This window comes from Megalops cyprinoides, chromosome 14 (assembly GCF_013368585.1).
Source record: "Megalops cyprinoides isolate fMegCyp1 chromosome 14, fMegCyp1.pri, whole genome shotgun sequence".
NCBI classification, from domain to species: Eukaryota; Metazoa; Chordata; class Actinopteri; order Elopiformes; family Megalopidae; genus Megalops; species Megalops cyprinoides.
Window position 1 is genome coordinate 8,967,042 of NC_050596.1, and position 111,220 is coordinate 9,078,261.

General features: G+C 44.7%; 5 protein-coding genes across 9 annotated transcripts; 3 read left to right on the top strand and 2 right to left on the bottom strand.

Annotated features, from left to right (window-relative positions):
- The first annotated feature begins 6,923 nt into the window (after positions 1-6,923).
- LOC118789066 (translationally-controlled tumor protein homolog) lies at positions 6,924-10,374 on the top strand. The gene is made up of 6 exons (XM_036545371.1): positions 6,924-7,029; positions 7,932-8,005; positions 8,448-8,632; positions 9,252-9,357; positions 9,520-9,636; positions 9,958-10,374. Exons 1-6 carry the CDS (start codon positions 7,002-7,004, stop codon positions 9,958-9,960), a joined length of 513 nt encoding a protein of 170 aa, XP_036401264.1. The 5' UTR covers positions 6,924-7,001; the 3' UTR covers positions 9,961-10,374.
- A 627-nt stretch (positions 10,375-11,001) lies between these two features.
- Positions 11,002-31,100, bottom strand: LOC118789141 (general transcription factor IIF subunit 2). Of its 2 annotated transcripts, XM_036545467.1 has the most exons (9): positions 30,903-31,100; positions 30,104-30,177; positions 29,697-29,715; positions 29,234-29,378; positions 25,718-25,753; positions 15,567-15,648; positions 15,246-15,345; positions 14,758-14,901; positions 11,002-11,731 (listed from the first exon to the last, which is right to left on the bottom strand). In XM_036545467.1, the coding sequence occupies exons 1-9, from the start codon at positions 30,966-30,968 to the stop codon at positions 11,612-11,614; spliced, it is 786 nt and encodes a 261-aa protein (XP_036401360.1). In that variant the 5' UTR covers positions 30,969-31,100; the 3' UTR covers positions 11,002-11,611. The 2 variants fall into 2 exon arrangements, with proteins under 2 accessions (XP_036401360.1, XP_036401361.1); XM_036545468.1 differs by lacking the exon at positions 25,718-25,753.
- On the top strand, positions 20,754-22,433 carry LOC118789142 (BTB/POZ domain-containing protein KCTD4-like). Its single transcript, XM_036545469.1, has one exon. The coding sequence runs from the start codon at positions 20,797-20,799 to the stop codon at positions 21,571-21,573; it is 777 nt and encodes a 258-aa protein (XP_036401362.1). The 5' UTR covers positions 20,754-20,796; the 3' UTR covers positions 21,574-22,433.
- Positions 31,101-44,934: 13,834 nt separating the features above from the next.
- LOC118788917 (TSC22 domain family protein 1-like) lies at positions 44,935-87,142 on the top strand. Of its 4 annotated transcripts, none has more exons than XM_036545121.1 (3): positions 44,935-47,687; positions 85,296-85,347; positions 86,855-87,142. In XM_036545121.1, exons 1-3 carry the CDS (start codon positions 45,133-45,135, stop codon positions 87,122-87,124), a joined length of 2,877 nt encoding a protein of 958 aa, XP_036401014.1. In that variant the 5' UTR covers positions 44,935-45,132; the 3' UTR covers positions 87,125-87,142. The 4 variants fall into 4 exon arrangements, with proteins under 4 accessions (XP_036401014.1, XP_036401017.1, XP_036401016.1 ...); XM_036545124.1 differs by lacking the exon at positions 44,935-47,687 and adding an exon at positions 78,706-78,832; XM_036545123.1 differs by lacking the exon at positions 44,935-47,687 and adding an exon at positions 84,352-84,711.
- A 3,601-nt stretch (positions 87,143-90,743) lies between these two features.
- On the bottom strand, positions 90,744-94,802 carry LOC118788940 (stress-associated endoplasmic reticulum protein 2). The gene is made up of 3 exons (XM_036545159.1): positions 94,551-94,802; positions 91,407-91,479; positions 90,744-91,081 (listed from the first exon to the last, which is right to left on the bottom strand). Exons 1-3 carry the CDS (start codon positions 94,632-94,634, stop codon positions 91,041-91,043), a joined length of 198 nt encoding a protein of 65 aa, XP_036401052.1. The 5' UTR covers positions 94,635-94,802; the 3' UTR covers positions 90,744-91,040.
- Positions 94,803-111,220: the final 16,418 nt, after the last annotated feature.

A 111,220-nucleotide genomic window follows, 5' to 3' on the forward strand; every position in this document is an offset into this window, starting at 1 on the left:
GAAGAGTACCTGGAAGAACAGACAGAGGCCGTTCTAAAGGAGAGGCTACGTGACCTGGCAAAAGAAAAGGCTGAGGAAATCTGCGCGCCCATGATAGAGATTCTTCGCCGGCCTGGAGAGGAGGGAAATCTGACAGACACGGTGTGGGCGGAAATGTCGAACACGCAGTTCTACCGGACCTGTCTGTCTCTTTCGCCGCAGGGAGGCCGAGGGGATCCCGCTCAGGGGGAGCTTTCGGAAGAGTCTGCACGCTTAATGGAGGAGTCATAAGGGGTTGAGAGCAGGGGGAACTCTGGCTGAATGAGAAAGCATTTTGTTGAAAGCTTAACAAATACAGAGCAGAGAAAAACTGTGCTGTAGTTTTCTGAAACTGTCTTGACATCTTGACACACACACACACACACACACACACACATATATATATATATATATATATATATATATATATATATATACATATATGCCTATATATGTACACTGTGCACAGGGAACTGTAAAATTAATAATGAAACCTAAATTGTATCCTTCTCTGAACATATACTTTACAGTAAATGATAATAAACTATTGCGTGAAAACCCTAGCATTCAGCTTTACACTGTGATCCTGAATGTGACAATGAGAATATTCTCTCTATTTCATAAATAACGCGGTAAAAATTAATCAAGCGGCGCACAAGTGTGAGGGAAGCAGAAGCGCATGCGTACAACAATCCAATAGTCTATGAGGAAATGAAAGATGTCAGATAACTGAATGAAAACCCCTTTTAAGTTAGAAGGATGCATTCAGCCTCTCTAATTCTTTCCAGTAAAGGTAAGGATGCCCTATTGTCATCTCCGTTTCTTCATCACTGTGCTGTGATTTTACGTCATTCTGTTCAGAGGTTTCTTGGGTGAGATAAATAACTAGTCTCAGTTCTGTTATAGACAGTGTTGAGGAATTTAATTTTGCTTTCATTTACTTAGGCAGTGTGCCAACACTATGATAAGTGGCTAATGACAGTGAGAGATACAGGCTGTGATTATTTGTGATCTCAACAAAGCGATAGTGAAACCCTTCTCAAATGTCAGTGCTCATGAGGGCAGTCGGTGGCTTCCTTTTGGACACAGGTGCTATCTACAGTTTATTTCTGTTAAGTAAGTTTTCTTTAAGAATGAAGGAATACTGAGAAACAGTGGGCCAGACTCTCTCTTCATGCATACGAATGAATTTGTGCATACTGTGTGACGACCGTTCTGACAAACAGTGTGGGACTATCACATTTCCATGTGAACAAAACAGCATTAAGGTTTGATCATTACATGGACTGTTGACTACTGTGAAGAAAAGGGTTTTGTCCAGACAAGCTGTGCATGTGTGCTGTATTTTTATGTTATATATATTTGAGGTCCTACAAATGTGAAAAACTGAACTCATGACCACTAATGCAAACAGATGTGACTTTAACAGTGCAAAGCATTTCAGAGAGCATTAGCAACATCAGCATCAGAATGGATGAATTCTGGGATGTGAGACAGATTCGGGGTTCCATTTGACAGATGTCAAATACAAGGCACATACATGACCTCTGATATCAGTGCTATTTATTCATGTTACTGAGCCCAGCATTCTAATATTTTCAAATTGTGGGGCCTCATTTCTAACCTGCGGTTACAGCGGCCGAGAATAAGTCCAACCGTGTGAAAGTTTCCTCAGGGAAATGGTGCGGGCTACAGAGATGTGAAACCATGTTTGTGGGCCCTGCAGACAGTGTTCATCAGCTTCCACTTCATGTTTTGCTCTCTTGAGCGGTACTTTGAGTTTACCTCTTTACTGCTTGCTAATGAAATGACAGTAACAAAAAATGAAATTTATTCAGTCTGTTAATCGCTCTGTTCGTGGTGTAGTGAAGCTGATGTCTTTTTCTGGACTTACTTACGTCTCTCTCTGCAGAGAGAAATTCTCCCGCCATTTGTCTTAGTGCTCAAGCAGTGTAAAACTAGAATCTCCTTTTACATGTCCCACTTTCTGAGCTGTGATCATTGACTTGTGATTAGTGGATACCCAATCCATGCTGGTCTTATGGCGAAACACAGAAGCTCAGTAATATTGAAGAAGAAAAACATTTCTTGAATATTTGAATATATTGTATATATTAACATTTAAGTCCTAAGATGCTGCCCCAATAATTCATGATTGATCATTTATATTCATGTTAACAATACTGTACTTTATTAAATGGTGCCTCCCCACGTGGTCTTTGTTTGTATTCCTATATATTATTTATGCACACATATAGGTTGTAGAAGGTGGCTGTATGGTCACCTCAACACTTTTAGCTGACAAGAATGAGGCTAGCACTTTACTCTAATGGGGTAATGGGACAATCACACATACTTGCTGTATTTGGGTTGTCCTAAACATAATTTTACAATGAGTTTTGTCATAGAAAGAACACACATTGACACAAAATTAGTAGGACTGTCTGATGCTCATTAGATGTGACTCTGTATTTTAGATTAGTGTGAACCTGTGGTATTAAAATGGTTAATAAGAGGTGGTCTTGTGGTCCTAATTATACTGATATGAAGATGAGGATGTGGTTGTTAGTGACTTGGAAAGTGTTTCTGAAAAATATCTAGTTCCAACATAATGTTCAATAGTGGAGGAAATGTGACTTTGTTACACTGGCACAGTTGATACAAATCATGAATAAATAACAGCTATGGAAACAGACAAAAAAGAAAATGCAAGCTATGTTGAGATTTTATGGAACACATCTTTTTATTTTACAATATCATGTTGCACTGACAAAGTACATCTGAACTCACCCAAACCCTGCAAAATATGGATATGAGACATTTGGTTCTATATTAAGCATTGCTCTTGGCAGACACTCACATTTGATGTTTCATACAGAAATGCATGCCTCTTTCTCAATTAAGCAAGGAATATACTCATACATTATTTACATGGTACGTGCTGTATGTGCTTTGTTAATAAAAGGACATTAGATGACTCCAGTCCCTCCTCTTCTTTTTGTTTTCTTCCCTCTCCTCTGTATTCAAGACTGCCAGTGTTGAGGCTTTGAATGATTTATTTTATCCTTTGAATGTGTGCTTTGTTCACTCACTTGGCGGAGAAGCTGGCCAGCACTTCTCACAAAAATGAGCAGTACAGAAGAGCAAACGTTCAAAAAAAAATTATTTTAAAAACCAACAAACAAAGAACCAGCCTGTGCAAACAGAGCTGCCAAAACAAAATGAGCCTCTCCTGCTCTCCAGCCACACACCTGTATTTAATAGACCTTTAATTAGTCTGGTGTGGCTCATTAACCAATGGGCTGGTTTCACAGACTGTCAGGGCACAGGCGAGGACTCAGGTGCGGACCACGAGAGCTCCAGATTCCAAGTGGCTTTATTAAGGACGCAGGGCAGAACCGTGACAACAAAACAGGCAGGGTAGAGACCAGGCGGGCAGTCCGAACGCAGTCAGGAATCAAAGCCAGGGCAGGGTCAAACCAGGTAGTCAGGTAGATCAGGTGAACAAGGCAGGGCAGCAGGCAGGAGCAAGGTCAAAGCGCAGGCAGGGTCAATTCAGGGAACAGCAATCAGGCAGAACCCACAGCAGACCCAAGACAGGTACAAACACACTGCAACAAACTGGCAACAAGACAGAGACAAGCAGGGTAGATTTGGGCTGGGCTGATGAGATGATGGGAAGCAGGTGGAGATGATCAGGTGGGCGGAGAGCGGGGCAGGGCTAGAACCCAAGGAAAAACAAAAGCACATGGACAGGGAAAAACAAAAACACAACAGCTAGGGGGCGGGAGCACTGACACAGACAAGACACTTTACACTTTAATTTATTCTCTTCAAGCACAATGTATCTATATATATATATATATATATTAATACACACACAAATGAAATGAGCCGTGCTCGTGGTACACCTAACATCCCAATCAGTGGGTCGCCGATTGTCAGGCGATGGCATCCCTGTTACCCTCATTCCTCCTGTTGTGAAATCAGTGTGGTGGCCTGTGAGACAGAACTTCTGTGCAGGCACGGCGCGGCGGCAGAACTGAGAGAGCAGCGGAGCACCAACAGCACGCCATGCAGAAGTGATACGCGTGAAAACCAGACAGCGCTGCCAACCACACAGGCCACGAATTTCCCCAGAACGTGCTTTAAGAGTATTATAAGAGTCTAAGAGCTGATTACCACTGAATGTTCTGGGGCAGTCTGCAGTCAATTGAGGTGACAAAGACTTGTGTGTAATTTTTTTTTTACGCTAATCAGCAAACTTGTGGGGCAACTGGTAGCCACAGCTGTCCTTCTATATATAAAGCTGAACTGTTAAGCTGCATCAGCTTCATTCCTGCTATTCCTTGGGGCGCCACCAAGAAGAACAGGTAACTGCAGTGATCTGGGGCTTCAGAGAATCTCCGACAGCCATGTACCAGCAGCCATTCCCTCAGGAGCTGTTCCTGAACATGACTAAATCGGCTGGGGCCGCCATCACCGTTTTATTCTTCTTTTTTGCCTTCCAGTTAATTTTCAAGCTGGACTTTACCTGCCCCTGTAACGCTCAATACAATGTGGAATTCTGCATCATCTACATACTCCTGCCGCCCCTAATTGCGCTTCTCATCCAGTTCATAATTGACCCTTACTGGACGAAACTCTGCAGGCATCTCGGGTGCACGATGTGCGCGTGCAGAGGTGGAGAGTGCCAGTGCAGTTTACGTGCCGTCTGCATGCTGTTCAAGCGCTTCACGAGGGTGCTGTCTGTAGCATCGTTCTGGGTGGGAATGGCGCTGCTTGAAGGAGACTGGTACGTGTGCCTGGTGACCACAAACACTAACAGTACAGCGCAGCAGCTTGCCTGCATCAGGAAGGGAAGATTGTCTGATGAAGAGAACAAGATCTTGCTTTACCTTGTGAGTCGGTCCCGCGTAAGTAATCATAAATTAATATTCATATTATTCTTGTTGTCTTTCTCTTATGTAAGACGATGTACAATGCATGGCAGTAATTCTAATAACAACGGAACCATAAAATGACATTGAAATATATATTTAAAATTTAATTGTGAAAACGAAATCAGTTGGCACAGATACTATTAAAGTCTAACTGTGAGACACTGTGAATGAGTGGTGAAAATTATCATCATTGGACATTGAATGGATATGACAGGAAAATTCAATGTAAAAGATCTAAAACTGATATCTATGAGAGAAAATGATAAATAGTAATCCCCTCTTTTAGGTTCTTGGCTTGTATTGCTTGCTTGCAATGGCAGGCCTCTGGTTTTTTATTCCCTGCTTTGATGGCCCATATTACATGTCCCTGCATCAAGAATACATTGAGCAAAAGACGCATCTCGCTCTAAAAAAGAACTTAGAAGAACTGACAAAAAGGGAATCGGACACAGCGTTGGATCCACAGCGGGATGAATCTCCACTACAGAAGATTCAAAACCAAGAGCCAAACGATGTTTGGGAAGAAATATCACACCCAAACTTTTACCTGAGTGTTTTAAAACCGCCCATCAGGAATGGTTCACAAGAACCTCTTTTGCATGAAAATGTTTGATCTTAAATTAAAAAATTGCCTCTTGCTTTTTGACCCCCCATCTGTTCATTCTACATTACATTATCCTGTTTTGTTTTAAATTCAGCTTTAACCATTTTTTCTTTGCTTTTATTCTGTTATATTTTTTCTTGGGAATCCTTGATCCAGCGATACATTGAGTCTGTAAAAGTGTACTAAGAATGAATTTCTATTATACTTTTATGAGGATTTGATTAAATGGGCATATTTCAGCAGACCATTGTTTCCACAATTTCCTGTAGGTAGTGAAAACTGCCAATTAAACAGCCTAACTAAAGAAATATTGTTTCATCTCTGCTACTCTTTAAATTTTTAAGCATACCCATGGCCAGATACACATTGATATAAAGCTTGATAATAATAAAACATTGTAATAATAAAATATGTTTTCATTGTCTTTGATCACAGTGTATTATATTTGACTCATTACTTCCCCGTGTTTTGCCTCTCTTTTTCTGCATGTCTCTGCACGCAAGGTGGGTTCAACGTTTTACTGCAAGATAAAGGGGCGAGGAGCTCCAATCACAAATTATTGCTGTAAAGTGAGTTTGTGTGTGAGTGACAGTTAATATGTGCTGATGGCACCCCCCCCCAGTCCATTGTGAAAATGCTTTCAAAAGTTTGTATCAATATCACAATACTTAAAACAAACGTCCGATATTCAGGGGTAGACCTTAAAGTTACAAAGTAACCGTCCCGATGTTAGTCCAATGATATAGTTTTTTAATTATTATTATGGGCGTCTAACGACATGAAAATGAAATGATATATCGCGATCCAAAAACGAGGTTGTGCGAGTCTGGAGATGAATAAAGGTTCGAGATAACATCTGTAATCTCTTTCTTCTATTCATGCTATTAATCTCTGCAGAATACGTCCAGCATGCACTTGGTTTTGTTCGGTTTTAATTGCATTCAATTGCATGCATAATTGCGGTTTGGTTTTAATTGCATTGTCTAAACAGCAGAGGGCGCGATAAACAAGTAAACTGTTTAAAATATGCTTTGCATGTACATTATACTGCAAGCTAGTCACACTCCTGAAACAGTTTTAAAAAGCCCCTTGCATTACACCTGTATGAAAAACAGCAATGTCATAACAAAATTATATAGGGATATAGGGACATGCACGAAACTGCCACAACACTGAGGTAACTGTAGCGTTCATATATGTGAATATATATATAATTAATGCCTCTCGTGATACACGTGTAAGGTGTTCCCTCTTTTCTGTGCAAACAATAATGGAGGAGCAAGGCACCAGCAGGGAGCGCCAACGTTTCATGAGCGCAAGCTTTAAATGACGTCAGCTCCAGTATCTTTGTCGTGAGGCAGGCTGGTACGGTCCTTTCGGCCGGGTCCACGGTAAAATAGCGATCAGGAGCCAGTCCTCAGCTGCAATCCAACAAAATGATCATCTACAAGGACATCATCACCGGTAGGAACGAGTTTCAGTGTAACCCCGAGTCTTGTCTGATTCAGATTTTAAGACCATTTCTGGCACATAACGTCTTTTGTGAAAGATAAAAGGATGTTTTTTCGTGTCTGTTTACCAAGGCCTACAGGAAGTGGCCTAGTACTGTTTGGCTGGCTGGCTAGCTAGCTAGCTAACGTTACTTGAATCTTGCCGAATAACGGTGTCGTACTGTTTTGCATAAAATGACAGATCGTAAAATATGTAGATATTAACGTAATTTAAATGATAATGTTAGATTTGTCGATTTATTTAACCAAATTTAATTAGGCAAAGCTATCTTGCCATTCTAGAAGGTACGAGCATTTTGCCGGTAGCTGTGCCAATCAGCTGCCGCTAGTTGGTTATCGAGCGTTATCGTTAGTTGATTCGCCACTTCACCACCGTTTCGACGTTGAGCTCGCTAGATAAGATGGCTATGCGTTTAACTAGCGAGCCTTCTTATGCAAAACGGCTGTGTGTCGGATTTTAATGTCAGGTTACCATATTATATCAAATGTTGGTACATTGTATTTAGATCTGGCTAATAATAAGCTAACAGTAATGAAACTGTTTGACAGCCTAGCTAATTGTCTTGTTTTTTTTCCGCAAAAAAGTTGGTAACCTGGCTCAGCATGTACCCCGATTGAAGCCGAAAATGAGCCCAGTATTTTTGAAAGCAAGTTTAGCAAAGTCTTAGAGCACTGAATGGCAAGATACCTAGCTGACCGTACATGGTAGCTACCAAGATGTTGATTGGCCTTATTAGATTTTTGCGCATGCGCTTTGAGCTCAGAATTAAACGCAGCTAGTCAGTGAGCTAGCCAGCAAGATGTTAATTTCTGTTTTGTTTTGTTTTTTTTGTTACATTTCTGATTTTCTTGCAGGAGATGAAATGTTCTCCGACATTTATAAAATCAAAGAATCCAAAAACGGGGTGCTGTTCGAAGTTGAGGGAAAGGTACGTTATTCCTTTAATATAAACGTGTTCCAATGTGGTAAACAGGGCTGTTCCAATTCGAAGGCAAGGCTGTTTAGTTGGAATTTGAAGAACGCCAGCAAACTGCACTGCATTTTGTGCGCATAGGAGACATCCTCGCTAATTGTGAAATTAAGCGGTCATGTTATTCAACCTTGGCCTTTCATGTCTGCTAGATGAGTTTCTTAAACTGTTCGATTTAAAGTTCGAACACTGAAGTCACTGCCTTTGCCTCGTACACAAATGCCCTTGTCCTGCCCTTTTGGTTGAGTCCAGTGGTCAAATTGACAGCACTGGAATCATTTTGGAGTTAAACTGATTGTATTTCACATTATTGGGTAAAAATGAGATGGTGTGGATCAGTAAGGTGCCAACGCAGATGGCGGAACGTCCAACTGGACCCCTCCTTCTTCCCTCCACTCAGATGGTGAGCCGGACCGAGGCCATTGACGACAGGGTCATCGGTGGCAACGCCTCTGCCGAAGCCCAGGACGAGGGCGTGGAAGCCACCACCGTCAGCGGCGTGGACATCGTCCTAAACCACAAGCTGCAGGAGACCAGCTTCACCAAGGAAACCTACAAGCGCTACATCAAGGACTACATGAAGACGTGAGTGTCCGCTTCAGGCGCACCTTTTGGAAGCCCCATGTGTGTGTTTTTTTGGGGGGGTGGGGGGGCTCTATGAGGATGCCAGGTAAAGGCCTCTATGCTCAGATTGAGTCGGGGGGTGATGTCTTACATACCTGTTACGTGCTTTGAGATCCATGCCGTTTTCATTCTTGATGAGGAGGGTGTGGTGCCTCTAGAAATGGGCTTTATAACCACAAGGTTGCAGGTCGGAAAGTCTTTACTGAATGAATTTTGCCTTTTAAGCTAGGGTACAGTCAGAATGGCCAAGTCAACACTATTCGAGCCCTACCACAAGTTATGCTCACACTCACTTGTCTGGGAATGTTGTTAGCCTGGTCTTAAACTGTTGCTCATTCAGCTTGAATGGGTACACTTCTGTTGTGCTGGAAGTTGCCCTGCGTAAGAGCGTCTGCTATATGAACGTAATGTAATGTATAGCATGCAGTGATGACTTTTGTGGTGTATAGCCAGGGTTTTTTTTTTCCCTTAATGTAGCAGACAAGGATGGGTATCACAAAGCTGGTGCTGTGCTTATTTCAAGTTAAATGTCTGTCTGGTCGCTGACTGACTGCATTGGATTCCTTTTCTGTGTGTATAGAATCAAAGCCAAGCTGGAGGAGAATAATCCTGACAGAGTGAAGCCCTTCATGGATGGAGCACAGGAGGAGATCAAAAGGATCATGGGGAACATGAAAAACTACCAGGTGAGAATGGTAGCCAGGCTGTGTAGTGGGTACAGTCGTAGGACACCTTTTGGAGGTCGGGGACTCGGGGCGGGGTGGTGGCGGCCTTCCTCCGAGCCTGTTGCACAGGCCGTAATACTGAAACAAGACGCTGACATGGCTGCTCTCTCTCTCCCCCGTCAGTTTTTCACGGGAGAGTCCATGAACCCTGAAGGCATGGTGGGCCTGCTGGACTTTCGCGAGGACGGCATCACGCCCTTCGTGACCTTCTTCAAGGACGGCCTTGAGATCGAGAAATGTGTAAGTCCCACCCGCCACTCGATTCTGACGAGATCTGGTCATTACTGCTGCTGATGGAACCTGCAGTTTCAAGTCCTGTGACATCTAGAGATGATCCTGAGGCAGAACGCTCAGGCTTGTAGCTTTACGCTCCAAGTTCTTTGCACTCGGTGATTGAAGAGAGCAGCACTAGTAGACTACCTCATTGATAAATTATGTGTAATGTATAGTCTCCATATGAATTCTTATGTCAGGTCTTATCCTTCAATTTGTCCTTAAATGCCTTCATGGATATGAAAAGATGAAGTTCTCAGTTTCTCTTTTTTTTTGTCTTTGTTGCAGTAACACTTCTGGACGCCATAGTTTTTAAATCTCCACCAGCTGTGGCTTCTCAACAGTATTGACCCGAGGTCAAGGAAAGGACTACCCCCTTCACTCCTTGTCTGGAATGGAGGCATTTTCAGTGTGTCAAATAAAAATGTTTTTCGGCCCTCAAACCACCAGGCAGCCTGATTAACCAACACTGCACTGCAGAAGTCAAAATCCTTTAGAAGGATGACGTTGTGTGATGGTTTGGAAAACTGCAGTGTTAAGGAGTATTTCCGGCAAGGACAGTTCACTTTTTTTGCCACTCGATTGGTTGTCTTTGGCTCCCGTTTGCTTTTTATTCAGCTGCATCAGATATCATGGCCCGCCCCTCAAAATTGGATTTCCTGAGTTGTTGTAAAATATAGAATAAACCACTAGAAAAAGTCTAAATGTGTCCCATGTACATTGTTCCTGTCATTTTAATCTGAGCATCAAGTAGGATGCATGAGTCAAAAAATGTTCTTCAAACAGGCCTTTCTGAGGTCATGACAAACCATTGTGCTCTAAGCCAGTACTTAAAGAGATTTTAATTGTTTTTGGGACAGGGGATAAGTAAACCCAGTCCAACTCAGTGTCCAGGACTGCAGATTAGGACCAGGTTTCAATTTAACCAAAATCATGAGTACTTTTTCCCTAAAGCAGCACTGGTGAAATTACATGTAGCCAGTGAACATTAAGTATCTAAGTTGACTTAATGTAATATACTTGATGAGATTAAACTGTTAAGGTGTGTGACTGCAATTTGCAGCACAGTTTCAATGGGAAGGCACACTCATCAGGCTACTTTAAGAGCTGTGTCCACACACACCTCTGTGATTGTAGAACAGTATTTGTCTTCCATGTAAATGGCCAAATCAAAAAAGAGCATGCTAGCAACCCCCTAGCTCTGTCTGAAAATCCTAAATGAAATGACATATTTACTTGTGGAGTACAACATTCAAGTGCAAAATTATTTGGTTATTACAAGTGGTTCTGGATAGAAAGTAAACTTGCATCTTTTCATCCGGAGGCTCATCTGTAATGTTGATATGTACCATTCTATTAGCATAATTTTCTTATGAGGTTAGCAGAAAGGTGATGTTTTACATTTGAAACGAGACATGCAATTCAAGTACCGAGTTAAAGGTGTACAAAAATGACTGTACACTGTCCGCTCTGACCTCCCCATTCCCGAAAAAAGTACTGAACTGAAAGATCCAAAACACCAACATTTATTTGACAAGCTACATTACAAAGTATGTGTCAAAAGTGGAGGGGCAGAGAATACGCACCCTCCCAGAGCAGGTTTCTCTTCACACTGTACGCTGGGCCCAGTTCACTGAGCCTGCCTCTGCTACCAAGCAGAATTACTAAACCACACATTCGTGGCTACGGTCGAGGAACAAAATCCTTTATTTAAAAAGCAGTCATGATTTAGAGAGCACGGAAAAAGCGTTCTGAGAAAAGCCACGGCCCCCGTGCAGTCACGCGGTAAAGCTGTGCTTCGGAAACGGCTTATTAAAAATGGAAGTTAAAGAAAAGGTCAACACTGTGGTCACTGCTTTTAAGTAACGTAAGTAAGCCCCAGCGAACGCAGCAGAAACAGGTGCTCTGTGGGTGTGGCCTCCCTTCGGCGGGTGGTCCCAGGCTAGTCGCTCTTCTCCTCCCCCTGGTAATGGCGGTACTCCGGTCGCAGTTCCCACGTGTTCTTGTGGGTGCCCTTCACGTTGTAGATCCCAATGTCGCGGAGGATCTCCTTTAGGTACGTCTACAGTGAGAGACAGACAGGCAGAGGTAAGTAGGGCGAGAGAGAGGGGCAGAAGTGCCACTCAAAGGTTTGGACATACATTATATGGACTATATCTCCAGTGAAGGGCAATCTTAATGCTTTAGCATACCAAGACATTTTGGACAATGGTATGCTTCCAACTTCGTGGTAATAGTTTCGGGAAGGCCTTTTTCTATTCCAACATGACTGTGCCCCAGTGCACAAAGCAAGGACTATAAAGACATGGTTTGGTGTGGAAGAACTTGACTGGCCCGCACAGAGCCCTGACCTCAACCCCATCCAGCACCTTTGGGATGAACTGGAACGGAAATTGTGAGCCAGGCCTTCTCGTCCAACATCAGTGCCTGACCTCATAAATGCTCTACAGAATGAATGGGCACAAATTCCCACAGAAACACTCCAAAATCTTGTGTAAAGCATTCCAAGAAGAGTGGAAGCTGTTATAGCTGCAAAAGGGGGACCGACTCCATATTAAAGCATATGTATTTGAATACAATGTCATTACAATGTAATGGTCAGGCGTCCGAATACTTTTGTCCATATAGTGTACCTGATTAAGATAATGGGAAACATGCACTTGAATGGATTTTGATCTGAAGGATTATGCTTAAATGCTTGAAATTTGTTTCTTAGACAAATATAGTGAAGTTGATGATGTCTGAATTTCTTTGCAAAAAACATTTTAATTTAAAAAAAAATATTTGGCCTATTTTGAAGAATTTAAAATTTAAGATGTTTTGTTCATAACATGTTTTTTGGTCACTTCCTAATTCCATTTCTATTATTTCATGATTTTGATGTTTTCAGTAACACTGGTGATTTTAGACGCTTTGTAGGGGTGCTAAAACACACTTAAATTTCATCTCAGCACCCCTAAAAACTCATGTTATTTACTAGTAATTCATTGTAATTCATCAAGTATTATTGTCATAAATTAATACATTAATATTTATCTATATATGATATTTTAATTGTTATCCAGTGAAATGAGTGATTTAGCAGAGGGGTTGAACACTTTTGCAAGGCACTGTATGCATGCCACATCTCATTAAAGGTCTGATCCTAGAATCGCCCCTGTTCAGTAATATTCTGAAATGTGGAAAATAGTAAAAAAAATAAGAAAAGAAAAAAATGTCCAAACTTTTGACTGGTACTGCAAGTCTACAGAGACAGACAGCAAGTCTACAGCAAGAGACAGACAGACAGGGGTAAGTCTACATCACGAGAGACAGGCAGGGGTAAGTCTACATCACGAGAGACAGGCAGGGGTAAGTCTACATCACGAGAGACCAGGCAGGGGTAAGTCTACATCACGAGAGACCAGGCAGAGCACTTCATGCTGGGGTTTGACTCAGTCCACAGACAGGGCAACAAAGGCCTTTTCACCCAAACAGCTGGTACTCCAGACACCCACCGTTCCAAACTATAATCTCCAACAGCCACGAGCCATCACAGCAGCCATCATGTGACAGATGGGTGATTTTTTTTTTCATACCTTTTTAAATAAACTGCAACTGCTCACATAATGGGATGAGTAAAAGCGTCAGAGCCCACAGTCCTGCCTATTTAGGAGCATTGATTCATAGCGGCTGTTACATAAAGGGTGAGACCGCTGGGGAGGAGAGCGAAAGCGGGGCACATACACTCCTGTTTTATCAGGTGGCGTCGGGAGTGCCCGATCTGTCCCTTCCACATCTGACAGAAAAAAGAAAACCTCCACAGCGGCTGCTTGGGCCCGGCTGCCAGGCGGGATGGATGCTGCCGTTACCGCCGCCACCGCCGCCGTGCTTCCAACGAGCGCCCGCTGGGATTCACACCAGCCAGCGCTCTGAATCACCCGCGCGCTCTCTTTCCTGCGCTTCAGCCATCTGGCCCAGCCGACAGATTCTCATCCTCCCAATCAACAAAAGACACCACTCATGCTCATAAAAATTCAAAAATGCGAGACTCGGTCCATCTTCCCACCTCTTCAACGCCTGACAGCCGCGCCGTGATTTTTTTAAAAACTTCATTAAGGCAGTTCACTGCCATTACACATGTCGAGAAAGAAACGGAAAATTACAAGAAGGCGCGCTTAGCGCAGACCGCAGAAGCGTGGGGCGTAATTACAAAGTATTCTTTTGACATTTTACTCTATAGTCATCAAAAACGTTTGGAAGGAATGTTGGGTACAGATCTGTTATGCATGTTGATTGAAGGGATTTAGAATTTGTTTGTGTTCTCGTTATTAAAATAAGCAAAGGTCTTAAATACGGATACCTACTAAAGTTATGGTAAGTAGCAACATGAAATGGAAATGTTATTTTTTGTTACCCTTTAAATGCCACCACCAAAATAAATTAAAACATTTAATTTTTTCTTCCTTTTCGTCAAGAAAATTTACGGAGTACATCCAAATGGATATTAAAACGTACTTCTTACTCTTCCAGTGCAGTAAATGAATGTCTCCTGGTTCATTACACTGGCCACTAGGTGTCTCTAGTGGATGGGATTTTGAACGGAATGATAGTCTTTCTGATTTTTCCTTGATAAAAGTTTGGCATTCCGAGCCTACGCATGTTCAACATTCTGCATACCACACACTATAGTTTACATTTTCTTGTGGTTGTGACCATGTGATATGTGATATGCTTGTATAGACAGGGTGACTTAGCTGTGTGGAGATGATGTCCTGTTGTGAAGTCTGGGTGAGATCAGCCTTTACGGTCTTCATGTTACATTACATTACATTCATTTAGCAGACGCTTTTATCCAGAGCGCCTTCCAGCACAATAGAACATAAGTGTATCCATTCAAGTTAGATGAGCAACAGTGTCAGACCAGGCTAACAACTCTCCCAGACTAGTGAGTATGAGCGTAACACTATTCAAACCCTACAACAAGTTAACTTGGGCAACCTGACTAGACAAGGAAATCCACGTATGCCCCCATACATCAGTCATTCATGTGCGATTGGGTCCTGTGGTGTGTGAGCTGTCGGAATGTGTGTGCACTGTGGCCCTTACCACGGGCTGCTTGGTGATGTCCACCAGGTCCTTGATGTTGTAGTACTGGTGCTTCTCGAAGGCAGAGAACAGCATGTCCAGGACCTGCTGCTTGTCCGCTCGCGCCCGCTTGCCCTCCTCCTTCTTCTTCTTCTCATACTCCACCTGCACGTGGAGCACACACACAGAGACGGTGAGGACACACACACACACACACACACACACACACACACACACACACACACACACACACACACACACATACTGAGGAAGAGAAGATACACACAGGCAAAGATAAACCTGAACCAAAAGTGCGAACACGTGCACACATACGCACGCATACATATCCAGATGAGAATTACTGAACAAAGACATACCCACATTAAAACTGACACGCACACACAGACCGACACACACAAATACAAGAGAAAAGAAGACACACCGACATCAAAAGTGTGAACACACACTCATGCAAACGCACACGCACACACAGACAAGACTGCCCTTACATTGTAATTATGATTGGACACAGGTTTGTAGTTGGTGGTGACGGCCTTCTCCAGCTGCTGGGACAGCCGAACTGGTTTGGAAGACTCCTCTATCTGCAGCCTGCGGTGGGAGAGCGAAAAGCACGACAGCAACCTCAGAGCACAGAGGCGACAGCTTTGCCCGTTCATCTAACAGCCCGACAGCACGAGTCTTAGTCAGTCGGAGATAATGGTAATTATACACTCTCTTGATACTGTAACTCCCGAGACCCACGGCAGCACATTTTTAAGGAAACCACGTGCACAAGCGGAGTGAGAGAAAGAAGCTCCAGCCATACTCACTTCTTTAGCCTCATGTAGTTCTCACTGACCGCTGGTCTGCATTCAGCACGCTGGACCACCACTCCTTCCAGGGCTATCTTATCTTCAAAGAACAACGAGACAAAGTAATCAGTCAGACGTTAGATTCCGTCCGTCTCCTGTGGTGTAAGCCTTACAATCATGGTGTGTAAATGCGCTTTATCAGTGCTCACGCCCTCACAACACAGGATTTTCATGAGGAAGGCCCTTCTGTGTGTGATCATCTCCTTCATAGAAAAGTCTGTGAAATCTAGTCGGACGATGTGTATTGCTGGCCCATGAAATCTGTGAGGTCTCGTCAGACCACACTGATTACCGTTCCACATGATCAGTGAGGTCTGGTCAGACCAGGCTAACTGCTATCCCAAAGGACACAATAAACAGGGAAAATTTTACTCATCTGTATCATCTGTCTGCCTGCAAATGAGCGCTCTGTATTGTTGCTCAAGGGGGGGGTGCATTTGTGAAATCAACTTGACATTTGGAGCTCTGCAATTGGCCTAGCGGTTTCCTCCATAATCACAGTGCTCGGGCCATCCTGGAGAGAGCAGCGGCCATGTCTGTGCATGAACACGCTAAATTTTGCCTGCCACAAACGCCGGTTTTACTCAAGCTTGTACGTCTCCGTTCAAAGCATCCAAGGCGGCCCGATAAAGCCGGCTCACCCCGAGGCACTCCAGGCCTGGAGTGCCGTTAGAATCCAGGCCTCCCTTTCCCCATATATCCATAACCGTTGTCAATTGAACCATGGCAGAAATTGAATAAAATCTCTCCGACGAGAGGGGTTTTAACGCCGGGAGCTCGGGAGCCGAAGGCTCGCTCACAAAAAATTCATCACTGCCTTTCTCGTAATGGACGCACTTAACTGCAATCAATATGTGGCGGCTGTGGCTGCACTTGTTGTAAGAGCTCCACAAACACGCCCACGCTCCGCGTTTCCACGCGGCACGGTTTGACTGAAGTGCCCATTTGCTTCACGGGCAGCCGGGAGGCAGCGGGCCGAAGGTCGGGGGCCCGCACGCGGCGGCCCTCGTTTCGGGTTCCGCCACAAACAGAAGCTGTTTCCCTCGGAAAAATAACGCCGGTCCCCGCGCGAGTGGGCGCCGTGGAGAGCCCCACCGCGGAGCCACGTGCTCCGTCTCCCATGCGGACGCCGGCTACGGGGGGGATTGCGTAACGGAGTGTGTCAGGGGGCGGCGGTGGAGTGCTTTCTCGCTTCGGGCTGCGGGGTTGGCGGAGGGAAGGCGGCCGCCCCCCCCCTTCCCATGTTGCACCGGGCCTGCCTTTGGTCTGCCTAAAGGCCAGTCTCTTTAGATTACCCTTCCTCCTCCGCGTTCAGAAATGCAGCCCCCCTACGCCCACGGCTGGAGCACACCCAACTCATCCGCTCTGACTCACATGTCAATCCAGATCAGCAGAGAGAGTTTTGTATCTCTTCAACTGGAAGACACCGCAACCCTTACGCATCCCCAGAGGACTGCATTTCACACCTCAGCCATCTGAGGTACTTCAATTGCCAGAATGGAAAGAACTTTACAAAGGGCACAAGAAGTATGGAGATGCTTCTCAGCAAATTCAAAAGTAAAAGAGTAAAAGGGAATATAAGCAAGCTTAAAAGCCTCCACAGCATGTCTGTAGTATGCGCCCTTAAGGATTTTTTTTGTAGGTGAACACCACAGGGGTATTGTGGGTCATTATGAACCGTAGGAAAATATTTGGCTGAGGTCAAGCAAGGTTACCTTTATCACAACTTAACCACATCATTTTCATCATACGGTATCTAAAAGAGCAAATTGATTTATTGTAATATCAATACTTCAAAGACAATTTTCATAAGCATAAATATCTCTCACTCTCTTTCCCAGATATGATGAGTGTATGATTTTCAGTTATTGCTTCATGAAGAATAAATGCTATTAACATCCCAATTTATATAAATAAAAATGTCCATGGTAGTCAGTCATAATAAAAGGCTCTCACAGAAAAACATCAAGCCCTGCCTGCTGCAGCCAGTTTCAACCTTATTGCCATCAATTAGGAATGTATCATGTAAATGTCACACAGCACTTGCATAACAGTATGTACATCGGCCTGATTGCTAACAATATGCAAACATAGATGCAGTTAATCTGTGGCACATTTACACATCATAGATACTGTTCATACTGTGTCAGATTCAGTGACATGACATCCAGTACTCTGCAGCCCCCTTCACTTCATTCACCCCACTGTGGACTTCATCACAGATACTGTCTTTTATCAAAGATACTGTCTTTAATCAAAGCTTTTATACAGTATTTAGTAAAGGTTTTATACTGCATTGTGCCAAGGATACTGTCTTTTATCAGAGATACTACGCCATGTCAAAGATACATTTTTTTCTCAAAGATACTTTCTTTAATCAAGGTTTTTGTGAAAGATACTGCATTTTCTCAGATACTGTATTTCATGAAAGATACGGCACTGTATCAAAGATACTGTCTTTTATTCCAGCTCTGTCCGTTTGGAGGGGTGACCCACCAACAGCCCTTCTGGATAGCTGCATATCTGAAATGAGTGTGGAGGGGGAAAAGCATCTATCGCCAACTGGATTACTGCTATGCTTATCAACGTTATTGCTGGGTGCTGTGAAATCTGTAAAAAATGCTATTACAGAATACACAAACAGCAGGGTGCTATTGAACAAGGAGTGTTAAGGTTACCCCTCTCATCTCATTAAAGCATCAACCTTGCACAACTTCAATTTATGTTTGCCAAAATAGCCGGTCCCTCATCTCAACCGAATGTGAAGTCCAAAATAGAACAGACTTTACATACAAGCAAATACACTGATGGACAGTAGAACATTTGGCACTTCCCAACATAATAATAAATTACCCTGCCGCTGACCTATGGCAGGGTAAATGAACCTCTTACTTCTGTCACGGACATCAATATTAATTCACATAATTGCGAACATTACAGATTGCATCTGAATCCAATCTAATCCAAAGCCTGTGTCCAACCCTGGCTGCATGTTCACATAGAACGGGTCTCATCTAATGAGCGAATGAAATGTTAGCTGGTTACAAAGCTTTAATAAACAGAAGAGGCTCTGTGACAGGGCTCCTGGAAGATCAGCCTTAGCTCTGCCTGCGAGGACAGTCTCGCTCTGTTTCTGTGCCTGCAGCAGGCGCTGAGAGAGACCGACATGCAGACAGGCGCCCTCGGGGACCAGCTCCGAGATTTCACCATAATTAGTCTGCAGTTCCTTTACTCAGCTACCCTGACACACATTTCCACAGCTAGTTCCTTCAGTGGCGCAGAAAGACAGCATGGAATGCATTTGTCTCTGTGTATGTGTGTGTGTATAATAAATGTGACTGCCCAAAATATTAGGTTTTTGCATTAGATTTTGTATCACATTAAAAAGATTAAACAAATCTACAATTTACCAAAAAGACATTATAGATTTAGTTTGTTTCTTTGCAGTTTCCAGAAATCCATTGTACATTATTTATTAAAACAATTTTCATATGTAACCTTACAGCGAATTCTAATTGAGTTCAGCCATTAAACTGTGAACCAAACGCACCAGTAGGTAAATACACCAGTAGGCGTACTGTATGTATTTTAATGTTTCGAGGAAAAAATAAAGCCCTTTATGAACAAACTAAAGTCACAGTTCAATATATATGTAAATGCACTGTAGGCTTATTCTGGGTCCATGCGAGGAGGGAAAAAAAAAAACTGATGTTGAAAATGAGTCATAACCAAATAAGTTAACAATGTCTGATGTTCAGATGAAAGACAAGCTTGCGCGATGCTGTTTTTGTTCTGGGAGGGAAGTACATCCATGCTCTTTGGTCCCAGATGAGACCTTGCATCGCTGCCAAACTAACTACCTAACTAAGTGCCCTTTTCTTCTCTGAGATGATGCCGCTGGAATGCTTAGAGCATTCAAGCTGAGCTGGAACCCTCAGAAAACAACTCTGTGTCGCCTGTGTTTCCGAAAGGTGCATCTCCGGAATAAACGGCGATTTCACGACTAATTACCTCAGCCTGGGAGCTGACGGGTTTGTCTAGCGCCGGGGTTTCACAGACAGCTCGGTAATTCATGGACCTTACGCTCTCTCTAATAATGCTAAAGTTACACTCCTCCTGACCTGGAGCTGCAATTCAACTGTGTGCAGTGCAATGAGCAAAAAACGTGCAAAAGAACATGAGCCATAATCTGAAAAATAACTTGAGAAGGAAAGTTTGATAACTTTGTTTTCATTGTGTACAAAATGGTTATCAGTAATTATCAATAATAACCCTGAAAAGCTGATATTCTGACGTGCCCTTTCCCATTCTTGTAGACCAAGCGTATAACAGGTAAACAAGGTAAAATCAAGGTAATTAGCAAATTACCCACAACCCAAAGCTCATAAAAACAGGTGCACCTTCACCACTACAAGTGTTCAGTTCCACACCGACAAGGGCAAACTTGGTCATTTCTTTGTCTGTATGTGCGAAAATGAAAACCACATTACTTAATGAAGCAGATATATCATTTTCTAGGCCTTATTTTAAGGGACTTCTTCAACGGTGAGACATCTGAGATGCTGAGAGACATAAATTGCAAATGTGCCCTGTACATTTCTGTCGGGCCTGAATTCCTGATAGCGACGCCAACAGCCAACACTGAATAAAACAGGAGCGCATGTGGAGCCGGGCCCCACGGCTTTAATTGCAATGCCGTCCTTAGGCACTGTGCTTATGGCACTGCCGCGTAGTCACTCGACAGTTCCGAGCACCTCTCTTCCCGTTCTCTCGCCACCCCAGTTTGTCGGCTGGGTCTGCTCCCTGTGACTTCCTCCCTCTCCTGTGTTTTCTCATGTGAGGCAGAGCTGAGGACACTCTTCATTTGGGGGGGGTGGGGGGGGGGGGGGTGGGATGTGGGAGAGGGGGGAGGGAGCTCTAATTGTTCCAGCGCACCAGCAGCGGCGGCAGCAGCGGCAAGCGGGGGGAAAAAAAAGAGAGCGGTGATTAAATCCTGCCTTCAGAATGGAGGCTGAGTGAGTGGCTCCGCCCCTTTTGCCGGAGCGCCTTTGAGAGGCTCCCGAGCCGCTGACAGCCTTCACACCCCACCCCCCCGCACCCTCCCCAACACCCCCCTCGGCTGCGCTCCCGATCCGCTCTCGCACACAAAAGCACGCACTCCAGGGGAGGCAGGGCGCGCGCGAGCGGCATGGAATGGAACCTCAAAAGGATGGAGAGCGAGCTGAGGGAGATCAACCCTGACCTGCTGCAGCCCAGCAAGAGCTTCAAGAAGCCGTCCTCGGCCACCGTCACGCTCAACGTCGGCGGCTACCTGTACGCCGCCCAGAGGCAGACGCTGGCCCGCCACCCGGGCTCCCTGCTGGAGGAGCTGGCCGGCGGGAAGAAGCCCGTGCAGCACGTGGACGCCATGGGCAACACCTTCATCGACCGCGACGGCCCCGTCTTCCGCCACGTCCTCAACTTCCTGCGCCTGGGCGAGCTGGTGCTGCCCGACGACTTCAAGGAGGCGGCGCTGCTGCGGCGGGAGGCCGACTTCTACCGGCTGGGCGAGCTGGCGCAGGCGGTGCAGGACTGGGAGCAGCGGCAGCTGCAGCGGCAGGAGCCCGCCCTGCTGGAGGTGACCGACCACTCCGAGCGCGCCCAGGGCCTCCGCATCTACTGCAGCGACGCCGGCTTCATCGACAAGGTCAAGGCGCGCCTGGTGCAGGTCTCCAAGAGCCGCCTGGACGGCTTCCCCGAGGAGTTCGAGGTCTCGTCCAACGCCATCCAGTTCCGCCACTTCATCAAGTCGGAGATGGGCTCGCGGCTGGTGCTGAAGCAGGACAACACCTTCCTGTGCACGCTGGATTGCCTCAAGCTGGAGACCGTCATGCTGGCGCTGAGGAGCGGCTACCGGCTGCTCACCAGCCTGGACAGCGGCCGCGGGTCCGTGCTCCAGTCCGAGGCCCTCCACTTCGTCAAGTGACCCCCTGCAGAGGAGGTCCCCCCCGCTCCACAGGACGCCCACAAAGGTTCCGCCTTTACCCTTTCTCACGCGCACCTTTCACTCCTAAATCCCTATCTGTTCTGCTATTCACAAAAGAGGCTTTGCTGTGAAAGGAAGCTATATATCAGCAGTAAATATTTCTTGCCTGTGTTTAGATTTATTTTGCTACCTTCTGTCAGACTTAATTTGCTTCCAGCAGGGAGAGATGCATGTGTGGTTTTCTGAAACATGCTGATGGATTGCTCAGATTTTCACACTGCATAAACAGTAATACATCCAAGCTCATCTGTTCTGCTTTATATTTGATATTTGTCAAGTATTCTCATGCAAATTTATAATATATGGAAAGTCTCATGTACCTGTCTGAGAACCTGTTGACTGCTGTCAGAAAAAGAAAATACAATAAGTATTATAATACTAACTTAGCTGATACCATCTGAAGGATGCACCTGATATGAACAGGATTAATAAGTAAATGTTTTATAAAAATGCATGCATAAAGTGATTACATTTGAAGCTATGTTGCAATTTGTACTTGTAAAAGAATACTCAGTTTGTGTTCCTATTGACCTGTGAATATCTTTTGCATAAAATAAAATGTGATGACTGGTGAATATTGTAGTGTTCCTTTATACCTCACAAGAGGGAATAATTTAACCTGATCTGTAGGAGTGTGTGACAATAGGTGGCTTGCTGCCATTTTTAACAATGTAAATCTGGGTATGTAAAAAAGAAGACTGTCTTTTCAAACAGAGACACAAAACATTTAAAGGGAGAAATGACTGCTGTTTCATACCAACTTGAAAGCTGGTGTCACCATACAGGCACAGAGATTACACTCTGTTTCATGAGGAGGCTAGTCATTATAAAGCCCTTTTTCTTAATACATGCTACACACACACATACACACACACTTCATGCAGTCTATGTATCACTGAACTGATCCAGTTTATGCTCTCTGGGGGAAATGTATTTTAAACTTTTACACAATTTCAGCCAGCCACCTGCTGCTAATGTAAAATGGGGATATATTCATCTATATCCCATTCTAAAACTGATTAGGATCTCCGCCGTTGGAGTGTTACAACTGAGGAGACATGCCCCATTGTAATGATAATTTAGCTGTCTGCAGATACAGTGCATTTATAGATAGTAGCCTAAATTTTCCTTCAGTGGTAATTATGTAGGTTAGTTCAGTGTCTCGAATATAAGTGCCACAGAAAATGTGAGAGGAAGAAAAAACATTCAACTCCAGAGACTGTAAAGAGAGGGAAAAATGGCTCATTTATTCCTACAGCTTTCCTTACTCTCAGAATTCTCCTCTAATTCTCTAAATAAGCAAAGCACAGTAATGCAAAACATATATCTCGACAAAATGATTACATTCACACAATACAACCCGTTTCATGTAATTGTATGCTGCACCAATGATAAATTGCCTAAAAGCATTCAGTGGGTTTTGCGAGTTTTATCACAATGCAGGTAGTGGTGTCCCACCATTGCGTATGGTCTCCTCATTCATCCCTCAGAAGGACAGACTAGAACATGGTGCACGATAATCTCCCTTGGCTGTAGAATATACATTGTGTGCTGCCTCCGTACGCCTTCTGTCAAATTTGCACTGTGTGCAACACTTGTGGTTCTAAACAAGTTTTCACACGCTTGCGGTCTTTATGCGTTTTTTTTTTTGTTCATTTTCTTAGTTATCCTATCCTAGGATGCCTCCCTTAGTGACAAGCAAAATGCAGTGCGGCAGACAAGCGCTCAGTTTCACACAAGATAAAGCAGGTATCATTACACAGCTCTGAGTGTCACCTATTTCAACGTTATCTAATTGCAGATTCAGGGAAATTACAGGAAATGTCACAGTAATAAGTTTGTTGTGGGGAGCGTGTTCACCACAAAATGCCCCTTTCATTAAATGGGGTATGGATAGGATCAATCATTTTTAAGAATTCTGTGCTCACTCCCTTCTCCCTAAGGCCTGAATGGACACTAACACTTGATAAGAGCAAACTAGAATTACCTGATGACCAATTACATGTCAATCGAGTATTTCCCAGCAGAAATCCTTTAGTAGATGGCGATCCGTCTGAAAACTCTTAATACATGAGACTATAGCTTAACCAAACAGAAAACCCTTCCAGTTGTTTTGCAATCGTTAGATACAACAGTTTATTAAATTCCTGCATTTGTAAAGACAACAGATGCGTCTCATTCTCAGCAACAGATGCCTCACAAAAACCACTCTTTATTGTGTGTCACGTCGAATGAAAATTAAGCGACATCATTGTCTACCATCATAAGCCTAGATTCTAAACAATACCCTGATTAGAATGTACTGGAAACAACGCGGACCGCGGCGCGTGTGGCGACGCCTAAATTAAAGTGGGGCGTACCTCCGCGAGCAAGAAGGCAGCTGCTTCGATTAAATTTGTCATCCAATTATCTGCAGCCGCTAAGTGAATTACGGCCATACTTCTGCCTCGAGGGGGGGGGGGAAATGGGAGCGTCCACAAACACAACAGCTCCACAGAGAGGAGCTCGATCCTCTGTGTCCTGCAGACAGGCCCCATTCATTTTTGATGAGCGACTGTGGGGCTGATTACGTGTTAGCTATGGATGCTCGGAACGCTAACCCAGAGACGGCGGGGAGTCGAGACCTCGCAGGTGGGCGGCCCTCATTTGAAATGCGAGTAACATTATGCGCCCCGGCAATCCGGGTTATTTTTGAATTCCTCCGTTGCCGGCAAACCGGTCCTGTGTTTACTTATTCAGTTTTATTCGGCCGGGAGGGTCAGCTGAAAACTTGTTTGAAGTGTTGCTTTTGGGACACAACACAGGTAAGGAAAGCATGGGGATTCTGAGAGCTAATCGGGGGGGGATGTTGCTGATTAGCAGGCCAGAATGAGAGAGCCATTTTTGGAGTTTCGACCGGGACCACCAGGGGTAAGACCACTACTATTTCCATAAGCACCATGAGATCCTGAACGACCACTGAGAGTCATTAAAGGGCTCATCCGATACAGCAGGAAGTGCTTAGTTTTCCAGGCAGGTACGTCATCCATGTGCTAACCAAGCACAGCCTCACTTAGCTTCCACCACCAGGCCAGAAGAGGCTACAGGGAAGCACAGCGGCTGGTTCTTCACTGTAATCCAGGGTCTGTTGAGGGCACCTGGCACATACAACGAAGCTTACGTTGTTTTCAGATCTTGGGACTGATGTATGGTAGTGTACTTGGCCTCCCTTGTCTAGTCAGATTGCACCAGTTAAGTTGTGATAGGGCTTGAATGGGGTTATGCTCACACTCACTGGCCTGGGAGAGTTGTTAGCCTGCTCTGAAACTGTTGCTCATTCAACCCACATGGATACATTTCTGTTCTTTTGTGCTGGAAGTCGGTCTGGACAAAGGAGTCTACTAAATGACTGTAAACCAATGCAATACAATGTTTTCAGGAACAGGCACAATGAATGGTCTCTTTGCTCCATGTAAACTCCTGTGCATAAGAGGTCAGAGAGACAAAAAGAGCTCAGCTGCAAGAGGACCTGTCATTTTCTTAACCATAGAAAAATGCTACGCGAGACAGCATAACCGCTAATAACCGCCAAGCCAAGATGGACAAGATTTCCGCCTTCTAGGAAGCAGTATGCTACGAGGTATGCTGCACTTGCTAATTTCCTATTTATTTTGTACTGTAATATTGAGTTGTCCTGGAGTCACATGTTGCATCTGCCAAATAAACATGGGCATCCGCCAAACAAACCTATATATAAAGAATAGTTTGGCTGGGAAACCATATTGACTGTGTCAAGGTTCATTCAATGTACTGACACATCGGCAAAAGAAAATATCAGATTTGGCTGCAGGTTATTTATAAAATTGTAAAGAAGAAAAAAAACAAGAAAAAAATCTACTGTAGTGTTTTTTTTCCCCTGCATAATTACACCAAGTCATAATGAGAGAGAATTCAATTAAACTGGCAGGAGACGAGGGTGGGCGGGCGGGTCAAGAGTTCAGCCACACTCGGTTACTGTGTTCTGCATGTGTCTGTGGGCTGATACCCTTTAGACTCCGGCGTGGGCCCTGAGTGCTCGGGGGGTGGGGGGGGGACGACAACTCACCTGGGCCGCTGCTGTCAGATTTGTCTTCTGACTGCCCTACAGAGGGAGAACGTGCCACGGTCATTCAACAGTCACAGCAAGGACACGGGTTATGTGGGCCGGAGCTCGAGTCGCCCCCAGCCAGGCGTTAGTAAAAGGGAAACGGAGCAACGGGGGGAAGCACTCCAATCACAAAAAAAAAAAACACTCCGGACAGCATTCAGATCTGTAAGCACGGCAAACGCAAGCTGGTGTACGAGAAAACCCTGCCGTTCACAAAAGGCAGAGCAGACACACTGATCTGTCGAAAATCACTTGTAAAGCAGAGGTATATCCATCGGTTTATTCATGTCCTTAGTAAAACAAGGACCGGCTTTAAATAAATGAATGCCCACCTTTTCTCTTTTAATGATGCTAAGCAGAATATGTTTTGGTCAACGGTTATCTGTGGTTTGAAGTACTTTTCGTTTTTGATCAGGGTCCCTGAGCTACTATGAGCGGGAGGGAACCGCCTGCAATTGAAAAGGTCTATATTTCTAAAGAACACTTTAGCGTTAGAGCAGCAGGTGGGTAGTCATTCTTTTCTATAAATCAAACCACCACGACTTCCCTCTCCACTCACACAAAAAAAAAATCTGTTAATTCAACCACCAAAAGCTGATTTCACATGCACAAGAGCCACATAAGAGAGTGCACACGCGCACACACACACACACACACACACACACACACACACACACACACACACACACACACACACACACACAAAGCTGGAGGAAGAATCACAACCAGATGCATGCAATTTCGCCTCGCTGCTTTAAAGCAGTCCAAACCCAAGTCCAAAGGTGGCGACCCGAGTTTGATTGCAGCCACCTGACCGATGGATTCGAGCAACACTGTTATGAAGAGGTCCTATACATGCGTGTATGGCATAATGTGAGATTTCAAAAGCAGCAGTTTAAGGACTGAAGAGGCCCACACACCAACCCACATGACACACACGCGTCCTCCGACAAAGAGGAGAGCGGCTCACTCAACAGCGGCAGCTCCGCGCTCACAAGAGCGGAATTATCGCACAGCAATTCACGGCAAGAGACACTTTAAGCTAATGATCACGCAAGTCAGAGGCAAACTGGCAAAAGTTAAATCAGCAGGCTTGACAGTGGATTTTTGCAAAGGACGACGAGAGTAAGCCCAAATTCTAAATGAGACATGAGCCTACTCGTTTCTGAGAGATCAAACTGCAGACTTGCTTATATATCATCTGGATGGCTCATCACATACACTGTGCATGTTGTAGCAGGAGATCCACATCCCCTAAAGATCAGTGAATCTGAACACATTCTGCACAGCATGATGCTCCACAACCTTTATTGAACCCTCAATGTCTAATTACAGAATAAAGTCTCTCGAAACGCCCCCAGCTCAACTGCAGGGGGAGTTGTGACTCAGCCTTCCACTAGACATACATAATAAATAGCTCAGTTAGTCTAACCTGCGTGCATTTGAGACTGAAATTAGACTAATCCTATGAGGAAAGCATAGGAAATCAATGTTATATGTTTTCCCTTTCAAGCTGTGTGTAATATAGCCTTGGAAAATGGATTCGTAAGCCAAAGGATGCAGGTATGAATCTCTAATGGGACACTATTTTCACCACCGGGAAAGGTCATTAAGCTGAATTGCTCTAGCTGTACACATTACTAAGTGAAGTATAATATCTTTAAATACAAATCACTTACGTCACCCTGATTAAGAGGGTCTACTAAGCAACAAAAGCAAAGAAACAAAATTGAGCAATCTACAGTAATGAGACAATACCCATTACCACACTATGCTTTGATACATAGGGCCAATTTTTGCCTGTGTATCGAACTTCAACACAACTGCACCAGGCTTCTCTGAAATACAGTATGTGTGCATTCAATAAAGCCAACACACAAACCTACAGCTGAATAGAGGAGAGGTGTCTTGAATAATAGCAGTCAACACACTGAAAAATCTCACACAGATTAGCCCACTGACACCTGATTGGACGTCCCAGCACAGAGCAGAGAGAGGCAAGCTGAGCGATCTTCACAGCATCACAGCAGACCCTGGTGGGGGTCCAAATCACAGCGCTGAGGGCGCCCCCACCAGGGCAGGAGGTACTTACCCCAATCAGCTTTCAGCAGGACAAAGGTCAGTTAACACAGCAGAACACTATCCACTCTCCATTCAAGGAGGCAAATGCAAAATAAACTTGTGGCCATTGCCAACTCCATGTCCTATCTGACAGGTCTAATGAGACAGTGCATTCACTGGATTCTGACCGAGTTCAGGTGAGCCGTGTTGCTTGTGAGTTGTTGCCAATTTCTTCAAGGGGATACCAAATCTGAACCAACTGCACTGTGTGACAGCAGTCTGCAGCAGCCCCGGTTTTGTACTATTATAGACAGTTATTCATAACTGTGACAATAATAAGTAACTCCTTTGTGCTCCCCCTCAGAAGGTTATGTGGACAACAGCGAGGAGAAAAAAACTCACAGTACTACACTGCTCACACTGCACTAAATGAGCACACACATGGGGGGGCTCAACTGATAAATGGGGGACAATACCGTGTACCAAACAACAATAAGAAGAAACCCCCAGTGGTTGCTACACATCCGCACAGGAACGAAAACCAATTTCCTCTCCGTGAAACACCTCCGTCTTCACCAAAACACTCATCTGCCACGACGCTGGGAAGATTCATCGTGTTGTGTAACTGAACTGTTTATTTTTCCGCTGGCCTCTGGCACGGCTGCTGGCGTTATCTTTTTTTCACCCCGATCTGCAGCGGCTGGCTGAGCCCCTCAGACCTTGGAGGCAGAGAGGGGCGCTTAACAGCACTGTACATCTCAGCAGAGCCCTCTATTCATCATTACTTCTGTGGCAAAAAACCTGTTGCTTAGCAACTGTTTAATCACTACCTGCGGTTCGTGAAGCCCGGGCACAAAGCGCAGACACTAGCAGATATATAAAAAAAGCCACAATTGACATTCCGTGCGTGTTTCTGCTGGAATCAAGTAATTACCGGGGACAATAGGGCTGGCTTTTCAATTATTTGCCCATGGCGCTCTGCAAAACCTCAATGAAGCTTAATTTCTTGTGATGGTTTTCCAGTAAAATATAGAAACGTGTGGGCATGTGGAGATATGCAGCCCTGTATTACATCACCTGTCCTTTTGTCTATTTTACATCATCTTGCTTGTATTTCCAATTAATTTATAACTCAACATTGAGACCAACATCAAAATTTTGCAAAATTACACTGCCTTTATTGTGGAATAGTACAGCCTGAATACCCTTTTCCAGTAAATCTGTGTTCTCTTGGAAATCTTCAACAGCCGGCAGTGGCCAAGGAGTGCTGCTGCGTCTGCTTCCATTTCCCCACATGCAAATCCACCAGTGATTCTGGTAATGTCTGTCATAATTGAGCCTGCTACACTAGTGGCTAGTGTTGTTGGGTCCATTTTTTGGCACGTTCAGTGGTGGGCAGATAGAGGCTCTTACCTGACGAGGTCTCCGTGAAGACGGCCAGCGTCTGGCCCCCGACCGTCTGCATGGTGAACGGGTGTTCCCGGGGGGCCCGCACCAGCCCAGCCTTGTCCCCAATGGCGTTAATTGTGGTCAGCTCCTCATTCAATGTGAAGGACACCTGGGGGGTGGAGGGTGGACAAGGTTCACATTCATGAACACTCACTGTCACCACAACCTACCAATCAGGTTGTTTTCAAACACAGACCACCTGCTTGTGCCACTTGCGAATCTTCTGCATCCTCAAAGATTATTGACCACGGGATTTGAGACATCAATGGATATTCCCACCTGGTATTCCCACAAAAACCCAGCAACAGACACAGTGTCACCTCTTTATTCAACAGCAGTGACACCAAGTTGCACACAAAGCATTAAAATACATATCCTTTTTTATGCACACAATCTTTTCACTTCTTTAAAAAAACCTACATCTTACCTCTGCTTTTCCTTGACTCCTGTGTTAAAAGAAAAAGAATACAGATCAGCTTTATTCTTAAATATGCTTGCATCATGGCTAGTGTATTTAAGCACTCAGGCAATTTACTAGCTGCAGACACTCACTGCAGAACTGCAGCACTGACCATATTAATGGTCACATATAAACACAATTACTTAGATCACACAATTCAGAAACACCAACAGCTTGTTATTTGCTTATTTAACTAAATTAGAAATTAGTAAAATAAACACATAAACGACATTACTGTCATATATCAAAATTACTCATCCAGAACGACTGGTATAGGTTACAATTTTACCTTATACTATACAATAACACCTCATACACATAACCTTAGATTGGTAAATAGAAGCTCCATATTTTAAGGGAAGCTCTACACTTACTTGCCAATTCTGAGCTTCCCTACTTCACCTCTCCCCGTGGCCTTGGCCCATTGCTGTGACAGGTATTTGGGGACCTAGAAAAGGAAGATAACGATCATGAAGGACGGAATGTCCTAGCAAACTCAACTTGCTGGTGAACTATGTGTGAAAACGAGGAAGATATGTGTTTACACATGGTAACAAACGTGATTCATTATGCATCATATAAATACGAAAAACCTTACAATTGTCTTTGGACGTCAATATAGGGTCAACTCATTAGACAGTTAGGTATCAAAGCATTATTTCCCCGAACAATGTCCTAACTTCAGCGATCTAACCACGCAGGTAATAGTGGCAATCGTTACCTAAATGTTAAGTGACACTGTTCACGTTAGCAAGCAGTAAGCTAGATATACAATTTAAATATCCAAAACCACATCTTATATGTTGGCGAATAACGTTGTAACAGAGGGCTAGTTATCCCATAACGGGTTGTGACAGCTGGCGACGGTCACATTAAATAGCTGGATGGTCATCTGAAGGCAGAAAACAGTAGCTAAGTTTAACGCAGGCCGTTAGCTAGAAGTCTGCTACAGCACAAAACTAGCTGTATCGGCCATATCAAACTGCATCCGTTTGTATTCCTGATGGTCTAGCTCACCAGCTTGCTAGCCCAATTTAACCCATACCCGATAAAACCGTTTTTATGAAATGGTTAGCCACCTAGCATTTGCTAAGCTTGGGGAGAGGTTCTTGGTTATATGCTCGCTAGCATATAACGGGGCCAGCTAATCGGCTAGCAAGCTGAAACACTCACCTTTACCAGCCAGACACCAGTATTCTGTTTTGCCCCTGTTAAATCAACTTCTCCTTTTTCAGACATGTCTAATGTTGTGCTTGCAGATTTTTACTAAAATGGAGTCTTTGATTTGCATAACAACCTCTCTCTTTGTGTTATCTAGCCAGCTAGTATTAGCTTGCTAGTACGCACACACTACTGTTTGCGATCATCAAGTGCCGGTTTGTAAACTGATACGGTGGCCCTGAAGAATCAAACAGGACGATTTCGAAGGAAACCTCAGTCGCAGCTCTGTCTGCCACTTTGTGGATGGATGTGGCTTTACAGCTTGTGGTTCAAAAACAGTATAATTTCAATGTACAGTAAGTAATAGAAGTGTGGCAGGCCGCAACGTTTAAACGAACAACTTAACGACACAAAATTAATGCCGCTTTGGACTGCTTCCGAAAATAAAATATTTATTATAGATAATGTTTGGTACATGTATATTAAAACGCACATGTGTCATTATTTGCTGAACTCAGAACTGTATAGGCCTGAATGTGTCATTTTGACAAAATCCAAAATGTTATTTATCCTTGTTTTAAGAATGAACTATCACATCACCGTCTGTTGCAGCTTGTTTTTCTGTCATGTGGATTCCACACATTCTCAGTAACAGAAAACATAGAAGAGTGCAGAATATGTGTAGAACTTCTAGTTTCCTGTTTGTGATTTTTCACGGCTAATAAAATTCTTTGGCAACGATCATGCCGCTGGATGGTCTCTACAGTAGTGTACAGCAGTAGTACAGCAGTGATCATACAGGGACTCTACATATAACATACCATCTATCAACAAGCAAATAGTTTTATTAGGTGCAATGATTAAGGCAGACGTTATATTCATACATTATGAAAAGATAATATCAGGCTAGTATGATTTGTGCCAGAATCTGCATTCTCAGGAGTCAAAACTTTGTGGTTTTCATTTCACCTGAACCCTTGATGATTGTTGCTAATGTAAAATGAACATACACAGAACCTTGACAAAGCTGCTGACATTCTCTGTAGGCCAGAGCTGAATAACCCTGCCGTTTGGCTTTCTCTTGTTTTAGTCCCACTTGAAGCACACAGGATGTGTGGTGTAGTGTTTAAGGGCTGGGTTAAAGAATTGGCCTTATAACATCAGATCTTAATCTAAGTTTAGGCACTTCTTTTCTTCCTTTAGCAGCATAGTTAACCTGAATTCTGTCAGTAATACCCAGTTCTACATTCACATGATGTGTACAATGTGACCTATAGGAGACATCCATTATCAAGGAGTTTGTAAAACTTTTTACAGTGTCTTTATTTGTGGCAATTCATTTTTCATTCCAATTTCAGCCCTGAGCATGTATTAAACATGGTTCTGACTCACAGTTTAATTATATAAATAGATTGTGTCAATATACATAACTTCAATTCACAAATCCTCTTATAACTCTAGTGTATTGTCTGTTTATGGTCTGTAGATGTACTTAAAATCTCATGCTAATTTACCAATTAAAGAAATGATATGACTGACTTTCCTCTGATGAATTGGATGGATAGAAAGGTGCAAACAGAAAGCTTCTTAAAGGCTGGAGACCCCGATTTTGAGCTTGCTGGGATGATTTTACAACAGGTTATTATCACTAGGTGGTGCTGTTTCATATCTTGTGTAATCTGTGTCGTAGTACAGTACTTGTGATGGGGATATGGAGTACCTAATAAGAACTGAATGTTGTCACTCAAGTCAATTGCTGGTGCTGAACTAGAGGGGAAGGCTCAGTGGACGGAAGCCTTAGTTTTCCAAATGAGTACTCTATGCCTGTCCAGTGTTGAGGACAACGGCCCAGCAGCTCACCTACTAGGTGTCTCTTTGAGCAGCTGACAGATGTTGCATTGCTCTTAAAAGCAGATTGACTTTCAATTTACCTTGTTTTAAACAAGGCTCAAAAGCTGTATCGTAAACTTTTGCAATAAATCCTGTTGTCCTCAGCACATCTCAGGGTGGTGTGGTGGACACTCTGTAGTCAGGCTGAGTTTTAATGTTCTGTACTGGGTGTGTGAGAGCGCAGTCTCCTGCCTGTTCTACACAGACACACGGACATCAGATGTCAGGCTGGAAGCAAAAGAAATGAAAGGTCCCATCACATCAGGGAGACGTTCTTAGAACATGCTAAAGAAATGAAGTGGATAAAGTCAGTGTTGAAGGATGATGAAGAGACACAAGAGAAAGGTGATCCACCTGGAGTCCTCATCAACAGCAGACTGAGTGAGTATACTAATCTGCTCCATTCAGAAGCGAATTTCACAGGGCTTTTCAGTACTTCACTCTTTCATTCCAGCAACACAAATACACCATTATTTTAGTTCACGAAGGGCAGCTTTCAGGGTTCTTTATGCAATCTGCCTTTCATCACCTTTTTATATTTTTGATTAGTTTACAGCACATGGGTACTTCTCCTAGAGAACATGATAAATGACAGAGCTTATCCTGTAATAGAACAGTGTTCAAATTCTTCAGACTCAGGCAAGGGCAAAATGGCAAAGCCCAGCAAACAAGACTCTAAAGACCTTGAAATACCAGCACAACATCAGAACTATGTGCACAACAGCAACAGAGAAGAGCAACATGTAGGTGTAACGTAAGTGACCATGACACATGCCCAAATTTCTGAAGGTTTAAGCTGAGTTTCTAATCAGATTTAGAAGCATGTTTTTCAGTCTAGTGTTAATAGTCTGGTGACCTAGCTCTGCTTAAGATCTTCCAGTCTTCTTGGAAGGCTTTCCACAAGATTTTGGAGTGTTTCTGTGGGAATTTGTGCCAAGAGCATTTATGAGGTCAGGCACTGATGTTGGACGAGAAGGCCTGGCTCACAATCTCCGTTCCAGTTCATCCCAAAGGTGCTCGATGGGGTTGAGGTCAGGGCTCTGTGTGGGCCAGTGAAGTTCTTCCACACCGAACTCATCACAGTCACAGTCATGTTGGAATAGAAAAGGGCCTTCCCCAAACTGTTGCCACAAAGTTGGAAGCATAGCATTGTCCAAAATGTCTTGGTATGCTGAAGCATTAAGATTGCCCTTCACTGGAGATAAGGGGCCTAGCCCAAACCCTGAAAAACAGGTGTGGCCAAATACTTTTGTCCATATAGTGTATGTTTGACAATGAGTCTGATAGTCAAGGCCAGAAGGAATTGAATTGCAGACAAATAAAAATTAACTTATACTCAGGGATTCTGCATGTTTTTTAGATCTTGCTGTCCTGTAGACTAATGCACTTCTAGAAAAAAGGTAAACCACGTCATGCTGAGGATAGTGGTTGTGTTTTCCCAGAGCAGTACATTCAGAAGCAGCAGACCCTGTTTTCTGATCGCAAGGGACACCCTGAAGAGCACTCTGACATACTATGCACCTCTGCCTAGTGCTGCCCTCTACAGGTTTGTGCATCCCTCCAGTTTTACACCCCAACCCTGGAGGTAAAAAAAGTGAAGCCCTCAGGCCTTTAGCCCATCAGACTGCAATGAGCCCCTGCGTGGGAGAACCACAGAAATCTGCATCTGTCTTGAGCACAACGAGGAAGTTCACTATAGTTCACATAGTTTCACTATGTCTATTTTCAGGAGCTGAAACTTCAATCTGAGTCATTTGTCAGTTATTTGGTTTCCTTTCTCTGAAGAGGTTTCTGTTGGAGTGTTTTTTTAAGACAGACATACAGAGGCTAACCATAATTAAGAAGAAGGCAGACAGTGTTATCTGAGAAGTAAGCATTGTCCATTAGGCCGTGCTGGTGACCTCACTGTCAGGGCAGTCCTGCTGAAATCTGCCGGAGGGGGGCTGTGAATGACATTCTGCACCTGGAGTGGCTCCAGTCATTCAGTAGCACAGAGAAGATGCTGAGGAGCCCTGTGCTGGGACTTAAACCGGTTGCCAGGCTACAAACCCCTCTGGGTAATTCCAGCACCTTTTATCCAATGAGCTCACCCCGGCTGAGGAAAGGAATTTGTATTCACACAGAAGATTTGTGAATAAAAAAAAGGGGGGGGGGGTGTATGTGATTTACAACCATTCATTACACACTTGTTGCTGCACTTAATAAACTCTGTGCAATCAATGCACAGCACACCAGTCAGAAAATGCTCCATTCACAAGCCAGTCGAGGTTAATGATCCTATCCAATTGTAAGGTGCTCTGCTCTTGTAGAGCAGTTGGAATTGTGTGCTTGCAGGCTCAAGATGTGAGTCATGTTTCAGATGAGGACACTGTTGCTATACCCCTCCAGCAAAGTAGTGCACCTGCACCCCGGACAAGTATGCGCTTTTCCATATAAGTGTCACAAAAAATGAATAATGGATCCGTTTGTCATATTTAGCTGAAGATATGCTTTAGGTTTCCCACCGCAGAGTGATCGCAATGTTCAGAGAGGAGTGAATGGCGGCAGCAGTGCAGTTTGATACGCACATAACAGTAATGGAAACACACGAAACACTTCATGACAACAACTTCAAAAACCACGACCAGTGACCATCTGAAAATGCTGTCATTATTTCCAGCCATTCTAATACCACTTGGCTAAACATAGAATGGATGTGGAGGTGAACTGTATCAGACCTGCTCTCTGACATTTTATTTTGCACAATAAAATGAAAAGGGCTTGCATAAGACTATTGGAAGAGTCCTGACAACGTGCAGAAGCATTCAAGCTGATTACTCAGCGATAAGAGCATGTATATAGTTCCCTCGTGAGACGTTGTGGTTTGTGTGCATCAGCGTCTCTCTGAGGCCTACAATAACAACTGGCAGCACCAGGAGAGTGGATAAGGGGAAAAAACAACCTCTGAATGAAATATTTCCAGGACATAGCAGCAGAGTTCATCAATGGAAATACACCAGTTTGAGAACACAGGCCTGGGCAGGCAAGCAGAGTGTCTGACTGCCTGAGACTTAGCAAAACGCTGCAGAAACTGGAAAACAGAATGAAAAACCATAGGTTTCATGTTAGAAAGCCTCAGGAAAACCCTTGCAGCTGCACATCAGAATTTACTATAATATGTTGCTATGAGCAATTTGGCAGAAGAAAACCTTGACATCGTGTCTTCTTTATATGGTCAGGTTCATCATTCATTCATTTACTGAATAAACCTCTGCATAATATCAGTTGTGGCTAGTGACCTACACATAGATGAGGCAAATGAGTCTGCATTCATTTAAAATGTCTCCTGGACCTGTTTTTATGATTCACAAGCATACAAATAAAAATAAGAATCACCTGTCAGTGGCTGATTCCTTTTCACTTGGTTGCATGAAATGTCACAGACCTGCTTCTGTGTTCTTACCATGAAATCAATTTTAACTGCAATGAAAATCATTCTAAAATGAATCTATGTAACCTGTATTATGTGTAACATAATTGAATATGCCATGCTTAAGGGCAGTGCTGCTACATTGGACTCAATTTAGTAAAAAGGAATCAGCTGCTGGTAGGTGTGGTTAGCTTATCACGAAAAACAGGTTAAAAACCAGTATTAGATTAAAGGGAAGTTCTCTGCCTGCCCCAATATGTCGCTAACCAACTGCCACTGATGTCAGTAAAGGTTCAAAATTTGATAAGCACCAGTTACAGTTTTCAAAGAGAAAAGGCTATGATACGTCAGAGGTGCCATTTTGTCGTTGTGGCCTCTGCAAGTTTTTCCTAATGTTGATGACCTCTAAAATTGATGTTTGTACCTGTAACTGTCTGGATCTTTGAACTGGAGCCATGCAGGTTTAGAAGGCCTATGACTGCCCCCAACAGCAGGTTCTGTTACACACATATGATTTCTTTGCCAACGAGAAACAGTAAGCAACGAGAAACAGTATAGCCTCTTAGAAATAAGGCATAAGTGTGTTTTTTTTTTATTTTATTCATTTTTTGACTAGGTTATTCTGCCAGGATTGGCATTCTAAAGATGGCTGAAAAGCTGTGCTTTCTTCATATTTGCATTATTTCATATTACTTTCTTTTCTTGTCTTTTTTGCACTTCACTCAATATTCATCTTCATATCAATACCACTTGTGAACCCTTCTAAGATGCAAATGATTTCAGACTGATTTTGACTTGCTGGGCCACTGCTGCTGCACCCTTGGGCAAGGTACTTAACCCAGAATTGCCTCAGTCAATATCCAACTGTATACATGGATAACAAGTATAAATTGTAACCTATGTAAGTTGCTCTAGATAAGAGCATCTGCTAAATGACAATAATGTAATGTAATGTAATGACTAAATGCACAGGGCACTCAAGAGGTTAATGTGGTAGATGAATGTGTTTGCTCACTGAATATCTGTGCTGGGACTTCAGCATACTGCAGCAAGGCTTTTAGCTGAGTTTGTCAAAACACTCAAACAGTAATCTGCTCTAGTCACTAATCATGGAATATTGTCTTAACCATTGGACACCCAGCAGAGACAAAAATGCTATTTACCATGAAATCTGGGGGGATTGAACAGTTTCAGAAAAGGACGGTGTAAAATTATTACATTTATTATTGGCATTTAGCATTTATAACATTCTTAATGCACTGTGCATGCAGCCAGTGTATGCCTCACACACATCCCAGTGGTGTGTAGCGTTTGACACAGACGCCAACCTCTGCTGTAGCATTCATGACTATCAATGCACCTCTGTGGGTAAATTTTTCGTGAATGTATGTCTTTGTTTTTGCTTTTATTTTGAAGTTGCTTTTCATCTGGATCTTTAATTGTGTGTGTTGGCGTGTGTTGCTCATTGACTTTACCATTGGTCAACTGCCTTATTCCTATATAAAGGAGATGTGGAGATGTGATTTATGCAAGAAGAGAAGGTGGTAGATAGATATTTTCAAAATCTGATGTTGACTTCATTTCGGTCACACATTTAAGCTACAGCTTTCAGTCACTTTTGGATCCTTGTACAGGTTTTGAATCCTTGTACATCCTTGTACAGGTTCCTTCCAGCAATATACGACTGTCTCTATTTAATAATTTAATGGAGTTTACACCAAGCTTCTAGTGCATTGAATTCTTGAGGAGCAGGATTACAAAACCTGCTGAAAGAACTATTGTCCAGTAGCTGTAGGAAATTTTAGTTGTGGAATGCATAACAACAATATGTGAAGCGCTTCACTTGTCACTTTTGAATCATTGCAAATGAGAATTCTGCTAACGGTGGAATTTTTCCAGCACCAGACTTTTCTCCATCAACTGTGAAAGTCGTGTTTATGATGTGTGCTGAGGCAACACCTTGGAGGACCTTTAACTGATGTTCTTTGCAGGCACGCATCTCTTCAAGCTTCATTTGACAAACACTTTACTCTGTCCCATGCTTACAACATCCAGGACTGCTTGTCACCTCAGGCTGAGGAGGGAACAGGCATACGATCCAGTGATCATTTGATTCTCGTCCGTTTCAGGCCACGTCTCATGGGTGGAGAGGCAAATTCCAGTGTTTAAGTTGTGTTTTTCCCCGTGCTAAAACCTTCCTTTTGTCCTGAGCAGGTGACTGTAGCTGGTTTTGTACACCGACAAGAAGAAAGACATTACTAAGGCACTTCCAGCTTCTCTCTTTTTTGTGCTTCTCTTGTTACACCCACTGTTGTTGATAGGTGCTGTCATGTTACTCTTCAGTCTTCGCTCAGCCAGTAATTGGTCCCAAATTATTGCCTGATTTATTGCAGTGCAGAAACATTTCTTCACTGTCCTAAATACACTAGTATTAGTTCTAGATATGCTGTAGTTCCCCAAATAAAAAAGTCAAACTCAAGGGCCCCGATAAGTTACTGACGGATAAACTGATTGTGATGTGATAAGACAGCAAGCAGCTTGAAGATTCATCAGCATATTGCATGGTGTGCCTCTCCCCTGTGCTCCTGGCCAGGTACACCTTGTCCTCTTTAATTAGTTCTAAGTGATCTCACCTGCTTGGGTTTGTTTGGATGAGGCTGACACGAGGGAAAGTTATTCCATGAGGGAAGAGGGTTCCAGTCAGAGCCGGCGAGGGAGCCCGAGGAAGCACAAACTGCGTTGCAGAATCTGCTGAGAAAGTGACAGTCAGGCAGCATTACAACTTCCACCGAGAGCGCAAACAACCTCAAATAAACTGGGGCTCCTTAGAATCACTGATATTGTGCATCGGGCCTAGAGAATATATTTATGAGTATATTACACTTTCCAGCTACTAGCTTGAATAGTATTGACTGATCCTCTGGTGAAAGTACAAACTTGGTCTTTACATGTGACAGTTGGGTTGGTGTCTGTGAAATGGGTTATCAGCAGGAAGAGACAGGACACAAATATATAGACTTTTTAGATTTCCCTCCAACTTCTCCATGGCTCTCTGTACAGCACAGATGCAGCTGGGAAGGTCCATATGATTATTTGTGGGTTTCCCCATGAAATCATTTTCAATTGTGCTTCGAATCACAAGCTTTTTGTGATCGCAACAGGTTTGATGTTAGAAGCCCTCTCATGTTATGGAGACAGTGTATAGTACTGAGATGATTCTGTGCGCCAGAAAAAAGAAAAACCTGAGCAAAAACATCTGTCAGGAAGCGGAAAATGTTTTCAAATGAACGAAATCTATTTTTACAAAGCGTTGTCACTGTCATGTGATATCATAATCACCTTAATCTCGGGGCAAAGTCTGCATTCCTTTGCACACACAAATAGATGGGTTTTGTGTTCCCTGGTGTCATGGTAAGGAGGATTTTATTTTGGGTCTGATTAAAAACTTGGGAGAGATTCAAATGACAAAGCTGTCACTGTGGTGCAGTGGGTGAGTCAGTGTGGGAAGGAAACCTCATGAATGAGTGTGGTCGGGACACATGGTGTTTAAAGTACTACAAGTACAACAGAGCACCATTTTCTGCTAGGCGGGTTGTCCAACAAAAATAAATAAGGCATTCCGGCAGAGCGGCGGGTCTTCCCATTGGCTCCTGTTCAGAACAACTGGGGCAAAGCCGGCACAAGCCCCACACCGCAGTACCCGGGACCCAGCAGAGATACATTCGCCTGGCTGGCTGGGGGATTGGGCTGCCCCTCTAACACTCATAAGCCTTTGTTGTTTCAGGAATTTCGCCTCAGTCCAGGAGACACTGCAGAAACCATGGTCTCAGTTGTAGCTCTCACAGTGTGCCTGTAAATAAACTCAATTGGCCTTTTCTTATCCAGATAAATAGCTGTATCCTAGCTGCTGCTCAAAACACATGTACAATAGGGTCAAGATGCCAGCTGGTTTGTTCCTCATTCCTCCAGAAGCGTTGACATTTTCATGCTTTAAATTACGCTTAATAGAGATGCATGTGCACGCATCATATTTGCCTTTTCATGCACCATTGAATGGGTGTTTATGAGCGTCTACAAAATGAAAGCACAGTCCAGTGTATAAATTGAGTATTATTGTTCGGACAGCACAATAGTGCTCTGTGTTTTTTTTTTTTGCAGAGTGCCAGTGTGATTTAAAGCTGCTGACAGCACCAGACGCTTACATTGCAATCGGCTCTCGCTGGCTCTCTCCCTCTCCGTCATTTGCATGGCTGGGCACCATGCCTGTCTGCCTGCCCGGTCTGGACACAGCCTGCCAGTCACAAAGGGCACACGCTGGTCTTGGAGGCAGCAGTGGGATCTTGTCACATCCTTACTCATGCAATGCTGCACCTGCTCATGCAAGACTCTAGAGTATGAGGAGGCAATGTGGCGCAGTGGGAAAGAGCAGGGCTGAGAGTCTTGCCTTGGAACACACCGAGCTGTATAAATGGATAACATGTGAAAATGTAAGCTCAGTGAGCTGCTGTGGGTGTGAGCATCTCTTAGGCAAATGTAATGTAAAGATTTCAGAGCCTCTAGGTTTTCAGTTAACAAGCAGGTTTTTATCTGTAGAGTGGGTTGGGCACATAGACAAAACACACATTGCTGAGCAAATTAACAAACAAGTCATGTCACCAAAGTTATGCTGTGACAGTTGCTGCTTTTTGGTGAAGATTGACAGTCTCCTTATGCTGAGGATACAGTGTTTTGGGGACTTTTAGCAACCAGCCTCCTGGAAGTAAAGCTCAATAGCATCTGAAAGCAAGCAACAGAACCTGTTTTGTCTTCTGTGTCTTGCTGTAATAGTGAGCACATTATTAAAGTTAATACTTTGCTCCTATTTTAAGCTGAAAGATGAAAGATGAAATATGCAATTTTACCACATTGACGCTACATCAAAATAACTGTGATGTATGGCAAAACATACCAAAATGGCAGTACTTGAAATTTTCAAAATACATTGATTGAGTTAAATACATATCCTCTCAAAATATTTTTTGGCTGAGCAAATTTGTATTGTTTTAAAAAGGGGACATTTGCATACTCCTGGCAAAACTATTCAATCAATAACAAAAGAAACCTACATTCCTGATGTAGCTTGTCCTGATGTACCTTTGGTTTTCTGTGCTGATTGTGTCAGTCCTGCGTTACCAGTTATTCAAACAAGACAGGAGTTCTGCAAAGGCCAGTGGTACAGTGGTACTGCCATGGACAGAAGACATTAGACTAGGAAATCAGGATGAGAAATGTGTGAGATTTATATTTCAGGGGCCAATGTGACCTGAAAATAATATGGAGGGTTAAGCACTACTGACAGACATAAAGGCACAAAAGGGCTTTGCTGTGTTCAGTTATAAAACACACCAACACTGTTCAGCCACTTTCATAAAATGTTAATGAGAGGATTACTCCCCCAACGTGCTTTGCACAGGCCAGGGGGACTGACTGTTTGCTGTGTTTATAACATGAAAGCTAAGATATACAGGCAGCTTTTGTTGCAATAATGTGCTGCCTCCCTAGACCACCTGTATAGCTGGGCTAGCCTGTTTCAAACACAGGGAAATATCCTCTCTCTTATATAACTATATGGGATCTTAAAAAAGACCAAGCTACCTCTGTAATAATAATGGAACTGTTACCAAAACATATTCCAACTGACCTATTATAAAATTATAACTCAGCTAAAGCTAAAACAATTGCACACCTGAAAAAATCTATTGCAGGCGCATGACAGAAAAAAATAGTGATGAAAGTGAAAGTGAAGTAAAACAAATTTTGTACATATCGTCTTTCACAAATCACCATGTTCTTTTATTTAACGCATTGGTGACTGTGCGTATAAACCTTAATTGGTGCAAATTCACCATACACCTTAATTGACTTCATTTTTCTCTGTGTGACATAATAGACAAAATTTCACCAAGGGTGGTCACTTCTATTCAGTCATCTTCAGTCTGAATCCAAGCCTCTCTTTCATTTATGGGGAAATAACAGCTTTTCATCTGAGTTTAAATGATAAATATTAGATTGTACTTTAAACTATAAACTGTTCATCCTTGTGTTTGCAAATAAGTACACCTTCTACAGTATGCTAAAATATATAACTCAGTGAATGATCTGTAGGATCTGAAGGGTATTCAGATTTCTGTCAAGAGCATAAGAAATTGGAGGAATCTTTGATTCTGTTTTACTAATTGAGCCTGTTTTATTGCTTATTTTCATGGATTGCCCTCTGGCCAATGCTTTCATATTTCATTCCTGATTTTTAGAATTATTTTTAAGATCAAGGAGACAATATTCAGATGTTTCAAACATTTCAGAGCTGAAGTATAAATATAAACCTCAAATATGTTCTAGAGGGGTAACAAGAATATGCAAGAAATTTGCTTTGCCATCCCGGGATCATGGGTTTTAATCCAGGTCTCTTTCTTTTTTTCTGTATGTTCTTTCATGTTTGCATTCGTCAGGCTATGCAACCAGTCAGTGCTTTTTTACTATTTAAAGCACCTAGCTTTGTGGTAATCCATGTGAGTTATCTGCATGTTTCACAGATTCTGGTTTTCTGGTTCAAGTGCTGGCCTGGGGCATCCCTGCCTCATTCCTGCCGTGGCCCTACTCTCTGGGCTTAACACCCTTGGTCGCTGTTTGCTGCTATCTTTGTTATTATAATGATTCTGGTGGCTGCTATCGCTATTGCTGTTCAGTGACTTGTTTTCCTGTTTTGACAGCATGATCATAATATGAGCCTGCCTCCATGGCAGCCCACAGTGTCGTAGATAAAACGGAAAGCCCTGGAAAGTGAATTGGTTGAAGTGCACAGCACTGGTCTACATGCATTGGAAACAAGAGCTTCCCTGCAAGTGTTCCAACCAGAGCTATGATGGTGTCTGCCTGCTGTACTCACTCTAAGCTGAAAGCAAACTCCTAGAACTTTACTACTATCAGAGGCACTTTCCATTATGTTTTTGTCAATAAGATAAAAGGCACATTAATTCCAGCTGTAAAATACATCATTTTGCCGTACAGATTAGTGCTCATACACTCATTACCCTTCACTCAATACATCCTGTAGCATTGCCAACTTTTGTTGTTGTACAACAGAGTAGTATTTGCCCTTCTAAATTGATGAACATCTATCTCTAGTTAAAAGCATCTTGGGTTTTAAGTCCCAGAGCCAAAAGAAGCAATTTAACATCTGGAATTTGCATGCACATGTGTTATTGATAACATAAGGACTCATAACACCTCATAGACTGATATTTCTGTTGTTCCTGAAATTGTAGTAATCATGTCAAAAAAGGTTATTTCTGGCATATACTGCAGTATGCAATTAAGTTGTATGGAGACAAAAATGTCACCTCTTTGATTGCATTTGTATTGTAAATGTAATAATCAGTTTATAGTTTGCTTGTTTAATCACTAATACATCTTTATACAGTTTGGTGCATTTGCAACCTATGAACATTTAAGCGGTGATGGGATAACACTGAAAACATTCTAAAATGTTGACACAACAGTCAATATCCAAGTTTTGTGGGAGACTGTGTTCCTTGTATTAACATACACTGTGTTGCAGCAAAACAAGCTAGCTTGCTGTCTTGCGTACACAAATTACCACCATCCACCAATAACAAATCTGTTTTGAGAATATTCTGTAACACATCTTTTTAATACGCTGCCACACTGGGAATTGCATTGGGAACGCTGGATACGATACAGTGGCGCAGTTACAGTACAAAATAAAAATAGAAACATCAACGTGGATGCGACCATGGGCAACGCCCATACCAGTAAAGTTATGCTCGCTATCTATCGCCCAGATGTCATTAGCATTACCGATTCGTCACTCTTTAGCTATGTAGCCTACTGATTATGTATACCAGCTAATATAATCAATCATATCGATTCACACCCTCTTTCCCACAGATTGCGAGCTATACTGGTGGAAAGCAACATCCTTTGGAATCGAAAAGGAAACTGTGTAAAACTGGTCCTACAATAACAACAAGCCGGCCGACAAACGCCGATAATTTTCGTCGCCGGCGTGTGTGGTAATCGGAATTCTTCGTTACGGACTCGTTTTTATTCGACTGCAGTCAGTTGTAGCTGTCGGACTTTTCCGGAGAATCTGCTAGAGTTCGTTTTTGTTCGGACCCCGCCTACCTCCCCCCCGCTTCTCCCTAGACTGGCTTTTTGTCTGGTCTGTTTATACGGCGTCAGTGAGCATGCGCTGTCGCCATGTTAGCGAGCTCTCCTCCCCCTTCGGCTCCGTCACTCAGTTAGAAAGGAATTGCCAGCCAGCAACATTGCAAGAAGGTGGCCGGTGGAAAGATCCTATAAGAGGGTGATACAGCAAACATTGGAATAAAAAAACAAGAGTGACGAGGAAATGGATTAATCAACCGCAGTGCTAATCTAATGGGAAATATTCTACCAACTGGAATTGTGCATCGGCCTGGGATTGTTTAATTTCATTAAGATAACAATTTTTCAAATAATGCGACTCAACGCCTGGCAGTGATGGAGGTGGTCTCTCGGCGCACTGGTGGTGGATGTATTTTATTAGCTCACTGTATTGTTGTCATAAGTATATATTAAAATATTTACATATATAACGTCAGGAATAATACAAGTAAAGCGATGCTGAACTGCGTTTAAGAGTAACTGCCCATAGAAACGAGCGCTTCTGAACAGCTAGATAGCTTGCTAGCTAGCTGGCTAACATTACGGGCTGACTGTCGCCTCGCTTACGTTTAGCATAAGTTTGGTATTTCGGAGGGGAAACGTTAAAGTCATATTGCATTACTGGGCTGTTATTAATTTTGTCGACAAACTTGTGATCGAGCCAGGGATTATCATCACTGCTGTACTTTCCGTCTGTATTTACAACTCTGTCGGGAAATACCCCTAGAATTTTACAGAATGTATCACCCGGAGTCTGCTGGAGACTCGGCAAGTACTAGGAAGATGGCGCACCCGGCAATATTTCCTAGAAGGGGTAGTTTCACCGGCAGCGGTAGTGCCTCCGCGTTGACATCAGTGGCCAACACGAGCGTTAGCAATAATGTTATTCCGACTGATAGCTACCAGTCTCCCTTGGTGATACAGCCTCCACCCCCGGCCGGCTCTTCGTCCCCCGGGCCGCAGCATCACCCTCAAAGCCTTAACCTCCAGTCCCAGCTGCAGTCTCAGACCCTGCAGGTCGGGGGGCAGGTGAAAAAGAAAAGTGGCTTCCAGATCACCAGCGTCACGCCGGCGCAGATCTCAGTCAGCACCAACAACAGCATCGCGGAGGACACGGAGAGCTATGACGACCTGGATGAGTCGCACACGGAGGACCTGTCTTCGTCGGAGATCCTGGACGTGTCGCTCTCACGGGCCACCGACATGGGGGGGCCGGAGAGGAGCTCCTCAGAAGAGACTCTGAGCAACTTGCACGAGGCGGAGACGCCGGGCGCCGTGTCCCCGAATCAGCCTCCGCTCCCTCACCCCCACCCCCAGGCAGCCCAGCAGGGCCCCATGGTGAACGGGACCGCGCACCACCATCACCCCCACGCCGGCCACCACCCCCTTCCCGGGCCTCACCAACAACAAGCGCACGCCCCCCACCCTGGGGTCGCTCCGCCATCCCTGTCGTCGTCCGGGGTGCCTGTAGGGGGCGCCGTTCCTGTCGCCGTCACCTCCGCCTCAGGGGCCTTGCCCAGTGTCACTCAGAAGCTGCCGATAAGTGTGGTGTCGTCTGTGGGGAGTTCTTCTGTGAGTAAAGCCGGCGTCGTGACCCAGCCTTTGGCCCCAGGGGTCGGGACAGGGACGCCGTCTGTGGCTGCAGTCGCCGGGGTGAATGTCGCGACTGCCATGAGTGCCGCCGGCGATGCGAGTGTGCCGAGGCTGGCCGCCGTGCCCGGCCTGGGAGGTATTAGCGCCGGCGGCGCCAGCCTCCCTCCCACCGCGGTGAACCCGAATGGCGGAGGCCCGAACGTGAACCCCATGCAGCAGCAGCAGAGCATGGGGCTGCCTGCCAGCGTTGCCATGACGACAGCCGCCGTGCTGGGGTCTGCGGGCGGCTGCCCGGCCGGCGTGGCAGCGGTGATGCCTCAGCCGTCCGTGGCAGCCCCCGTCCACGCCCAACCTCAACCCCAAGCACAGCAGGCTCAGGCTCCGCCTCCAGCCTCCGCTGCCACCACCACCACCACCGCCACGGCCGCCACCGCCAGCTCCCGCTTCAGGGTGGTGAAGCTGGACTCCAACTTGGAGCCGTTCAGGAAGGGCCGCTGGACTTGCTCAGAGTACTACGACAAGGAGGCCCCCTCGGCGGCACCTGCCTCGGACCCGCAGCCCGGCCACAGGGTGGTGGAGAGCCTGCGGCAGCCGGCAGCCGAGGGCGCGGCCTGCCCCGAGCGGGAGAGTGCCAGCGGCGGCTCTGTCAGCAGCACCCTGAGCCACTACAGCGAGGGTGTGGGCAGCGGCGAGCCAGGAGGCCCCGCATCCCAGCAGGCCTTTCAGCTGCAGGACTATGCCTCCCCTCCAGGCGTCCAGCCCGCCCTCGCCGGCCCCTCCCAGGCACAGACCACCCAGCCCCTCCTGCAGCAGCAGCAGCAGCCGGATTTGGGACACCCCCTCCTGAAGGCCGCCGTCGCTCCCTCCCCGGTGCCCGCCGTCGTGCCCAAGCAGGCCGGGCAGCCCGTGCACGCTCAGGGCTACCCCGCCGCCCAGCCGCAAGCGCCCACCACCCATGCCGTGCCCGTCGCCCAAGCGACCGGCCAGCCGCCCGACTTCCTGCAGCACCAGCCGCTCGTCCAGGCCGCCGTGGCCCCGGGGTCGGCGCACCCTCTGCCCCACATATCCGGCAGCGTGTCCGCGGCGGCGTTGCCTGGCAACAGCCACGCGATGGCGGCCGGGCAGGCAGCGGTTGGCGGCGTGCCAGCAGTGGCAGCTCAGAGCCTTCCTCAGGGACACCTGCAGCAGCAGCAGGCCCCGGGCCCCCAGATGCCCCAGGCCCCCCAGGGCGGGGTCATGCCGCAGATGCTGGCCCAGCCCCTGCCCAGGACCCAGCCGCTGCCCTCCCAGCTCCCTGCCGACCAGCAGCTGCCGCCCAGGACTCAGTGCCCGACGGGCCAGCTGGCCTCCGCCGTCACCCTCACCCAGGTGCCTCCCAGCCTCCCGCTTGACCCCCAGCCCGGCCTCGCCCCCCAGCCGGCGCCCGGCGTGGCCCTCGCTCCGGGTCAGGTGCCTGCGCCGGCCGCCGGGGCCCGTTACGCCGGCCCACCCGCCTTGTCCGCCGCGCAGCTGGAGGACGCCCGGCGCCTGCTCTTCCAGCACCAGTCCCTGCTGTCCCTGCCCAAGCTGGCGGCCGGGGAGTGTGCCTCGGAGGCCGCCGCCCCCATCGGGCCGGAGGACGGCGGCGGCGCCACTGCCTTACCCGCCTCAGCCGGCCTGCTTCCCCTCAAGAGCCTGCCTGTGGACGGAGAGGAGGACAGGTAAGAGCCCCAGTCCTTCCCCCGCCCCGCAGCTGAGAGGAGGTAGCGCCTTCTCCAGTCACATGGAGCATGCTGGGCAGCTCAAACATAAGCCTCAGCAGCGCACAGCCAGGTTAAGAAAGCACTGGGCGGTCATACTTTGAGCAAGTTTCAGTTCGCCCCTCCCGCGGGTGACAGGACTCTTTCAGTAGCTGCTTGTTTCAGCTGATCTCCCCTGGTCTTGGCCCTGAATTCAGGTGTTTGAAGCAGTCAGATTCCGAGCTCTCCAGTGGAGAGATTCTAAATATAGAATGGCTCGCTCAGCCATGTCCCTTTGAAGATTAGAGGAAATATTTATATCAAATTACAGCACCGGTCACACAGAGGCCTGGTCAAGAGACAGCTGCCATAATTGGGTTTTGGAATTTAATTTTTTTTTCTGCTGTTATTACATAGGCACATACAGACTAAATTGGTTAGATTAGTCTTTCGAATAGTAAAAATTATGATGCTGACTGTTTTCTAACTGACTTCGAGGTGCAGCATTGAAAGGCTATGTGGGCTTTATTTTCTGAGTGTTTGTTCAGTGACTGCAGACTGGACCGTCGAGTGGTCAGAATGAGCTTGCATTTTGTCTCCCCATGGCGATGTAAATTTTTTGCGATGTCACGGAGGATGGCTCACGCACGCGCCAGAGCAGAGTGCCAGGCTGTGGGGGGGGGGGGGGGGCGAGGGGGATGGGGGAGACGGGGGTGCTGGTTGCTAGGCTCTCAGCTGTCGAGGGGTTGTGTTTGGGACTGGGTGCTCCCGGTCGCCGTGGCAGCCCAGAGCGTGGCATTGGAGGGCCGAACGCTCCCGGAGGCTCGGTGGGCCGCCGCCCCCCCGCCCCCCTTTGCGATGGCGGTGCGGGCCTCGGCCATGCGTCTCCTCTTTAATCCGGGCCTGCTGCGGGACCGCTGTCGCCCGAGTAACTGGGCATTCAGCATCGGAGACTGTCGAGGATCAGAGCTGTGAATCGTGCTTGCCGTTTGTCAGAATATGTGAATACTTCCCCCTCAGTCCTGTTCTATGCCTGAGTTTTGCCACATCACTGCTACGTTTATTTTGTGCTGTTCTGTGGGCCTCCTTGGTGAGGGTATTGCCATGCTGTCAGTCCGTGTTAGCATTAGCATGGCCTTCCTGTTCACACTGACTCGTCTGGTCTGAAGCTGTCATTCTGCGGTCAGCCTCACCAGCATTCTCAGACTGCTGCCATACTCCAGTCAGTTCTGTCAAGCTTTGGCATCTCTGTAGCCACTCCCACCTCCACCCTCACTCCCCATACACACCTTCATTTAACAGAGAGCAGAAGGCCGGAGTGGGTTCTCTACCTATAATCCCTACTGGTCGTAGTAATGCATGTTTGGTCTGGTGGAGCTTAATGTGATTCAGATCCATCCCTAGAGTGAAGGGGTTTTTCAATGACAAAAGTATATAGGATGGCTGGGAGGCTGCACATATGTTAATTGTGAGTTGTTGTATGTGGTTGTACACTAATGATTGATCAAGCAAAAGTTAGGAAAAATGGAAATAAAGTCCCCTGATAATTATTTACTCTAATGTTTCCTCAGGTGTAATATGCAGTATGGTGGTTATTGAGAAAGGTTTACCTGTGAGACAGCCTTGCTTGTTGTTTTACCAGAGTAGCATGGCGGGGGTCTCCCCAAAGAATGGAACAGCAGTGCTTTGCCATCATGGTCCTCCAGTCGCAGCATCATACTAGCTTTCCAAAGTTATGGTCCCGTGATAACTTGGAACAGGTTTTCAGCTAAAAAACAAAAAAGCATCAGATAAAACACTGGGCACTTGTTTTCTCCAGGACAGTACTGAGGTGCCATCTTGACTCCACCTTGCCATCCTGGCACCATTCGTCTCACGACCATCAAAATGTATGAGAGTTACGGGATTAGTCAGATTCTTTCCGACGTGAAATACCAAAGGACTGTGATTGGCTGAGTATGAGTGCTGTACACCCTTCCAAAATGTGGGAGCGCCATCACGCCGAAGATTGCTAGGAAAACGCCTGAAATCGTTAGCATTGCGTCCGTGGACAGCACACTTGGTTGTAGTCTAATGTCTAATACCATAGACTAATGTGTCTACTTCATTTCTTGTCGCTAACATTCATTTCCCAGGCGCATGTCTCCTCAGCCATTGCATGAAACAAATGGCTTAAAACCCTTGATCACAAGAGACAGCGACTCTGGTCACATGAGCATTTAGCACATGGAATGTGTAATCTAAGTAGCTGATGTGGATAAGGCGGTGTTCGGCTTTACACAAATTAGAAGTGTGTCCTTCCGAATTAGCGTCAGGGAAGCCGTCAGCGTCAGCCGACCTGCACGGCAAGGGCCTCCAGCAGACAGAACCTTCTGGAGCGGCGAGACGAGCTCAGTCAACACACCTTGACGAAGCCGGGAGGCTTTGTCAGTGAAAAGATTTTCAGCTGAGTTGGCGAATGAGGAACGGAGTTGGAAAGTTTTGCGTGTAGTTACGCAGAGCGATCGCCCAGTTCTTGCCTGGCAGCCGGGCCTGCTCGTGACATAAAGCGGGTGGCAGCATTATTGCCGGTGTGCCCGTGCTTGTTTTGGTGAGGCACAGACTCGGCGACCTGGGCTTTGGCAGAACGAGGTTCAGGTCTTTGTGAAATCGGCTCAGATTGCTTTTGACTCAGAAAAGGAAGCTCGCAACAGGTTAAAAAAAAAATTCCAATACATTAATGCCACTGCACTGACTGGCAAAACAGATGATACTGAGCGATGTTGAGTCTTTGCTCAGGGGGCAGTCATTTATGGCATTGCTTGGAAAGTGATATAGTTTCAGTGCTCATTTTGCATTGAGTGACACTCAAGCTCACACAGCATCCAGCACTGAATTTGTGATACGCAAGATTACAGTGTTTTGGAACTCTAGATTTAGGCTAAGTGAATATTAAAGATTAACAGTAATCTTTTTCTAGTGTTTTTTTCAGAAGATGTTCTTTTTGCAGCAGTGTCCTGGAACATGGGATATTAAACCAAGCCAGCTACTGAAAAGTTATGCTAAGCGATTAAAGTTTTGCAGGTTTTGTCTGTTTGCATATTACAGTAAAAATAGCATACCCTCTTTACATAGTGAGCAAGTCTAGATGTTTTCAGTTCAATAGTATTATTGAAGGGAGTTGGTACCTGTGGTGTCTGGCTGTGAGTTCAATTTGCTTTTTAAACTAGGCACTGTACCATACCTCTTACAAATCTATTGCAAATGTAGCAGCTTAGTAATGTTCAAAATATTTAAAGTCTAAAATATGTCCCCCATATTGGAACCATTGAGCGGTGCCGTGGAATTCTTTGCATGTTACATGACTGCTCCAGCTGGCTCACAGAAGTGGGGGAAGGTGTTCCACCTTGATTCCAGAGGTGGATTTGACATCTAGTACTGAAAGCTAGACGCGTTTCTCTTTAAGCCACAAAAATATGTGATCACCACAAAAAATGTTTAACATCTCATCAAAGTCGGCTTGAAAACCACATTTTAAGTAGTAGTTAAAGTTGAGTTTGTTTGAGATCTGTGTCTGTCCACTTTAACTGGGCTAAAAAGCAGGGTAGCAGTCCTCCAGGTATGAAAGGAACTGCAAGCCTCACTGGGAATTTACCATATTGAAGCAAGTACTTAAACTGTTTAGGGAGCATTTTGGACTGTAACCATCAGACCAAAACATGCTGTCCTACCTTCATTTTGGCAGTGCATTGTTTTGTGCTGTTTGACGTCCTGGTAGGCTAACCTCTGGTACCAAAGGACATTTGCAGCAAATGTTTGCAAAATTAATTTCGGAGACGTCCAAGACATCCTAAATTTGGTTTTGAACAATCCAAAAACCGAGGGCCCCAGACCATGTATATGACTTTATTCAGTCAACTCATTTTGTTTAGTTATTTGAATTTTCTTTCACCCCCGACTCTACCAGTTAGTCAAGAGAGGGGGGAGAATTCGTCCCGCGCGAGCCAACCTTACTCTGCAGAAACGGCGGTGCATTCTGGTTTACAACGGTCTGAGATCACTCTGTTGACCAGCGGGTCCGTATAGGAAGATGATTATCTCATGGCCGCTTTATTGAACGTAATCTGCTCTTGGCAGCGGCAGGAGCTGCACATGAGAGTCTAACGTGAATCGCCCTTTGTGTGGAGATCAAGTAGATTATCTCTCCAATTAATGCAGCCCGCGGAACGGCAGAGGAGAGGAAATGCTTTCGCTCGGGCGACGCGGGCCAGGGCTAGATATCGAGGCGGGTGCGTGACGTAGTGCAGTTGGATTCAGTGTTTGACTTTCCTCTGTTTAAACAAAGTCGGCTTTTAGCGGCAGCGCTACAGGGGCTAGCGGCTGCGCTTAACGCAACTTCCTTATTGACCCGCCGTTTTTCCTTTTCCCATAATTACCGTTTTCAGCACTCCAAGTGAAAATGCGCTTTGAAGTCCCGGCAGATATCAAGTTCTGTCAGATATCAAATGAATCGACATGGGACAAAGGCTGAGAGGAGTTTTTTTTTCTTTCTTTTATTGTGGTTTTACAAATTTTCACACAAACGCTGGCTCTCTGAAGTCATTACTTAACAGGAAGGTCTTTGTGCATCAATCCCAGGAGTCTGTCTTTTACAGTGATGTCATGTTTGCATGTAGCTGCATTTCAAAGCCTTTTTACAATGCTGTACAAGGACCTAGAAGTTTCCAAACAGAAGCCCTATCTCTCAGGCAAATCCCCTGGAGACTGCAGTGTTTTTAAGAATGACTCACCCTTGGCACCTTGACTACCACTTAAAAACAGGTGTTTTTGTGTCCACATTTACAGTTTCTGGTTAGGTCATAGAAATGTGGGCTTATTGTCCTCAAAAACAACAGAGAGAACATGGGAAAGCTGCACATGTGTTGTGTATTAGGGGTGAAACATGAGTTCTCTTAAGGATCCAGTATTATTGAATAAAGATGTCTGTATAATGTGTGTGTGCGTGTGTATATGTATATATAAGAGGAAAGAAATGAAAAAATGTCTGCCTCATTTCACACGGAATGCCCCCGTTATGCCAATATAGGTGGCCCACTTTAGTCCAGAGAAGGGCTTCAGCGCTGCAGACATGAGACTATTATACCTGAATTGTTTGGCCAGACTATTTGGTTCTAAGATTCAAAAAGTGGGACAAGTTATCAGACAGAAAATAAGCAGTTTTTTTAAGTTAAGAATTCGAATAGGCTTTGGGCTTAGAGAGGCCCACAGTTCCAGGACGTTTTTCTTCACCTCTGGCAGTAGGACATGCTCACCTGATTATCACTTACAAGCTGATAATGTCTTCTCTGTGAGTATATGTAGCTGGGAGAGAAACCCTGGGCTGCAGGTCTCCTTTACCTGCCCATATCGACTCAGCATGTATGTCTACATTGCTGGTGATGGCATAGTTTAAAAGCAGTTATTCATACAGTTAAGGTCTCTGTATCAGCAGCAACGTAGCATAGTGGTTAAGGAGCAGGACTTGTAACCAAAAGGTCGCAGGTTCGATTCCCCACTGGGGCACTGCTGCTGTACCCTTGGGCAAGGTACTTAACCCACAATTGCCTCAGTAAATATGCAGCTGTGTAAATGGATAACATTGTAAAGAACTGTAACCTATGTAATTCACTCTGGGTAAGAGCGTCTGCTAAATAATGTAATGTATATCAAGAGTGGAGTGCAGACAGAGCTGGCTAGGTTGTAGGTTGCTGGTGATCACCTTAGTCATCCTTATGCAGTTAACCCTCTACATATGCCTCAGTAGCCAGAACTGGAGGCAACGCAGAATACCAGAAAACTCCAGCGTACTGCACGAGACATCTTTTGATGCGCGTCAGCTGAAATTGATTTTTTTTAACGTGATCTCATTATCGATGTGAATGTTCCAGTAAAACTTCTCTAAGTCTGTAGAAAACAAAGGCAGGCATAATTGTTTGAAAAATACTTTTAAAAGTACATAATACAAGTTAAGGGATTTGACAGAGGTCTTTATGTGTTAAGCTTCACCAGAGGGCCCGTGTGATATTCCATAGAAAGGTCAGTTTGAAGCTGTCAGGGTGGGAACTCCAGTCTCGTCAACAAAGTAAATTCCTCTCTTCCCTTTGCCTCAGCTGATAAATCCACCCCCCCACCCCCCACAGCACCCTCCTTCTGCGCTGCGCTTACACAAAACCAGAACAGAGAGGTCCAGAACAGCTGCAAACATTTTTTTATTACCCAGAATGCACGTCGCCCATGTGCATATGATCACCCGGCCCTTTCTTCTGCCCCTTTGAAGAGCTTGGTGAATAGAACCAGGGCAGAGCGTCCAGGAGCGAGCTGCGCCATGTGCACGGGAGCGCTCCATTGTTGGGGAAGGCTAATGCAACCGCTCCTGTCCAAATGAGCCAGCTCCGCTTTGCATGGCAATGGGAGACTTCTGCAACAAAGGCGGGCTGTCTGATTCCTTTTTTTTTCCCCCTGCAAAGTTTGCTTCCTGCTCACTTGAGGCATCCCTTCCCCTCAGCCTTCTTCCCACAATTGTGTTTGAGCGACCCAGGAAGACCTCCAAAAAGGAACCTAAGGATGAAATGCCTCAACTGCGTCTCTTATTTGACCGTTTGCAGAGCTCGTGTTACCCTCTCCTTTTACTTACAGCAGTTATGAGATAATGGGCTGTGTATTAGCTTCCCTTCCATGTGTTCTCATCTGTCGGAATGAAAGATGGCTAATGCGGCTATCGAGCGCCGCGCTTAGCGGGCGTGCCATCCTAGAAGCTGGCACTGGGCTGCCGTTTGACAATGTGAAAAAGCGTCTGTGGAAAAAGCCAGCGTATTGTAGTTTATGAGAATGAGATAGCAAGATGCCTGGGGTATCAGCCAGCCGTCACACAGGAGCCGTCTGTAATTATAGCTATTGTTTTTGCAGCAGGGGGTTCTGGGAAGTTTCAGCCCACCTGTGATGGATGTACAGTTTAATTGGGAAAGATCTGTTCCCTTTGAAATGATGCTTCCTGCTCATAAACTAAGCTGATCTGTGCTATCTGTCATCAGTATTCTTTATAGTGTTATTTTTTTGGCTTTTTGTGGGAGATTAATAGTTTCAATTTGGGAGGGCTTCCTTTGAGAAGTATCCATCCTCGATTTGTCTGGAGAGCCTTGCTTGCACGCTGCCGTTTCTGTCTGGAAAAGGGAGATGCATTCTGGGACTGTGAATCTGGTCGGCTGCCACGGCAGGCCTCCGTCCATCAGCAGAGGACACATCAGCGCTAGGCTCTCTGCTGCTGTCCTGTCAGCTCCTGCTCGCTGTGTCTGAGCAGCAGCCAACCCTCACGGCCAGCGCGTAGCTCGTGACTACAGTGGCGGACAGATTCCGGTCCCCCTGTCCCTCCGGGTCACCGCGGGCGGTGTGTGCGGGACGGCGCAGGCGACCGTGCACGTGAGTCTACAGCCTGCAGATTTGGGAAGGGCCCGCAGCGCTGAGCGCGTGCCCGTGAGCTCTCCTGCTCTGTTAAACACGCACAATGTGATCCCCCCCCCTCCCTGCATCACAAGGCCCTCTAGTGTGAAATGAGGTCAGCATAGAGACAATGGCAACTCCTGCACAAAAGCAGTTTTTTTGGGTTCCTTTTTCTCTTCTTAAAGTGGCAAACTTGTGCTGGAAAAGTGCACAGGACGAGTGCAATCTGTCAAGCAGGATTTCATTAAAACGCACTGCGACTTTTTCTGTATTGCAATAACTCCCAAGTTCGAGCTGTAGAAGTGATGGATCTTGGGACGTCTGTGTTCCGAAGGGTGGCATTTTCAAGGGCCTAAGTTACTGTCGCGGAACATGATGAGAATGCAAATCAGTCTATAGCCTGACACTCCTTGTAAACAATCTTCTCAGTCTCTTCAACATGCTGTGATGCGTGTTAAAATGAGCGATTAAAATCGAAATATTTGCAGCGGATTATTTAAATTGGTGCCCCACAATGAGCTGATGTCCTCTAACAAGGACAGGAGCGATGCAGGGTGGGGTGGGGGACATGCATAACACTTAAACAACTCAGCATTGCCGAACTGTGAGGCTCAGCGACAGTCGACAAGCTCCACTGCAGAGTCAAGTTTCAGCCATTGTTGGCTGACACCTTGGCTGACATCCTCTTCCTGTCTGACAGTCCGCCCACTGAACGGAGGTGTTGCGTCTCCTTTGGCCACTTCCTGTGCTGTTGTGCTTCTTGTGCCATTTCCTTATACATGTGAGTGACCCCCTTGTCAGCAAGGTCAAAGGTGACAGCTGAGGGGAGGGTCATGACCAATAGCAAGCCCCAGCAGATCAGCTGAGTGCTGACCTCGGTTCTTGCACCTTGTTGTCCCACGACGTCCACAGGCCAGACCTCGATATCGAGCTCCCTGGCTGGACAGGAAGTTTTCTTTCTCTGAAACCGTTCCAACATGATGGAGCCGTTTTTAAGCGAGGTTGTCCTTCGCACTCTACCACCCATTTGGTTTAGCTGACTCGCCGCAAAGCTGCGAGACACTTTTGTTTTGACTAGGCAACTGTAAATAAATGAGTGATGTGAAAGTTTACCCCGGATGTTGCCTCAGCTGACCTTTTCTTGTGAGTCATTCTCGTAGACTGCATGAAGCAATACAATCACTAAATTTTCTAGCCTTCAGATCATGGAGGTCCATGTGGATGAAAGTCACCATGTCAAACTCAGGATCATGATCCAGCTTATGAAGAAACTAGCCTCAGGTTCTGAGCTGTGATGAGTTTAAAATGAGAAGGATTCTCCTTCAAGAGATTCCCTTTCTCCTCATTTCCTTCTGGCTCTTGTACAGCGGCAGTGTAGCGTAGTGGTAAGGAGTAGGGTTTGTAACCGAAAGGTATGAAAGGTTGCCAGATTCCCTGCTGTAGCACTGCTGATGTACCCTTGGGGAAGGTAGTTATCCCAGAATTGCCTCAGCAAATGTCCAGCTGTATAAATGGATAAAATGTAAAAATTGTGACATGTGTAAGTTGCTCTGGATAAGAGTGTCAGCTAAATGACAATAATGTAATGCGTCAAGTTGACTGACTTAAATGTGTCCTGGGGACTTTTTACTTCACCCAGTTTTCCAGCTGTGTAAAAGTTCAAGGCCACTTAGTTTCTGCTCCTTCATATTTGCTGTGTTTCTTGTGCTTCTCAAAGAATATTTCAAGGTTATTTACTCAGTGAATTTATTTGTTCTGCTGTAATAGACTTTGAGCCGGAAAGTACCGGCGTTTCATTGGGAAACATCTCTTTCAGTGCCAGTTCTGCTGTGAGAAATATACCTTTAAAGTTATCAAACATTTTTAATTCTGTGATAGCTGTGTGCCTGATGGCATGGTGTGTTTGATCTACAACAATCTATCATTTTGACATTTAAAAAATGTTGAATTTGCTGTTATATGATGATTATTTATTATAGCTAGCTAGCTCAAGTTGCCATTTTAAATAATTAGCTTACAAACTTTGTGTGTACATTAGTTTGAATTATCAGGAGATCATTATATGAAACAGTTTTTCAGATCTTTCCAGTAGCCTACGCCCCTCCCCACTGAGATAAAGTGATAAAGTTCCGGAACTTTCTGTTTTACATTGGGTGCATTGCTCTTGTTCCATGACCTTTCCATTGTTTCTTATGGATGTTACTAGTTGCGATGGAAGAGTGAGTCTTAATGAATCTCAAAGTGGGTGGAGCTTCAGCGTGTTAGCCTCCAAGACGTCGCTCTCAGTAGCAACACAGTAAACGTTGATTGGTTCAAAGTCCAGATCACCGAGTCACTCAGAACACACAACCCAAATGCTGTGTTTTAGAAGGAGCAACATTGATGTGCTCTTCACCCATTGAGGGGGTGCTTTAGCATAGCACTTGTGTCTTAGCTGTATTTTCATGGCATTTGCTTTTTAATTTTATATCTTTAAATGTAAAGGCCTGTAATGTAATGCTGACAGGAAGTCAAAGGCCTGAGTGTTGGTGTATGAGATCCCTCTCAGTGGAAATTTGAGTGAAGGCCTGTAGGGGGTCGCTGACAGCTTTTGCCAGAGTCATCACTTTATCGTGTCTGCTGGTTATGCTGCTGAGCTCAGCCTCCTGCACCAGGCCTCCCTTTTTCTGCCAGTCCTCGTCTGAGCTGCTAGGCTGGCTGAGACGGTCTAAGCAGTCGCGCTGACATTCAGAAGCCCGGTATGACATCACCCTCTTTCACTGCTTCTCAGTGCTCTGTCTGAGAGACTGAGGGTTTGAATGGTGCCCCTGCCTCAGTGCTGTGGAGAAACAATGCCATCTTCACACATGCCCTTAGCTGGAAGTAGCCTAGAGCTGGCGCAGAATTGATTTGTTGAGTCTAGTTTAGGCCTGTGTCAGATGCGATCATTGAGGCAGCGCGCTGGTTTCTGTGCGCGAGTGAGGGATGCAGGCTGTGCAGTCTGGCTGCAGGGCAGTGTGATGAGTGTAACCCAAAAAGTAATATTCATTTTAACCTTTTCTTATTTCCTGAGAGTCGATATGTATTTGAAAATTGTTATACAGGCTAAATGCTTAGTTAGAAGGATGCAGAAAATGGCTCCTACAAGGTCAATTTATACCTGCTTGCCATGTCCAGACACGAGGACCTTATTTTCACAAAGAACATCTGTAGGTGCTTTTGAAGGGGAAAAGAAACGTGTGCAAGCATTTGGCTCCTCAGATGTTGTTTTAAGTGGCAAGTATGCGCTTGAACTTCACTTGCCTTTGGAGATAAGAATCGCGGGAATAACATTGTCGGTACCTCTTGCTTCCTATGGTATTCTGCCTCCAGCTGTTGCGGATCGTGTGACATTGGAGGGAGCCGATATCCTTTCACTCTCTCAGCTTGCTCAGACCTGTAGCCTGTGATCGGCAGATGGATGTGGTTACTTTCTGAGAAGGTGGCGGGGCCATCTGACTTTGGATGGCCAATAGAGATGGAGCTGTTGTGGTCAAAAGGCGGCCTTTTCTCCAAAGTGGTGTGTCATCAGCTGGAGCTTTTTTTGAACTGGTGCTACCACTGTTCCAGGGCTGATGGCTGACCTTTGACCTCTGCTTAGCCTAGAAGGATGTCTGGAACATATCCAGTCATAGGAAGTGACACACAGACACAGGAAGTCAGCCCAATCAGCATCTTCTAGATCCTTATTCTAGTGTCATTTGAGTAAACAGTTGTGATAGGACTTGAACAGTGTTATGCTCACACTCACTGGTCTGGGGGTGTTGTTAGCCTGGTCTGACACTGTTGCTCATTCAGCTCAAATGGATACACTTTTGTTCTTTTGTGCTGGACGTTGCTCCGGATAAGAATGTCTGCTAAATGAATGTAATGTAAACAGGTGGGGTACAACCAGTGCTGATGTGGGTGACAGCAGAAGTGTACAGTGCCTTTTGACCGTGAAATGTGATAAAATATCTTCAATCTGCCACCCATGATGTCAGCTCTGGAAGTGGCTGTAGCTCTTTTGTTGAAGTAAACCATCCTGCAGTTTATATTTCAGTGAGATCGCATGACGGAGAATCATTTCCCCCCTGTTCTCTCACCCTCCTCCGAGAGCTGGCGTTAATGGGATTTTTTTCTGCAGAGGCATGTTGGAGTCTGTCTCGCCTCAAGCTCCGCCACGGCGGTTGGGCCGGGTGGAAATCTCTACCGAGGCTGCCGGGACCGCTGAATGACCGAGCCGCCTTCTCCTCCCAGCTCAGCGCCAGCCCAGAATTCACCTATCCTGAGCGGCGCGGCCGGTCTAACCTTGCTTAGCTTGCCGGATCGGGCCCTACTAAAAGCCGCGGAACTTAGCGCCTAGCCCGGCGGCGCTGCTTCACCCAGCCTCCCTCACTAAAACGTTACTCCGCTTTTACAGGCAGGTGGGGCTCAAGGTGACACTGCTGGAGGGTGCCGCCAACCGCTACTTTGCACAGTAATAGTTACGATCCGGTAATTGTTTTCTTTGTGTTCGGTTATTTTGTGGTGATGGATGCAGGGATGCGGTAGGGTAGCGTGAGTCACAGCCTTAATCACGGCTCCGGTCTGGTTGAATGTGGAGCAGGGCGGTGCGGCGGTATCAGGGGTTTATTAAGGATGTCTCGCGCAGTGAAAAGGAACGCGCTGATTACAGAGGACGTCCTGTGCAGGCAGCTCCGCTCTCTACAGCCACGGTTTCACTGGGTGACTCATGCGGTGTTTCAGCAAAACCCAGACTCACTGTGACTAACTCGGGAAGGTACTTTTTGAATCAAGTAAGCTGAAGTTGAAAGGAGCGAACCACCCCCCAAGACACACACACACAAACACTCACAAACACACACACATACACATACACACACTCTCTCTGTCTCTAACTCTCTCTCTCTCCCTCAGGCATACACACAGACACACACACTCACAATCTCTTTCAGACACATATACACACACACACACACACACACTCAGTCTCTTTCAGACACATATACACACACACTCTCTGTCTCTAACTCTCTCTCTCTCAGGCACACACACACACTCTCACAATCTCTTTCAGACACATATACACACACACACACACTCTCTGTCTCTAACTCTCTCTCTCTCTCTCAGGCACAAACACACACTCTCACAATCTCTTTCAGACACACACACACACACACACACATATTCACACACACAGCCCGTCTCACTCTGGAGGGAGGAGTCTGGCTGTAGTCAGGGGCAGTCATGCAGTATTCATGGAGGGCTCCTCTTTCAGCAGGCCCTTTCACACACACACCCCCTGCAGACGCGTAATCCGAGACTCTGGCTCTGCCTGCTCCCATTGTCACGGCCCTGTTCTGCGGCGTTCATTCACGTGCGCGTCAGTGGGAGTCCCCCTCCACCATGGCTGTCAGCGCTGAGAGGAAACTGCACGTGTGTGTATGTGCTGTGAGAGGAAACCTCCCTGTGTCATGTGAATGAACTTGAGCTAACAATTCGGAGGCATTTGAAACCCTTAGATACCATCTGAATAAGGCCCTTCTCTAGCAGTGCGTCTCCCAGCAGGTTTGATTTTGACTGAGATGATCATGAGCCTGAGAGAGGGCTTACATGCTCCGTCTCTGCGTATCGACTCTGATCGGCTCTGTTGGGGTGGCAGTGTAGCATAGTGGTATGGAGCAGGGCTCGTAGCTGAAAGGTTGCTGGTTTGACTCCATGCTGGGGCACTGCTGTTGTACCCTTGGGCAAGGTACTCAACCCAGAATTGCCTCAGTAAATACCCATCTGTATAAATGGATAACATGTAAGAATGTAAGTTGCTCTGGATAAGAGCATCTGCTAAATGACAATAATGTAATAATATAACATAATGTAATGCTGGGCTCATCTGCTGGAGGAGCATGCTCATTAGGACCACTCCATAGAGAGGTGGGAAGAGCAGGCAAAGTGCAGAGAGACTGATATCTCATTGGTTAACCTGCTCTTTCTTCAGTTCCCCCTCTACCAACCACAAAGCTTGCACGGCCCTCTTCCTCTTCCACTGCTTCCAGTTCTCATTCGCTCCATGGTTACCATGTCCCCGACCCCTGGGGTCTTTCGTCCAGGACCCGCGAGCAGAGCGGATGACCCCTCCCGGTAGGGGGGCAGGAATGCGTGTCGCCCTGGGCCCACCGAGACCCCCGCATGTCCATTGTGTCCCCCCCTGCCTGCAGCCATTGTCCTTTAGAAAGGAGACTTTGTGCGCTCTGCAATTGGTATGCGGAGCCGGCGAGCAAGAGAAGCTCTGCGGAGTGTCTGGTAATGAGCTCCGCTGTACGACAGGGCAGCGTGTGATGATGTCATCGGCCAGGTCCTTAACAACCAGTGCAGGAGGAATCCCAGAACCGCGGGGGGGGGGTTGAATGGGTTCACTTTAAGCGCTGATTCATTGAATCAATTGACTCAAGTGCCAGGGCGCAGGAGGAGCCTTCTGGACTTGGACTGGGCATCTCTGTGTCTGTAGAATGACTTTATTCATTTATAAGTGGTAAATTGGCACTCCTGCTCCTGCGTTAACAATGTAACGGACAAGCTTGGGACAGAATTGATTTTGGGTGTACGAGCAGTGGTGCTTTGAACGCCAGTTAGTGTTCTGCCAGTCTATCCTCTGGTGCCAGCTCTGGTAGTCATTTCACTGCTGTTAGCTTGCTCAATTCCTTGTTGTAATGTGTTGTGTTTTTGTGCTCCAGCTATTAAAAGTTTGCTCTAGGGAAGTACAGTAGGTACACGATAGCTTGTTTACCCAGAGCTGGCTGGGTATGGTAGTTAACCATCTGTGGTAAACTGTTAACATGCCATATTGTTGTTGTGCCTGTAGCTATATGCATCCAACAAACCATAACTAATTAGTTCAAATACTAATATTTATTTTTTCTGTCAAAAGAAGGACAGCATGTACTGATAGTGCCAGTATGTAAACTGTCAAAAGCACTTCAGTGTCAACCTGTCAACATTTGTTCACTTGTAATTACATCATAAATCAAACGATGCATCAGAAGTATAGAGGCATGAATATTACAAACATAGATGACTAGGTAACATTTTTTGTGGTCTCTTGTGTCTACCTGCAGTCTGTCTTTTCCCCCACTAGGGGGCGCATCGACAACGATGAGCTGTGTGTACCGCTGACTCACAACGTATTACGCAGTCCGAGCTGCATTATCTGCTGTGACCACGAGTCACGTTTTACTGGAGTCACTGAGTGCAGCACACACGCTGCCATCACTATGAGTCACCCAGACCCTGCTGTCTTAGACTGTCTTAGGAGGCTCTATGTGTCTTAAAGGGGAAGTCTGGTCACAGTTTAAAGAAATTGTGCAATAGATTACATTTATCGGAAACCTGAATTCAGAATCACTGCAGAAGCCCCAGAACTGAGTCTCCTCGTGCTTTTGATGAGTCATCTGGCCTTGGAGCTGCTTTGAATGGATGTTGTAACTTAGAGATACAGACCAGCCGGTCTGTACTGCACCAACAGCATGTGCTCTGTATACTTTGTACCCAGCCTTTCAGATTTAATTCGTAGCATTTGATGATGTTCTTAAATCAAATTGATGACAGCGATTATTATTATTTATAAATAATTCCATATTATTACTGAATGGTTTACCGGATCATGCATCTGAGTGGATTTCCCGTAGTATGAGGCAGCTTGTTTGCTCTGACCTATGCTTGTGAAAAAGGGCCTGTCAAGGTCTGAAAGGCTGTCCTCAGCCGTCAGGGTGTGTGTTCTGTGTTCTGCACAGGGCTGGGATTGAATCTTTAGTCAGCACCGGGTCGCCGTCTCCAGCCTGCTCCTCCTGTTCCACCTCTGCCTCCTGTAGGGTTGGCCCACCGGAGAGCCGCTCCCCGGCGCGCTCCCCCCCGGCCGCTGCCGGCAGGGGCGGCTTGTTTGCCGTGTCGTTTTCCGCTCCCCCCGTCTCTGCCGTGTTTTGTCTGTACGGGGGGCGTTTGCCGGCCGGTCGCTCAGCCCTGGCTTTTCTCACTCTTTCTGTCCTGTCCCCTCGCTGTTGTTTTGCTGGGTGGGGGTGGGGGTGGGGGGGGGTGGCGCGATTGGGGTGTGATTGCGATCGTCCTGATCTGTCCAGCAGCAACCGGCTTCAAAAAAAAAAAAAAAAAAACATCCATCCAGCGCGGCCCGGTCCCCCTTTTACAGCTGACCTCAGCGGGTTTAATATTTCATGCCGCCGATGAAATTGCGAGCAGGGGAAGCGGTTTTCCTCCCGGTGCCTGCTGGGAACGGGAGGGTCGGGCTTTCGTGGCTGCAGGTGGGAATGGCAGCCCAGGCAACGGCCGTGGTTCTCCCGGTACAGTTCCAGACAGCATTGCGGTACTTTGTGTTTAGCGCAGAGGCGCTGGCTCTTCTTCTGTTTCCCGCTTCATAAAAGTTGAATGCGAATAATACATAGAAGCACAGCAGCACGTGCGTGTAATGTTAAGGACCAAGATAATACATCAGATAGCTTTGCTAGCAAGCTAAAACGGGACAGGACGGTCTCACTGAAAAGCACAACCGAAGCGGACTGTCTGGAACCAGCCGAAGTGGTCATGTTGGGGTTTTTCCCCAGGACCTTTGAGTAGCTGAAGCAAAGCTGTTTTTCACTAGTTTCTTATATTCTTCCCACTGGGAGGTTAAATGCCTCTTTGGCTAATTTATTAATTAAATTCATATTCTAAAATAAATGACAGCAGACGTTAACCCAGTAAATGGAATGTGTTTCTTTTGAGACCACTTTTTGAAATGTTCTGATAAAAATGAATTCTTTCCAATAACACTGTGACCTATTGGCCAGTTTGTGCCGTTGTATGGTGAAAAGGCCAGGAAAAATATGTAAGCACCCTTTCACTTCATGGAATTTCTTCCCTGTGTCTTGACTGGTGGATTTTGGTCACATGATGTGAAAATGACACATGATGTTACAGCATTCTCTTGTTGTGGCAGGTTTGCTTATGAGGGCTCATATCATTGTTTTATCTCATACCGAGTCATAGAACTGCTTTTTAAAGATCACGAACTATATAGTTGAACAGATGTCGATTGTTTGAGCTGTCAACATTAGGTCCTTATGCTGATGGCTTAAATAGACGTGGTAAATGCATTCATATTTGTTGATCAGTATGAATAAATGAGAGTGACACACCTTTTACAGGTGGGTACAGTCATCGTTTCCAGGCAGGAGTGGCATGAAGAATCATCGATCAGCCACGTCAGCGATGTCACTCATCAAAATGCCTTAGATTACTCATCTGTTTTTTTTGTTTGGTTGCTGCTGCCCTCTAATGGTCATCTGTATGAAGGGAAAGATCGGGAAACGTGGTGAAGCCCAAGCAAATGGGAGTTGCAGAGTGGCCAGTGTCACTGTGGGTAAACAGTCTATTCTACTACCTTGTAAATAGAGCATGGAGCATATTGTCATCACCAATCTCTAACAGTTTTATCCACATCAGGTTTGGTAAAGCACTTTGAAACCAACTGTACTCACGTCACAGCTAACTGGGTGGCGGTGTGGCGTGGTGGTAAGGAGCAGGGCTTGTAAACAAAGGGTTGCAGGTTTGATTCCCTTGCTAGGGCATTACTGCTGTACTGTTGGGCGGGGTACTTAACCCAAAACTGCCTCAGTAAACATCCAGCTGTATAAATGGGTATTATGTAAAACTGTAACCTGTGTAAGTTACTCTGGATAAGAGTATCTAAATTGCAATGTAATGTAATACAACTGGAAATAAATGTATGAGAGTATGAGAGGCAGGAGCAGTTAATGTCATTAGACTGAGGATCACAGGATCACACTGAAGTATTTGTCCAGTTCTGTCTGATGAGAGATGAACTGCGAGTTTATTTGCTGTTGACACACCTCCATGTTATAGTATCATAATCCTACAGATATTCAAGGAAAGGTGTACAACTATCTGGCTAATCAGTCTTGCTGTTGTTGGCTTTATTATATCTTAAATGACAGTACTCTTAAATGATACTCCCTCTCTAATTCTACCCTTGTTTACCTCCAGTATTCCCTCTGACTAAATGCATGCCAGTTAGAGCATAGCTCTCCCAATAAATTACTATAATTATGAAGCCATCCAAGGCTGTTGGCCAGCTTTGCCACTGGCTGGTTGCAGGTGTTATAAAGAGAAGGTATGATTTAATTTTAACTGACCAATGCTGAATTGAGTGGGTCTTAGAGTGTAGAAAGAGAATGATCAAACTGTGATATGTAATATGTATCGTCTTGCTGTGTTCTATTTTAGGCTTGAAGGCCAAGGGTCTCAGAGCAGTGGGATAGAGTTTAATTTTAGACTGGCAAAACAAGGCTACAGTGACATCTAGTGGCAAATCAATTTACAGTGCTGTGTTGGGTCGAGCCGCTGTAAAGCTGGGCATCTTGTTTGAAAATTCTCATGTTTGTGAAAATAGCAATGTAAAGAGGAATTGCAGTAGTTCATTTTACACAGGAATAAGCACGACTTCTTACATGACCATCTCTGATCAGGCAAATATGCTGTTTGTGCTTTACTGGACACCAGGCTAAACATTTTACCCATATGACGTACAGGCGCACTTTGAGGGTGAGTGCAACTCACTGCAAGCACAGATGTGTGTCATTCTGTTCAACAGTTTTTGTTTGGGCAAATATAATGGAATATACACTATATGGACAAAGGTATTTGGCCACACCTGTTTTTCAGGGTTTGGGCTAGGCCCCTTATCTCCAGTGAAGGGCAATCTTAATGCTTCAGCATACCAAGACATTTTGGACAATGCTATGCTTCCAACTTTGTGGCAACAGTTTGGGGAAGGCCCTTTTCTATTCCAACATGACTGTGCCCCAGTGCACAAAGCAAGGACTATATAGACATGGTTTGATGAGTTCGGTGTGGAAGAACTTGACTGACAGAGCCCTGACCTCAACCCCATCGAGCACCTTTGGGATGAACTGGAACGGACATTGCGAGCCAGGCCTTCTTGTCCAACATCAGTGCCTGACCTCATAAATACTCTACAGAATGAATGGGCACAAATTCCCACAGAAACACTCCAAAATCTTGTGGAAAGCGTTCCAAGAAGAGTGGAAGCTGTTATAGCTGCAAAACAGGGACCAACTCCATATTAAAGTATATGTGTTTGAATACAGTGTCATTACAATGTAGTGGTCAGGCGTCTGACTACTTTTGTCCATATAGTGTATATATGGAAATGTAAAAATCAGCTGACATTTTAAGCATGATTGTTTTACCCTCAGGGTTTTAATTAATGGGTGGAGTGGGAAAGTTCTGAAATATTCTGAAATGCAGTATTTCAAATGGAAGGCCAGTGACAGCATTGGTTTTGTTGCATCAGATTTAAGCTCGCTAAAAAATGATGTTCCTCACAAAGGGTGATGTCGTTACGTTCCACCTTCAGAGGGTCAGAATGCGCGCTTACTCACTGTGTATTGAAAAGCTCCCCCACAGGTTTTAATGAGTGACTATAAAGAGATCTCACTTTGTGTGCACTGTTCATGGTGTTACTGTGAACAGATCTGTCCAGCTGACTGCAAATTCAGTCCAAGTACTGTGTAAAAATCAACAGATTCGTGGTGCTTTGCAAAAATTATATTAAACCTGCAAACACATTTCTCTTTCTGTGGTGTATTTTAGGCAAAGCTGAACATACTTTATTACTGGTGACTCTTTATTCTGCAAAGAAAACAAAAGCAACATTGACCTGTTAAACCAGTGGTTCTCGACCCCAGTCCTGGGGACCCACTGCCCAGCATGTTTTAGATGCCTCCCTGCTCCAACACACCTGATTCAAATGATCAACTGGGTATTAACTGCTGCAGCTGCTTGATAACAACAAATTAGACAATTGTGCTTCACACACAGGAGCGTTATGAAGCACAACCTTCACCTGTTCCCTAGAAACTGTTAATTGTTCAGTTCTTGCTTAATTGTGTAATTGGTTATCCTCAGTGTTTTATTTATGCTGCTAACGATAGTAGTACTTCTCAGCAGTCAGCTTCACTTGAGATCTGTTAATTGTCGTCTAATTGTGTGTATGTAGGTGTGTTCAACTGAGGGATGCCAGCCATGGGCTAATGACCTACACCTGTGAGATTAGCCTGTGCTGACAGACAGGTGTGTGGCTGTGGAGCGGGAGAGGTTTTGTTTCAGTTGTGCTCAGGCTGGTTCCTGTGTTGTATTTTTAAATAAATTATTTCTTCTTTATAAATTTCCACCTCCTTTTGTTTTTGTGAACGGCGTCAGCAGCTTTGTCTTGTATGGTGAAGTGGGATTTATAGTGAGAAGTGAGCTTTATACTCTAACACAATGGAGTGACTCACTGTTTAGTTCACAAACTGGAGTCTAATTTTATCTTATTGTATCATTTTTTTGTATTTGTTAATACAATCTTGAGTTGTTCAGCTATAACAAATGGAGAACCACTAAAATTGCACAACTCGTGTACCTTTTGATTGAACTTAGTTGAAAATGTTGTGTTTGAAACAATAAATGGTCTGTGCTAGTGATGTTTCAGTAGGACTGGTAGAGAGTTCAGTATACTGCCCTGGCTGGGTCTTCTATCACTTATTAAAATAATGAAGTCACGTTTGGAGGGTAACCATTCTGTGAGTGAGAACTTCACAGCAAGAGTACATTATAAAAGTAAGACCTAGAGTGAAACACCATACCCCACACATACGTAACTGCATGGATGTTTATTATTCTTCACAAAAATGTGGATGATTCAACACACTTCCTTATTTGGGCATTTTCAGCATAGTGTGCCTTCCAGAAGCAGCTGGCTGCTGTTATACATATCCCCACAACGCTCATTTTCCCCTGTGGGATCATGCTCCTCTCCCCCAGAGGAGCTGTGGGGTTCAGCTGGTGTCCCTGGTGCAGGTGCTCCCTAATGTCCCTGGCTGAACCTGTTTACAGGTGTGAAGCAGCGCACGCCAAAGCGTCCACACACCTTTCACACTGGCGTTCCCGCTGTCATTGTGTCTGTGGCCTATACCGTCGTCATTCCCATTGGTAATGGCATTTTGGATTGCGCACCGAGAGTGAATGCTTTCACTGTCTTTTTGTAACCTCATGAGTACTTAATCACAGTGGCGGTGGGTGAGCTGGAAACAGGGAAAGCAGAACACTACCTTTAAATCTACCATTACTTTCAGTCTGCTCCCCTTTATCCTCCTTGATTAACAATAAAACAAATAATTCACAGAATAATTGACACCCATGGCGAATTAGAATAAATGATTATGCTCGCGAAACACCGCAGATTGTCTGTAGTTTGTGTGCTATTACGAAAGCTACAGCATGAGAGTTTAATTAACAAGGATGGCAATTTGAATAATTAAGTGGCAAGTAATCCCAAAGCTTTCTCTTAAATGTTTCACATTGTAGCTTTCGTGTGTTACAATATTCAAATTACAAAACGGAGCTAAATTTAGTTAAATCGATTTTAAATTACTGAGAATGAACTTTTAGGTTAGGTTGAGTGCAATAAACAATAACGTTTGGAATTAGAACACAGACCTCACAAAAGCTGTGATGTGTCATGAGCATTTAACGTAATTTAAATCGATAAACGCCATCCTTGTTAATTAAACAATCTCACGTTGTAGCTTTCGCAAGCACACGAACTACAGACGATCTGCGGTGTTTCGCGAGTTACCACATAAACATGTGTGCTGTTAATGGCTCACATCAATCCTAAAGGTGCCACTGCTGATCGCCCAAATACATTTTTCTTCCAAAAAGGATCAGCTGTTTTGTTTTTCTCTCCTGTGTCTCAACGTACGGCGATGATTAAGAATCATAATCCGCGCTTTCACGTCTTGCCACTAGATGGCGGAAGTGCACCACGAAAGCGTGAGCCTGAGACTTCTCCATTAAACTGCGGGTTATGTAATCTAATGTGCGTGAAAATGTCTACTTAACTCAGTATTGGATTATGCAACACAGATATCGGGGTCAGACTTTTATCACATTAGTAATTGCTATCTTAATATCAAAAGCAGGTGAATTATGTGGAATCATGCTGCAGAAAGCATTGAATGGTCTTCCTTCATCTGGAATGACTCAAAAAGATGTGAAATTGCCTTTAAGGAGATGTTACTAAGTGGCCATTTTCTCGCATGACCCCTCTTCCTGTAGGAAGGAGAGAGGATGGGACAGGGGCTCGTGTGTGACCTTTAATAGAACCACACTGAGCTGTGTAGTCTGTAATTACTTCCTCACAATCTGCAAAAGAGATCCTGATGAAAGACCATAGTAATTTGTACTGTTATATTGCACCTCCTGTATATAGTGGTTTTGTCATAACGCAACAGCTGCAACATTCCTTATTTTGTAAATCGTAACTTAATCGATGGGTTTGTTATAGTATTGAGATGTGATTGATCCCAGGTCTGTTTCGGCACGTGCCTGGAGCACTGCCCATGAAACAGAAAACCCAAACCTGGGCAGTTAACCCGGCCTGTGCCGGTACAGCTGGACCATCCTTCATCCGCATGCTTTCACCCCACCTGTGGTTCACCTTTCCAGCCCTGGCTCTTTACCTGAACCGTGTCAGGTCAGGTAACAGTCCCCCCCTGCAGCCAACACCCATTCGTTATGCACTTTGTTTTCCTGGAATCGATCATGAAAAACACTTCTGTGTAAGTGAACGTGACACGGCCTAATTCCCTGCTCGCCCCGCGCGCGTTAATGTCACCGCACACTCGTGCAGCTACGTTTTATTGTCACTGCGCAGCTCGATTACAGAAGTGCGGGTCACACTTGTGTAGCTGCATTTTAATGTCATTGTGTGACTCGATCACGGAGGTGTGGGTCAGACCATTTGTGTAGGTGTGTTTTGTTTTTTCTTTTTGGCTGGAATGCGGGGTGTGGTGTTTGCGTGCCATAGTTGATTTCTGTTTTCCTTGCCGCTCATGGATTGGCTTGCGCTTGCTTTCCTCCAAAGGTAAGAGCTTGAACTGCATTCATTGTAATGTCTGGGCATCGTGACTGACAGTGGATGTACATTTTTAGATAGTTCAGGAGCCATTACAGGGCAGTAGTATATTTCATATTATCCATCCATACAGAAGGCAGCCAAACACTCACACACACACAGAGACACACACAGATGCACGCACACGCGTGCGCTCTCACCATACACGCATACATGCACACACACACACACACACACACACACACACACAGATGGTTAAGCTGATTTCTGATGGCATCTTTTTGGAGCAGGTGTTTCAGTGTGTATGTAGTGGATACTGCTTTTTTGGTAGCGCAGTGAATGGAGTGGCCCTTCCTGCTGGACGGAAGCCAGGGGACAGAGGGGACATGGGCGGCCGTGCCGAAGTATAATGAGCTCTTTGTGGGTCATCCTGGCTGGTCCACAGGGGCTCCGCTGCGAGGACCGCCGGCAGCGCGGAGAACCGCTGCGGACCGGTTCAAACCGGCTCTTCCCTTTAGCCGCCCCGGCGCCGCAAACTCCCCCCTGCGCTGCGCAGAGACTGCGCGGGGAGGGGCAGAGCGCAGCACAGCCCCGCAAACACAGGGTCGAGCACAGGGCTCAGCGCAGAGCCGTCACCGGCCACGGCGGGATGTTGAACTGGCTGGTCAGGCTTGCACACAGTTTAAAACAAAGCTGAGAGACATTATGGTGCTGAGGGACATTATGGTGTATGTTAACTGGTATTACTGAGGGGTGTCGTCAAATCGCCAAGTCAAACGGAAAGAGGAGGGTTAATTCTGTGGAATTCTGTTGGGCTCCTGGAAAATGGGGGGGGTTTGGTGGTGGGGAGGGGCAGGGGGGCAGGTTATACACACGAGGACCAGAAATGCACTGCGGCTGTTTATAACCCCATGGAGCCAAATTAACGTGGAACTCATCTCGGGGATTAAGTGCAGATTATGCTAAAGACCTGAGCATCATGGCTTTGCGCCTGATGCAGTGTCCCGGTAATCTGGGACGTTTGTAACCCTGACACTGAGTGTTTAATACCCACGCTGTTCCAATCAGCGCAAAGTGCAGGAAACAGTGTTAGTACACAGAAGCATGGAACTGGAGCATGGGGCAGTATGCCATAGATGGTGCGCAGGAAGCGGATGGGCTATTATTGCTCTCTGTGAGCATATAGGTTTGAAGCCCAGTATGTCAGCGCACGCATCCATAGCTGACTCTGTTAATGACTCCTATAACGTGGGAGCTTTCCGTTGGAACAAACACAAACTATTCAGGCAAACAAACAAAACAGCCTCACATTCTTGCAGAGAAATGTTACCCTCTGGCACAGAGAAAATTAAAACCTTTCCTGGAAGGGTTTATCTGGTTGTCAGTATAGCATGATTTTTGTATAAAATATTTTGTATAAAGTAAACTGTGTGTTCTCTTAAATTTACCAGGTTGTCAGACTCGCAGAAAACACAGAGAGTTAGGAAGGTGAGCCTTAGGTGCAGTGTGACTGTGTGTTATAACGGCAGTGCTGCTGTAGGTATAAAGGAAAGGCTTGCATTAGGATAGAGTGGTGGAAAGAAAAGGTTTCACTTCAACAGCTCAGTTCCTGGGGTAGCTGAACAGGGACCGGACCATTGCTGGAGTAGGTAGGCGCAATCATGAACGTTTCGAGTGGATATGGGTGCAGAATTGGGAAAACGGTCCCGTGCAGGACTCCCAACTTAGTGCAGTGGTCATAAATACCGCTACCGTAGCGAATCACAGACTTCCAAAGAGGTGACATGAATGACTTGCTAGCTACAGTTTTCATTGTCTGTGGTTGTGGTTATCAGCAGTCAAGGAACACTCGAGAACAAGGCACAGTGTGCAAGTTAACTGGTTTAGCAGGTAGACACGCATTCCCTGTTGGGTTTTTGTTCTTTCTGCTTTTTGACCATTCAGTGGATGTGTGTTGTTCAGAAATTAAATGAACATAGGATGTTCTGCATTTCTTCTCTAGCTAAAAATGGCTGGTGGCAATTGGCAGGAGTGGTTATGAGGTAAATAAACTGCTGCAGGTACATGTCACAGAGGAGAACAGCCCTCAGGTTTCCTAACAGTTCAGCACACGCTGGACCACAATAGAAAGTCCGCACGCATCACCTCACACCTGGATCTCATCCATTTGTTACGGCCTTGCCAAGTATGTTACGTAAGTTACCCGCGCTTACTCTTTTGCTCTGAGGTGAGCGATGACTAATATTGGCCTATTGACTAATGCCAGCGTTTTGCCACCTACAAATGACCTGCATTTTTGGTGCAGAAAGGGGCTTAAGACCGAGTCCCGGCAGCGACATGTAACGCGTCCCCACAGTGTGTGTGCATCCCTCCAGCAGTTCAGGAAAGGGAGCTCGGTTCCATTTTTACCCGCACCAGTGTAGCATCTGTTTCTCTTGGTACCAGGCCAGATTTTGGAAGCAGGGTTGCTGTTGTAGTCCGATGGGAGGTGATGCTGAGAGGGAGGCGCAGTGTGTAGGTGTGGCGGCTCTCGCTGCTTTTGGCAGGGTGGCAGTGTGTTTTACTGCTCCTTTGAGAGGAGCGGCCTCGCCTCTCTCTTGTCAGGGCACCGGGCACACAGCCGGCCTGTGTTCTCCAGCCCGCAGAGCGGAAGGAGGCTCCAGCTCAGGCTCCAGCTGCAGCTCAAGCTCCGGCTCTGTACACCAGCCCCTGTTGGAGCTCCCTTCCTAGCTTTTGGTAGGGCTTGAATAGCGTTATGCTCACACTCACTGGTCTGGGAGTGTTGTGAGCCTGGTCTGACACGAATACACTTATGTTCTATTGTGATAGAAGTTGCTCTGGATAAGAGCATCTGCTAAATGCATGTCGTGTAATGTACTGCAAGCTAAAAATACAGTGTGGCTGTGGGGCACAGCTCTGGGGCTTTGCATCTCTGCCCTGGGTGATCAGTGAAGAGTGGACCCCGGTTGTTATGTAGCACGGTATGCATGTGGCGTGGATCTTACTTACTATGCCTTGACTAAAGAGCAGAATGATCACGGAAGGGTTAAGGTCTGTCACTGAACGTGCCCTGTGTGCTGGCACTCTGTGACAGTGGCAGTGGAGCAGCGTTTAAGTGTCCCGGGTCTGCATAGACCAACAACAGGCTGATCAACGGAGAACAGAAATCACGGGCCAGTTAAATGGGGTTGGAGGTCAGGGTTCAGGCGACTCACAGGGTAACCTTTGTTGCGCCGCTTCTTTTTGGGCTCAGAGTGCAGTCACAGAATGTGGGTGCACTCCCTCCCTCTGTGGTTTAACCCTCCATTCTGCTTTCTCTTCATCACTGATAAATCTTTCGGGGTAGCAGTGTAGCACCGTGGTAAGGAGCAGGACTCGTAACCGAAAGGTTGCCGGTTCGATTCCCTGCTGGGGAACTGCTGTTATACCCTTGGGCAAGGTACTTAACCCAGAATTGCCTCAGTAAATATTTAGCTGTATAAATGTGTAATATGAAAAAGTGGTGTGGATAAGAGTGTTTGCGAAATGCCAATAATATAATGTAATGTGGTCAGTGATGCCTGTTCATTTCAGCATCAGACCTAGTTGAGGGTGGTGGGAGGGGTTGGACTGTGGCAGCATGCACACGCGACAGTGCCGTTAAACATCTGCTGCTGTCGGTGTGCCAGGGCGAGGTGTGCAAAGAGAGGGTTGTGGTGGCTCGCTGCAGCCCGAGCCCAAGCAGCAAACCGCCCTCACCTAGCCTGAGATTGGCAGCCGCGTAGCCCCTCCCACGTCCCTCTCTCCCCCTGCTCAAACCGGATCGCGCCGGTCGTCGCGCAGCGCAAATGGTCTTCTTGGAATTAGGGCAGAGAGACGGGGAGGGAGAGCGAGCGATCGTCACAGGCCGGCATGCTGGATGCAGAGAGAGAGAGAGAGAGAAAGAGAGGGAGGGAGAGAGAGAGAGAGAGGTTTGCTAAATGGATTTAGGAAAATCCTGTTGTTATCAGCGAGCAGGGCACATCACGATCCCCCTTGCGGGGATCAGGATGTCTCGGGACTGAGTACGCCGCTGAGTTTTTGGGAAGGGTGAATCTCGTGTGCAGCCTGCTCCCGGGCACGTCTTCCCCCTCATTTTAAAGCTTCTCTCTCAATGCCTAACGCCCAGTATCAAAGACCAGGGAGTTCACCAAAGTGGACCAAAGCTTTGCGCCATACAAACCCGTTTAAGCTTTATATGTTATGTCGAATTCATAAGAGCATTTTGCATGAGTGTATCTGCTCATGTGCACACTCAGTCATTCATCCTGTTTCCCTGCCCGTGTCTGAAAAAGCACAGGCGTTTGACTCATAATGAAGTCCAAGGCTTTTAAGTTGCAGTGTTTTGTCTTTTTTTAAATGCCAAACTAATGACCTAAAACAGCTTGCTTAATTTTCACTCTCTCTGTGCTGTAGGGATACATGAAAATAATGCCCGTGTGTGGCTTCCGTAGCCTCTTAGCCTCATTGGTTATCTTTCTCTTTCTCTTGACCCCTTCTGGAGGGTGTCTGTCTATGTGTTTTGTTTTATTTTTGCTTTTAATGCAATGAAACGGTTTCTTCTGTGACGTACGTATGGCATTGTCGTTGTAACCAAGGATTTTGTCACGTGACGTGTGGGGTATCTGATACCGGGCGATCTGCTCAAGGCTTGCTCCATCCCTGCTTTGCCTGCCAACAGATCTGTGTGTTTGTCTGCGAGTGCACGTGTATGTGTGCGCACGCGAGTGTGTGCTAGGACATCCTGCAGGGTAAGGGCATTACAATAATGATCAGATGAAGTTCATACTTAAGAGCATAAAATGGCTGCCAGTGTCATTAGCCAGGGTTGATCCTGCACTGTTTTTGGTCCAGAGCCTATAGTTTGTAGTTTACTGATGTGAAAATGAAGTGAAACAATTTTCCTGTCCAGGGTGTCACCTGAGGCTCCGAACAAACACAGTGTCACAGGGAAAGCTGACTTTTCAGTTAGCGAAAGAAGTATCAGTTTTTATTACCTGTTCACCTATCCAGTCCCTGAACCAAAATAATTTCAGATCAGGTGCCATAGTTTGACATGTTCTGTGTAATGTGATATGTATTCTTTACACGATTGCTTTACAGTTCTTCAAACGCTCACAAGGGAAGTCGTGACCATTTTAGTTGGAGATGCCGTGCAGAAGCATGGAAACTCCATGCAAATGAAATCATCATTTGATATGTTTATCTTCCAAACGGTTGGTGCACTCATTTCTGAAACCCTTCTCAGAAGGGTGGGGTTATAGCTGGCTTTGTATGCTTAATCTATACATGTACAAGTTTCACTGCATTTCAGCTTGTTTTTAGTCTCTCCCAGAGCTCAGTATGTAGGTACAGTTGACGTGAATAACAGAAACCAGACATAACGTGCTGTGACCATTTAGTCTCTCCCATGCTGTGTGTGGATGTGAACATGGAGGGGGGGTGGCGGGGGGGGGGTGGGAGATGAGGAATCTGAACAATAACTAACAAAATACAGTTTTACTGTCAGATTTTCCACAGTTTTACTGACACTGGATGTAACGATAGAGAGAGAGTCCAGAAACAGGACCGAACAGCATTAAGCAAACAACATATCCATAAATGTAGCGCGGGGTCTGCAGATCGCATTAGTAACTCAAGTGGAAGCGTTACTTGTGCTTGAGTAGCCATCTGTATCAGGAACATTGTAAAGAGCGTAAACAGCCGCCCTCCTCCGTCCCTGAGATCTCTCCTATTGTCTGCTGCGGCTGGCGCCGCTTTGCAGGAATGCCTTTTGGACTGAGGAACGCGCCCACCTATCTGCATTAACACTGCTGCTTCTCCAGTGTAGAGATGAGAATAGACGTTATTGTAATTGTGGCGGATTGACAGTCCACACCGAAAGCCTGTGCCTGTGTTTTATGGAACAGTAATGCGTTAGAAGGGGGGGGTTTGCATAGGGGGATCGGGGGTTCTCCTGCTTCTTACATCACAGTGTGGATTCATCTGTCACTTCGCATAAAGGCCGCGGTGGTCAGGGACAAAGGGAAGGAAGGCGCGGGCGGGGCGGCCCTGCCGGGGGGAGAGACAGCCCCCTTCTGCACACCGAGCCTTTCTCCTTGTAGCCGCGAGCTTCTGCTCTCTCTCTCTCTCTTTCTCTCTCTCTCTCCGCGTGCCCTCCGTACAAGACTCCGTCCGAGCGGCTCGTCCCGTGTCTTTTCCCCCACGGAGGTTTTCCGTTAATCCTGTCGTTGCCAGGTTTCGGTTCACGTTACTTACACCTTGCTGCTCTCCTTGTAGTCGCCGCCACGCATTGTTACCTGATGGTTACCTGGTGGAGGCCCTCACACACACTATGAACACAATGAAAATACTGTAGTCTCTGATTGCATAATCTGCATTACTCGGCTATAAGGAAGGAGGACCTCTGGGGTGCGTTATTATAAAGTGTGCGCATCGCTTAATAGAAACGCTGAAACCTCCTCGGGTTTCTGGCTTGAATCAAGCAACACTTCATTTCAGACAGTTACCAAGTGCAGCTGCTACAGCTAGAGGAACAGGCCATGTAAGGAGATAAAAATAACCAAAACGTATATATACAGGCCTCTATAAGGTGTCTCTCATCTAAAAAGCAATACGGATGACTTGCCAGCTGTCTTGCTTATTGCTGGCGTGACTTAAGCCTGTTACGTAACTGGGATAGCTCCAGTGCACTTGACTCCGATTACGCCTCACACTCGGTTTATTCTTGCGGTGCGTCGACGCTCCCCCAGTGCGTCACTGTGAGATTGCGAACATAAGGCGCCAAACGTGCTGCTGTAGCTCGGCCGCCGCGTTTAGGCCCCAACAGCAGAAAGAAAAGGACCAACTCTGCCTGGAGTTGGTCTTCCCCCAATTTCCCAGAATGCCCTGCACTCATCAGATGTTCTGATTGGGACCTTGGTTCCTCACGCACGTGAGAGTCCAAGATGCTGATGTGAGGGGTCTCGCATCGCGTCTCATAGGCTCCACCTCCTACTCCTCATGCACCGCTGTGTACATACCTCCCACAGCAAGGGCTGATGGGAAATTCCTTTGTCCCAGGGAGGGAGGGGCCGGCCATCCATTACATCACCTCTGTCATTTTTAATATCATGTAGTTTCGGATAGCGCTTTATCCCTTGCTATTTATAAGTTGCTCGGTGATATCTGGGTTACTCGCTCAAAAACAACAACAAAAAAAGGGAGATCACCGTCAGAGGGTCACGCACAAAGCCAGCTGGCAAATGCCACTGTCAGGAAAGGCCAGCTTCAGGAAGGCTTAGGGAACGAGCTGAGCCTCGTTATCTGCCGCTGCAGCGGCACGTTCGCAGGTCACTTTTGGCAGAGCAGGACGTGAGGTGTGGATATCGGCCGGTGCGGGACATTTCGGGCTCGGGCGGTCCCCGAGGCACCGTCCGCTCGGGCGCGGTGAGGATGCGGTGGCACTTTTCGTAGCCCCTGTTGTCGAGGGTGTACACCAAACTGGTATGACTGAGCGTGAGGCTGTAAGTCGCTGGCTGCAGGTCTCGACTGGTACACTTTGTTCCCAGCCCGCGATTTCTTGCGCATCGTTGCACCGGGCTGATCTCTTTCAAAAGCGCCTCAACCTATGGCTCTTTACAAGGACTCTCTGTACTGCTGGACTGCCTATACTGATGATTACAAAGAGCACCTTATAAATGCATAATCTTATGCATATCTGTTAGAACAGAGATCACACATTCATTCTGAGCCATTTTCCTTAAGGTATTCCATCAATGCCGTTTGTCTAGACCGCGGTGTGTGGCTGAGCGCGTTAGCCTCAGCGCTAATCAGCCGCTGCGATCGAACGTGTAGTGAGCGCGCTCAGCCTTTTGTCTGAGGAGCGTGCAGGTGAAGCCCTCCGCCGCGGCGTTCAGCGGTGCTCTTTCGCCGCGGCGCTCTCTGAGCCCGGGGGAGCCGCAAGCGTGCCGCGCTGGCCGGGAGCACGTTAAGCCTGTTAGCGCCTGTTTGAATACTGATGAGACCCGACAAAAAAAGTCCAGCCTCTCCTCGCGCCCAATTAGAGAGGAGCAGGCGTGGGCTTGGCTCCACGGAAAAGGGAACCAGGAAGAGGGGAGGGGGGGGGGGTGGCGTGTGTGTGTGTGTGGGGGGGGGGGGGGGGGTGATGGGGGGCGTGGAGAAGACGGAGCTGTGGGGTGGGCGACGGCAAGTGTGGGGCGGGGGGGGGAGCTTCACGCACACAGAACGCACCCGTCACTGGCAAGAGTTTAATCTCTGGTGATGGTTTATGTAACCGCGGGGGTCACGTGACCCCCACAGGCTGTGACATCACAGCTTGCCCTTCTTGTTTTCATTCAGTCAGTGGCGAGCGTGCCTGCGAGACGCACAAAGCCAGTACAGTGGGAGCGATCGGTGCATATCCCCAAACAGACACCCGCCCCCCCCCCCAAATTTCACCGCCCCCCCCACCACAAGCTTTAATGTGACACCTCTGGGAGTACCACCGTCCGGCGGCCCGTGCAGTCGCCAAACATCGTGAGGGGGGAAAAGAGGGGGTCCTCTCGGTAATCCGCAGCGGAGTACAGATTAACACATCAATGAGAGAATCGACGCTCCCAGCGCACGGTCGGGACGAGATGGCAGTCAAGCTATTGTTCTGGCAGTTGGAACAGCATCTGAAGAGGTAAACCTACGGACGCGGCCGTGGAAACAGCACGGCTCTGAGGTCTTGAAGTCTTTGTGCTGCGGCTTGGACTTTTACCTGGTTTACTGTGGTGTTTCATTTGAATGCCTTTGCGGTAATAGACAGTATTATAGTCATAAAAGATAACAATGTCTGAGGTGGTAAGGGAATTTGATTATTCAATGTACAGTCATTTCTGACTTGCATTTAGAATCTGCCTTTAAATAAGCAGTTTGGTGCATGTGCACAACATGGTGAACAGTAGGTTTGTACAGTGGGTCACTTTGCAGCAGAACTTTAAACTAGGCTAATTTATGTACAGGATTTTTAGGTCTTGATAAACTTTGTGACTGGACCATTTTAAAGGTTGACCTTTGGTTGAGACTGTTATAGAAAAGCATTATGAAAAATTATTTTACTTATTATTAGAGCATTTTGGTAAGAACGCCTGGTGGTGTGATTATCTACCATAGCGCAAAATTACGCAAAATTATGCATTAGATCTTTAGAACGGAATTTTTTTTCCACAAAACACCATCATCAGATGCAGTACTATGAAATCTGGCAATTTGGATTTTATTTTAAAAACATAAAATAGTTTGGAAGAACCTTTCAAAGATCAAAAATATGGAAGTGTTTATTACTAATTGATACTATTCAGTGCCAGAACAAAATGGCTTCCGTGTACTGAAAAAATGTACAGAGAACACAGCTGTGATGTCACCACTGCAACCTCACCCTCGCCTGAGATATTTTATGAGAGGATCCCTCTCAACAGCCACACAAGAAACGGCAGGTGGAAGAGACTGCAGTCTAATAAAAGCTGCATTGATTATGAATGAATGAGTGAGTTTTATTTATTTATTCTCATTGACTGGAACTGTCCTGTAAACAGGTAAAATTGTTAAGGTGTTATATTATATTTCCTGTGGAATGAAAAAATGAAAAAAACTGCTTTCAGTCAAAATTAGTTCTCTTGGCTGAGGGATGGCATAAGGTAGTATAGGTTTGTTTCTGGTGTGTTCTTGGCAGTCAGACGGGCTTGCAAAGACCCCTCTGAGATTGAGGCAACATCAGGTGCAGTTAAGTTTTTCTTCCTGTGTTTGGCTTGTTCAACGCACAGCGTGTTGGGACTGGCAGCGGTGTTCTTTTGCTGTAAGTTGATTATCGGGAGCGTTGGATTAATCTTCTGCCCACTCAATGCAATCTGTATGGCTATGGCCACTGCTTAGGTAGAGCCAAGTTCCCAAATGAGAGGAGAACTAGCTATCTGTGAACAGCAATGTCATGCCAACACTTTGACAATGGGTCTTTGTTTACTCTCACCCAAGAGTAATTTATGATGGTGATAAAAAAGTTGTGATTTATTTATTTTTTTAGCTGATGGGCAATGTGCGGGCTTGCTCCTAATCTGCAGCTGTACAGAGCATATTTCATATTCACGTTTCACATTCGCCCTCAGTTGCTTTTGATTCCATTCCACCAGGCGTTGTTTGATTGGGTGAAATGGGCGGCAACGGGACTCCGCCCCCCCCCCCCAGGTTGCTGTGACCTGACCTCGGCCCTCACCTGCCTGAAGGGAAACTTCCTGCAGGCCGAAATAGCCCCGGCGGGCTGCTGAGGGCAGCAGCAGGGACGGAGGCGAAGCGCCAAGATGGGGTCAAAGCCCCTGTTCCAGGAGCGGGTCTATATTTGGCCCCGTTCAACTGGCCTAAACCTGCTTCCCGTCAAAGAGCTCCGGAAGAGATAACTTCACCTTGAGCCGATTAGCGAAGTCCTTGGCGTCGGCTGGCAGGGCTGGTGATTTTAATTAGGGTGAGTGATCTATATTAGCCGCGTTGCCGTGCAGCGTTGTCTGTGCTGTGCGGCGCGGACAGACGAGCTTTGTCACCTGTCACTGGCGGGACGGTATTCGGTGGTAACGCCTCGCCAGGCTAGATATCGCTGGCCGCCAGCGCCCCAGGTGACGAGCTAAAGCGTGCCACTCGGTCTTCCAACACGCCGCTGGCACCAAGGCGTCCTCCTGTTGATAAGCAGGGGATATCGCATCATTTCTGTACCGTATGCACCTTTCTTGACACTCACCAGGCCTGACCTTCAACAGCTGGTCACCGGCTGTTTAAGTTTGATGATGGTAGGGTACTTGGAATCGTTAAGCAGAATCAGAATTGGAATCGGAATCGATTAAATTCGAACAATACCCAACCCTAGTCACATCATCCCCCCTGTCCAGACCCTTCTCTGACCTACACAGAAACTTCATTACTCATCACTGTCCATAAATGAGGTTTATAGCAATAATGTTGCATCATATCCGAAATCCTCATACTTGTTTGCTTTCCTAAAAAATAAATGTACGTACATAAATAGCAACAGGTTTTGCAGCTAAGTATATCCGGGAACCTCTTGAATTTGTTCTTGTCGTAATTGTATTACTTCATAGCAGTACTCTGACCTGTATTTGCGTCATGACGGTATGATAATAGGATAGCAGGGCTGTTATTCAGTTTGGAGAGGCGGTAAGTGGGGGTATATTGTGGAATATGCTTGAGAGGAACTGGATGAGTTGCTCTGTTGTTTGACAAGAGTCTGGCACTGGGAATGCTCACCCTTGTAAGTGTGTCAAGGTGAATTTGGAGGGTTCCTCCAACCCGGTGAAGGTCACGGGAGGACAGGGGGGGCGGCGAAGTGTAACGGTACACCCGCTGTGCCTCTGTCTTTGTTGGGCATTAATCCCTGTGCCGGGGGAAGCTTAAGGCCCTCTGCAATGGAAAGTCGCAGGTATGCTGTGGCAGCAGCATTATCCCTTATCCTCGCGGCTGATGGCACACGACATCGATAAGCTCCGCCATTGTCTCACGCCGCCGCCCTCACTCGCGTACCTCCCCTAGACAAGGACACCCAGGGGCACGTGAGGTGCTCACTAAATTAAGAAATAATACGAAAAAAGCCATAAAACATACACTAAACAGTATTTCAATCAAGAAATAGACGGTAACTAAAATTAAAACAGAAATCTGGATCGGTTTTCACACAGTTCCAGGTTTTATTCCTTGTTCATGGGCTGACAAAATGGCATATAATTGCATCTGCAAGTGTCAGGGTATCTACAATTTTCTTGGTAGATCCGTGACATTTTAGGAAATTGCATACTACTCTGTCAGTAGAGAGATAATTGATAAATAAAACAATGGCATTAGTCACATTAATTGCAAGGCTTGTTCAGATACAGTCACTTTTCTTACATCCATTCAGCCATATGTGTATAATGGTGAACACACCCACAATAGACTCACTGTAACTGTTTTTGTGTGGAAAAAAAATGAAATTCTTTGGCATTTAAAAAAAGAAAATGGGAAATGAAAAAAGTCAGTTTCTGTCCTAGTCCAGTAGTAGTTACATCCACATTACAAAAGGGCACACATATTTCAAATATTGGCTTCCTTCTTCAAGAGCGTGCCTGTGCACGTACTCACGTATTCACCAAATACCATGTAATCCCTGACATTTCCCAAATGAATCCCTCAGAAGAAAATGGCTATCTGCCACAGACTTTAATTTGTTGGTGTGCGATACAGCAAACTGTTCGTGGTGTGAGCAGCTGGGACCTAACGTTCCGTCAGAGTCACGAGTAGGTCGAGTCCTTACCTCCACACAGTTTCCATGCTGTAGCTACACGCTCTTTCCCTTGGTCTGTACTGGCTCAGCTCTAAGATGCCTACACAGAAAATGGAGAAGGAATGGGCTCTCCACTGCTCTCATTTTGAGTGGGGTAGCTTTACTTGTAAAGTACTGCGACTTTCTGGTGTAAGCCCATATGGCACGTGAGAACGGTGTTCAGAACTTACACCGTCGGTTATGGCCTGTGTGCTCAGTATGCCATTGAGTGTCCAATTAATTTTTCAGTTGTATCCCAATGTTTCTTAAATCGGAGCCGCGTTTCATTACCTCTTTGAAAGCAAGTTTGATTTGGATAAACCTTCATGTCTAACCGGGTTACCACAGGCCACTTTCCTGACAGTCGTCAGTCAGGGTCCCGTTGCAGTCCTGTCCTTTGAGCATCAAACCTGAACGGAAAAACGGCTGAGAGCTCGTTTCGGTATTTTGGCCCGTGGGGGTGACTCTGCAGTCCATTTCGCTCTGGGTGGCTATTTATTTTGAAACAATGAGTAATTCTTGTGCAAATGTCAGGAAGGGGCAGAAGACAGAATGTGCGTTGACTGCTTTTGCACTTTGTGTGATCATCTAGCCCACCCGCTGCAGTTTTTGCTGTAGCGCTCTAGCTTAGCTCATCATGCATTTTTCATATGGATTTGATTTCCCCAGTTACAGCTTCCTGCGCTGGAACTCAGACCACTGCGCAAAATAACGGATAGCTGTTGTTTTTGAATAGTTCATTGAACACAAGGCTCTTGACGCAGGAAGGATGCTCCAGAGTGTCGATTAGATAGTCATGCGCTCCATCTCATAGTGCTGGCTGAATGACAGGAGGAGTGTTTGCCCAAAGACTGGAACAAACTGGTTTTTTTGACAGAAGTGACTGCTGAAAAATACTGGAATGCCTCTACGCCATAGCAGCCTATAGACCACATGAAACAGATGGACCATCCTCTCAGAGCAGTACAGTGTATGTTGTAAATTAAGGCAGGCAGTTTTGCCAGTTTTGCACATTAAAATATCCTCTTGACTTCTTTGGTAGACCTACACGACCAGTGGAGTGTTTTAGGATAGGAAAAATAGATCTATTTAACTGGTTAAACAGTGACCCATTATTTTAATATGTGCACATTTTTGGTTTAACTTTGTGCATAATAGTTGCTGGTGCAGGTTTTTGTCAAGCTGTCCATCTTTACCATGGCATCAGAAGAATGGTTGCCCAACCTTGAATTAGTAAGAAGCTACTGTAGTTTGCAATGTTTTGACGCAGCTCAAGCTTTGAAATCCTAGTGTATCAGTGCTGATATGGTTCCTCTCACTGATGGGGAATGATGTTGCACTCAGCAGCCGGCGGGCGGCAGTATTGTTGCATAAGGTTTTATAGAAAGCCATTTTATTCGTCTCTGCACCTGCAACACTATCACTTTTTTATTTACACAGATAAGTTAAACAGTCAGTCGGATGTTTTTACTGGAAATATCTTCACATTGTTTCGAATTGTTATTATTACTTCGATGCATTTTGTTTGGTATTTACTGGTATATAGAGCAAATTATCACTTGTTCGAAAGATAATTCATGTAGTCATTTTCTCCAAGATCTGGAGAAAATCCTTACTTGGACGAAATCGGACGAAACAGTAATATGTTTCGCTTATGGAAAAAAATGTATAAAATTTTTAGGTCAAGTCTACTCATTCCATCCGGTTTCTCCCAGTTCCTTGCGTGCTCTTTCAATACAGTGTGTTATACAGAGGGAGTCGGCTGAGCTCCAGGTGGGGGCGTTCCAGCATAGATTAGTCAAATTATCTTAACTCTCCGCCAATGGGATGCAGCGCTCCGCTGTTTTTCTTGGATAAATTATGCAAATATGATGGAGGCTGCAGATTTTCAGCAGAGCGGAGATGAGCTGACCTTGGAGATTCTTTGTGCTGCGCTAGTAGATGAACGGGCTCTCCTGGATGCGATCTTTTTTTCTGTCGGGTAACCAGCAATTCCCCCCAAAACGCGATCGAAACGGAAGGAGAATGTGATTTTATTTTCTGACTAGCGTCAAGAGGACGTCTGCTATCCTGCATGTTTGTATATATGGACAAAATAGCATGAATACCCCATGCTACACAGTGGCAATGGATCTTGGTGTTTGCCAGTTGAGACATTTTTCGATATCATTTTTGTCATCGTTGCTGAGTGCAGAGAGTTCGGCGGTCAGTCTTGATAATAGGTAAATGCCATTTTTAGTAACGGGGGGATAACTCTAGCAAATAGTATGTATAAAGCCAGCGGCACTGCTGAATGTGATGGTGTCTTGTATGAGATAGTGTTAATATTATGACAGTATGCTTTTGCTTTTTCTGATAATCGACATGTATTTGCCTTGCCAGTTATGATGTTACTGCCATTTTGATGCAGTCTATAAAAGATGTCATCAGTGGTGACTTAAACGTTGCTAGCAGGGTAGTGTATATTGTGTAAGCTTGTATAGGATGCTGCTCTCGCACCCTGTCTGGTAAGTCGTTCATATTTACTTGTGTAAACACATAACATCCTAGCACGGACCCTGGATTACTGCATCGGATACCTGTATGTGAGTGATAGAGGGATTGAGATATGGAATTGATGTAATTGTAATGTTTTGCTTAGTGGTATAAACCCAGTCAGTATACTGAATCCATAATCAGTGTTGAATGATGAAAGCAGCAAGGCGGAAATGCTCAGTTTTAACGAATAAAGATTGCAAGGTGTGCTGTGACGATGTTTTTTTTTTGAGATGGCTTGCTGATGTGTTGCGTTTATGTTCTCTTTCAGTTCTTCGGGTGCCAGTGTGGTGGCCATAGACAACAAAATTGAACAAGCAATGGTGAGTAAATCATATTTTATGTAACTGTAACTCTATATAAAAAATTTGTTTCTAATAGATTCACGTCAAGGTTCAGTGACTTGTGCTTGCCCTCATGAAAGGATTTTAGCTGTATGTAGCTCTCACCTACCTAATCCACAGAGTGCATCATTCAATCCGAATTAGACGCATCACAAGTTATTACCAGGGTACAATATGTCGTTCCACCACGTAAGCGCAGATCAGGTTTGGCATTTTGTCGTGCATAAATAGAGAACTGTATCAATTCTTGGGCAATTACAATCGTTAAAGTACTTTGTTAGTATGACAGCCTAATTAAATGATTATTCGGCGCATCATCTCGTCAAATTCTCCGTTTAATTTGGAGCATAGGCTACAGAATACAGTGAAGATGACATGGCAATTCATAGTTTACGCCTATTCAATAACAGGAAAAAATGTGGCATACACGAGGATTCTTGTACCCTCAATTTTTGGTCCTTACCAAGATTGAATCCAGTTTAAATAGGCAGGCAATGCGAAATTTACCCCTCTGGACACTGAGTTTGGGCCACCTCCTTGATTGTTCTTTTGGTATTACAACTGTGCTTTATAGCGCGGCTGGAACGATATTCTCCTCTGACTGTTGCTAGGCAAACTCGGAATCTCTGACGCCTAGTTATAAATAACAGCGTCACTGATTGGCTCCTGTATCTGGGGGCCATTTTCTTCCTCTGGTGACGCTTTGTGGAGGTGTGGATCCCTGCAGTATTAAAACGATTTGCCCAGCTGAACAAAATTTGTTCCTACTCTGTGTCCTCTGGCTGCCAACTTTCATCAGTTTATGTAGTTTCATCTTGTAATTTTAGAATTCAAACATATTTCTGCCATGCCAGTATACATAGTGGGTTTGCTACAGAAATTATTAAAACATAAATTCTATTTGTTATTCTTATTTTATAATGATCTTGAAATATAATTAGAATAAGTATTGCATAAAATTAAAGTAACAAAAAACAACTAATAATCATTATTGTATTGCAGTGTGAAATGACATTATGCCACTTATATTGTGAAAACTGGTGTTTTTTGAGTGTATTTTCAGTGTGTGAAGTACAATGCTCTAGTAAACTATGTACAAAAGTTAATCAAAAATCTTATCATGCAGACAAATCTAAATATGAGAGTGTTTTCTTTGTAACTGTTCTGACATACAGATAGTGCTATTGTGCCAGTTCTGAATTTCATAGATTCTTTCTTGTATTATTTTTTTTTATTCTAAACAGCTGTTGCATATTGTTTCTGAGATGTATATAACCATTAGCCATCTGCTATTTGAATTGATTTAATCTATGGATGTGAACAGCGTTATTGCAGCCTGACATCACTTTTTTTTCCTTAATTTTTTTCCATCCTTAAGTGTTGTTTATAGAGGTGATAGCAATAATGGCATACATTTGTCTTAGGTTTTCATGCTTCCCATTTAAACAATACTAATATGTACTTTGCTTGCTTTCTGGTTTCCTAGGATCTAGTGAAGAGTCACTTGATGTATGCCGTGCGGGAGGAGGTGGAGGTTTTGAAAGAACAGATAAAGGAGCTCATCGAAAGGAACTCACAGCTGGAGCAGGAGAACAACCTGCTGAAAACCCTGGCCAGCCCCGAGCAACTCGCACAGTTTCAGGCACAGGTCCAGAGCGGCTCGCTGCCGGCGTCCGCGCAGCCGGCGGGGACCGCTGCGCAGCAGCCTGTCCAACCCGCGCAGCCGGCCGCCCAGAGCTCCGGGCCCTCCGCGTAGCACGTCCCGGCTGCCTGCAAAAAAAAAAAACCCCAACAGACTCACGCTACAGAGAGAACACACAGGCTGCTGGCGCGGGTGGAATCTGTTCCCAATTTGCACATATTTAACCTTCAAAACTTGACATGTTGATATTCTCCAGAGAGACGCTCCTCACACTTCAGACAATCGTCTTCGATAAAGAGACCTCTGCTGGAAGTTGAATTATTATTTACCAAAATGCATGGACTGCTGGAATCATCAAGAAACCAATTTTCACGTGGAAACAGCTCAAAGAATCATTGTGCCTGTGTCAAAGGATTTCAAGTGATGTCAGCTCTGATTGGTGATTCTGGAATTGTACAGGTGTTGTCACGCTTCACTTTTTTTTGTAGTGTAAATATACCGATCTTTTCCAGGCTGTGAGCTTAATAAAAGAGCAAGCACTTTCTTGGTGACAAATGTGAAGAATCTTTGAGGACCATTGACAAATAAGTCCCCATCTGGCATGGGGAAAGGGCATAAGAGAAGTTGACTGTAATCTTTACATCACTGTTATCATTATTCTTTGTTTGGGATGAAGGAGGTTAACTGAAGGAAGGGCAGTGCATTTCAGTTCATAAATCTGAAGTCTTTTCCCACCCTGTTTAACATAAGGCTGTGTTTCCAACCAGTGACGTCTGGTGCACGAATCTGAGGGTGGAGAGAGAAAACATTTGGCTCAGCTCAGTTTCAGTGAGGGTTGTTAGACTCGTGTTTATTTGTGTAGTTAGTGTAAGTACTCTGTATAATAGTCGTCACTGAAGGAGAGGTAACGAAACAAACCCTGTAAGAATTTAGATTGTACAGATTGAAGTGAGGCTGTTTAATGGTCCAACCTTAGCAAGTTTTGGGCAGTCTTTTTAAGTGCTGTAAATCAGGAATGCAGCTTCTCAACATTGTAGGACATTTAAGTAACAGTGAACTGTAACTGGTTTTCATTGGCTGCATTAAATCCTACTGTAAACCGTTCTTCACTTGAAATTATTTTACGTATTGCGCCATTGTGAGCATTTTTTTTTCTTTTGACAGTGAGGCACTCCGGATGTTCAAACTTAAGCAAACTCTTAACATAATACAGGTCTGACTTGGATTTCGCATATACGTATAAGTCTTATGCTTATGTTTTTGTGCATGTTCCTCAAACCAGAAACCATAAAACAAAGTTGTAACATTCAGTTGCACTTAACAGTTGCACTTCTCAACTTTCAATAAAAATTAAAAAAATAAAACCGAAATTTTGGTAGTCTGAAGTCATTATATTGGTATGAGTTTTGTGTATCTGGTAGCATTTTTAACTGATGTCTCTTACTTTGATCTCAGATGCTCTCAGTCTAGGGGGTTAGTGGGGTGGTGCGTTGGCTCTGGTAGATGTGATTTAGGTACACACAGTCATCAGCTGTACGTTGATTGGTAGGAGTTCCAAATCTCGCCCCTGTGTAAAATTTGGTGTGTGTGCACTCATGCTGATACCTTTCTATAATGATGTGAGGGGCGGGGAGACACTAGAACACTATGACTGCTGTGAAAACCGTGTGCAAAAGAGTCAGATAACAAACTTATTATTGTTATTTTTATTATTATTATTATTATTATTATTATTAATTTGGCCATAATGAAACGTCATTGAATTATACATGAGTGCACAAAGATTTCTACCAACTCATCTAAATGAGTTGTGGCTCTTGTAACAGATTATGTACCAAAATGTAGGGACACTCATTGTCATTGTCAACAACTCATTGTTCTTAAAGTTTTTAAATTACACCTTGGTTTTATACATACATATACAAAAAAATATCAGTCTATCTACTTCAATTTCTTTTTCCTGTTCTTCTCTTCTGGTTCTGGCTGAAATGAGCCTGTCACAATTCCAGTTTGTTCTTGAGTCTGTCAGTGCTATTAGCTATCCGCACCCATCTAGCTTTGAAGGAATGCTTGGGGAATGCATCTCCCTTCTCTATTTGTACATGCTAGATAAAGTGATAACATACGGTATTAATCTTTTTTATTGTTGTTATTATTATATCACATGTAGTAGCTGGGAAGATAATTTTAATCTGTAAATGAAAGGACGTGGCCAATCTCATACTGTTTTACACACCTGCCTTGCATTCTGTGCATTTTGGGATATTAATGATGAGTATCTGTCCTGCAGTTAAATTCTCTGTAGTGTCACCTCATGAAGTGTAGAGGGGATTTCTCAGTAAAAGTTTGGAAGCACTCCAGGTTATTAACTGCAGTCCTACAGGTCTGCTGAGCTGACTTGCTGGTCATTGATTGGAGAAGCAGAGTTGGGTTGTAGGCTTAAAGTATGTGGTTTGAAATACTCAAGAGCATAGGTAAGTACTTTCTATGGTATCACAACACATACCATGGGGACTGTCAGTGGACCTTCTGACAGTGGAACTTAACTTGCTCAATGGTAATCTGACCACAAAGCAGGTTTAGGTAATAATCACATTTTAAACTGTACTGGTGTGTTTATACTTTGTCCATACATCTGTATAGCAGACAACATACTATTAAATAGGTCCATATGTGAGAATCAGTAACAGAATAAACCATCTGATGGGCTATCATGATAACTTGGAAGACTGCAAGTTCTGCAGGGGTGCATGAGAGGGAACCTTCCTTTCCCACAGAGATATCTGAACACATCAGTGATGGCTACACTCACAACAAGACGGAGGGGTGTTGGAAGATGAGAAGGGGGTTCTGCTGGAGGCAGTCAAGTAATTTGACCTTGTGTTTATTTCTCATTTCTGCAGGCTTTTGGAGGGTAGTGTCCACATCGCTGCTCTCCTTGTAGTAAATTTGTCCAAGAGTTACATCACTTCACTCTGGTTCCAAAGTGACTCCTTATAGTGTTTAATACACAAGACAACTAAATTGCTGCTTAGGAGCTGTTAAGATGTTTAATCCAATCAGTCACTAAGGCTACTCTGACAATACACTTACTGTTATCTGTCTGAGTCCCAAGCTTTCAGACCAAACAAGCGACATGTTTCCTTACAGTATAAAATCCAAATTGAACCTCTAAATATGAAAATTTCAGAATTAGATTACATGCCAGTGGCCACACTGACTGCTGTGAAGGTACTGAGGAGTGGCAAGTGGTTTTTTTAAAGTATTCCTAATGAAATAACGTGACCACAAGACAAAGGTCTCCTTCTGATTTGCAAATCAAGATTACTGTACTATCACACACCAAACATAACTACAATATATAGATGTTGAAACCTACACAGTGGAAATGTTATCATTCACTGCCAAGGACTGGTTACATCAAATCACTCAGTACTCATAGTATTACCTCATCGCAAGTTTACCTATTATTGTCCAATGAAATTACCTGAGTAGGAAATATGAAACCTGTGAATGTGAAATGCTTACACATCACACTGATTATGCCTAACATAATCATGGCTGAGAGGGGGAGCAGGCAATTTGCATTGCACAGGAGAATAATCCCATCTTGGTAAAACAACGGAACAAGAGAACTGATCCCACACACGCCAAATGAGTTTACCATTTATTTGAAAAAGTTTCTTACTCGACACACATAAATATATAAATAGAGTATGGCACACATTCAGCGATCACTTACTTAATGGCACAAACGGACAGTAACCAGTGGAATGGCAAAACAAGTCAAGGGCCAACACCAGCCCCCCATGTGGTTTGACTACAGAGTCAGTATAAAAGCACTCTGTCCCTTCAGCTGTGGGCACTGTCAGCATATGAATGGTGATGTCATGGACAAGGAGTTCCTCTTTTCCACACACAGCCTGTGAGAAAATCCGGGTGGAACCTCCACTTCCCCTCCAATCTGTAGCGAACAGCCTCCCCTGGTCCCCGGGGGCAAGACACTCCGCTGAGGTCAAAGGTCAAAGGCTCACATGCCCATTCTGATGCTCTGTATGATCTGAAAGATGGCTGCCGTAAAGGACACAGTGAAGCTGAAGTTACCACAGGTGATCTGAAAATACCTTAATCAATGGGATTAACAAAATTTGCAGAAGAAGCTGGACCTATAAATGTCATGAACAGTAACCTGAAGTATTTTCATTTCCCTTGTATATCAATTCACTAAATGCCATCTATACTTTATACATAAAGGTGTTGTATACGCTATTGTTTTCCCATGATGAGACAAAAAAATTAGTAATATTCACAAATAATTTTCAAAGAAGTGTTTTCTGAGACACACTTGGTGAGCTGGTAGGGTTCGTTACCTCTCAAGAGTAGGGTTTGTTTTTACCTGATCCACAAACAACAAACACGAATAGAGCCAGTAGCCAGGGCCCCACAGGGTACTTCTCTTCCTGCGGTCGCTGAAAAGCAAACGCACAACAGTTACTGCAGTCTCCACAATGAAAACACAGATGGACCTCAGTTCAGTAGGGCTCATGTGGTTCTGCTGTGTGCTCAGCAGACTGACAGCATAATCATCGGGATGTCAACGACCTGCAAAAAACAGTCCCTCCATTCGGTTAAATAAGGATTTCCAATGGAAACAACATATATGCAAAATCTGTTAAAGAGGATGCCAAGGCAAGGAACACAACCAGCCCCTGAAGCTAAGTGACTTTAAAGTAGTACAAAAGCTGAGAGGTATGAAACTTGAGAAATCCTTGCAGCAAGCCAAGAAAATTAAAAGCGGCTTAATTGTATCGTGCTAAAACACAATATCTCATCAGAGATGAGTAAGTACAGAGAAAGAACCTGTGGGGAGTACACATGAAAAATGAATATAGACACATTCAAAAATAGACCAAACCATTTTGGCAGTATGCTGGTTCGGTCTCCAGTTTTGAATTTTGTAATGAATCAGAGCTTTTTGAAATTCTCTATACATACGCCTATTTTTTGCATGTGTTCCCTGCAGATTCTTTCTTTGAGCTGTGAGAAACAGCTTTACGTAACCTTGTGTTCATTTGTCTAACACGCATTCCACGCTTTTCTTTTTTCCTTTGCGGAAGCGTTCAAACTTAAGTTATTTAAAGTTTTACATTTTGTCTGCGCAAGCAGAACTGAAAGTGATAAGGATCAGGTGCCTTGGCTTGAAGTCAGCACCTTTCCTGAGTGAAGCACAGGCTCCACAGAAACCCTGTGTATCAGGAGCTTGGGATATATGAATGGCAAAGTCGACTGCCTAGAAAAAAAGATGATGTAAGAAACATGTAACCAATCTAGAGGTTTCAGCAATGGTTCAGAAACGCTAAAAATGCATACTATATGATTTGATGAGCAAAATGGAAAAAGTCTGTATTCATATTACCACTCATTTGACCATTTAATGCATCACAACATCTAGATGGCAATGACAGTGTTAGTATAACTGTACCATTACACTCATTGCACACATTATAGACATTACCATTGCACTAGAATGAACGCCTCTGATTAGAACTGATTTACTAAAATTTAGAGGCACCACTGTTTGCTTGTTTGACTACTGCTGATCTAATCCACTTCTTTGACCCTGCATTATGTCTCACCAGAGGCTAAATGGTACCCAACTGATCTTATACATATCCAGATGTTCTAAAATAAATCCAAGAAATGTTAGCACTTAAGCTGTTAAGAGGGAGCAACAAATTCACCTCATTTTACAGTAAATAATGCTGGTGTTGAACTATTTTTTCAGCATGTCCCAAAATGTCTTTCTTACAACTTGCCCCTAAACCCCAACTTTAAAACTACAGTGTCCTCCGTATTTACTTATACCCCTGAGTAAACAGTAACAAAAACATGCTATAAAAAAAAACAGTGGACACATATTTCTGCTTTAAAAAATTGTAAAAAGGTAAACATTGATTTTAGTAATGTTAGTTCCTCCGAGCCAATCATGTCACCAATAATGAATTTGATTCCACAAAATTCAAGGGTCATAACAGGTTCAGGTTACTTTATTTATACCCAGAGGTAGATTTGGTTTGCAGTAAAGAGTCCTAATTCATGTACACACATATAGTAACAGACAGACACTTGTCATACATCATTCATCTTCACACTTGCTCTACAGGCAACAAAAACCATAACACAACAAACATAAAACATAACATAAAAGTTCTCAGGGGTCCATTCTTTCCTAAGATATTTAAAAGTGTACTAAAAGACAATAAAACAGTCAATAAAAGAGTTCAATCAATTAAAATAAATAAATTAAATAAAACTGGAAAAAAACTGTTCTCATCCCTGTAATTAGTGTTTTGAAAATCCAAGATGCTTCCTGAAGTGTTTCTTGCACTTGCAAACTGCTTTCTTGAGTTCCAACCTCAAATGCTCGGTTAAACCAACTGAAGGTGTACCCTACCCGTTATAATGCATGCTACTTTTTGCCACCTCCTTTTATAACATGGAATACCAACAGGAAGCATTTGGATGCATCCAGATAGTTCTGAAAGCAACCATTAAACAACCAATATGCAGGATGCTGGTGAAACCTTGCTTTGGTACTTTGTCTGAAGGATTACTTAAAGGTCTAAACAAATGGGACATTCAGTTCTTCTCGATTAAATGCATTATACCAATGCTGTTAAGATTAAGGTATAACATTTTTATTACTTCAGTAACAAAAAAGTCCAATATGTACAAAAACATATTACAAACAAATATTCCATCAATGGCTATGCCACTTATGTATAAACCGACAGATCGTCTACATACCACTGAACGGTACCCTCACAGAAGTTTAAGGAGCAGGCTATATTGATGCATGAGGAAGAAACATCTATGAATCGACACGTTAGGTCTACAGCATCTGCATATCAGATCTGGACACTAGCGCTGATAACATCTGGGGACAAGTTAGTGGCTAACACAAATGTTCCTTTGATGCACTGCTGGGCAAAACAGGCTACAAACCTGAACTGTCCTATGCCAACTAACACGATACAACAAATAGATGCTCTGAATTTACAACGCCAATCATCAAAACAAAAGCCATAAACATTGCACATTAGCCTCCAGCTGCACACTTGATGAATTAGGTGATGTCACCTACCAAGAGGATGTACCGATTTACAGCTTTAAAGCTTTATGTTTTCTGCGCGCTTTCAGATTGTGACCAAATGATGTAGGCTACTGAAAATGCACTCTGCTATTGTCATTCATCAATAAATGAGCAGTACACATATGTTTACGTACAGACACAATTTATCCTATTGTAGAAATGCAATGATACAACGTTGACAGACAGATGAAAGGCACACCGTTGGCATAATGTCGATGTTTATTAAAAGGGGTTAATTTTGCTTAGAAAGGCACACCACTTAAAACACATCTATTTTTCACACATTTCAGACATGTTTTAATTCAACGTGAATAACGAGCCTTGTTTGTATCCAGTTCAGGATAGTCGCGAATGTGCGGTTCATACCGTGAAGAAATAACGTCTTACCAGCGTCTTCGCAACGTTCCCCCTCTGTGTGATGTTTTTGCTGTGTTTCTCATTTGCCATTCTGATCCTCTGTTTTGCTACCATCTTCCGAAGAAATGAAGTATTTACGTCTATTCTTGTTACGAGGCTGGTGCTGATGCCAAACCCGCTATCCCTCAGCACCTGCAGGTCAGCAACGTAACATAAAATGAACGGAAGTACGCCTCCATAGACCAGCAGCAACCGGCGAGTATCGCATCCTTTCTAGACAGCCTCGCCTATACCCTCCCAGTTGCAATCCCAAGTCTGAGAGGGTACCATGGTACTATTACTCGACAGTCGAGTTAATGTGTCTCTCGTGTATCTCTTTTTCTTCACACTCATTTTTTCCATATTTCTAACAAAAACTTGGATATAGCGTGGATATAGCTGCTTGAGGTGTGTGACAAAGCTGTTCTTTAATAACAATATGTATTATTAATATTATTATTATTATTGTTGTTGTTATTATTACAGATTCAATAATGATAATAATCTGGGTTAAGTGCCAATTTTTAGAAATCCCTTACTTATGAACATGATATGGCACATATTTTAAATTTTATTTATGAAGACATTGCACCAAAGTGAATTCTTACCCACCCACAATAACCACTTTAGTCTCTAAGACCATTTTTAGAGGCTTTGCTGGTTGCTGAATTCCCTAAAAAAGACAAAAAAGACTGGAAATATGTAAATCACTGTTCTTGCTCTATCTGAAAGGTAGTGTTCGATAGGGTTCTAACACATGAAAATAGACTCTATGTTACAATAGGAAAATGGTAAAGGTTTGTTACAGTAAACAAATTTGGTTTATTGAAGATCCAGAATTATCCAAATCTTCAGCAGAAATAAGGGAAAAGATAATTATGAAACATTAACTACTTTAGCTGCCCCTATTCCACAGGTTATGATGTCTATGGTATTGCTGTCTCTGTTGTAGACTAACTATGATATGACCAGGCCGTGACTTACTAATAACGTCTGCTTCTGCATAGAAGAGAGGACTGGTGAAAGAGCTGCATACCCACTCCCATTGCTGGAGACATCTGAAGCCTCTGCTTAGATAAACCACCAAAGTATTCAGGTTGAAGGCTCACGAGGTACAAGACAATGCTATGGGTTAATCTTTCTGGGTTAATGTTGCCTTTTTACATGTTACGAAGCTAGTTATCAGAGCATCTGGGACTCCTAGCCAGTTCCACCAGAGATTAAAACATTCAGCCTCCAAATCCAGTTTGAACCAGATTCTCACAAAAGGGTATCTTTTCAGTGGCAAACGAGTAACCCCCACGCTGTGTACTCCTTCCTCTCTCAGTGGAATAGCTTAGTTCCCTCCTCAAGTCCCTGCTCCAGTTTTTAGGAATATTCACAAACAGAAAAGGCCTGGAATGCATTTTAATTCTGACCCATTGGTCAGAGTGATCCCACACATACCCCTATTGATCAGAACCTTCAGAAACACATGAGCCTCGCATGCCTCCAGCATATCTCTTAAAGTTCAGTAATAATGGAACAGAGATTTCAGTGTAAAACTTACTAACTTGCTTCAGTGCAAAACTTACTTATTTACAACCAAAAAAAGTATCTTTGACATCACTATCCATATTGAGGTTATGCAGGTGATTCCAATTAGACCTCGCAGAGTGATCAAATATGTGTGGAACCATACTTATTTAATATTTTTGATGAAGGAAGGGGCACGTTAGCTGTAAGCGGAGGCCTTGCCACACTGATAAAAATAGTTGCCTAGCAACCACATTTTGGGAGCTGCAGTGAGAGCAGTGCCCAGGAGACTGTCTCAAGCATGCAGTGGGGAAATTATACTTTCACTCTGTGAGTTAATGCACATAATGAACAACCTGGTACCTTTACAATATTTGAATCAAATTATTTGTATGAGTTAATGCACATAATGAACAACCTGGTACCTTTACAATATTTGAATCAAATTATTTGTATCAATACTGGATCAGATGTGGGAATTTTTTTGCATGAAAGATACGTACAGTTTCCGTATGATCTTTGTCCATTCTTTCTTTTAAGTACATTTTGTCCTATATGGGGCGTGGTTTACATATACCGCTTGTACAATTATCTGAGTAGATCCTGAGTGTGAGATGTCACCTTATGAAAAGTGCACATTCCTGTTCAGTGCAATAAATAAATTGCATTTGCAAGTTGTAACTGCTTGGACCGGGTTCATTAGAATCAGGAAAGATACAACACACTTTATCTCATATGTTTGCGCACTTCAGGCTCAGTGATCATCAACTTGTTTGTTAAACAGGTGAAAACACTGAATCAGAGGTTAAACTGTCTGCAGTTCTGTCCTCAGGCAGTAGTTGACTGTTTTAATAGCATTTCCCTAACATAAAAGGAAAATCAACATATTGGGATTTACCTTCAAATTAAAGAGACCGAATGGAAAGCTGTTGAGTAAAAGCCCTGAGTACATATAGCAAGACTCACCCAAATGCTTCATGGCAAAAGAGAGTGAGGGCTCTTCCTGTTTTGGCTAAGGAACTTATTCAATTGTGTCGTCTGAGTGTGCATTAACTGGACAGTTAAGCTGATATCAAATGTACATCACACAGAAATACTATTCCCACCCCTCAACCCACTGTCTTGTTAGTCATACTTGTGTTAGAGAAAGGATTCTGGCTCATTAAAACTATTCCTAGCCCTGAAGTGTGTGTAGCTGAATATCTCTTATCCACATGTATTCTGATTAGCTGTATGAAAGGTAATTATGCTCTTTACCCAACCTGCTGAATGAATTGTTTCTGTCTCACATTTTGATGATGTATCACTATAGATGTGGAGGTATTTTATTTACCCTTTCGATATTTCTGGTGACACACTCAAAGTAATTTTGTCCTCATTTCAAACATCATTTCATTACATTATTACGTTTTATTATACTCATTATTGTGCAGTATGACTGTGGCTATTCTGCCAAATTGCCATGACTCACATATGCACTCATTTAAAATGAATGAAAGAGGGAGAAACGCCAGTGCTCTGTTGTAAACTCTTGCACTCCTGAAAACATACGTATTTACTGAAAGGATGGCATTTCAATCCTTGTTGGATTTTCATAAGGTCAAGGCGAGACTGACTGAATTCTAGTCTTTATATAAACGTAAAACAATTGATTGGCCCATGTTGACCTTAACCTCATCCACAACAGACAGGCATGTTTCGCTGAGGGTATGTCACATTTACCTAATGGAGATTCAACACAGATCAGAATACCGTCATATTCATCCATATGAAAACAGCTCAGCTCAGCTGTATGGGACTGCTTACCTTCCATATTCTTCATTTAAAAATGGACATCCTTCCATAACTGTCTATGGACCCTAATCCACTTGCTGAGCTGCTTAAAGAGATAGTGGCAGGATATAGAGCAAAAATGGATATAGAGAAAAATATCTACTGGATTGACTGTGATGAAATGCTTAGTCCTCTGTCCTGTTTTTTTTTTCTTTCTCTTTCACAGTTTGTTAAGATTTGTCCACCAGCTAATCCACCAGTATGTGAACTTCAGTGCTAATCTTTAAGTGTGATAAACAGTGTAATCCAACCCCAAATCTGTTTCGATACCCAACTGTGCTCTCTGCACGTCCCTCAGCTTTAAAGCTTGTGTAGGCAGGCTGTGTTTCAGTCAAGGACATTTGCTCACAGAGTAAGCAGCCACACCTTGCATCAGTCACTGTGGTAATGAACTTTTGTACTCATTTCATTTTACTGTCTGGTAATGGGATAGCCTACACACACACACACACACACACACACACACACACACACACACACAGGAGTAAATGAGGCTTGATGAAATGGGTTGGAAAGTAATTGAATTGCAGGGCACTTCTTCATTGCCTGTGAAATGTTCTTAATGTGATATTTACACGGCTATTCCACCACAGACCCATCCTTGACATGAGCAGTCAACGCTGGTAGCAGTAGCTAGATGTCAACGAAACACAGAAACATGATTCATTCAGGAATCTTGGCCCCTGTACTGGCACATGCAATCTGAATTCTCACTATATTATCTACATAAATACATGGATTTGTGGGATTTGTGTTGACAATTTGCACATATGAAGCCAGGTTACTGTTACAGAGCTGTGTAATACGGCCCCTATTGGAAACAAGGGATTGTGTGGGTCTAATTTTGGATTTAGTCTGTATGTAACCCAGACATAACACTATGATGCCAGTCCATGCTTTGTAAAACAGTTTTTTTAACATTTCCATTTCACCTAATAAATACGTTAAAGTTATAAGAGGAACAGAGGAAAACACATCGTATTAGGACGTAATTACAAAGTGATGCCCATGTACAGAGCTGTATTGGCTGGTAAGTCAGGCACGAGGTTGTCCTTTGTTATGTGAGCACCCCAGACCATCCTACACAACAAAGCACTGGCATAGTGTAAATACTGAACAGCTGCTGGGACATCCGGGGGGAGGGGGAGGAATGGCAAATCCTATTTCCTCCTGTCTGTAACAGGGATTTCACATTCTCCCTTCTTAGTCCATCCGCAAACAAGAGCTGCCCTCGGCAAAGACTCGCTGGCAACAGGTGGGGAACCCCACCTCACCCGTGGCCTCTGCATGCCCCCTGTGCTTGTGCTCCTGGGGTTACAACAGTGCAGGGGGGGATGTGTAGCATAGTGGTTAAGGAGCAGGACTCATAACCAAAAGGTTGCTGGGTTAATTCCCTCCTGGGGCACTGCTCTTGTACCCTTGGGCAAAGTAGTTAACCCAGAATTGCCTCAGTAAATATCCAGCTATATAAATGGGTAACATGTAAAAAATGTAAAATGTGTAATTTCCTCTGGATAAGAGCATCTGCTACATGCCAATAATGTAATGTGTATGCATTAGTGGCTCTACTGTGAGAAGACTGGACCAATGTAGGACTATATTTGTCTCCCCTAGATGCTCCTTATCCAAAATGCACGATGAGTCTCTGTTTGAGAAGGTGGAGAACAGTTGTGAAAGTTCCCAAGTTTCCTCGTTTGTGGGTTGCTGTTGTTTTGATGGGGTTGGCTTGGAGCCAGTGATTTACCAACACCAGAGTCTTTAAAACAGATGTACCAATGAAGAGGAAAAAATAACAGTGAATGAATCAATGAAATCAATAAGGGAACTAAAATGTTTTTCTGAGTTATGCCTCTCTTTTGCCCTGAATCACTCTGCTGTCTGCACTGTGCTTGAACCCACATCAAAGAGGCTACCTTCTTTTTAAGGACTAAAGATAAAAAGCAAGAATGCTAACTGTCATCTATTCATTTCTATTTTCCAAGGTTTCCTAAAATACCATAGAGCCATTATGCCTCTCTTAGTCTGTGGATTTATGTGCTCCATTCAGGAGGAACAGTGGGTAATGGTGTTAGATAATGGTGTTAGGGCACAAAATGAACAAAATAGCCACTGTGTAAACATTATCAGGCCCTGAGGTTGAAATCATCAGTAACCTCTCTTTTTGAGAAAGCTTTCAAAGCAAGACAAACTCCATTAGTTTATTTATGTACAGGTAGAATCATATGTGCTGGTACATACTGTATGTATTGAATGTATGTTTTTATTGTATGAATTTATTACATAAATTCTGTTTCCACACTGCTATTCAGAGGGACTTAAAAGGCGAGATAGGTGTATGTAATATGGACAGCAGTACATATACAGAAAATAGCCAGACTACGTTTAATATAGAGGTGTCTGCATAACAGGGTTACAATAAACAGCGCCATACTGAAAGTGAGGAAATAATAAAAGTGCTACAATAATCAAAATGACAGTCATATTATTAAAGTTTAAATAAATAAATGAATATTTATGATTTTTTTCTTCATTGTGGATAATATTGATTCACAATTTTCCACGTATAATAATAGTCAAGGTAATTCCACATATGCCAACAAGGGTCTTCAGCTTACAGATACTGTGCAGAATTGCACAAATACGCACTAGCTTTTTATAAATGTGCTGGATTTCTCTATGAGCTATGCACTTGCAAGCTGCTGTAGGAATGTAGTTGTCAGCCATGGTTTTGTGGGGGGGGCGCGTTATCACAGAGTATCTGACACCCTCTGTGAGATTGTGCTCAAATAAAAGCTTTTCCCCCTCCCTAGCACAAAGTTAAAATGACTTTCATTTCAACATCTCTGACAATGGTGGTGACAAATAAAATAACCTTCCTTTCCAACCAATATCTTTTTAACAGCTCAGTGTTGTCCAATGTTTGCAAAACATCTTTTCTCTCCTGGAAAACTTTGTGCGTGCCTCTTCAAAGCAGCCATCTGTTGGAAATCCTAACAGGTTAGGACAGCTTACAAGGACTTTTAAATATCTGTGGAGACAGGAGGACTTTTAAGTCTAAAGAATCTTGATGAATAGCTTTTATTCCTAAGCCTAAAGGTAGGATCCAATTTGCATCAGTATATTAGAGCACTTAAGACCTATTTCCTACTCTGAAAGACCCATTTCCTGCTCTAAGATGCTTGATGAATACAAGCATTGAACCCTTGATATAACAATTAAGAACTAAAATCGCAGAGATCCAAATGTTACTTATCACCCATTACAGTCAGATGGTAGTGTAGAAATGATAGCAGCCGGGGTTCAAAGCAAAGGTGTGTTTTTTTATATTTTTTCTGTTGTGGATAATTTGACTGCTGATGGTCTGGCTGCCTTCTGTTTAGAGAGGGAGAGAATGTTCTGGAAAGAAGACTCTGCTGTTCATATATCCTAATGAAATGCATTAGATTTCTCTCGTGCTATGGGCTCACGGGAGCTTTTACTAGGTGTTTCATTACCCTCGGGGACATGGGGGAGGAGCACCGAATGATCGACGGTGACCCGCATCTAATCACACAACATCATTGGGCCATCTCCTCCTTACAGACAAGGCTCTCTTTCCTGTTTATGTTGTTGGGTGGACAAGAATAACATTGCAATCGCGGTTTCAAGCTTGACCCACATCACAGAGGCCTTTGCCATCTCTACATATTGAGATTGCTCATTTTCAGACGTGAATAGCAAGTCTATTTCCGTGACAAGGCTGATTCATCGATCCTGACGTAAATCATTTTCATTTCACAGGACAGCGGATTCCTCTCCTGCCCATTAGCCATGTCACAATGTCTCACTGCAGGTGTGGGAGGCAAACAAAGCAGGTCTCCATGTATGAACACAATATGCCTTCCCACCAGGCCAGATGGAGGGACAGAATATGCTGTTTCATATGGCGGGGATTTCAGCGAGATAAAGCTCCAGCAGATATTTAGGTCACCTAGAAAAGTAGGGGGGAAAGCTCTTCTGCCAGCCCCTGGCACACCTCCTCCCTGTCCTGCCATCTTTCAGTGAAGGAGCTGGGGGGCTTTGTGCGACCGGTCATTGTTCCTGCGAAGGCTTTGTTTAGGGCCCGGAGCACCGAGTCCTCTCACTGCATCCCTCTAGAGAGACGCTGTGTGCTCTGCTCCCATCCTGTTCAATTGTGGGGGGGGGGGGGGGGGGGCAGTCTGTGTGGGAGCTGCCTGGCTGCTTCCTGTCTCGGTGGGACTGTAAAATTACAGGCAGCCTCCTGAAACGGGAGCTGGGGCATTGACAGCAGGGGCCGCTTCCCAGAGCCCGCCATTCATTGGGGACCCGCGACAAAGCGCTTTCACAGCTCAGCCCTGACATACCTCTGTGGAAAACGGACTGTACAGAACACAGCACAGAGGCACCAGACAGGGATGAGAGCAGGGAAAAGGGCACCCTGAAAGACTGGCCTTCATGCAAGTACAGGCCATATGGTCAGAGGTGACACTTTATGATTGTATTTACTGTGGCACTAACAACAGCACACTTGCAGTCACTGATTTTTCGTTACTATGTTGGCATGTGACAGGGAGCCATGATTCCACCTGTATCGTGGATCGAAGAGGAACATTAGCTTTGAAAGTTAATGCAAGCTTGGTGTATATATTGCTAGTTTATCACACAAGAACACTTAACATGAACATTTTGACGAGAGCATGAGCAACCATCTTCACAGTACACTACAGCAGCAAAGCACAGCCAAAACAGTTTAAATTAATAATACAAATCCTAAAGACTTTAAGTGTTTGTGTTTCACAGTTTCTGACTAAAGCAAGTTAAATCTAGCATCATTTCCAGTGGAACAGGATTAGTGAAGCACTGAGAATGTGGTGGGAGGCTGAATTTTAAAAAGGGCATGTAAGAACAAACCTGTTACACTTTTATTCTTCACTTCACTGCAGTACTCATTCGACAAGATAATTATCAATCAGTGCGTTCATTTGACCTGAAATTAAACCCCCACGGCTGTTAAGGTCAACTGAGGTGTTGAACAATAGGAGAGAACATTTGTGTTTTTTAAGAATACATGTCTGTACTTATCAGCTCTAGCTTTAATAACATACCATATAATATAATAATAAGGCTTCATGCTGAATATTGCATTTTTTGTGTTAATGCCTTAACAAAGATGGAAATATGTGAGTCTTAAATACATGGATGATAAAACCTGATGTGTTCTGTTAGATCAGGCAAGTGAACCTGGATTTGAATATATGACATGTGTATGACATATACAGCATCTCCATCTGCTTTGCCCTGTCATTCTTTGTATGTCTTTTAGTGTTGTGTTAGTTTTGGGGGTCCAACAAAGATTTTAAAGATGAAGGAAATGTGGATAAACTTGTGCCATGTTCAAATGCCTGTCTCTTCACAGTTTCCTCACTGCCACCACTGTAATAATAACAGGAAAGGATATAGCTGATGTAATATTCACGTAATGCTGGAATGTGTGCATTACTGTTGAGATTGAGGCTCACGTGTGATAAATGGTGAGGGCGTTGCCTGAAAGAATGACTGTGACTGTTAGCGTGAGTTTCGAGCAGCGTGCCATGGTGAGTTTCCTGAAGAGCAGGGCTGAAAGGGGTTTGGGCCGGGGGGGTCTAACCCAGTGTTCTAGTAGTAGTTAATGGCTAATTGAGGAAATACTTATTATTCAAGCAGATAAGACCCAGAGGTTAAACTTGTGTTAAATATGCAACCTTTCAGAGGCGACGTTTGTTTCCGAAAGTGTCCCGTGGAGTTGGCTTGACACTACTCCTAGTGGTTGCCTTATCTATAGGGAATTGTGATGAGGTAACGGCTCTGACGCATAAATATTGTGGTCCTTCGGTAAAAAAGGTCTACAATTTACTTGCTAACCCAAATATTGACATACTGTATCGCTTTCACCTCAGGGAGGTCTCCAGTGGCCTTCACAGATGGAAACAGTTACCCAGCATGGGGGAATACAGGGAACAGCAATAGGGAGAACAATTAAACATTAAGGTATTCTAAGAAGTGATGGGAGAGGCTGATACCCACTGGTAATGAAGGAGCGCTAACATGCTGGGTGCGGGAAACATCAATAATCCAATGCTGGGTTGAGCCGCTTGCTCTGATCTGCACTGGGCCGGTTCCCCCTCACAGAGGCGAACAGGGAAAAAAGCTTGAAATAGCTTGTGGACACGAGCGCAAATGACCTGTTGCGATTAGCTGTTAGAATGAATGTACCTGCAGATCCTGTTTGTGCCACAGATGGGGAAGTAGCAGAGTGTGAAGGGAAGGGGGGAGTGCTGCGTGGTAGGTTGTGTGTGTGTGTGTGTGTGTGGGGGGGGGGAGCACGGTATCAGTTTATAAACTGAACACGGCTGTTACGCCACTCCACTTAGAGTGTGTGTCAGAGGTGGGCTTCCTCCTGCGTTACCCTAAAGGCACCGTGCATTCAAACAATCAAGTCCAGCTGTGTAAATGGAGACTACAAAAAAAAAACTTTCAAAGGTACAGTGCATTTATGTAATCCACACAGATCTCTGGCTGTGTAAATGGGCCATTCTCAAAGGTAGAGTGCACTAATGTTCTGTGCTTTGAAGGGAAACACAGGTACATGTACTCACTGTAAGCAGTCTCCCATGGAGTGAGAGTTGTTTTCATGGAAACCCCTAATATCATCATCAATTTGCATCCTTTTAAAAAAATCTGACAAAGGTGTCAGACTGCTTTATCACCATTTTGAATCACCAGAAGGAGAGGAATACAGGAAGAGCACTTTGATTTCTTTAATTAGATATTTATCACACTCCATAGCTTGGGTTTCTTTTGCTCTGAAACTGGACGAGGGCTGATGGTGTAAGTCTGATCATTAACTATGTCACTGGCAGTGGTTCCTACAAGTTCCAGTAACTCAGAAAAACTCCCCTGGATTTACATCACCTTCTGCTGAGCGCAAGCACAAACCAAGAGCAGATATCCTATTAGTCATGAGTGGATTCACCTTATCTAGTCAGGTTGCACAAGTTAACTGAGGGTAGGGCTTGAATAGTGTTATGCTCACACTCACTGGTCTGGGAGTGCTGTTAGCCTGGTCTGACACTGTTGCTCATTCAGCTTGAATGGATACACTTATGTTCTATTGTGCTGGAAGTCACTCTGGATAAAAGCTCCTAAATGAATGTAATGTAAAATGAATTTTTTCTTTTATTTTGCACAATATAATTTCCTTTTTCATTTCAGTTTTCATGTAATCAGTTATGTTAGCATAGTCTGTTTGCGTATACGTCGTGCAGTCTATTTAGCTCCTGTAAATGTCCAGCAGATACATCGCATCAGAATTCCGTATTCCCCTGTTTTATAAGAGGAATACTCCACGTGCTGTTTCCAGCTCCACTTTGCGGAGTGATACGGTCTGTTTTTCCACACTCCTCAGTCTGGCTTTTTCCACCATGGTTCTGTGGTTTTCTGGAGAGCGGCTGTGTTTTTATGCTCTTTGATTTTCTTTCATAAAGAGGCCCGTTGTTTGTGGTTTCTTCTTTCCATCATGAGACAGAGAGAGCTCACCCCTTTCGGAAGAGAGCGTCAGGCGTCTGCTGTATGACGTCTCTGACTTTCTGCTTTAAAGTAAATTTAAAATTCCCTTTTTTTGCTTTTTATCCACATCCACAGAAATACTGCATCTACTCTGCCATCCAAAGGATCAGGGCTTCTGCTGTAGCCTCATCTCTGTGATCCGCTTTGAAGGGGCATTGTTGCCTGGCGACCCTGCTGTTGAATCAGAATGCTATCTGAAGCATTGTTTTCCACATGATTTGCGGCAAAAAGGGTGAGCATGTGTGAAAGAGAACCTTCACCTGTTCCCCAAAAACTCTTGATTGTATTGTTAATTTTTTTTGTTAGTTGTGTAATTGTTTAAATGCGCATAAGACTCTTCAGTCGACCTTATAGCAAATCAGTTAATTGTCTAATTGTTTGCTATTGTCTGTAATGTAATTGTAGTTGTAGACCACCCAATGGTCAATGAACTGCACCTGCCTAATTGAAGGCCTGCTAAATGCAGGTATGGCTGGAGGGCAGTAGGCTTACAAGACCAGTTATTTTTGTTAAAATAAATTATTTGTTTTTGTTTTACTTTCAATGCTACTTCTTTCGGGTGTTTTTTTTAAGAAGTGTTAGCCAGCATCTCCACAGCATGTTTAATTTGTGTACCAGCTGCTGAAACTTTCAGATTGTCTTGTCTCCTCCTTTTAACACCGCCCCAGTTCAGCTACACTGACTTGCTTATAGGATCTGCAGCTAGTAGTGATTTACTTAAGAATCTCCAGCTGCCTCGCAATGCCTATTGTGAATGGCCTGTTGTGTCTCTTCATGCTTACAGGACTTTGCTTATGTAATCTGGGAGGTGTTGTCCCATCTGTAAGAAGTCAGCTAGCGTTAGCTTCTCAGAAGCATATCACTTACAGCCAGCCACAATTGCTCTCTGTAGTCAGGTCTGAAAATGAGCAGCTGCTCAGCGTGAAGGGTGGTGTAATAGCTACATCAAAAAGAAGCAGACCTGGCAGGACTCATTTTTATCATTTAAAAGTGAGGGAACTTCTCAAAGCAGACGAGGACTCATAAAGACCTGCTGGGACTTACTAGGAAAAGCCAGGACCTTAACAGTTTAATCTAATATCAACTGGAACCACACACTGTTGCGTGCGTGTGTGTGTGTGTGTGTGTGTGCGTGTGTGTGTGTGTGAGGGTGTATGTGTTTGTCTGTCAATAATGGTGCTGTGGTCTGCATTCAGCTCGTCGGGTCGTCTTGGCGACTGTGAGGGCAGTGCCAGATGGGGTGAAGGAGGAGCCTCCCGCTGTTCAGAGGCCATTCATAATTTATCCCCGCTCATGTCTCTGGGCGCGGCAGACAGACCTGGATACACACAGCTCATCCGTTCACACGCAAGGAAAGAGAGGTCAAGCTGTCTTACACAACACTGCACATCGGGCTAGCACCAGCGCCCCCTACCTGCCGAGATTAGCCACAGGTGTGTGTCCTCATAGATCTGGATGATTTGGCTCTGTGACACGAACACTGTACATCTGGATATGAAGATCCAGAGTCATGAACACCAGGAAAAATGTGGATGCTTTCTGGATGGAACCTATTTTTTATTGAAAAGGCCTTGGTTCATTTCACAGCGTAATCATGGAAGCTTCTTGAATTTGGAATTGTGGTGAAGTGTGGTGACACCAGCCTAGACAGCGAGATTGTTGTTTTCTATTTCTGTTCCATTCCCATTCACATATTCATATCCCACAATGCTGAGGGAAAGTACAAATTGTACCACGCGAGAACAGTTCCAATTAAAATTTAATAAAGGGGAAAATGCATACTTGCCAGCTGTGTCTGGCTCACAGCCGGGACATCAGCATTTCAGCTTACCACTGTAGACTTATATTTATTTGCTCAATATTTTATCATTTATTTTTTGCAGACTCCATTATCCAAGGTGGCTCACGATGTATTAGGAAAAAATGCAATACAGATTTCAGTGCAAAATAAATAAAAAAAAGTGCCATCACATTTACTCACAAGAGCAAGCTGCAGTACTACCCAAATACCCTACACTGACACAAGCAAACACAAGACACAGGGCAAAACATATTGTTTACTTTAGTACTTTAGATTAATTTATAATCCACTTTTACAATTCACAAAAGCACTCCCTTGTCAGTTTGCTCAGGAGAGCATAACTACAGAAATATTCGAAAGGTTCAAAAGGAAAATGTTCAAAAGGAAATATTCAGGACGGGTTCCCATTGAGTGAACCTGGCCACAGTCCTTAGAGGGTAGTCAGTGAGTGTTGTCCTGCTGATGATGCTATAGATAGAGGGTAAAGTCCATTACATTACATTAATGTCATTTAGCAGACACTCTTATCCAGAGTGACTTACATGCCTGTAGGTAGCAATTTTTACATGTCACCCATTTATACAGCTGGATATTTACTGAGGCAATTCTGGGTTAAGTACCTTGGCTAAGGGTACAACAGCAGCGCCGCAGTGGGGAGTCGAACCGCCAACCTTTCCCTATCATTGTTTAATTTTTATCATGATGATCGTGTCAAATCCCACTTGAGCGTGGTTATCGGTTTTCTCTGACAGACGCAGTCAGCTAACGGAGGCGGCGATAGGGGGAACAGAGCGGGGGAGGTGAGCAGAGAGGGGGCGTATCACAGCGGGATTGTGGGAGAGCGGAGCTTAGCGCCCGTGCCGGGGGATGAGGGCGCAGAGAAAAGGAGGCCGGGGGCTGACTAATTTGGGGCCCGCGCCGCGCTACTCGGGCCCTCATTGTTTCGTGCGGCGCGCGATTAGCGCTGCCTTTTTCTTCTTTGTCATGTACCTCGAGTTGCTCCGCAAGCTGGGGCGCTGCCCTCATTGTTCCCGCTGACGCTTCGCACAAAACCATTGGAGTGCGGCCGCACTGTTTCAGCAAGCGAGCCGTTAGCGGGACAAAGCCGCTAAGTACAAAGGCACACAATGGCCGCGGGGCTGACCCCCGAACACCCGGAAGGATGGGGGGTAAAGGGACGGCCACGGGTGACATGTGCGGCCGGTGTAGCACGCAGAGGGGACCCCAGCCCGGGTCGGGGCTGGGCCACATTGGGGCATGCAGCAGAGACAGTAGTCACTGCAAGGCCAGGGCAGAAGGTGTGTGTAGCTGTGTATCTGTGATTGAGATTCCATATCTATGGAACTGTATATGGACAATGTGTGTGTGTGTGTGTGTGTGTGTGTGTGTGTGTGTGTATGAGTGGCTCTGAAAGTTGGACAGTATAAATCTATGTGTGTTGGTGTATGTGCATTATTATAATGGAATATTATAATAGTAATGTTTGCTGTTTCTTGTTGTAAAAATAAGAAGTATTCTTTTAGACCTGTTAGTAGGTCTGATTCAGAAAGAGGCAGTGTTTGCTGGATATTTTAAGCAGCGCGGTGTTTAGCAGGAAGTGCTTGCCCGATGTTATAAGTACTACATTGTTTGACACAGGCAGTATTTGCTGGGTCCCATTGGTGCACCAGTCTTTTGAGGGCGGCAGGGTTTGAAGTCTGTTTTGCTCTATTTTTGAGTAAATACTTTCCTATTGAAGAAAGAAGCGGGCGGGTATGATTGGGAGATCAGCGCTGCTTTGATGTTTTGCCCAGTCTTCCATCACAGATGTGGAATTCTTTCTACCTGTCTAGGCACCAGCATTCATACACACATCCTCCCTTTATCCTAAAAAAGGCCTAAATTCACCTCTTCTCTCAGTTACCCCACACGTCAGCAGTTCTAAGCACTGAGATAAATGCAAAAAAGCCCATTGAACACTAAAAGAACTCTTCTCAGCACGAGAATTGTGAGTCACAGTGCAAAATAACACTCTGCTCTCTAAAGTGTAGGCAAGCGGGATAGTGAGGAAGGTCAAAGATAAATGTAGCACTCAAGTTTTGGGCTATGTATTTTGGTGGATCTCCCAGAGCTGATTTAAAATGAATGACTGTATTTATTTTTTTTTCTTAGGGACCTAAATGGATTTGCAACGTCTAATGCTCTGTGAATGATTTAATTTATTCATGATTATTTGGGACCACAAAATGCACAAGCATCTTTTATTGCATTGCATTGCATGACAGCAGAGGATTTTAAGATTAGCTTTATTTTTCCAAGAATGCTCTCATTTTGCCTTATGTTCACCGAGCGTGCAGAGTTACTGAGGTGTACACAAATCAGCCAGTGTAGGGAAAGAAAGCACTTCATGTTCCTTGGTTTCAGCGTTTCCAAAAATGGTAAGTACTGCATTATCCTGTTATCATTGACCTGGGCGAATATAAATAGGACAAGAAACTTAAGAATATGACACCCCACCCACTGATAATTTTCCTCCTCAGAGGTTCAGAGTACTCAAAAGGTGTTTGTTCCTCTATTTGGGAAAAATGTGGTGGAAAATGACTTCCTTTCAGCTGAGCGGTGGCTGTTGAATGGCGGAGGTTGCCATCGCCTGTTCAGGCCGCCGCAGGCAGCCAAGAAAAACACAGACCTGCGGCTCAAGGTTCCATCAGGTTTACTGGGTCTTTAGGCAGGTCGGTCCTTGCCACATGAAACCCGACGGGCGCGCCAGGCTGTGTGAATAACCCACTGTCCATCTGTTAGCGCTGTGCCTCCCGTGCCAACCGTCGCCACTGGGCCCGGCTGCGGAAAGTAGGTCGGCACGTTGAAAACCAAACACCCCCCCACGGCCTTCCCCAGCCAGCTGGGAGGTGGGATGCAAAGTTTCCTCCCCTGTCTGGTTCGCTTAGCCCGCAGTGTCCAAGCAAATCCACCCCCTCGTTGAAGTTCCAAGCGAAGACTGAGGAGGGGGATTTTCAGACTATCCCTTTGCAATTAACAAATCGGTACCTCCTACAAGAATAAAAATCCCACTTACCGCTTTCTTCCCTTGTCAGCTATTCACAGCGTCCCTCCTCCACCCCACCTCCCACCCTCCCTATTCCCTGCTTATAATGTTCAAACAGGGGGTCAACAGCCTCGGCCTGCAGCCAGGTGAAATGCCCGCGTCAGACTGTAAATCAAAAGTAAGCACCCCTACACCCTCATCCACAGCAGTGCTTATGTTTTTTATTGTATGAAAATTCATATCTGCTGAACGACGTGACATTTCTATTGTGATGACGGTCAACATAGTGGAACACGAAGGACAGTCCTCTGCAATTACGGCGCCAAATTACGAGTCCCTCTCTGTTGTGCTGTTATCCCGCCCCCGCTGTTAAAATCGCCCTGTCATCCTGGCTTCTGTTATCCTCGATCTTTTTCCTACCCCTGCCCGGCTGTCTGTCTCCTGCTGGTATAAACACGCGTGCGCGTGCTCGCTGCCACGCCTGCACACACACACACACACACACACACACGCACACACACACACTTTAATACGTGTCTCTTTTGCTCTTCCCATGCATGTAATGCATAAAGTAATGCACAAGGACCAGGGAGTACTTGCAATGCTGATCTGAGGTTACATGATTTAAAACAAAGCTCTAGGCCTGCCTCTATTCCTTTAGAGTACATCAAAGGACAGACCAAGACTGAGCATAGCCTTGCCCTGCTGTTGTTAGCAGGCCAAGAAAACATATTAGAGCGCAATACTGCTTTGCATTTTCCTCTCCTGTGCTCCTTTGAAGGATCCTATTACCGTTTTACCGTTTAGTGAATGAATGAGCTGAATTTTGCTTCACTCCACATATACCTTATTCGAGGAATGGACTGTGAGCAAATCTGCCTA

What these genes read in the sequence shown, in the direction of transcription:
- LOC118788917 (XM_036545121.1), top strand. Translation starts at nt 45,133, where the DNA reads ATGTATCACCCGGAGTCTGCTGGAGACTCGGCAAGTACTAGGAAGATG. An exon ending in GTGGACGGAGAGGAGGACAG is followed by an intron (nt 47,688 to 85,295) that starts GTAAGAGCCCCA and finishes GTTCTCTTTCAG; the next exon opens with TTCTTCGGGTGCCAGTGTGG. An exon ending in ACAAAATTGAACAAGCAATG is followed by an intron (nt 85,348 to 86,854) that starts GTGAGTAAATCA and finishes CTGGTTTCCTAG; the next exon opens with GATCTAGTGAAGAGTCACTT.
- LOC118789142 (XM_036545469.1), top strand. Translation starts at nt 20,797, where the DNA reads ATGGAATGGAACCTCAAAAGGATGGAGAGCGAGCTGAGGGAGATCAAC.
- LOC118789141 (XM_036545467.1), bottom strand. Translation starts at nt 30,968, where the DNA reads ATGTCTGAAAAAGGAGAAGTTGATTTAACAGGGGCAAAACAGAATACT. An exon ending in CTGGTGTCTGGCTGGTAAAG is followed by an intron (nt 30,178 to 30,902) that starts GTGAGTGTTTCA and finishes TTCCTTTTCTAG; the next exon opens with GTCCCCAAATACCTGTCACA. An exon ending in ATCTGACAGCAGCGGCCCAG is followed by an intron (nt 15,649 to 25,717) that starts GTGAGTTGTCGT and finishes TGTTCTTTGAAG; the next exon opens with ATAAGATAGCCCTGGAAGGA.
- LOC118789066 (XM_036545371.1), top strand. Translation starts at nt 7,002, where the DNA reads ATGATCATCTACAAGGACATCATCACCG. An exon ending in ATCAAGGACTACATGAAGAC is followed by an intron (nt 8,633 to 9,251) that starts GTGAGTGTCCGC and finishes CTGTGTGTATAG; the next exon opens with AATCAAAGCCAAGCTGGAGG. An exon ending in GGAACATGAAAAACTACCAG is followed by an intron (nt 9,358 to 9,519) that starts GTGAGAATGGTA and finishes CTCCCCCGTCAG; the next exon opens with TTTTTCACGGGAGAGTCCAT.
- LOC118788940 (XM_036545159.1), bottom strand. Translation starts at nt 94,634, where the DNA reads ATGGTAGCAAAACAGAGGATCAGAATGGCAAATGAGAAACACAGCAAA. An exon ending in GGAACGTTGCGAAGACGCTG is followed by an intron (nt 91,480 to 94,550) that starts GTAAGACGTTAT and finishes TTTGCTTTTCAG; the next exon opens with CGACCGCAGGAAGAGAAGTA. An exon ending in GTTTGTTGTTTGTGGATCAG is followed by an intron (nt 91,082 to 91,406) that starts GTAAAAACAAAC and finishes CCTTTACGGCAG; the next exon opens with CCATCTTTCAGATCATACAG.